The following is a 121896-nucleotide window of genomic DNA, read 5'->3' on the forward strand; positions in this document are numbered from 1 at the left end:
GCTCCATCACACTCTCCATATTTTGTCTAATGATCCAAATATGGAATGAATTTTAACCCATGACACCCACATAAAAAAAAAAAAAAAAAAAAAAAAAAAAAAAAGTTTGCTCTTGATGTATCTTCCTCTAGTTTACCGCAAGATGGTAGCAGAGAGTTTCTCCTAGGAAAAACTAATGGAGAATATCCCGTGTCCCAACGAGTAGATGTTTTTGAGCCGATTCTATTTGGGATGATCCAGTAAAGCATACAGTCATCTAACGAAGTTCTTAGGCAGAAACCAATTCTCCCTCTGAAATCCCATCTAGTTATCCACTAACCTGGAAGTCTGAGTTCAATTGGCATCTCTTCATTTGAATTCCTAGACACTTAGACTTCACACACACAGAATTCAGTGTGAGGTGCATATAGCCTGCAAAAACGATTCTGTGGTCAAAAGTTAGATGGAGGAATGCCCAGGAGGTCCATTTCTCAGGGTGTGATTATTTATGATTATTGCATGTTGCACATATTTGTCCCTCACAGGAACATGTTGAGGACATTCCCTATTAAAAAGTAAAGGCACACAGTCCTTTTTTACCAGCCTACTGGCCAGAATGTTTTACCTGTAAGTGAAGAGTGTGGTTCAGTTCTATCCTCAGTTGAAAGATGTTCAAACACTTGCTTGGAACAACCTCAAAGGAAGACTAAAGGTCTGAATTCAAGGATGGTGTAGATGGAGACTTGAAGTGATATATTAATTCTTAATAAATACCTTAATAAAAATTGTTTAATATCATGATTTTTGTGCCATTATTAGTTAATGGCAAATAAATTATCTTTTTTTTTCTTTGCTTTGCTTTTTTTTTTTTTTCTTCAGCAGTCCCATAGTTTACTTATGCTACTGTGCTTTTCATTTTTAGAACAGACCTACACTTGTTACATGTTAGCTGAGATTGTTATCAGATTACACACATATAACACTTGCACCATCTCTTGTTAAGAACCACAGTTATTACTTGATCAAAGAAATACGCCTGGAGGAGAGACTGTTGCTGGAGCCACACAGGTTTGTGTACTACACATTGCAATTCGATACAAGCTCAGGCCCTTTACAGCAACCTCCCACAGGCAGAATGGAAATGTCTACAGAAAGCACAAAGCTTATTTATGTAGGATACTCAAGGTACACCAGCAAAACAAGTGCAGACCATTCCTCCTACACTTCGAGACACAGTTCATGTTGGCAGCCAAGAATCGTAGCTTGACTCCAAGCTAAGATGCCTATCGAGAGGCAAAGAATATTAGCTCAATCCACCACTGGTATAATTACACAGTTTCAGTGATTTTCCTCTGCAGCTGTGGGATGACTGAAATTACTCACAGAGGAACTCCATGAATGCTGTTGAAATCTTTTTGGCATTCTGGCTGCACTACAGAGTACACCTGATTCAATACACATTCTTCAGTCTAGTGCAGCTCAGCTTGAGAACACAGTGCTGTCCTTTGCTCCAAAACAGCACTGAGTCTTCTGTAACTACTGATGTCAAAGAGAAGTTGTTTCTGGAGGAAATTAAATCTTGCATGAGGAACACTTTTTATGGAAAATAATAGTTTGTTTGTTTTGTTTTGTTTTGTTTTGTTTTTAAGTTACGACTGTGCGGGCAGAAAGCAGTTAACAGTGGTTCACTGTTAAGAAGGAACAATGTCTTGAGAGGAGTTGCAAAGAATCTATCTTGTCTTTTAGCACTCAGCAATCTGATAAAACATAAGATGCTTATTGGATTTCCAAATGGTATGAAACTATGAAAGATCACAAGCACATTAGAAAACAGAATTAAAATTGGAAATAGACAAAATAGAGAAATGGAATATCAATAGGGAAAGTGCTATGTTGTAGTGTTAAGTAGAAATAATGAATTGAACAATCAGGATAAAGAGGAGCTGACAACATGATCTGTGACTTACAGAAGATCACAGGCAGATCTTCAGTCAACAGCATCCTTCGTCTGAAGAAAGAGCAAATAGACAGGTAAGAAAATACAGTGCTGATGAGGCTGGGAGTGTTGTGTCCTCTATTTATTCTTTTACAACTGGACCTCAGGAGTGATGAGGATAGCAATGATCACAATCAATACTCTTTAAACTACTGACAGAACTGAACTTATTCAGCCTAGAGAGGGATGACATGATCCTGTGATCTATCTTCAATATTTCAGAGGCAGCTGCCAAACAAAAGAGAATAATTTGATCTCTATGACTTTGTAGGCAGAAAGTGGTGGGTATAAAAAGCTAGTAAGGACTTTTGGTTTACATATTAGAGAATTTTCTACTGCTAAGGATAATTAGTTTCTAGCTAGAGATTGTCTTAGAAAGCAGTAGAATTTCTGGCAATGAAAGTTTTAAAGAATGTTCCAAGAATTAGGATGTGGGCATGATTCATTCTGCTATAGGGCTAAGGATGGCCTTCCAGACTCTTTCACACTATTTTAAATATAAATTTACAACTGAAAGAACTCCAAGCTTAAATTAAAAGTTACTGCATAAGAGATTCAACATACGTAGCAAATCTCAAGGAGATTAAGTGACATGACTGCTTTTCTTTTCTACTCAGTATCAGAATCATAACCAAGCTCTTCTCCTTTCTTAGAGCAGGTGTGTTTTTTTTTGTTATTTTTTTTTTTGTTTGTTTGTTTGTTTGTTTTTCTGTCTAGGCAAACATCAGCAAAGAGGATTTGCAAAATATGCAGAAAGATCTGAGTATTTTCCTGGCTTGTTGTTTATTTTTTACCCCAAAATCATGCCCACATGAATTCTTAGTGAGTTCAACCCTACACTGCCTGAATATGTAGGCAGACAATGTGAAGAATTCTTAACATTAGTACTATTATCAACAATCTCTGACTGAAAAAAAGACACAAAAACAAGGATGCACACACACAGGGGAATTTCTTTATGTCTCTTACTTATCTGATGCATTTAATCTTCTAATATTATACACTCTGTGAACTTGCTGTTTAGAATCCAAATTTTGGTACATTACCACTTAAGGTTTCTTACACAAGTCCAATATATGCTGCTGTAGTATCCTAAATAGTAATCAGTTCAAAATTTGCCTTCCTAAAGCATAAGCTCAACACTTTTCACCTGAATGCTCCTAATAATAAAACCTGCTTATATTAGTATCTGCAGAAAGCAAAGCAAAGGAAAAGACATGACATAACAATGCCAACCAACAGAAGCAACCAACAGACAGCAGTTTACACATCAGTTTCCATGCTCTGCCTGTAGATTTTCTAGATCTTATGGAAACTGCCACTGGATCATTGAAGTCTCTGATGCCACACATCCCTGGGTCCTGAGGGAACTGGAAGATGGGGTTGCCAAGCCTCTCTCCATCATATTTGAAAAGTCCTGGTAGGTGAATCCCCAAGTGACTGGAGAAAAGGAAACATTTCTCCCATTTTTAAAAATGTTAGAAAGGAAGACCAGGGGAACTACAGACCAGTGGGTCTCACCTCTGTGCCTCGGAAGATCATGGAACAGATCCTCCTGGAAGCAATGTCAAGGCACATGTAGGACAAGGAGCTGATTTGAGACAGCCAGCATGGCTTCACCAGGAGCAAATTCTGCCTAACCAATCTGGTGACCTTGGTGGCCTTGTAAGATGTAGTGACTGCAACAGTTGACAAGAAAAGACTGACTGATGTCATCTGCAAGGCTTTTAACATGATCCCACGTGACATCTTTTTCTCTAAATTTGGAGAGTGAACCAATCAGTGGATAAAGAATTGGCTGGATGGGAACATCCAGAGAGTTGTAGTCAATGGCTCTATGCCCAGGTGGAGCCCAGGTGATGAGCAGTGTCCCTGATGGGTCCATCTTGGGACTGGTGCTGTTTAGTGTCTTTATCAATTACATAGACAGCACATCCTCAGTGAGATTGCAGATGACACCAAGCTGAGTGGTGTGTTTGATACAACAAAAGGAAGGGAAGCCATCCAAAGGGACCTGGACAAGCTTGAGTACTGGGCCCATGTGAACAGCATGAGGTTCATTTCTACAAATGGGACCTAACAGAGATATTAAAGATCAGATTTTCAAATGTAAGGGCCTATGTTACCATTAAAATTTTTGCATAATCCTACATTTTGTGTGGTAACAGGCACCACTATACAAAAAAAGATTGACTGCATGTTCAGATTTCATGATAACACATTTTTTGAAAGGTTCATTATTCATATCAACTTCTTGCATAGATAATACAACTGAGAAGGTACACAAAATATTATAATCTACAAGAACTCAAAATGGCTAAAATGTCTGAAGATTGTAGTTGCAGAATACAGAATATTAATACTAAAGAAACAAATCTCAAGATAAGCTCATAAGGAGATGTCTCAGCTTTTTTCTTTAAACAAATGATCCAAATGGCATGTAAGGAAACGCTGCCATAATGATTCTCATTTATAAACACAAAAAATAGCCTAAACATTGCCTATGCACTTGGGGTTTTTTTGGCCACTGACAGTAAGCTGTCAGTAAATCCTCTCTCATCAGTGCTCACAGTCATCTCTCACAAATGCCTGGGAAGATCATGGAAAAGATCCTGAAAGCTGAGTGCTGCAGTTGATATAAAAGAAGGAAGGGAAGCCAGACAAAGGGACTTGGACAAGCTGGAGAAGTGGGCCCACATGAACTGAATGAGGTTCAACAAGCCCAAGTGCAAGGTGCTGCCCCTGGGTCAGGGCAATCCCAGACATGAGCACAGACTGGGAGAAGAACCCACTGAGAGCAGCTCTGCAGAGAAAGACTTGGGGGCTCTGGTGGACAAAAAGCTCGACACGAGCCAGCAGTGTGTGCCTGCAGCCCAGAAGGCCAACTGCGTCCTGGGCTGCAGCAACAGAGGGGTGGGCAGCAGGTGGAGGGAGGGGATTGTGCCCCTCTGCTCTGCCCCGGTGAGGCCCCTCCTGGAGTGCTGCATCCTGGCCTGGGGCCCCCAGCACAAGAAGGATGTGGGGCTGTTAGAGCAGGTCCAGAGGAGGACCACAAAGATGATGGAGCAGCTCTTCTGTGAAGACAGGCTGAGAGAACTGAGGATGTTCAGCCTGAAGAAAAGGCTCCAGAGAGACATCATTGAAGCCCTAGACTATTTAAAAGGTGCTTATAAAAAAGATGGAGAGTGATTTTTTACATTGTCAGATAGTGATAGGACTAGATTGAACAGTTTTAAACTAAAAGAGGGGAGATTTAGATTAGACATTAGGAAGAAATTCTTTACTCAGAGGTGGTGAGGCATTGGAACAGTTTGTCCAGAGAATTTGTGGATGCCCCTTCCCTGGAAGTGCTCAAGGCCAGGTTGCATGGGGCCCTGGGCAACCTGGCCTAGTAGGAGGTGTCCCTGCACATGGCAGAGAGGTTGGAACTAGATGATCTTTAAGGTCCCTTCCAACCCAAACCATTCTATGATTCTATGGTTCAGGGTGCCTGCTACTGCCAGAAAGAGAGAGCTTCAGGATATCTTGACTTCTAAAAAGGTCTATGAACTTCTATAGATATCTGCCAGCTATTCCTGATAAAAGGGTGTTTTAAGTTCTTCTTTCCATCATTCCTCTGAGAGGAAGGATGCTAGAAAGAGGTCTGTGTATGTAGGACCTCCTCTAAGGTCCTACAGGTCCAAGAGCCTGAATCCTTAGTTGGAAGGAGGGGCAGGCAGCATGCGTACATTGGGTTGGAAATGGAGACTCTCATGATGGTGCTGGCCAAAATCTTGTAACTTCTGGCACCAGGAAGATGGCTTCTTCTCTGCCTGCAAACGTGCAGCTACAGAATAGGCTCAGTGTCACAGATGCAGATGAAGGCTTGGGAACTCTGTTTAGCAAAACATCAAAACATCTTGGAACTTTAATCCAGGACATAGTGTAGAGAGAGACTGCTAAAGCTTGCCTGGTACTGACACTAGTATCTCATGCTGATCTTGCATGTGGGTGGGCACCGATGACGCTATGAGAGGAGACCCTGAGTGTATCAAGTGTGAACGTTTGACTTGGAAGAGATGCTTAAGGGCATGTGAACTCAGGTGGTGCCTCCTCAACCCTATCACAGAAGGGAAAAGGTTTCTTCAGGAAGTGGAGACTTCTGAGGATCAATATATGTTTGCACAGCTGGTGTCAACACAAAGGAGTCGGATTTTATGATCATGGGACACTTGTTGAGGACTGCTGGGAGATGAGAGCAACCTGACTAAGTAGGGCAAAAATGTCTTTACCAACAAGCTGGCCATCTCAAAGAGATCTTTAAACTAGGAATACTGGGGAGAGAGATGATGACTGACAATGAAGTGAGGGAATCACAGAATCACAGAATGGCTGAGGTTGGAAGGGACCTCTGAAAATCATCTAGTCCAGTGACCCTGCTGAGCAGGATCACCCAGAGCACATTGTGCAGGATGGCATCCAGGTGGGTTTTGAATATCTCCAGAGAAGGGGATTCCACTACCTCTCTGGGCAACCTGTCCCAGTGCTCTGTCATCCTCACAGTAAAGAAGTGCCCTCTCATATTCAGCCGGAACATCCCGTGCTTCAGTTTGTGCCTGCTGCCTCTCATCCTGTTGCTGGGCACAAGTAAAAAGAGACTGGCGCCATCCTCAATACCCTCCTCTCAAGCATTTATACATAAGTGGGAAGTGGAGGACTTGTTGGCAGCCACCCCAAGCTTATGCACACATAAAGGAAGCTGAAAGCTTTATGGGTGAAGCTCTCATACTTATGGGAGAAATCATCATATCTGCATGCCCACTAGAAGTGATACAGCATGGGGATCAAACAGGAGTTGTGATAGAGCCCTGTGTGCAGGTGCAGAGCTATGACAGTCCCTCTAATCTGCTGTGAGGAAACTGGAATACTGTGTCCAGTTCTAGGCAGTTTAGTTCAAGTGAGGTGTTGAAAAACAGGAGAAAATACAGCAGAGGGGTACCAAGACTTAGAGCATATGAACTGCAAACCTGCTTATTTTTCCAAGGTGGAGGCTAAGAGACCACCTAAAGGCAACCTACAACTATCTGAAAAACAGTTACAAAGCGGACAAGCAACTTTTCTTGGAAATGGCAAATGAATCAAATAGAGAGAGGCGACAGTCTGAAATTGTGCTTTGAGATGCTTAGGATGAATACTGGGAATACTTCTTCTCTAGAAGGAAAGTACAGTGCTAGAACAGGTCACCTAGGAAGGTTTTGAAATTGCCATTCTTGAAGGTTTTCCAGGCAGATGAATGCCTGCTTTGAATGGGAGTTGTATTATGGCCAGTTTGTTCAGACACTTTAAGGCAAGTGCAGACGCTCTGTAAAAAGAATATACATAATTCAAAATAAAGCAGTTACTTGTTGGCTAACACACACAAAAGCTAGCTAGGGTTTAATGAGCTGTTAGACTAAGCATTACTATGCCGGCATGCCTAAGAAGCCTTTGCAGGGCAGGAAGGCATGAAGAAGAATGGGAAGGGTCACTTCCCATGGCTCCCTGGACAGGATTCTCAGCATTGCCCAGTTGTTACCCTCCACCAGCTCCATCAACAATGATGATAAGACATATTGTTTCCCAGCTAATCCCAAACTAGACTGACTAGCCTTCCCCAGGTGATTTTTCCTTTTGGGATTTTATAACTGTTCATGCTGGTGTTTTCCCTCCTGAATCCTTGAACTGCCATTGATCTCATGTCAACAGCCCTGTTTCTTTCTGTATTTCTTCCTTATCTCTCTACAAATGTTCTCACAACTATCTCATAGCAGTCTGAGTTAAGGTTATGCAGCTGTGTCATATCAGAGCAGGGCTGTGGACACATGTATGTGAGCAACTGTACATCCAAGAGGGGGTGGGGGAAATTCAGAGCTGAAGTTAAAGAGAAAAAGGATCTCAAGCCAGAATGGATGTCTTTGTCTGTGCCTTCACAATCTACATTTATATGATTCAGTATACAAAGAACTTTGGGACCTAAATTGGGACTTCAAGTTTTTTAGACATTGTAACACTGTACTTTGCAGTGCCAGATTTACCTGTGTGCTTTTCTATTATATTTCAGTTTTCCTGCCTTAAATATGAAAAATCTGGCAACTTGTTTTTTGAAATACTTTATAAATTATTTATAAATATTATTCTGTAATGTGTTAGATATTTAGATACTAAACAGTACCCTGAACTGATCAGTACCTAGACAGCAGTGAGAAGACAGTTCAGAAGTATGGTGCATTCAGAAAGGATAAGCTACTACATTGCTAATGCTGGAATTCCTAGTTTATGTGGTTCAGTGTGGAAAAGCAACATCAGTCATAACTGCTGCTACCCAGTCAGGTGAGAGGAGGTTTAAACTTGTAATCCACAGCGGAGTTGAAATGATTAAGGAGCCATTAAGAATATTAGCAGATTTTTTAACATGTATCTCCAGTAAAGGCCTAAAAGAAGAAACACTTCAATTGCAGACCTGGGGTCTTAAAGCAGAAAATGGCATATATTATCTTTAAAATAGTATGTATAGTTTTTCCACCCCTACATTGAAAGGCCAAAAGGAGTTCAATTACACCCATTCAAAATTTAAAAACACACTAGAACAAAGCTGTCTTAGTTTATTTCCTTCAGTTTTCATTATACGATATGCCATTTTTCCTGCCAGTTTAATGTATGAACCTCCCATGTTATATTTATTGCATATTATTCAAAGCCTACTCTCACATATAGAATTGACAAATTTTCAGTATGCTTTTCTAATTTTACTATATAAACACATTAGAAGACAGAATTTATTAACTTATTTATTAACTTTATTAAGTTGCTAATGAGCATAAGGGAAAAAAAAAATGGAAAGAGAAGAAACACGTCAGAATTTTGGCATCCGATCTTTAGACATCTGTGACTTGAATTTTCAGTAGAACTATGCAGTTAGATGACCTTTTGTGTACTTAACCCCTCTGCATTCTGATGGAGCAGATGTTTAGTACTAGTACTACTCCAAACATCCATGTGGGCAATGCAAAATCAGTAACCAGTGACCATCTATGACAAGTTCAGTTTACATGACTCACCATGTGCAGGAACTCTATGGGCAAAATAGATGTAATTCTCCAGAGCGACACTGAGGAATAAGACTGTTCTCTCACAGGAGATCATTTGCTTGACTATAAAGTAAAAGCATGGTGAAAAAAAAAAAAAAAAAAAAAAAAAAAAGAAAGGGAAGAAAACCTGACTAAAGCAGCAGGGTATTACTTAATAGTGGGTGGGGAACATCCCTCTGGAGAACAATTCAGAAGAAAATGATCAGGGTGCCTTATTGCAACATGTTGACAGCATTATGCTCTTATGAAAAAAAGGTAAACTATGTATAAGGAGGTAGAAAAGTAATACTGGGTGTGAAGACTTCTCAGTCCACATCCTACTGAGAGAAAAGTAACCAAGGTCCAAGAACTGGTGACAATCAGGAGTGCAATGAAAACTGACAGAATGCCTGAATAAAGTTTAACCTATAAAAGCAGCTTAGGAAAAAGTTACCAAGAGACAGAAGACTTCTTTTACTTAAAACTGCTACAAACCGGTGAAACCTTCACTTTGAACACACTGGGAAGGACAAGTGCTAGGCTTGAAGGAAGCCTTCTGACGGTTCAGTCACGCGATGGAAGTGGTGACCCAGCGAGCTTGGGGCACGTCCTTCTCTGAACACCTCACACGGTGCCAGTTGTGCTCATGAAGCACCGGGAAATGGATGTGGAGAAAGACTCATCTCCCTCCCGTGGCGTGGAGAGAGTAGAGTTCGGCCTGATGAACCATACCCTTCACCAAACCCTGGTTCCTCAGCAGGATTTTGGGCAGACAGCTGGAGGAACCGTGCGGGCTGCTGCCGAACCCCCAGCCCTGGCCAGCCCAGGAGCCGCGGGGACACAGCCCCTCATGGCGTCCCCTCGAGGAGCGCGAAGATGGCGGCGAGCCCTGAGGAGCTGAGGGAGGCGGGACCCGCCCGCCTCCGGGAGGGCGGCCAGGGGAGCCCGGCCGTGCTTCCCGGAGCCAGGAGGAAATTCCTGAGGCGCTCCTCACCCAGCCTGCCCGCGGAAGGAGGGGCCGCCCTGCTTGCTTCGCCGTCGCCCTTCCCGGCACGTCCTGCCGGGGGTAGACGTGTTCCCCCCCGGGGTCCTGAGGGAGCTGCAGGTGAGTTGTGCCGGGCTCCCCCTCTCCCTCCCAGCAGCCGGCCTCGCTGAGGGGGTTCACCCCTTCCCCGCCGCCTTTTTCGGGAGCAATTTCATCATTTTAGGGGTTCGGCGGCTCCCCGCTATTCCGGCCGCCCCAAAACGGGCTTCAGCGCCTGCCGCTCCCCCGCCACCGGAGCCAGGAGGAGCGGGGATGCCGCCGCTGCCCGCCTGCCTTCGGAGCCCGTCATGAAGCACCCCAGGGCAGCGCGGGGCGCGAGCAAACACCGTGGGTTCCTGTCAGCTCCACCGTGGTCGGTGTGGCCGGGCTGTTTTGGGGCGCAAACTTTCCATCCTGCTTTTTTATGTAGACTTCTTGTGGCAGGGCTGGCTGCTGCTCCCGCAGCTCCTCGCACTGTGAGCAAACCGTGCCTGCAGCGCTCGGCGAGGTGCGGGCTGTGGCAGCCCAGGTGACAGAGAGAGCTTACGACTTCGTGTCCCTGTCTAACGCTCCCCTTTAAACTTTCCTGGGTCATAGGAACTGAAAAAAAAAGCCCCCTTTTTCCTCCCCGGTTTAATTAGATTTTTGTTTGGATTTCAGCCCTCGTGGGACAAATCCGAAGTAATGTTTTCCTGTTCTGGCAAAGCTCTTCGGAAGAACAACATCAAAGAGCTTTCTCTGTATCAAAATACAGGAGATAAAGTTATCCCTAAGTAATGAAGTGATTGTATGCATATCAGACCTTAATTATATAAAATCCTTTCTTCCATATGCAGCTTTTTAAATCTTGTTGTTCACTCATGGAAATCTCAAAGGCTTTTTAGGAGCTTTCAGTGTCTTATAAGCAGTTGTATTTTCTGCAAATAAGAATAAGCTAAGTGTTATTGAAACTATCTTTAAAATTACTTGGAGGAAGAAGACTTGAGTGCAAGGACTAAAAGCACTGTTCATCTTTTTTTTTTTTTTTTTTTTTCCAGAATTGTTGCAAATCACATTTTGTATAAACCGTGTGACATTTATTTTAAAGAATGAGCTGTTTAGTTGCAGGATGCCTTGGCAGATGCTTCTTTACCAAAACTCACAAAGTTTCAGATGATTCGACACTGCTCCCTGCTTCGAGGGCAAGTAAAGCTGCCACAGTCAGATGTCAGCTCTGTGCTATTCATTTGCAAGGGAGGATGTGATATTGGGGATTACAGAGTCAGGAGAGCAGCAACACACTTCAGTCCAGGGTCTTTGTACAAATCGTTTACAAATCTTTGTACAAATGCTTACATCATTCTAGATCTTTTTGGCACGTATCTAGTTATCTAGTTATCTGTCTAAGAGAAAAAAATGCCTACAGGGGATGAGTTAGTCCTCTCTACAGCTGCCTCTTTCTCTCTGCTGGCTACGGAAGGAGCTTATAATGATAGGTTTTGATGCTAAACATATCAGTTCTGATAGTGACCTAGTGTTGCCTGGCAAGGATTGTGGTTCCTGTCCTTAGTCTGTTTTTCTGCTAAGTAGGACTTAGAATAGGACTATATGATGAAAAATGTTGTATGAATCCAAATGTTTGTTATTAGTGCATTTGCGTCAGTGACAGTCCTCTTCCACATCTGGTACGGGAAAATTTGATTGATAGTGCTCATGGTTTAGTGTCTCTGTCTAATACTCTTCTTTAAACTTTTCTGGATCATAGGGACTGAAATTGTTTCTTTTCCCAGCCTGTGTACAAGCTTTGGCTCATTTCAGGATTTGGGTTGTAGGTGGCAGCTGTCTTAAACAAGCAAAGGATGGCTGAGAAATGAAAGTTGTATGAAGCATGATTTGGAATATGTGACGTGACAAAGACAAGGCAGATCAAATCTGTGGTGAATTAATAGAAGGGACCTCCTTTTCTTAGACACACGTGTATTCCAGGCACTGCAGCAGTACATGCACCATACAGCTCCAGCTTCCTGCCGCTGGCTCATGAATGCCATGACCCTGATCCTGAAAGAGGTTTCAGTTGAATTTTGGTGCTTTAGTGCCTTGGAAGAGAGGTTTGTCAAAATGTTTATCTTAAGCATATTTACGAGATGAATAACTGGAATTTCTTTTTCCTCTTTTCCATGGAATCATGAAAGCATTGGCCAGCAAGGGACTTACAGCGATCATCTAAACAAACTTTTTTCTCTGAAGAAGAAACATTTTAACTAAAGATATTTATTTAGACTATTTGCAAATTACCTGCAGAAAGAGATTTTATCTCTTCCTAAGGTAATTTGTTCCTGTGTTGTCTCCACTTCTCCACTTCTTGAGTGATTGCTTGCAGTTGTCAGTTCTCTGAACAATTCCTGTTGCTGCATAATATTATTATGGTTGCTGCCAGGTCTCCAAAATGTTCTGCGCTACTGATAAATCTATCAGGATTGATTACTGGGGAGTCCCGAATCCATTTGTACCTGTCTTATTACACCTCAGGTTACTTGGCAAGGGAACTTTTCCCATAGAAGGGTTACAAGTAGAATATGTATTCAAGAGTTGGAAAAAACTATCAGTGGTGCAGGCTACAGTCCGACAAGACACCTGTCTACTTTGTTTCCTGCACAGAATTTTTAGAAGGGCAACAAGAAAGGGGGGGTAAAATGAAAAATTTCTTGTGCAATTAACTTTTGTAGCTCTGACAGATCATTTTGTGCCCAATCATCCTCAGCCTAAGGCTTAGTATTATCCCTGATTTTATAGATCATTTCACATGTTGTTCCAGTAATTCGATTTCATCACAGAAATGAGAACTAGAGATACTGTTTCTAATGCTGGTGAAGAATTAGAGTGGACTGGGGAAGCTGGCAGACTACTTAGGTAAATTGTCACTGATACAGTGCTGCCTAAGGAAGTCAGAGGGGTGAAACAGAAAAGTTTGCTTAAAGCTTGTGTAGTTTTAAGCCAACAGATAACACTTGAAGATGTGTACTGCAGTGTAGAGAAAGTACATTGCAGTACAGAGAAAGTCACTGTCATCTGCTTTTGCTTTGTGTCCCTTGGAAACACCAGGCATTCTGTGGACCACTGCTTCTCCTTCCCATCTTAAAGCAAAACCAAGAAAAAACATGACTTTTTTTTTGCATGTGTTTATTTTGCATGTGTTTTGGGGAGTGGGCTGCATGCCATCTTGCTTTTTGCCTTGTCCCAGTAAGTTTTATTAGGTGCTGTCTTGCTAAAAGTCATTTTTAATTTAAATGCATCTATTTGTCTATGCTTTCTTTTGGCATCCGGACATCTATGAGGCCTGGCTGAGAGCATTCATGTGATTCTCTTCCAACAACCTTCACTGCACAGAGTAAATTTTCCTAGGTCACCAATAGCAGTAATTTAATCTTCTTTCCTTCCATTTGCATATTTCCCTGAGGAAGGAGAGAGGTGGATGAGGAAAGTAGAGCATAAGCAACGAGAGAGAGAACTGAATGGAACAGGTGAGGGGTAAAGAAATCAGCAGGGCGACTGTAGAATGAAGACCAGTAGAAGAAGTTTTCATAAGAAAATTACATTTGAAAACAGGTTAGCATCTCATGTATAAGGATGTTCCTTATACATGATCCCTATTCATTTCATACATTTCATGCATAAGGATGTTCCTTTTTTTTTTTCTTTCTTTTTGATTTCTTTCTGTGAACCTCTTTAGAACATTGGTTTGCATTGTAGTCAAATGTATTGTCTAAGCATAAGTATACTTTTCTGCAAGTACGGTAAGTATGTAAATCAGTAAATAGAAAATATTTTGAAGAAAAATGTTTTTGTTTTTGTTTTTGTGTGTGTGTGTGTGTGTAAAATTGAAACAAACTAATGTGGCATTATTTTTCTAAAATAAATGATAACAGGCTTATCTTAATTTTTTTGTATATTATGTTATATTCACATTACAGAAGTGGCTCATAGTGTAATTTTTTTAATATATACTTTAAACCTCCTTTATGTTATCTGAGACCAATGTTTCACTTCAAGTGTAAATACAAAATCTAAGGGCCTGATTGTGTCATCTTTGTATTGAGTCATGCTTCAAAGTACTGTGGAACTTTTGTGAAACTGTTCAGAATTCCTCACCAGTGAGACCCAGTGTCCATCTGAAGATGCAAGTTAATTTGTATAAACACAGAATAGTAACTGTGTAGGCACAGAGTAAGACGTCAGAGAGCAGAATTGTAACAGAATCATCAAATGGTTCTGTGGCTCTTTTAAGAGTCTGTTCACTGTCTTTTTTGTTAAGAGTTCTGGAAATTGGGGAAAGTCCCTGAGGACTGGAAAAAGCAAGTGTTATATTCACAAAATGGCAAGAAAGCAAACCTAAGAAACTGCAGTCTGGTCAGCCTCACTTCAGTCTCTGCGACTACTGGGAAGCAAGTCTTTCCAAAAGCCGTTTCCAGGCATGTAAGGGAAAAGACAGTGTTTGGGAACAGATGCTATGGATCTACTAAGGGGAAGTCAAACATGAATGACATGATTTATTTCCCATGTTGAAATGGCTGGCTCTGTGGACAAGGGCAGAACAGTGGATGTTAATGATTTTTTTCACAGTATATATGCGTCCAAATTAAAGCAATAGATTGGTAGACTACTATTTGGAGGCAAAAACTGTCTGGATGGTTAGGCTAAAGGGTCAGTTCTTCAAAGTCAATGTCTGGTAGACATTTGGAGTGGTGCCCTATTGAGCCAGCGCTACTTAACGTCTTTATCAGTGCTCTGGACAGTGAAATGAAGTACACCTTTAAATAGTTGGCAGATGACACCAAATTGATGCAAGTAATTGATACTCCATCAGGTAAGTATGCAATTTATAGGGACCACAACAACCAGGATGAACTGGGCTGACAAAACTTAGGAAATTTGGCAGAGACAGGTGCAAACTCCTGCTGGCTGGATTTGGAGGGAGCAGGGCAGTCAGGGAGCTGAGAATAGTCACACAGCAAAAACAGACCTGCTGCATGATAGTCAGCAGTGGGCTTCGGTGGCAAGGGTGGGACACCATATACTGGGCAAGAGCATTGTACTCGGCTCTGGTGAGGCAGCACCTCGAGTACTGTGTTCAGTTTTGGGCCCCTCGCTACAAGAAGGACATGGAGGTGCTTGAGCGGGTCCAGAGAAGGGCGACGAAGCTGGTGAGGGTCTGGAGAACAAGTCCTATGAGGAGCGGCTGAGGGAGCTGGGCTTGTTCAGCCTGGAGAAGAGGAGGCTCAGGGGCGACCTTATCGCTCTCTACAGATACCTTAAAGGAGGCTGTAGCGAGGTGGGGGTTGGCCTGTTCTCCCATGTGCCTGGTGACAGGACAAGGGGGAATGGGCTTAAGTTGCGCCAGGGGAGTTTTAGGTTGGATGTTAGGAAGAACTTCTTTACCGAAAGGGTTGTTAGGCACTGGAACAGGCTGCCTAGGGAGGTGGTGGAGTCACCATCCTTGGAAGTCTTTAAAAGACGTTTAGAAGTAGAGCTTAGGGATATGGTTTAGTGGGGACTGTTAGTGTTAGGTTAGAGGTTGGACTCGATGATCTTGAGGTCTCTTCCAACCTAGAAATTCTGTGATTCTGTGATAGTCAGCAGGTCAAGTAAAGTGGTTATTTCCTTTTATTTGGCACTTGTAGTGCCACATCTGTGTCCGGTTTGAGGCTCCTGATATGATGACGATCAACACACTGGACAGAGTCCAGCAGAGTGACCAGGAGGGCTTGGAGGCTGGAGCACACGTAGGAGGAGTAGCTGCAGGACCTGAGTTTGCTTAGGCTTGAGAAGAAAAAGCTAAGGGCAGCTCTAACCGTTGTCCTCACTCAACTAATGGAAAATCATGGAGAAGAAAAAAATAAGCCTTTTGCAGAAAGACAAGAGGAATCAGTGCAAATTGTAGAAAGGAAAATTCAGTTTAAATATACAGGGAAAAAATATTCTCATAGATGCACTAAAACAAGGTGTCTAGGGGAGCTGTGTCATCTCCATCCTTGGAGTTCTTCAAAACTCAGTTTTATGAATGGCTCTGGTTCTAGAGAAAAGCTGTTTCAAAATTGTTTTGATGACAGAAGTAACTAGAAAAGAAAAAGTATTCAAACTGTGTGTCTGCTGTCCATATTCAAAATCTCTGGCATGAGAGCTTCTTGTTCTTAACCTGCGGTTCTTGGAAGCAAATGTCACAGGCATTCCAGTCTGGAGTGTGGTGGCAGCACATGACTTCTCTTAAGCTTCAAAGAAAAGAGTCGATAGAGATTCATTCCCAGAAGAAGAACTGTGGCATACGAGTGAGGAATTCCTCAAAGAACATTGCTCCATAACTTTTCAGATCAGCAAGTAGACAACCAAGTTATTTAGCAAAACGATGGTTGTGACATTGCCACTTTTCTTGTGGCATTTGGAAGTAGCTCACTGGTTCTCAGAGGCAGCACTTTGCCTGTTTTAGGGTGGTGAATTTAGATATCTGAAAGCATTCCCTGAGTACTGTACTCCACTTCCTTTGTTATTCAATTGCTTTCACTTTTGGCAAAGATGCAGTTAATCACAATACTATTGTGTTTTTTTTTTTTTTTTTTTTTTTTTTTCTTTGAATGACATTGATGATGTGTTTTCTGCAAATATTTTGATTCTCTTTTAATCTTTTTTAACTTAGACACATTTTAAATGGTTGCTTTATAACAGTATTTAATTATTGATATTACAGAGTAAGTGCTTGACATTTGTTGGTAGCAATTACTGTACATGATTAATTTGTTCAACATGAGCAGAAGTTTGTGCATCAAGATGACTTAGGTAAAAATATTACTCATATTTCTTTTATGAGTACAGTAAAGGACTGTTTCTCTCTCTCTTTTTTTTTTAATAACTTCTTAATTATTTTATTATTTCAATACAAGTCATATTCTCTTTTGTTAGAGAATTTCAAAGCTTTTTCCATGGTAATTTGTTTAACAGCTACAATGTTGCACTTCATCATAGTTTACTTTACAGTGTTAAATGAGACCATTAACACAGGGAATAGTGAAAAGCATTGTAAAATTCCAAATATGTTTATATTCCAATGGTCATTTATTATAATTCACTTTCCTTTAGTAGAGTACAGTATGTGTAGTGTGCAGCAGTAGAAATGAGATAGAATGTGTCATCAGTGAACCGGTAGTGTAAATGACCAGAGAGAGGTAGTTAAATTAGACAGATAATTCAGTACAGTAGCTGACAATGCCTCTGTACAGCAGGAAAGGATTTTTTATTTTTTATTTTTTTCCAAATAGGAAGTAGTTTAACGAGTACTCTACTGCATTTTGACTTCCACAGTACTTTCCCATTGGATGTAGTTTTTAGGTGATATGTGACAAATAGGTCAAACAGATTTGTGTCCAAACCCAAAGATGTTTACAAAATCAAAATGTCCTGTGGGACCACGTTTTCTTCACTGATATAATTAGGTGAGGAGTTACTCCCCTGAACCTAACTGAGTATGCTTGCTTGAAATTGGTCTTAGGGTACGGTCAACTCAATTGCCTTTAAAGGCCATTTAGTTATTTATTATCATTATTATTATTTTTGATTTCCTGAGAAAGGGTGTGCAAGATTTGGCTTTGTATTCATTTCCTATAATTCAAAATAAAAACAATGTACTGAAGAGTTTTCAGAATTTTTAGCATGATCTACTTTAGGAAAACTTTCTATGCCACTTAACCTGCCATTCTGCTGCGTAGCAAAAAGCCAATCTACAGTGGTTATTTCAACGAGATGTATCAAATGATTTTTCCTTTTAGATATTAAATTTGATCAGCTCATTAAAAAAAAAAAAAAAAAAAGTCTAAACTTTGAGAATTCATGAAGAAGCTGATTGCCTGTAGCTCTTGGAACACTCTTAGGTGCAATGTGAATTAAGTGTGAGTACTCAAAGCTATGTAGATTCTTATTCATGTTGATTTTAGTGTTGTCCAAATACTCTTGAAGATATGGGCAAGAAAGACTGCAGACGTGCATACATTAAGGAAGGCAACTCTCACTATTTATATATGGGGACATGTGAAACATCTGTTCTTATGAGGAGAAAGTTGGGGCACACTCTAGCAAGGATACTTAAGGCTCCTGTACTCAACTCATCCACGTTTTCCCTTTGACCTTAAGAAGCTGTCAGAAAAAGGTTTGAATCTTTTACCTCAAGCCATCAGAGAAATTCAGGGCTTTCCAAAACCACAGTGAATCTAAGGCAGGATCGTTGAAGTTTCTGCAGCTCTGAGGTAATAAATTGGAGATTTTCTTCCAGGAAGAAGTTCTGGAGTAAATTCCTGGCACTTCTGAAATTAGCAAATATTCTGTCCTTGGCTTTTGTGGGGGCAGAAGGTTATTCTGGTTATCTTTCCTGCTAAGCAGTTTCTACTTCTGTTATTAAAGTTAACTCTCTATATCAATATTCTGCACAGCTCCAGAAATGTAGTGTGGAAACCATAAGTTAGAGATAACTGTATCCAATAGTCCTGTTCCTGTTATTTGTACTTCTGTACCCTCTGAGTGCTTTTAACCATACTGCTGCTGAACGTTTGCCTCTCCCTTCCACATGGTGCAATGTGCAGGCAATGTTTATGTTTTATGAGGTCTGATATGGTCAGTCCCTCAGGACAACTCTGAACTGTGCAAGTCAGAGTTTCATCCTGTCATAGTGTGAAAGGTGCTAAGACTTCAACACAGGTATTTCAACTCCAGCCTAACTGTAGCCCTCCATATAGTGTCCTGCTTGCTGGCAAAGGGTGAGACCATGCTCGCCAAAGCATGGATTCATCATCATCCAAGCTTCTTGGCAGGGCAGAAACTGGAAGACCTTTTGCACCTCTGATATTTCTTTTTTCCTTTTTAGAGTGGATTTCCCATTTCTTGCACAAGAGGAAAGCCAAAAATACATCAGGACAAACTTTAGTTTTAACATTCCTTGGGAACATGTGGAGGAAAACCATATTTGTGTGTGGTTGTGTTTTATTTCTTTAGATTGAATTGAACTTTTAAAGCATGATGTATTTTTCACCACACTGTAACCAGGTCCTAAAAAATAAGAGTTGTTTGTTTTTATTCCTTATCTTTCTTTGTCCATTCTTCCTGAATGTCTCACAAACAGCCTGGAGTGTTGTGTGGTTGGGTTTTTATTTATTTATTTACTTATTCTTACATGCAGCAATAGTATCTGAACAGTTGTCTAGCATATATTTTTCCTAAAAGAAACACATAAATAGAAATATCTTCTTTCCTGTTAGGTCGTGTGCAGGAAAAGGCAGACGAATGATGAATCACTTCATGATTCTGGCAGTACTGCTCCCCCTAAGGACTTGCCACACTGCATACTCACAGCAAGGTAAATGCCTTTTTCATTTGGAAGCTACCTTGAACAACTGGAGCTTTGGACTTGCTCATTTGTAACTCTCCTATGATTAAGCAACATGTTACATGACTAATCAAATCATTCATTTTGTTACAGAGATGAAGCAACTTTAAAAACTGCCTGTTGTAACTCCATGCAAAATTTCCCATTGAATCAATTACTTGCAATGCCACAAAGCCAGATTGTATTTATATATCTGTTCCCACTCTCTCATATGATTTTAATCCGTGCTTAGTCATCTTTAAATAATTATTCTTTGACAGCTTTTATGCTTTCCTACATCTTCCCTTCACTTTCACTTTCCCATCTTTCTCATCTGTGAAAACATTAGGCCTTACATGGGCTCTTTCCTAGTCGTACCTATAAAACTCAGGACCACATTTTTATTTCATACACTTCACATCTGCATGTAATATGGAGAAAAAAATACTCATTTATTCCTATTCTGAAAGAACAAAGATGAATGTATGAATGTAAGGAATTTTCCAGAATGTTGTGTATTTTAAGGTAAAACTGTTGCTTGTATGCTTGCTACTGGCAGTACTATTGGACGTTTTCCATTTAAAGGAAAAAAATAATGAATATTTTTATTGGATTTCTATGACCACAATTAAGAGGCAGAACTTAATGAACCAGTCCTCACAATAGAAATCATACTGTCTTAACTGAGTTAAGAGATAGAGTTTTTTGATATTTATTATTATTATTATTTTGTATGATTGTACTTGGTATCATACAAAAGAGGTGACATACATATTTCAGATTTTTTTCCCTTCTCCTCTTTCCATTGTTGAAATATGTATGTTCACACTGCATTCCAGCAAGGTGCCAGTTACTTAGTTACCAATACCCCTAGGGTGGTAAACCATTGCAATGCAGGCAAGTCCAAACAGTTACTGTGTTACAATAACTAAGTCACTTGTTTTCACATGCTGTTTTTCAGGAGTAAAATTAGTCTCTGCTGTTAATCATAAAGCTATTCATGTCGTCTGAGTTAGCTTTCAGTTAAAACAAGTCATAAAATGCCTTGATTATATAAATTTCCTAGGCGGAGAAGGTTACAACTGTGAATGCTGCAAACATTTCTACATGCACAAATTATACTGCAGAAGTCTTTATTTCCCAAATTGTAATTCAGTGGTGTTCAAGATCTTGGACTCTAGAAAAATTCATGGCTATATTGTTTGTGCTTTTTATTGGTAGTGTGTGAGCCCTGACTGGTGACCATCTTAAGTTCTGTGAGGTCATCCAAATAAAAGGAGATAATGGAGGGACACTTGTGCAGATGGAAAAAAGAAAACAGAAACCAATGAGAGCTTTGTTTTGGGCAAAGTAATTAAACTTGGCAGGTAGGTCTCCATGGTGTGAAACAGGATGAGATTTTTAGCTTGAACAGAAAGATACAGATGGAGAGAAGAGAGGGAAGCACATCATCAGTGTAATAAGCACAGTAGTGGCACTTACACCTAGAGTTACCCAGAGGAGAGGAAACTCAGTAGATAAGCAAGTCTTTCTCTTAATGGTGCACCCTGAAGGGGCAAGTAAAGGTGTGAGGGAACTACATCGTATTTAGTACTTGTCTTTTACAAAGAACCCGTAGTTTCAATAGCTAATTTTTGATCTGGTATACAGTAACTTTCTTCTGTCTGACTTCAAGGCATCTTACATTTGTTAAGAGATGAACTCTGGTATCTTAAGTGATTATGTTCTTTAATATGACCTCTGCAGGTCATGTTGTCCAACCTCCCGCTCAGTCTGGTCACCTAAAGCAGACCACATCCTTGTAGCTTTTGAATGTCTCCAAGGAGTTTCAGCTTCTCTGGCATTCCTGTTCCCATGCTCTGTCTCCCTCACAGTAAGGAATTGTTTCTTTATGTTGAGGAGGAACCTCCTGTGATCCAGTTTGTGCCCGCTACCTCTTGTCATGTCACTGGGCACTGCTGAATAGAGCCTGGCTCCATCTTCTGTACACTCTCCCTTCAGTTACTTGCATACATCGATAAGCTCATTGCTGAGCCTCCCTTTCTCCAGTGGTCCAAGCACTCCGAGAATTTCTTCATATGACAGATGTTCCAGTCCCATAATCATCTTAGGGGCCCTTGGCTGGACTCTCTCCTGGACCTCCACTAAGTGTACATCTGCTAAAGGGGGAGTGCTCAGCTATTTTATTGTGACAAGACAGAGGCTTGGTTTCTTCCCTAGAGTAAGGAAAGACCGTCTTGTTCTGGCTCAGGTGAATTGTCATGAAAGAGCTGTGATGGAGACACAGGCAGATTATACAAATATGTTAGGTTTCAATTGCATAGCAATTGCACACAGCAATGCACACCAGTTTGAGTTCTGTGGAAGGAAGAGTTTAAAGCTGCCATAGAAGAACCCAGATTTACTTTTGTTTGAGGCAACCACAACAACTTTGTCAAACTTTGGATTTCTAAATCTTTAACGGAAAAAAAAAAAAACAGTTATCAGATATCAGTATGTTTTTCTTTTTCACAAACCTGTTGAATCAGTAGCATGCTTGACGTATGATCAAACCATGGTCAGGTCTTAAAAATTACTTAGAACTTACGTGAACTGTTGTCCAGATAATTTCATCATGTATTTTGGCAAGCCCATTTACATACACAAAATAAAATCCCCTCAGAACCTTGGTATATGTTGCTTCAGGTAACAGGGTGGTGAAGGTACAGGTAAGGCTGACCGAAAAGTAAGGTTGTGCCTTCTCAAAAGAACATAAGATACTCTGATTTCACAGTTAATTTTATGGCTCACTTCATTGCTTTGGTTCCCTGCTTGGCTCCGTGCCTGGTCAGTACTTGTCAGTGAAGCTAGCAAAATTTCTGTTTTCTGGTAAGACCTAGATTTGCTGCTCCTTCATCATTTAGGCAAGTGAAAATTATTCCAAGGCCCTCAACTTTGTTTACTCCATTCCAGACATCAGCTCATTATCACAGGTGCTGAATTTCCTCATGTGGTGTAAAACTGATGGCCATTTTTTAATTTATTTACTATTTGCCATTCAAAAGCAACTGCCAAGCAGCAGATAGTTTTTTAAGCACTGTGCCATAACCATGGCTAAACTAGAAATTTTACTTTTGCATGTGAAACATTTTAGCATTCACCTTGCAGGAGACATTAATGCTGTCAAATCCTGCTGTCACATAATCATGTATGTTTGTCTTTTTGCAGTAACTATATACTAAAGCTGCAGTGAGAATTGACAGAGGAGGAAAATGCATGTGCATTGGTGGATGTGTGCATACTGTCTTGAAAACTTTTTAGGATACAACAGACCTGATTCTGAGACCCAGTGGTTGAACAATGAAACCTTGATTTCTCACTGATATTTCACTTCTTCCAAGAAGTGTTTTTGTTTTTGTTTTTGTTTTTGTATTTGTATTTGTATTTATTTTCATTTTTATAATTTTTGTGTAGTGGTGACAAAACAGATACCTGAAAAGAACAACCACTCATAAGCTCGAGGAGCCTTTCCTCTTCTGATAAGTAAAAGGAGTATAGTCTGACTTCTAACCTGTCGTTTACCTTGGGAATTAAACCCAGGCCCACAAAGTCCATTTGCATTAACTAGTTCAATATTTGTTACATCACAGAGTAAAAATGAGTCTGGATTTTCTTCCCTAACATTTAGAGGCTTGCTGTGTGTTAGAATTTCCTGGGATTTAATCCCTGTTAGTGTACCGTGTTGTTGTTCTTCATTAGATTGTAAAGAGAAAGATTGATATTCTGATAAAGTAGCTAATAAATTGAGGGCATAATGAAACTAAAGAGCACACCCAAAATAATGATGGGGGGCTATTGAGTAGATTCAGGAGCCTTGTTTTAGCCTTCTGATGCCTTACGATGAAAGATTATAACTGATTTTGATATTAAGAGCATGGGCCTTGATCCTCCTGTGTTCCAGTTTGTGCCCATTGCCCTCCATTGCGTTCCTTTGCCTTTCCTAATGACTCCCAAAAAAGGGTAGTGTGGAAATTTTCAGTCTTTTGCAGCTTACCAACATTTGAAGGACTAAGGCATACATAAACATTAATATTTTTGTGTCCTTTTTGTGCTGCTAGGATCCCTTATGTTTCCTGTAACATACTTTAACGTTTCCAAGGATTTGGCTCTTCAGCATCTGATTGTGGAATGGGATGTTGACAAGACAGCGCATGATGCTGAACTAGCAATGTCTTTTGAAATACAAGTCCATCGAGCAGATGAAGCTACGGTGTGGACAGTAAGTGTTTTATTTATTTATTTATTTATTCAAGATATATTAGATCTTTGCATTACAAAAGAAACCAAAGGAAAATCATATGCTCAGGTGCATATACAGATCTCTGCCTCAGGTTTATGACTTACTACACACTATCTCCAAAACTGTACTAGAAGTACGTCCATATTTCACTAGGTGACAGACTTGGTTTAATGTTATGTCCAGTTTTTGTGAAAACAAAATATTGTCTCAATTGAAGAGGTAATTTCCACCTGAGCAGAATATAGCTATGCCTTGTGTATCTTTATTTAGAGGCTGTGGAGGGCAGACTTAGGAGATCTAAATCCCTTCCAAGGTGCAGGTCCCCTAAGCAGCCTCCCAGAAAAAATCTTTCTTTCCTCCTGAAGGCAGGCATTTTTGTAGCATGATTACTAAATGTCACTGGGGACAAATTCAGAATGAGTCATGTGTTGGTGCAACTCCTCTCACCTTACAAACCAAACAGCATAGTCTCAGTGTGACCGAGGCCTTTTAAGACCTTGGCCTAGTACTTGGCCCTGTCAGCAATGACCTTATATCAAACTCTTCTGTTTAGGGAAGAAGGTAGTTATGTCTCTTTTGTGAAATCCCTGTCCTGGTAACTTTCTTTAACACCTGAAGCACTCAACTTTTCTGAAGAAATAAAGATACCATCACCCAAATCGTTATGGCTTAGGCCTGCTCTGGATTTTTTTTTTTTTTTTGAAGTCTGTGACTTCATGTGAGAATTTTTGTCTCCCGAGAGAATTTCCTCTCCTTGGAGCTGGCAGAATCTTTTGGGAACTAAATGCATGTCTTAGGGATGTTACAGCTTTTTATGAGTCATCTGCTGATTGAACTATGGAATGAGATTAAATACACATGTTAAAACTTAGTAAAAACAGAAAACAGCTCCAACTCTTTCGGAACTGTTATTTTTGAGAAATGATATAAATTGGAGAAGGGCTTTTTATACTGTCCATATGATTATTATTATTTCTTTTTCCTTTTTTTTTTTTTTTTTGAGTATCCTTCCAGCAAACTCTTGTTAACTTGTTAAAGGAAAGTTTTTTGAATCCAAGAACAGAATTTGTAATGTTACTCATAATAAAGATGACTTGGTAAATAAACAGGATATTTTGAATGTCAGTGCAACACAGGAATTTATTTGCTTCTGTGTTTTTCTGAAGTCTGTGTACCAATAAAGGGACCCTGACAGTCTGCTCATACCAAAGTGAGTACAGTCTGTGTGACTTTCACAGTTAGACTGTACAACTGTCAACACGCTTCAACTGAAAAATTAAATTGTGAAGTGATTAGAGAGTTCTTCTCAAAGTGGCACTGTTATGAAAGTGCAGGTGTTGGTGATGGAAAGCAGTGATGGGGAGTAGTTGCCTAGCTGTCAGGGTGAGTCAGGGCTCTGGTAGAGTTCACTGGAGCAGCACAGATCTATATGATCAGAATTTGGTGTAGTTGCTCTAAGAACTACTGAAATGTATGTTCTGTTCTGAAATGTATTTATAATTACGGGTGACTAATACAATTTTTGAGACTTTTTTCCTGCCTCTTATGGGCTGTTATGCCAGCAAAGATTCATACTCGGGCTACCTTTTCATCTGTCTGTGTTACTACCTTGTGCCCTGGTTAGTTTGAATTGCAGTGCTCTGTGTTAGTGCAGCCCACTAAAACACGGGTAGGACATAGTAGGTATGTGCTGAGAGAAATATGTAGGATATTTTCACTTAAGAGCACAGCAGACTGACACTGATGGTCCTCAGACACTGTGCCTCAGAACTACAATTAGATTAATATCTGCATAATTCCTTACTGACCAGTGCAGATGCTTGCTGTAATCCAGAGCATTGGACAAAGTGCACCTGCAGGCAGCAGCATGTGTGCAGAGTGATGTGATAGCAGGCACATAGAACCCAATGAAAGTCCCTGGAAGTGAATCCATTTTTTGAGAAATGGGGCCTGACGCACCACACAATTATGTCATTAGAACCAAGTAGCCTTGCCACTGTCTCCATCACTCCACCACTGCTAGTGCAGATTTGTAATCCACCACTTAGAGTGAGATCACAAGCATCAGGTGGGATTTCAGAGACTTATTTTTCAAAACCATTTTCCTCATTTAAACCTTTTCTCTCTCTCACTCCTGAGCATACGTCCAAAGTATCTACATACTGCTGTATTTTCAATAATTTGCCTTACTGGCTTCTCTTTATAGGATTTTCATAATGTGACGCTTAATAAATCAGGAAAGCCTCTTCATTGGATATGGGATTCAGATTTACCTTTGGAGTGTATGTCACACTCAGTGAGAATCAGAAGTAAAGCAGAAGCGTCAAAAATCTGGAGTCAGTGGAGTCCATGGGAGACTGTCCTGGGTGAGCAAAACAAGACCTTGCAACATTGGCTTTATTTTTTCCAGTACAAAGCTATATTTTAACTTGCGGATGACTTCAATAACAAAGTCCAACTCAGGAGAGACAACTTCAAATCAAGAATGCATCGGAACTCTTATATCTAAGCACTAACCAACTCTATTTATCTGGAAATAATATTAGTGTTTCAGCCCTTGTTCTAATTTGCAGACTACCTTCCTAAATTAGTAGACCAAAAGTTTTAGGGCTTCTCTTGTTCACACATTAAAACAATACAGTACATTGAGCAGTATGAGAACTTGGATTTAAGAGGAATCTGTCCTCCTTTCTTGATGCAAGCTCTTGCGTAAGTTAGGGGCCTTGGCTCTATTGTAGTCCTTCACCAGATGAGACACAGCTCTGGTGGAGAGGAGAGGAGAAAGTGCATAGCTGTGGCTACTTCATCAGATTCATGAGCATTTCCTTTCTCTTGGAATCATAGCTTTGATATTAAGGATGTAGAGAGAGAGGAGAAAGTCAGCTCCTTATGTCACTTGGAATGAGTTGTGAATTATATGAGAGTAAACAGGAAGTGAACCAATAATATAATCAAATGATGCTGAAAAAAAAAAAAACCACACACTTTTTTTTCAGATTATAACCTGTTTTATTAAAGCAGTTTTGTATCCATAGAATTAGAGTTAAACAAAATTTGTAACTGTTTTAGAAAAAAAGATAAGTGATTTTGTAAAGAAACTTTCTTCTTGTTTGCGTCAGTAAGGGATTTTATTTATGGGAGAAGTTACTATTAGTAGAAGCAACTCAGGTCTGTATGCTTGGATTGTGGCCAACTAATTGCCCATCTCGTTCACATTATTTAATGGGAGATAAGACACATACTTTCTTACTAACCACAGTCTTGGAGACTTAATTTTTTTAATTGAAATTGGATAGGAATCAAAAAGACTATTTCCTTGTCACAAGCAGATCCTGCATTAGAGACATGTTTAGAGGTTTCTGAAAGGCGACTCTAGATTTCTTCAGATTTTAGATCGGATCCTTGAGAGCAGATTTATCTGCAACCTATGCAACAGTGTGTGAGTCACTGTATTGGGTCTGGCTGGAATGTTAACTTTCCCAGCAGCAGCCCATACAGTGCCGTACTCTGCAGTTGTAGCTGGAACAGCAGTGTTATCACACCAGTGTTGTGTCTGCTGCTGAGCAGCAGTGGCACAGTATTAGGCCTTTCTCTAACCCTCTTAGGGGGTGGGCAAAAGGTGAGGAGAGAAACATCACTAGGGCAGCTGGCCTAAACCAATCAAAGGGATATTCCATACCATGTGATGTCACACTCAGCAATAAAAGGTGGAAACAGGAAGAAGAGGGAAGGGGTGGGCTCTCGTTTGGAAGACGTCGGTCCTCCTCTCGAACACCGGCTGCGTGCGTTGAGGCCTTGCTTCAAGGACGTGGTCAATCATCGCTCATTTGTGGGAAGTAGAGAGTAATTTCTTTCCTCTGCACTTCCATATAGCCTTCATTTATTTTGTTTGTTTGTTTTCCTCCCTTCTTTTTATTTTCCTTTTTTCCCCTCCCTTTCCCCTTTCCCTTTTTTATTTTCCCCTTAGTTAAATTGTTAGTTCATGGTAGTCTTTATTTAATTATTATAATTATTTCCCTTTAATTAAACTATCCTTATCTCAACCCGTGAGTTGTTCTTTGCTTTACTTCTCCCCCTCCTCATCTAAAGGAGGGGGAGTGAGAGAGCGGTTGTGGGGTTTAGCTGCCCAGTACGGTAAAACCACCACAGTCACTTAAATATTACCAAATTTTGCACCCAACAGGGAGTCCAACATTGAAAGCCATAGAAATCTCATTCTAATCTGAGTATTCCCTTACCAGTCTGATTTGTTCAATGTTGGTTTAGTTTAGCTGAGTTCTCCGTGAGATTCAGAACGTTTGCTTTTTTTTTTTTTTTTTTTTCCTTTTTTTCCTAGTCCTCCGCTCAAAATCTGTGAAAGCAGGCATTTTGGCTGTAAGCATCATCCTGTTCATAGGTGCAGGAACAGTGTTGATCTGTAAAGACAGTTCTTGAATAAACAATTTGTTTTCCCCATGTGAAAGGCTGTGAGATAGACTAAGGCCTCCCTTAGGTTGTTTGTTGTACTACTTTTGTTTGTTGTACTACTTTATATGTGGATGGGCATTAACAGAAATCTACATGTCTAATTGCTCTCTGTATAGGAAAGAACGTGAAATAAAAGAACAAGAATGGTAATATAACAGCAGATTCTCATGTAAATGCTCAGTTATGTGTTCTGGTTGAAGGATGCTTCTGTAAGAAAATTTTGAAATGGTTTATTTTATTAAATTACGTTATTAATAACATTAACATTATTATGTTAATTTACAGGCCTTGATGCTTCAGATAATTATGGACCAAAAATCTTTCCAGAAGAAAAAGTTATAGAGGAAGGCCTTGGCATCACTCTTTGTTGCATTGGAAGGAAAGGCCAAATCATAAAGGAATTCTTTCTTTCGGATTCAGATGTTAATTATTTCAATAAAACAAACAGACAAATTGGACTTCTCACTGCGAAAAATGTGACACTTCGAGGAGCGTCTCGACCTGTCAGTGTCTTCTGTAAAGAGCCTTGCAGTGAAGAACCTTGCTATGCTCATGCAGTTTTCTTTGTGGGTAGTAAGTGAAGGCTTTATTACAATTCTGTTTTCCTGTTGCTATAAAGTCAAGAATGGCTGTAAGGGCTATGAGGAGAGAAACAAATATAGCTTTCTGTAATTTGTCATTGTCCTGTTAGGGCTAGCTGAACTGTGTTTAATCTCTGAAGTAAGGTATGCACACTTGCATGTAGAAGGCATTACAGAACAGAAGCCTTTGTTTTAAACATTTTTAGATTGATCACATCAATCAATCCCAATACAGGTCAATAATTTTTAAATACACTTAACCATTTTGAGTTCAGCTTCATTGCCTGTGTGCATGTGGTAAAATTTCAGCACAGTCCCCCTTTCCAAGGCTGGTAGTAAGTACTACAGATAAAAAACAATACAGATTAAATTAATTAAACTATTAGTATAACAAAAAATAATAATATAGAGAAGTGTTTGGATTGCAATTAATTTATGGTGTAGTACTGATTTTTGCTTCAGAGTGGTCATTGAATAAGTATAATTGAGTATAATTACAACATCTGTAGTAAACTAGGCTTTGTACACATCCATTTTTTCTAGTCTGCTAATGTATAGAGAACATTGAAGGCTTTTGCTTTGACTGCCATGCTGTTGGCTTTTTATCTTTATTCCCTTTGACAAGGGCCACCTGATACACCTGGTGATTTTTCCTGCCAAACTCGAAACATGACAACAGTGACATGTACTTGGAACCAAGGAAGAGACACCTACCTTTATGGACGTCATTCATCAAAACACACCTTGTTTGACGAGTAAGTCTCCTCACTGTTACATTAACTCTAGCCTGTGTTGTACAAAACAGTCAGGTTCTTTCTGCCCTTTAAGATCTGTGGAAATGTTTTTATCCATGTTGCAATTAGCTGCTTGCCCCTTTCCAACTCACTGATCAGCTTATTTAGCAAAGCTTGAGTAGTGCAGAATTAGACTAGCAAGCTGTATATGCCCAGCTTAAGTATAGTGACACAGAACAAATAGCTAACAGGTAATGAGCTGGTATGCTGAGTATTAGTGTATTCACAGTCTGCTGACATTAACGCTTACTGAAATTGATGGTTCCCTGCTAGCCCCCAGTTATCCTGATTAGCCTTGCTAGTCCTTTATGATTTTATAACTTCCCATGTTTCTTGAATTCCTGAGCTGTCTCAACAAACCCACTTCTGTCTATAATTTTAACTTCTTTCTTCTTTTTAACTTTTTTTTTTTTTTTTCATATTTTGTTTTAAATCTCTCTGTAACTTTCTTACAGCTCTTTTTTAACAGTCTGGTTCAAAGTCAGTGGCATATCAGACCTATGCATTGGCTCCTTGCCACAGAGGCATCTAAACCCATAGGAGAGGAGGCAAGGCAAAGCTTTACAGAAGGGGCTGCAGAGAAAAAAGATTAAAGGGAACACATAAAACAGTACAGAAGACTCATATCATCAACACAATCTTTCAACAAAAGATCTCAGAAGAAGGCAGATTACCATTGCATAGTACCTTCACAGTCTCTGCATCATTCACTTCTGTGAGGATACAATGATGATTTAAAAATGGAAGGTTAGAAGATGCATTGAAATTAATATTTCACTTAAAAGCATGACTGTGGACATGTGAAGGCTTTAATCCTTGGTAAACCAAGTCCTTAATTTAGAAAGCTGCAACCCCATGATGAAATACCTAAAAGCAATTTAGCTGTAACTTAAGAAGGTAAACTTATTTAAAGGAAGCTTTCTTCTAATTGTAAGGATACCTATATTCATCTTAGTCTGGGCTAGGGGAAGGAACTGGGTAGCTTCCCATAGGCACATACAGCCTTGTTTTCCGAGATACTATAATTTAGTTGGGTATCAATGATTTCGACATCTATCTTGATTGTACATTATGGAAAAATGTCTCTCTCTCTCTCCCCCTCCCCATTTTCCTCCCACCCTTCTTTGACAGGTTTTCCCAAAACTTGGTTCCATGCACAGTAAGTTGTTCTGAGCAGTCCTCGCAGTGCTCATGTTCTTGGGATATAGGCCAACAGAGGATTTATAATATCACACTGACTGTTGAAAATGCACTGGGAAGGAAAACTGCCACAGAAGCTTTTGATGTAACTCACAGAAGTAAGGCCATTTCTATTTCTTTGTTGAAGGTCTTTGTTGAAGGCCTTGTCCTCCTTCTGATCTTAGTATCTGGATGCCAGTTTGAAGTAGAAGACTGTTTTCTCTCGGTGCTGTAGTTTTCTGCTGTCTGTTCAGTTGCAGGTTATTCTCTGAGCAGTAACTACAGCTGTGGTTCCTTTCCTGTACAACAGTGTGCCCCAGCTCCCATAAGTTCTTGTCTATTCCTATACCCCAAAACACCTGGGTATTTCCTGCATCTCCAATAGTCTTTACTGTTGTCTTCAGTCCTCTTTGTGTCCTTTGGCCCCAGCACATCCATCCCAGTGCTGCCATGACCCTTCAGCCTCCTTGTCTGTTTGAAGAAGCCGGAGGCAAAGTACTCTGCCTGGTTTGGAAGCAGACAGCCTGATGGGCCAGGAGGCTGCTGCTGTAACTGATGCATTCCAGAAGTGTTCCCTTCCTCAGAGCCACTGATTGCAGTTTTGCAAGGCACATTTTTTCTCATGACTTCTAGGAAACTATGTTAAATGTCCCCATCTGCTGTCTCTCAGAAACACAAGTTGAGTATTTGATTTTTTTAAGAAGGAAATGGATCAGGAAGAAAGTGGAAGAGTATTCAGGCCCTGGATTATAGGATTCGACTGCATTTGCAATAAAAGTTTCTGACTGTTTCTTTTGTTCATTATGTTCTAAAACATCTCCAAGTCAGCACAAGGTGTTGTTGTTTATTATTATTATTATATTTTTATTTTTATTTTAACTGGTATAACTTGTATAACATTTACAGAGTCACAGAATATTTTAGGTTGGAAGGGACCTCTGGAGGTCATCTCGTCCAACCCTTCTGTTCAAGAAGGGCCGCCCATAGTGCAGGCTGCCCAGGACCTTAGGCATTACATTTAAATTTTGAAATTAATTTTTACTAATTTATATCTGCTTTTCCTAGACTGGCAGAGAAATTTTAGTCTGTATTTCATATTTGCTTTTATTGCTCAGCTGAAATACCTTAAAATACATTTGTGTATATTGTGATTTACAAGCTCTAACACAGACTTTCCATTGGCAGTTTATCCTCTACCACCTTTCCAGCTGTGGGAAGAATGCACGGATACAGAAATCAAATTACATTGGAACCATCAAAATAAAGGAATTGAACTGTTTTGTCAGACTGAAGTGTTCCAACCCAATGGGAAAGCAGAACTGGTATGAAAACTGCATTTCATACACAAAAACATAGCAAGAATCTTTTGGACTCGGAATGCAAAAATAATTCCTCAGCAGTATGAGTACACTGTAAATCTTGTGAGCATGCTAATGTGTCTGTTTTCTGGATTTGTTTGCTTCCAAGCTTGATGTGTGTTGTGTGGCCCACATGGCCTGCTGTTGCTGGCACTAGTTCGTACTTCCAACACTGCCTGAGCTGCTTCCTGAAGTGTGTGGTGTGGCTGGTCTGTAAACATGGCTCTGTCCTCTGCCAAATGTCCTCTGCCTTTGAGATCTGCAGGAGTAGATGAAAATAATTATAGGCTATATAATTGCTGTCGTTATGACTACTGCAGATCTTTTTTTTTTCCTGTGTTTTTGTAACTGATACAAATGGTAGAGAGGTGTCTTCAAGGACCACACTTGTTTGACATTAGTCCAGGAGCTTTCTCTGTGCTATTGGCTGCACTTAATGGTAGCGTGTATGATTTCTAGTGGGGAAACCCCAGAACAGTTTTTCTTCACATCCTCTTCAACCTCCTTGAAAATTGTTTCAGTAGGCTCCTCATCTTCTTCCACCTCTTTTACAAACAGTGAGGTTGACTGACTTTTTGTATGTGTACTGTGGTTTCTTTGTAGCCTTTTTCTTATGAGGGCAGCTTGCATTTAGTGTATTAAAGAACATTATGAGATAAGGAACAACCTGTGCTCTGTCTTAAGTATTGCCTAAGAGCTGTTAGATCAAATCATTGCTGCAGTTGGCCATTGCCGGAGACAGTATGGATGAGAGGCTTAAAAGCATGCTCACTTCTTGACTCTTACTGGAACTCACCCTGTCTCTTAGAAGAGAGCAAGCAAAAGGCTGGGAGAAATGGAAAGAAAGGCAGCTGTGCATATGTCGAGAGCAGCATCCTACTTAAATGAGCTGAGTAAGAGACCCAGATAAGATGAGAACAAAGTCTCAGTAAATTCCCTCTGCTTTAATGTAAACAGTATTAATTTGACAGGCAGTGAGTGCCTCCTACTCAGATGGTTACATACAGCCAGCTTGCAGAACTCTTTTTGGATCTCCCAGTCTTTGGATCTCGTGTATATCTTTTTCTTTTTTTCTTTAAACTGTTGTTCCTCTGTTATCTTCTCCAAGGCTAGCTTTACTGGATATTGTAGGATCTAGGGATAGAACTAGTTTTTCAAACAAAAACCTGTTGCTTATGAAGCCAAAATGAGCTGTTCTGTTTTGCAGTACAATGGTTCAGACACGCAGCTACATCATACCAGCATCACCCTGGGTGGACAGCAGCCATTCACTAAATACACAGCTAGAGTACGTTGCGGGGCAGCAAAGAACTTCTGGAGGTGGAGTGAATGGAGCAAAGCCCAAACCATCAGAACGAAAGAAGCAGGTATGCCTGTTGTATTGAGAAGGGAAGCTTGAAAGATGTTCTTCATTTGAGACTTGTTTGTTATTTTCTACTCTTCTGCTGTGTTGCTAAGGCAGAGGCCACTGCATGCATGAAAGTAGAAGCACACTAAGCAAACTTTAAAAAGGTGGACTTATAAACAACTTTCATCGTATGCACTGGTCTTTGCCATTTCATCCGCTGTAGACAGTGGGAAATCCAGATGACTGGGAGGATGGCTGGACTGAGTAACAGTGTTCTGTGGGGGCTAGAGGAACAGTGCAGAGATGGGAACAAATATCTGGGAAATGAAAGCAAAGAAAGGTTTTCTAGGGAGATGAACCACACATGCATTCAGGAAAAAAAAAAAAAAAAGTTTTGAAGATAACAAGAAGTTAAAGGATAATGTTTTGGGCAAGATCTGAGAGTGATTGGGAAAGAGAGGTTTTGGGGGCTGAATCTGTTCAAATGGGAGCAAATAATTGAATATCCTCTCTGCACCTAGAACATCTATGTTTTGTTGTATTTATTCCAGCTCCATCAGGGAAAGTGGACATCTGGAGAGAAATTACACCAGTTCTGAGGGGGAGGAACGTGACCTTGTTCTGGAAGGTGTGACGTGGGTACAGAAATGGAAATAAAACTCTTAATAAATGGGTTGGAAACTTCTCCCATGGACTTCAACAAGTCTATGTGCACTTACTAGCAATTCAGTATGGAAATGTCATCCAAGTCAAATATTATTTATAGCCTATTTCAGGATGTTTTTAGCTGTGTGATGGTGTGCCATCTTGACATTTCAGGCATATATACTTCTATTTTATCATATTACTGATACTACATTTCCATTTCAGTCAGTATGAATTATGCTTGCATGCAAACAAGTGTCTATATTGTTGCAGAAATAATACATAAAAGTAGTTATTTAAAGTTCTAATTGTTCCTCTCATTTTTTTTTCAGCAAAATTTGCTACATAATTTGTGTCTACTCACATATTTTTTTTTTCCCTAGGAAGAACCAGGATTTCGAGCAAATGCAAGAAGTATTTCATATGAAATAACCTGGGAAAAAGTAGAAGACAGCTCTAAAGCTGAATGCATCTCCCTGTCATCGGCCTATAATAGCACAAGGATTTTCATTGATAATCATCCCTACAGAATCACTATCATGGCAAAGAACAATATTAATTCTTCACTTCCTTCAATACTGATCATCCCTGGAGCTACAGGTAACAGTAGGAGTATTTTCAGTTAAACCTGGATTTCCATTATCAGAGTTTTATGTGCACTTGTTATAAGTGAAATAGTAATTCATCATCTTGGGGGAATAAATTAACCAGACCCAATAACTGAAATCACTGCTATCTGGAAATAGCAGTTTATATTTGTTTATAGGCCAAAATTACTGTATTTTGGCCTATATGGTGTTAACTGCGTTTGTTTTAAGCTTAAGTGCTTTGATCCATCCCTCACAACAGAAAGTCTGTTTTCCACAGAGAGTTTCTACAGAGCAAAGTGTGGTTAGCCTTCAGCTAGGTCTCGCACCTTCAAGAAGGGCCCCGAAGGAGCAGCCTTCCTCGCAGGGAAGTTTGTACATGCAATTAGCCTTTTGTGATTTCCATACACGACTCCAGGTTTATGCAGCTGAGTTCTTTTTCTGATAATAATAATTACTGGATGATTTTTGAGACGTCGATTTTCATTATATGAAGGGATCAGCTTTCAGCAGGTGAAAGAGCCTAAATGTCTGATCAAGAAGGAGCACAACCCTTTTATTATTATTACAACTGCTTAACACAAGAACAATATTGACCGTCATTTTTGCAGGTCTCCTGCAGGAAAGTAATAAAAACTCTGTTTTTTTTCATTCCTAGGCACTGAAAAAATGCTCAATGACTCAGAGCTGAAAGAAGAGAAGGTTAATGGTACAGAGGATGGCATTTTGATTTCCTGGGAGCCCAGACATACATATGACAGTTACGTTATTGATTGGTGTAGCTTTCCGATGTCGCAGCCTTGTGATTTGCAATGGGAGAGATTTGGGCCCAACACTTCCAGTGCTCTAATCAACTCAGGTGAAAGCAGAATAATTTTTCTTTCTGATACATGTAGAGCAATTCTTTTATGCTGTAGACATTAATTGAATTTAGGATGTGTGTGGAATATTGAAGTCTGTGCAGTGCAGGTGCAGTTCTGTAATAGCATGTGACATCATGTTTTGCCCAGCAGCTGAAATAAACACCATAAATGTGTCAGCACCACTGAGCCCTGGAAATCAGAGCAATATTTTAGCAAAACTCTTCTGAGTAGCTTGAAGTAACATCTTGAAGGGGAGTAGTAGTGTTGGTGAAGGAGTTCAAAATCTGTTTCAGCAGAAGACATACAAAATGGAGCTCTGCCTTATCTGTAACATGGGTGAGAAGTTTAGACTCAGGCAAGATAACACCCAATGCACAGTGAGAGGTTTAGTGCTCACAGAGAATGTCTCAGCCGCAGTTGGGTGTATTTCACCTCAGTGCTGGCCATTTGACCTCAGTTCTTTCTGGCCATGTGAAAGTCACTGTGATATACTTCTGCAGGTGTGGGAATACAGCCTTCCCAGACTTTCTTGCAGATGAGAGTGCACTTTGGAATGAAACCCGTTTGATTAAAATTTGACAGAACATACTTCAATATGCAATAAAGAAACTACACTGCAATTGATTAAAAACAAACAAAACAAAAACAAGCCAACAGGGTAACCTGTCTCCTCACCAATTTATATAATCAGTTCTACTTTTTTCTAGCCGCTTTTGTTCCAGGGGTAAGATACAACTTTCGTGTCTATGGCTCAACTGCTAATAGAGCCTCCTTGTTGGAGAAGAAGACTGGTTTTCTCAAGGAGCAACGTAAGTTGGCTGTATATTTAGGGTTTGTATATTGGCTCAATTCATCTGTCACAAACAGAGCAATTCCACAGCTCTCATCTGAATAGATGTGACATGTAATTGCTGTGTTGTTTCTGTATCATCAGAGAAACATTTACAAGTTGTAAAACAATCTGCATGCCCAATACAGAGGATATGTGATTAGTGCAGTTAACATGTTGAGTCCCATCAAACTGGGGAAACTAAGCCATGATTAGCAGTCACTGCTGTGCATATAATGTGGGCTACATGAACACTGAAAGTGGCAGATATTATGGAGTTCTTTGGCTTTGTTCATTTTTTAAGAGCAAGATAGAAACACCACATAGGAATTTAGAACTTTTTCAAGTGGGACAATACACATTATTAACGGGTAATGGCAAGTTTAATGTGAATTTCCATCCTTCCAGCTCCCGAGTTCTGCACTGAGGTGAAAAACATTGAACTGAGTAACCATGCAGTGACACTATTTTGGGATCCTTGCCCCACAAACAAGACAGACTGTGGATTTCTAAGAGGTTACTGCATTTATGTATCACCTGTTCAAGAGGATTGCAATTTAAAAGGATCCAAAAAACATGTTCATTCAGGTAACCGAGCCCTGGGATTTGATTTAGGAAGTTCTGTCACTGAGACAGGTGAGAGACTTTTGTGGCTGATACTGAAGACTCTTGGAAATATCACATTGGGCAGGCAAATTAGTTCATAGGTAAGGCATAGATTTCAACACCTGCTGCTTTCAATTCCTCCCACGTGTTTGAGGTGTTAGTGTGCAGAAGTAGGGTCCTGGTTTTATACAGACTTGTAGCCTCCTGTCCTGTTTTCCATATATCCCTTCAACTTTATTGTGAGCTCCAGAAAGGATTCTTGTGGGAAAAGATTCTCCTCTGCAGGAGGAGTCAGTTTCTGCCTTTTGCAGTCTGAGTTCTGGAGAATTCCCAAAACATCTGTTTGTGGTCTGTTTGGACGAGAGTCGTAAGAATTATGTTAGTTTTACTAGGTTTTTAGAAACAGATGGAATGCCATTTATTTCCGTCAGAATTGGATCACAGTGGAAATTCCCCATTTAAATTCCTTTATAATGAAAGTATTTGTGGCTGTGCTCTACCATGGAGTTCCTCAGGCAACAGAACTAAGCCACGGGGTGGCACAAAACCATGTTTAAATTTTTATTTCTGTTTTTCCTGCTTCATACTCAAAACTGCTCCAGATGACTTTGTGTTAAAATTTCCAGGTGTTTCCAATCCATTCAAGGTGTTTTTTTTTTTTTTTTTCCTCGTTTATTTTCCTTTTTTTTTTTTTTTCCCTTTACTTTTTCTTTTAGGTTTGTCATGTCATCTCTGATTCTTCTGTTCAGTAGACGATTACCAAGCTGAAAAGCATAGGTTGAGCTGGAGAAGTATTATGTAAAAGTTCTTGCCAAAACTAAACTAAACATTGAAGTACCACAGTTCTGCAAGTAATCCCACTTAGACTTAAAATGCTTAAATCAAAGATTTGCTGTTTTCCAGTTGCCTGAGCTGGCAGATAAAGGGTGTGACTGGAAACGGGAAATAAGCTAACCCTTCTCTCCCTGGGGTCTAGGAGTTGCACAATAAGGAGTTTTTGTTTTCTTTTGTGTTTGAGGCAGAGGTTTCTTCCTTTCAATTATCTTGAAAAAACTTCACTTAAGCTTAAGGGCTACCATATTCCAGGAAGAAAAAAAAAAAAAAAAAAAAAAAAAAAGGCTAAAAACCAAATTGAGCTGTAGTAAGAGGAAATGGAAATACAGAGTTGCAGCTTCTGACAGCAGGTTGTTAGGTGGTCTACCGCAGGACGGCTGATGCTGCAAGAGTCCAGTTAGGAGGGATGTGAGCCCAGCCCAGTGGCACTGAGTCAGGATGACTATCATTCTCAGAAGAAAGTGTGCAGATTACAAAGAAAGCAAACTGTAAACGTTCTGTTATTTCAGTGGTTTAGCAAACTTGGTTAAGCTGATTTGTAACATCTGTTTCATTTTAGATGGCTCAGTGCTATGTAAATACACAATCGAAAACCCAGAAGAAAGGAGATACACTGTGAAACATCTAACATCAAACACGAAATACAAATTAGCAGTTGTAGCCTACACTGGAGGAGGAGAGTTTCCTGAGCTTAATTTCATGTACATAGATACACCACTTGACTGTGAGTATTGGCAGTAAGATTATTTTTTTTCTCCTAGAAGAAAGATGGGAGGATGTTTGAGGTTAGAATGACCTTTCTTTCTCAAGGGAAAACCATTTAATTTTCAAAGCACTTGAGAAAGGATCTAATTGAGAAATGAAATACGCATGCCATCGTGACATTTTAGTACTTTGAAGTAGCTACATCTTTAATTTAGAATAAAAAAAATTACAACAGTATTTAAATCTCATATCCTTCTGGGAAGTAGCATAATGCATGCAGATTTGCAGGACTAGTGAGTCCTGTTTGGTAGATCGTTGAAGAGCTGCGTTTGGATTTAAGTTGTTTTCTAGTATGGAAAAAACTACAGACCTGTGTGCAAATAGAGAATTTCTGTACAGACTCTTGAACTTCTAATGTTGGTTGTTATTCTCATCAGTCTTTAAATCCCCTGCCAAGCTAATTCCTGCATACGCCAGAAAGAGGGCTGTTGGTTTGAGCATTGTAGTTAACTGACTGGGCAGATAAAAGCAGAGCAGGAAATTACATGCCTGTAGTTCTGTTCTCTTGAAAACACCACTCAGTAGTCTTAGCCGTGAGATGTGTAACCCAAATTGGAATTGCCTAGTTTTGAAAAATTTGCCTGGAGTGAAGGTGGATGGGGAGGAAAAGAAGAGGCGTTGTCTCATGCTAGGACACTTCATGTTTTATGCTAACTAGCAAAAGTGTCTAAACGTTTGCTCATGCCTTGCAGAGGCGGTTCTGCCTCTTGCACCTGTGTTCCCGCTTCCATGCTCCAACCTTTTCTTGTGCAGATAGACTTTTGTACTGGCTTAAGTCAGGAAAGATAAAAAGGAGAATGTAACTTGTTTCTTTTCCTGCTGTGGTTTGTGGTAGGGACACACAAGTCGCATGACAAGCCAAGACGGCAGGAGCCAGTGCAAATGGGGAGAGAGCACTTGTTCTTTGTGAGGGCCTGCATCTAGTAGCCTGAACCATTTGTGAAAAACATTTTCTAAGGCTGTGTTTTATATCCAGTATTAAAAATACTGAGATTCTTATGTCAGCGTAAATCCTAGAAGAGGAAGACCAGTGCAGTGCTAGTGTCTATATTTAACAAATAGTTAAGTGAGATTACTATTGCTTTATAGCTCTTGGAAATTTACAGTTACAATTAAGAAGCCAACCTGAGTGCAAAATGAAGGAATCTAGTAACACTTAAATTTTGGCAATCAATATCCAAAGACATACAGTTGTATCCCAGACCTTACAGCCAAAATATCTTGCAACCACAGAACACATAATTTCACTGCTGAGTTTGTGGCCCATATCCCATATTGATGGTATTTTTGTTCCAGAAAATCAGGCTGTGTTGACTATAACAGAGGAGAAGTAGAGAACAAGATTTTAAAGTATTTTTCTTTCACAGCAGACATGATGTACCTTCTAGTCCTGCTAGTGATAGTTCCTTCACTAATAGTAGCTATATGCATCTGGAAGATGAAGTGGTAAGTTACAATGCATTTTATTTCTGTAGCCAGAGAATGCAACTGCTGTAATTTACAAGCTGCAGCTGCTGCTTGTTGCTCCCAGCCTGTTGTAAGGCCCCATTCATTTTTCCTTTGACTGCCTGCCTATGTGGACATTGGAAATATTTGGCTTGCAGCATTTCTGAGACGCTCATCATTTACATCTGTTCCTGTACACATCTGTATGTTGCTTCTGCTGGTAGAATGTGCTTTGATAAGAAAACAAAACTGACTTGTTTTGCTGTCTTATTTCCAGGGTGAAGGAGTGCTGCTGTCCTGTAATACCTACTCCTAACAAAAGCAAAGTGCTGTCTTTCAAAGAGTTTAAGGTAAGGTCACTGAACATCTATTATTTTTAATTTTTCCATTCTTGATTAGTGGAGGTTTTCCTTTGATGGCTGCATACAAAATGAGTGATATTCATTATACAGAAATTAATATAACTTAATATCATAATTTACTGATCAGTTTATATGCTTCAGTCTGTTACTGTAAAAAGTGAAAGTAAAAACATAGCATAGTCTGAGTTGGAATGGACCCACAAGAGTTACTGAGTCCAACTCCTGGCTCTACACAGGACCACCCAAAAATCAGACCCTATGTCTGAGAACATTGTCCATACGCTTCTTGAACTCCAGCAGCTCAGTGCCGTGCCCACTGCCCTGGGGAATCTGTCCCAGTGCCCGACCACCCTCTGGGTGCAGACCCTTTCCCTAACCCCCAGCCTGACCCTCCCCTGTCCCAGCTCTATGTCAGTCCCTCGGGTACTGTTGCTGTCCCTGCAGGCAAATCAGAGCCTGCCATCATACAAATCAAACAGTGAATTAAATCTTTTGGTAGAGTAGGTGCTTCTTCAGTATTACTGTTCAAAACACAGTACTCTCTGAACTCAGCAGACCATACTGCATTATGGTGCACTTTGCTGTGTGCAGCCTGTGAATGCTGTCCATCCTGCTGCCTGTGTCACCTACTGTAAGGCACAGGAGAGCGTGGTAATTGATCCACTTGAGGGTCCTTGGGAGAATCTGCCAGGCATTGACAGATCTGGCAGTGAAAAAAGAGCAGAAGGCCATCATCTTCCCCTGCAGGCCCTTGAGCCAGGAGCTGCTGCCTCAACACCATGTGTAAAATAAGAGTAACAAAAGGATGACTGCGTCTCACCGTAGCAAGTGTGGTGGCTGCTGCTGCTATTTATTCCACACAATGGGAGAAGTCTAAAACTTAAGCCATAGGCTGCTGCCTTCCCATTGTTTCACACTTCAAAACTGCACAGATAAAAACACTGAGGAAGTCTTTAAAATAGAGGGACATCATAGAATCATCTAGATTGGAAAAATTTTATTAAGTTCAACCATTAGCCTGGCCTGCTGTGTGCCATCACTAAACCCCATCCCTTCACTGTCATGGACGTGTCTCATAAATGCCTCCAGGGCTGGGAACTCTGCCACTTCCCTAGGCAGCACATTTGAATGATGTTTCCCTTCTGTATCAGAAATACTCTGATAAATTTCACATAAAATACATCTTCCATTAAACGTTTTGTACAGATTTTCCATTATGTTGGTTTATATGAAAAATCCAAACTCAAAAAATCTATAAGGTAATTTTAGAAGTGCTTGAAGTTATTACTCACTTTCCTTTACTCTGGACTTCTTTCATTGAATAATTTTTGTTATGTTTCTCCTGTAGATTGGGTCTGAGAAAGTTCTAAAAATAAGTGACTGCACTCCTGACACCCTAGCAGTGGATAGTAAGGTCGAAGCCCAGAAATTACATCTACAGAGCCTAATGCCTTCAACGCCAACAGAAGATAAGACTGACGTCCACAATTCTTCCTGGGATTATCATAATGAAAATGAAAACGAAAATGAAAAGAGGAACTTTACATCCACACCTACACCTCAGACTCATACTTGGTTTGAAAATTTGGCTTATTCTTCTCATCTTGCAGTTGAATCTGACCCCTATCAATTGCCAGAGACACTAGAAACCAGCAAGGCAGAAGTGTCAGCAGTGCCGTACCAGCCCCAGTACTACCTCAGTATTTTGAATGATGATGCTCCCTCATCACCCGGAGAGGCAGCTGGCAGGAAGACCAGTTTGAGATATATTTCACAAACAGATGTACATTGCATTGGGAGGAGGCTTTGATGTACCCTCTTTGATCGTCTGTCCAATGTTTGGGTTACAAAACGGAAACAGGAATTTCTGAAACCACTGCAGCTTCTCTTTTTGACAGAGGCTTTCACAAGCCCAGATGCCTTACTTCTGTTGACTGTTCAAAGCTGTTGGTTCAGGACTAGTTCAAAAACACTGACTCTGCACTGGAATGATGCATACTATAGTTTGAACACAAATTACTGTTATAATGTAAAATTTGCAAGCCAATATTGCATGGCCTATAACAAGCAGAGGGCACCATTGTTCTAGCAGAGCAGCTGTTTGCAGAGGTGTTACTGAGGCACATAACCTTTTCCAGCATTAACCCTTGCACTTAGCAAACTCCAGACAACAAGGTAAGCAGACATAGTAGTCATATGCAAACATATATCAATCCCCTTTCCAAAGAACATCATATGCAGGATTCATATCAGCTAGATCTTCCACTGCTATGTATGCATGTTTAACAAAAAACAAAAACAAAAAAACTTCCTCTAGCTAGCACTGAAGGACATGCTAGTTGTAATTTCAAAACTTACCAGAACATTCACTTTTTATCTTGCAGCATTTGTAGAAAAGGAGTTGAATACCACAGATTTCTTATAACTCCCAGAATCCACACAGTAGGCTGAGGTAAACTTGGTCTTCCAATTCTGATTTTTAAAAACTGTACATTTCTAATGAAGCAACCTAGATAGTATTGTATCTGAAAAACCTTCATTTCAAAAAAGAAGCATTAAAAAAGGCTTGAAAGATATTCTGTATCAAGAACTACATGTGTAAGGAATTCTGATACAGAAACTTCACTCAAGAAGTCAGATTAAATTTCATTTTAAATTTCAGCATGGTGCAGGTTAGTCATGCCAGAGGGGATAGCTCTAACAAGGCATGATTTCCTACATCTGAGCTGCTGTAGCTTGGCTGCAGTAATTCAGCAGAGGAAGCAAGCAGAAGGGATACTGGGGGTGGAGGTAAAGCAGCCAGCACTGCCTTCATGGTGCAGTGAGACACTGTGGCCTCTCAGGAGTTCCCATCTCAGCTCCAGCAGAGGTGGCTCTCCTGGTCATTCCCAGGGAGATTCTCCACTGAAGGCATTTTATAATCTGGAGGCAAGGCAATGGTTTACTAGGTACTGCTCTGCTTGGAGACATGAAGAAGTTACCTCCTCTTTATCTATAAAACCTTCTGCATGCTGGGCCTGATGGCTGCTGATTCTTGAAACTGCCTGTGCTGTAAAATACAGGAACAAACTGTTCCAAGGGGGATAAAGCCTTTGTGCAGGTTAAAGGGGGCAGTCAGGGCACTAGCACTAACAATTACAAAAATATTTCTGACGTAAGGGTAGAGAGGCATATATTTTTTGTTTCTTTTAAAGACCTGTCTTGTATTAGTGCTTGAAAATGAGCTAAAAATGAAACAAGGTATAAAGTTTTGTGTTGTTTATAATTCAACTTTCACAGCTGTTGTTGAAATGCTGACACTTAAAATGTATGAAAATCACAATGGAAAGTAACTCAGTCTCTATTAGTACTCAAAATTTTTAAATAAATGCGGTGTACAAACTATCAGAGTCCCCTTCTCTTTTTAGAAGACATCTTACAAAGTAATAATGTAATGTATACTTTTGACAAAAAAACGTTTATTTGGAAAGCTTCAGGTTGTTCTAGTTAGTTAGCAACTTACAAATATAAATAAAGTTTCAACTCATTCCTAGTGCTGAGAGGTACATAGGAGACCAGAACAACTATAAGAAGTTTAAGTACATTTTATTAACAATGCATCCCTTTGATAAGATTACGCTTCAGAAGGCTTTTAATGCCCATAGACATGAACTGTACACACTATACAAAAAAAAACACAAAAAAATCAAGGTGGGCAATACCATTTTGGGACAAGCCTCTGTTTAAATTATACACAGCTCAATGCAATATTCTTACGGAAAATATATAAATACTTTTTCTTTCTATGTTACAGGTATACAATATAAATCAGATTTCAATGTCTGTTCAGTGACCTACAAACACTAGAACCTCCCAATACGTAGCAGCGTATTACTAAATAAAAAAAGACAATGTGGAACAGGGAGAATAAGTTTTGAGAGTTTCCTTGATCCCCACCTCTCCTTAGAATGATTAATTTACATAATCTCTTGTAATGCAGTTTTAGGGATGCTGACAGCCCAGTAAAGGAACAATTTTTCAATTAAATCTATAAAACATCTGCCTTTACTTCCTAAGACATTGCATCTTGTGCTGAAACAACCTATTCAGTGGTGAAATGGCATGTTACACTTTTTGGCATAAATTACATTTCTCAAATTAAATAGTGTATTTTACAAAGCAATTCAAGCAAAATGTGCAATTTCTGCATGCTGTGGCATTGCTATCAACCTATGTTACAAAAATAATCCAAGGAAAATCCACATTCTTTAATTGAAAACAACTATCCAGGGAACCAGAACTGAGTTAGACAAAAAAAAAAAAAGATAGGAGCTTCTACCAAGATACAAATGTGTTTTCTAGCATGTTCCCAAAAGGTCTTTTATAGTTCTCAGATTTTACCCTCACCTTGTACACACCTTTAAAATGCACATGATAGCAGTAGATAGAACTTAAAGGTAAAAAAGTTAGAAGCTTTCAACTGGCTCCACAGCAAAGCACCCAGTAACAGGACTGTGGTGCAGCCCTGTGGGAGGAGAACAGAGAGCTTGGAACTGCTCCAAAGCCTGGCCTAAATTCCTACACCTCAACTCCTCAGCTTGAGCTCATATTCACGAGCTGACATAAGATTCCTGAAGTCCAAAAAACCAGATACCATGACAAGAACATAGACTAAGAAGCAGGAACAACTCTGATCTCTTGCTGGGCTTTAATTATCTACCCTTTTGAAACATTTCTCAAAATAGCTACCCTTCTCTTCAGGCACTGTGAATCAGTGATGGTGCTATACTTTTTTCATCTTCTCACTGCAAATTAGAACTCTCTCATTCAAGACATGGTTAAAACATAACAAAAAGATGAGTGGTACTCTTGCTCCTTTTAAAATGTTTATAAGGCAGCTTACCTAAGTGTGCCACCCTTAACTACTGAATACTGTGACTTGGGAAAAAGAAAAACATCCAACAACAAAGAAAGCAAAGAGAGCACCTTTCAGGTATATGTGTCAAATAAAATATAAGAACTGTCACATGAGGAAAAGTGGCTGTCTCCAGTACAAGATGCCAGGGGTCCAGCATGTAAGCTAAGTACCTCAAAGCCTGACCCATTTATGACAGCTGGGAGCATTCAGCATCTCAGATACCAAAAACACCCCTTTCTCCAAAAGGATACTCACACCACCCAGCCTTGTTCTCCTCCCTGCTCAGTGGAGAGAAACAGGTCATCTGGGAAATAATTCAGAGTGCTTTAGTCAGACCTCTGCCCTTTGGAAAGCGCCATCCCTTTCTACTGACTGTAAACGACAACCAAGAAAGTGAGCCAGATAATTTAGTAGGCTAAATTTCACTGTTTTCATTGTCAAGCTCTTCTTCCTGTGAAGGCTTTCACCTCAGACCTGTCTGAATATTCTGTATTAGCATATTCCATCTGTCAGGATTTTTCTTTGCCACAGCAAACTGAATTTCTATATAGTGTCAATAAGCACCATCTGCTTTAACAATTGTCTGACCATATCCCAAACCATTAGGACTGAAAAAAATATGAAGTGAGTGGTCTGTCAGCTTCCCTTCCTACCCTTTCTAGGAAAAGGGGAAGAATTCTTTATTAGGTTTAATACATGTACTTTTTTTTTTTTTGGAAGTTTTATCATGAAGCAAATAAAGCTCCAAAATAAGAATTTTTTACGGGATATTTTAAAGAAATTGATAGAATTAGAAATTCACAGTTTATAACTAGACCAATATCAAATTCCTTCAATAATAGTATCCCTTCATTTGCCAATTAAAATGAAACACTAATGTGAGCTTAATGTAAATTAATTCTAGAAATGTATGTTATGTACAGACTTTACATCCTATATGCATACATGTTGAAATCTACTGACACTCATACACTTTTAGAAAAAAACATTTAAACTGTATTTGCAGCAGTAATTCGTACATCAAGTTTCTGTTGTCATAGATCCCCAAACAAGCGAGTATTTCAGAAAAAGTAAGATGGAGAAGCTTTCAAAAGTATATTGACATTGCTTTTGCTTACCTTTTTCAGAGGCCTTCCTATTGCGCTTTCTACTTTAAGTGCTATTAAACTGGTAACAAATGAACAAGGGTGTTTTATTTAAATACAGGCGATAAAACTTGTTTATTTTGCTTAAATGCAGAAAAATAACATGGAGTTGTTTGATGTAACCCCATCTAGTTATTAAAACAAATCTCTTATACTCTAGCCTAACTGAGGTAGTGTTTGAAACTACGGTATAAGATACACCAGCCCCATTTTTGGGAAAACTACATTACTTCCTTTGGAGTATATACCACTATTTGGTCTACTTTGACGGAGATTTTGGTTTTTACAGAAGCATTTATTCCTTATGACCAGAGAATTCCAATATTAATGGTGTGGTATGTTTTCAGAACATTTCAAACATGTCTTGACATGTAGACATATTATTTGTATCACTGACCACAAAAGATCTGAGTAGGTTTCTTTTTGCTCCTTTCAGTGGGAACTCATGAAACGACAGTCTCAGGAATTAGATTTTGCTATGAGTAGCAACTTACAAATCTGCTTTATGAGACCCTGATGGCATACAGTGCACATAAAAACTCAGTGAAGTGATACCTGCAAAGCAGTGCCTATGTGGCAAGATGAAATTTCCAATAAGAGCAAGTAAATTTCCTATTTCACTGGGAATAATGTTTTACTGTTCACAAGACAACTGACTGAAATCTTCAGTAGCATAGCTAGTAAGAACGGGATTATGAGTATCAGGATAAATTTTCACTTATGTATTAATCAACAATTATAAAAAATGGTAAAAGTGAATGGATAAAAATACGTTCTACTTAGTACAGTCCAGCTGAGTTATTCTCCTATATCAAAATCAAAGGGCAACCCCTTCTATTACAGGCATTCTAACAAAGGTGGCCATGCTACTGTATATATATACACACATTTGCATATATTTATATTACCTTTGTACAAAGGCTTCTGAATCTTTAGATGCATGGTAAATGATGGGGACTTTTACTTTTTTCATTAAGCTTGCACTCATTACTTTAGAAACCTCACTAGTAGCATAATAGCGTCAACTGTTTTCCTCATTAACAGTCACTGTATTATGTAACTTTTGCAACAAGTCTCAAACACCAATATAAAATTTTAAGTCCTGCTGCTTCAAAATTTGTACTTAAGGCTTTTCACTACAATTATTAGTACTATTTGATGCTTGATTACTCATCCACTGAAAATTCAATCAAACTTTTTTTTTTTTTACAAAAGGCTGTTTCCATGGAACTTGGAAAATTGCTCATATTACATCTTTTCACAAAAGCAGCAACGATTAATGTCTTCAAGTTTAGTTTATACAATATTCATTTATCTGATACAAATCATGCTTGTTAAAGATTTTTAGTTAAGAATAAGACCAACATTCATACTATATGAGCATGAGTGTAGTAACTGCAAACACATGCATATCATTCAGGGAAAACAATTTGATTCCAGCATTTTAGCTTTAAATGATTTGTTATTTTAAAATCAAACTGTAGTGAAAATCCTTAACTGGTTCAGATAAGATACATATATGTAAATGTAATGAAATTGGAAAGACTGCTAATAAAATGACTTAAAACTACAGTAATATTAAAATAACTTAAAGGAAACCTCAGATTCACAGAGGCTTTTTTTTTCTGTCTGAAGTTACAAATCCCCCAAGTAGTGTTACAAACAGTACAAAAACCAACAGAGAAGAGCTAACATTTATCCCCTGGTGTCCATGATCACAGCATGGCTCCCCATTGCTGACAACGGAATGCACCCTCATCTCACCAACTCCTGGTATGCTGGGTATAAAAAAAAAAACAAAAAACAAAAACAAACAAAAACAAAAAGCAAGGCATCATTCTGCTTCTCCAGAACAGAATTAGAAGTCAATCAAGTCAATCATATAAGATGTCTCTGTGTTGTTTTGTTTTGAATTTATGGTTAAAAAATGAAATGAAAACTTGTGGAGGTGTTCAGTGCTCGGCTCTTGCATATTCTGGTAATTACTATTATTAGAACTATGGTAATGTTTAATATATCCCCAAGGGGCTCAAAAGTTGGTTGAGGAAGAAAGTTATCGGTTCACTCTTCAGGTACCAGTAGCTTCTGGAACGGCCTAGAAGATGATGATCCAAACTTTATTTTCCAGTCAATCAGAAGTTGTCTGAGGATTTCAGAAAGTCTGTATGCAATGCACTGCGTGGAACAGACGTCAGGATTCAGCTGATGTATCAATTACAGGTTGTTTTGTTGGTGTTGCTAAAATAGCCTCTGCTTCCTCATGCATCTGAAAGACAGACAGATGAAGTATTAATGTTGAGATTTTACCAGAATGACATTACAAAATGGTTTTCTTTAATACATGCCTGAAAACATTACTCAGAACATGAAACCTGCACCCCTTTGGCACATTTTGGTGAATTCAAAGCATCTCAACCTTCCACTTACTTGTAAGAACTGCACATCTTGAAATAGCTCCTGAATGAATCTTCGAGATGGGAGTCGAAATGTACAGTGTGCTAACAAGTAGGACACCTCAGAGTAAAGGCATATGTCATCAAATGCTTGGGGATACTTCTCCTTAATTCTGATCAACAGGAAAAACAGAATTTTAAAAGCCCTGAGCAGATTTCCATCATATTTTTAAAAACTGTTAAGTTTTGATTGTCATCATTAAACTAGAACTCTTCAGTAATAAGGCATTATAAATTCTGGATATGAAGAAGGAAAATCAGAACAGACAGCATGATTTTCTACCAAATTGGAAGAAATCTCTATTGATGACACAAAATAGAATATATCTAACTTTGAAAGCTGTACAGAGCACCTGAGATCACCAACGCTAACAGTAGAATTTGAAAGATAACAGTGTATCAAAGACAACACTCCCATATGTACCAACAATACTAAAAATAAATATGGAAAATCTAACTTAATATCTGTATTTTATAAGTAAAATGAACACTACCGAATTTTCGTTTAGCAGCTGATGGTTTTTAACATCACTAGTCCAGAAATTTACACTTTTTATTATGTTTAGTACATATACATTATTCCTGTATTTTTAACAGGAGTTTTGCCTACAAATTAATGCCAGTGGTTGCATTGTTTCTTAAAACACATTTGTATTTCTCAAGTTACTTTCAAATTGTCACTCTGGTTACCTGATATATCTTGCTTGGCACAAATAAACATGAAATAATTACCGTTTCTTTTTGAAAGATTCAGGACATACTGAGTTTAAAATGAAACATCACTACAGTTAAATTACTAATTTGAAGAAGAGTAGAAGAGTGGTAAGAGTATGACATTGAAGATGGAGCAAATAATATTAGATGGAAAATCATTTCCTTAGCTTTTACATTATGTTCAGCAGCTATCTCCAGTAATCCACAACAATACCTCCTTGATGGCATTTTGAAAAGTCAGAATCAGGTGAACCACTATCTCAGAGAACTTAGAAAATACGTACAACTAAATATTGACAAAACATTTGAGATGTATTTAACTTACGTCAGGAGTCCAGTTTCATGGCCCTTAGTTCCCACTGAACTACTCAAATTGATTACTAAACGTAAGACTTCTTTCCGCAGAAGTATTCTGCACACTGGTGTATCATCTGGGATTGATTTTACTCCTGGAAAAACAAATCCAACCATATGAAGTTCAAGCAGGAAGTCTTTGATTATGCTAATCTTATGCCACGCAAGTCTGTTTTGGCATTTTACATACATGTGCATACATACAAACATGTACACAGATTTACATATATATTATGAACTACCAATAAATATCCTAATTAAAACTTAAAATTAAAAATTTTAACATAAGATGATTGTTTTTCCAAGATGAACTTCATAAGTTCTGTGAGACATGTGGAAGAACTGAAAACTAACACAGATTCAACTACAGTTCTGTCTCTATCACTAGCGCATGTTGCTAGGATATTACCTTCTCTGTTTGTATCAAATCCTAGAAGCTAGCAACCAGCTACTTCATAACAAATTATCATAATTCAAAATAGAAAATGCAAGTCTAGTAACAAAACCTCTCTCTAACAGAAATTTGGTAATTTTGTTTTTAAAAACTTTTTTTTCCTACAGTTGGGTAAAAAAATCATTTTGATTGCAAGGTAGGACACAGAGCTGTTTAATTACCTGCAAAAGATTGTACAGCATAAGCAGAACAGTTTTAAAGTATGTTCTTCTATTTTCTTAATAATATGCAATGCATCTACCTTCCTGGATAGGGCACCTACAGATGGTTTGTTTCTTGTTGTTTGGTGTTTGTTTTTGAGTAATGGACATTACTTTATTGCAGGAAGTGGAAATGAAGTATTATTCTTTCATAACACTTAAAAAATACTTTAAGAGCTATAGCTTTAATAACATACAGTTTTCAAACTTACCTAGTACAAGTTCTGTACTTTTGGTGCTGCTAGCTGAACCATGAGATACTGCATCACTACAGCCCGAAATTCCAGAAAATTTGGAGGAATGCACATCTAAGTGATTGTGTATGGTCTGCCCACACCAGTCAGTATATGGAATGTCTGAGAAATCTAACAGAAACAAGATATCACGTCTCTGTTACTTGTATTTTTTCTTACCTGAAATGCTTTTCATATTTTCCAGCAATGTTATTTATGCAATACTCTGATGCACTAAGTATGGTAAATGTCAACATACAAAAGAGATGAAAACGAGATTTTAGACAAAGCATGCTAAAAGTGTTTTTAAAACACTATTTTGAATCTTAAAATTCTTTGGTAAAAACAACCAACTCTTAAGCAGTGACAGAAGTCTAATGCATTCACACGTACAGCTCTTACTGATAAATCTATGCTTTTCTGTATAAAAGAGATGGATTTTGTATATGCACAAGTTCTTAGTTCATAGTAATTGTCACAGGTCATGCAGAATGGGCTCTGACTTCAACAGAAAGGTGTGACAAACAAGGATTATTCTGGGAAGTTTCACTACACATAACCTTTGATATTTCGGATGCAAAAAGATGAATGTAAAATCCTAACATTTAAGTTCTTGTGCATTTAATAGTGCATTAAAACACATTGGTTTGAAAGGATTTTGAGAGACCACCTAGTTCAACTCATTTAACAACGAAAGGATCACTTCAAAATTAAATCAGGTTACACTACGAAGAGTTTTTCCCCTTTATGTTCAACTGGAATTTCTTTTACTACAGCACATGTCCATGACCTCCTGTTCTTTGCCTCTGCAACTCTACAAGAGAGCCAAGGCCAGGTTCTTGACAATCTCCACATGGCATTTGAGGACTAAAGAAAGATGAATGCACCACAGCTTTCTCATTCAGTTTCATCACACATCCCCAAAAGAAACACTAACCTGTACGAGTATATGAAGAGTTCACTTTGTTGTTAGGCTGATAACCCAGAATTTGAATACAGACACAATAAAGGCAGTTTTCATCTGTGTGCTCCTGTAGCCCAGTATCCTCTGTATTTTCTAAAAACTGGGAGGCATCAGAACGGCTGGTATTCATTATTTCTGTGAGACTGATCTGCTGTCGGAGCATCTGAAAAGGACTTTTGACTACATCACCTGTACCTGATGGAAGACCTGTAGATAGGCAGATATCAGGAGAAAACACATACAACAGTTAATAGAACATTCTTTGAATTAAATTTCCCCTGTTAAGGCTAAGAGTAGAAGATCTAGAAAGATCTAAACCTTTTTTTTTTTTTTGAATAAATTCCCAAAATTTCTTATAGCATTCCAGAAATAAACATAGTTTTTTAGTCTCAGCTAAATACTATATAACAGAATGTTGCAAAGGATAGACCTCAATCTCTAAACACCTACTGTACAAAGGCAGGGTCAATTCCAGTATTGTATCAACAACTGTAACACCCATATGTTACAAATTTTCATAGTATCAAACAACATTGGTAGAATATACCAGGTGTATAAATGATACATGCAAATGAAAACAATTTAAGAATGCTAACTTAGTGCCTTTAACAGCAGGGAACTCAATTCAGTAATGTAGAAACAGGGCTAAGAAATTTCAGTGATGGGCTCTTCCTTGGATGGAAAGCACCAACATACACAATTTTGAATGGAAGTTACTTTATAACAAGACTCAGCAAGCTACAGAAACACTTTCAGGAAAAACAGCTTAATATATTATACTGAAAACACATAAAAAAAGATCTTCAAGCAACCTTCTTGTAATAAAGGTCTAGTTAACTAGGACTACAGCTATTCTGTACTACTTTAGAACCAGTATCAATGTTTTGTTTTTAGTTGCCCTACTAAAAAGACACATCGATGCTCTACAGATTTTCATCTACTCTTGAAGTAGAAAGAAAACCCTTTCCAGAACAAGCCAAGAATTACAGAGCACTTGCAATTCTCTTGTACTACATTTCATCATCTCCACTGATAAACTGCCTTGGAAACAACATAGAAATACAAAATTTACTTTCCAAAATATACATGTAACAACTTTATTGTTCCTAAAAACTCATGGGTAATCAAAGGGAGTCAAAATGTAATAGCTCAATTTCTATTTGGCATTGTATTTTTCTTTCTTAGCTTAAATTGTTTCTTTCTCTAATGCGCTATTGCTTCCAGTCTTCCTTCAATTAGCATTAGCTCATATTACAGTCAAAGATACACAGACATACTTCAATTTATTAGATCAAGTTCACGTTGAAACAACAGTGCATTATCTTATCACAAAAATTAAATTAGTGGTCCAGTATCCCTAAATCCAGAACACAGCTCTCAAATAACCTAAAGAAAAATAGCCAAACCAACATCCCACCCCAAACAACATATGTACAAATAAAGAAAATTACAATAGACGAACAAAAACAATACCTCCTGCATCAGCTGCAAAGACCCTAGCTCCACGGTCATCAAATGGAGGTGTAGTTTTTTTCTGGAAATATGGAGTCTCCTTTACCTGGTATAGTCAGGTGATAATCAAAATTAGCTTGGGTGATAATCATACCAAGAGGAAAAAAAGATTTTGTGAGGACAGTTTCAGGAAAAAGATCTAATTAGAGGATGAAATGAAGAAGGAGTCTTGAGTACTAAAGAAATGCCAATGAAAACAAAAAGCATAAATTTGTGAATGAAAATTTAATAATCAAATCTTATAAACAGAAAGCAAATAGACAAACAGTGGTGACAGGCTGTAAGAAAATCAGTGACCCAGGAGTACTAATGATCTCTACAATACTGGGGATCTCAGGAGAGCAAAGTAAGAACATCCAGGCCATTTAAACGTTGCCTGTAAAACGCTGTAGAATTGAGTGGTGTTGTGGAGTTGAGAGAGAAGAAATGAAGCAACATAAATACACCATAAAGACCGAAGGAAAAAAGAGAAAAAGTCATTTCACAAAGGAAACAAACCGGTATGATAGAAGATCTTGCCTTTGCTCTATCTTCAGTAGTTTTTAAGATTCGTAGAAAGGAATCAAGGTATGAAAGGCAAAAATTAAATAAACTAAAAATGAGAAAGACACTAGTTTACCTGTGACATAGACCATGTCCTGTCTTTGACAATTATGTAATGGAATATTAAAATTAATAAAAATTATGATGCATCACTGTTTAAATTGTAATGTATTTAAACTAAGCAGAGAGATAAAGTCAAATAAGACATCGAAGTAACCAGTTCTTAAGATACATACCTCTGACGTTAAGGCAATACAATTTAATGCTATGACGATAAACATACTAATGGAGTAATATTAAATCAAAATCACCATAGCAGAAAGTTTACTGTGGGATTACATACATGATTTATAGTTGACTAATGAACTAGTTGGCCAGTTGAACTAGTTATCTAGTAGTTGGCTAAAGAGATATTAAAAATGACCATAGACTATATTAATTTTAGTACAGAAACTAGCTGCCAACTAAAATCCCATGAAAGTATATTTATGCTGCCATTGTTTAATGCTCTTCTAACCTATTCTGTTATTTGTCTAATAACACAAAACAGACTAGTACTTTTGAGACTACTGCTTTTCTGTTAACTGGGTTAGAAAAAAAACTCTTGTTCTCCAAAACACATTCCTTGAGAGTACCACAACCTGTTATCCTTCTATAGATCTGATCTATTCTAATGAAAATGCAACTGTTCATTACCTTTCAGTAAGAAAGTGTGAACAAACCTACTATGTTATCACATACATACCTGAAATATTTCATTGATATCCACTGGGAGAGCAAGGCCAATGTAATCATCAGAGCTTCCATATGTAGCATTAGAAACCATGGAGCGAACAGAAGAGGAACGCTGAAGTGTATTTTGATTAATAGGACTTAATAAATCTTCTTTATCTAATGAAGCATAACTTAAAGCTTTCATGAACCTGTAACATTAAAATAATAATTATAATCTTGGTAAGTCTGTCATTTTTTATACAATACAGATTAGGACTGCGGTCACAAAGACTACCCTCATCTTCCCATTGTGGAACCCAGAGCTTGTTACTCTTAACCTATAGCCATAGGCTCATTTTTGTACTGTCTCACGTTGTATTACATCATTTGGCAGTTCCTAGGGTAAAAAGATGTGATCTTCGGAAGCCCTGAGACATGAACATGAAAGATATCTGCATGAAACTTAAAAAGCTGTCAACCCTGTAAAAGCAACCCTGTAGAAATCTTCTCCAGAAGATTTCTACATCTTGCGTCTGCGCAAGTGCATAGCCCAGAAACAAATCAGTGAAGATGTAGGGTTTTAAACTGCTAAGTCTCATTTTTTGAGCATACCTATCTATATTCAGAATGTAGCTTTACTGGATATTCACAAACTCAGACCTAAGCAGGCACCTCCCTGCAAACATGAGGTGTGGACATGCTAGGTACCAGAGAGACAAATGGGGAACACTTTTTCCTGTGCTCTAAGGGAGACTTAGTGGGTGACTTTTAAGTGTGGAAGGTCAATTCAGTCAACTTAATAGTATGAAGATCAAACTTGAGGCTGCACAGTGAGCAGTGCTAAGTGTGGCAAGTAAATGGAGGAACAAACAGAAAAATAGGCTGGGAAAATGAGACAGGAGATTGGAGGTTGGAGAACATGCCCCTCAGCGCAGATCAGAGTTCTGGTAATGGAAATCTCACATGGCCACTTCTTATTTTAGTTCTCATTTTCTCATTGAAGATTAAAGACCTATAAATGCTTTCTGTTAATTGAACTAAAGCAGATTGTCTATGCAGAGGAATAAAACTTCCTACTCCAACACGACCATATAAGTGCTAATATACCATGACAAACTTCTCCTTTTCATCACCTTTCCTACACAAAATGGTTTTAAAAGGACAAAACAAACCACACCTAGAAGGTCATTATGGCTTATATTAAAAAAGAATTAAAATTGAAAAGGTAAGAAAACGTAAGTATTAAAAATACTAACTATGCACAGCACATAAGAACTATTACACCACTGTCATGACTTTGGCTGGGATAGAGTTAATTTTTTTCAGAGATGTTTATATGATGCTGTGGTTTGGATTTTTGATGAAAACACACTGATGGGTTGGTTGCTGTTGAGCAGTGTTCAGACAAAGCCCAGGATGTTTCATGAAGGGGGAACATTTGGAGTGATAGCATTTGTCTGCCCAAGAAATCATTACAGATGATGAGCCCTGCTGTTCTGGAGGGGCTGAACACCTCCTGATGATGGGAAGCAGCAAGTGGGTTCCTTGATTTGCTCTGCCTGAACACGGCCTTTGCTTTACCTGGTGAGCTGGCTTTGTCTCAACCCCTGAGTTCTCACACTTCTACCTCTTTGATTCTCTCCCTCTTCCCACTGGGTGTGGGATGAACAGTTGTGTGGTACTGAGCTGCCTACCAGGGCTAAACCACAATGACCAAGGCTTAATTACAAAAATCACACGTTATTTATTCAGTGGAATTACTGCCTCATTTAAAGCATAGTACATGACTGAACTGCATTGAAAAAGACTGCATGTATTGGCCAAAGGAGCACTGCTTTATTCACAGCAGAAAGGTAAAACATTGAGTAAAATGAGGCAATAATGTAATTATAGGCAAAAAATAATAAAGTCAGGGAAAATAAATTTGGAGAAGTTGATTTTATCACTCAGCCACAAATTTATTGTTACTGACAAACATACTGACTTTTTAATAAAAAAATAATTTACAAAACTATTTTCTACAGGAATCTCTACATGCTTTCCAAGTTTCAAATTTTATTAGCACGGCAGCTGAATGATCCTACCAAAATTTGAACAATTCTATGTAATATTTACAAATGGAGAAGGAAGGAAATTACTTCACATTATTACAGTCTAGGAGCTAAAATACAGCAAACATTTGATTTTTAAGGCTGGACATTCTACCTCAAAAATAACTTCCTATAATTTTTTGGTTTTGATATGCAATTAGAGCATCTTCCCATCCCTAAGAGTTTAACAAATTTATACGGAGATAAGAATAAATGAATAAACTGTTGTGTTTTGATCTTGTGAGACTCAAGACACTATTATACAATGGGAAAATGCATAACAGATTAGAGACATCACTAGTTTTCCCCATACTACCTAATTCTGACCAATGTTAGTTACAGTTGCAGTGACTTGCCATTAAGACTCAAGTCAGACTTCAAAATACAGATAGTTACTAATTGCATTAGTTATCTCATAATAAAACATTCAACCATTGCTCTCATTACAAAATTACAAAATTCCAGATCTAAGCATTAAACCTAAATGTTTGCCCCGCTTCTCCTGGAAAAGCAACTGGATACATTACAAACAGGGGCAAGTGCTGTTAAGTTTTCATGAAATCATGTCTGGAGTTAATTAGGGGAGAGCACTATGATAGGATTTGAGACATGCACCATGACATTTTTGATTGGTCTTTAAAAACAGGTGAAAAACTTTGCCTTACAAAACATATGCAAAGAAATAAACTTTTCAGCCTTTTGACAGAATGAAGCAACTAGAAAAATCACTGAAGCTAATTGACCGCTACTTGTTATGATCATCTGAATTTGTGAATAAAGCATGGAAGTCTTTCATAAGACTGACAGAAAGTTGGCTTTGGAAGACAAAAGGGATAGAATCTCTTTCCATTTTACTGCTTGCACAGCTGTTAAGGGTAATATTTAACTGGAAGCAGTAATTTATCCTAAAATTAAACAGAACACAATGATTCAGTGGACAGACTATGCTGTTACCAAGAAAGGAAAACACACAAACTAGTTAAATTAAACCCTTCCCAATCAAATATATCTAGCTAAGACAAGCAACCATCTTTTGCAATATATATAGCTAATTTTTTAACCTTCTCAGAAGGATAACAACTTCAGTCATTTTGGTTCAATGGTACATAGGTCAGCTCAAATCCTTGCACGAGATACCACGACCAGCGAAGCACTAGAAATACTGAACACTGGAATCGAGGGCTACAAGCTCTTCAAAAGAGACAGGCAAGGAAGATGGGGTGGAGGTGTTGCCCTCCACGTTAGGGAATAGATTGATTGAAAAAAGCTGCCTCTGAGAAACAGCCACAGACAGGTTGAGAGCTTGTGGGTAAAAGTTAAGGACCACACTAAATAAAGGACATGTGTTTGGGGTCTGCTACAGGCCACCTTATCAAGGGAAGTCTGTTAAGCCTGTTATCTACCTGTACTTCTGTAAGGCTTTCGACACAGTCCCAACATGACATCCTGATCTCTACATTGGAGATATATGGACTTGATAGGTGGACAATTCAGTGAATAAGGAATTGGCTTGAAGGTCACACCGAGAGAGGGGTTGGTCAACAGCTCTATGTCCAAGTGGAGGCCAGTGACAAGTGGTGTCCCTCAGGGGTCTGTCCTGTTTAATACATTTATCAGCAATATAGGATCAAGCGCACTGTCAGCAAGTTAACAGATGGCACCAAGTTGAGTGGTGTGTTTGATACAACAGAAGGAAGAGCTGCTACCCAGAGGAACCTGGACAAGCTTGAGAAGTGAGCTCATGTGTTTCAAGGAGTTTCAACTATTTTTTTTTTTTTTTTTTTTACAGCACTCAGGAATTTCTCATTAACCTATTCTTCTCTTAATATCAGTACTGCTCTCAGTGGAGATATCTAGCACCCTGCAATAAATGTCACTTTTAGATGAAGTTGGAAAACGGAAAAAATAATAGAACAGTATGTCTCTAATTTAATTGCTTTTCTAGCTTTGAATAAAGAAATTAGCACAAAATAACTTCTTACCTGCTTGGCGTTAGCCGAGAATCCAGGCTGCCAGACTTCATGGTAATAGTGTCAGTAAAAAGCACATCCTTTGCTGGAGATGCTAGGGCTTCTGAGTGAGATAGTGAAGGATGCATCCTCTGCTGTTGTAAGCGTTTTAGTGTAGCATAACCAAAGGCATCTCGAGAACTTGTGTAGCTAAAGTTATAGTCAGCAAGACTCTTTATTGTAGCAAGAGAAGGAGCTTTAAGAGATTGGGCTCTTCGAGGAAGTGTATGAGAAGACCCTGGGGGTACCAGTGATACAGAGTTCGATTTTGAGAGAGGCAGGTGGTTAGACTGTGGTGTTGAACAGTGAGATGGTTTAACTGTTTTTGTGCTTACCACAGTACTCAAACTTCCACAGTCAGTGTCTACATTTGTAGTGTCCACACCTACAGTCTCCCTTGAAGGGCTAGAGCTCATTGAGCTTATGCCACTTGTTGTGGTATCTGTATTAAAACTTAAGCTACGGCTCTTGAAATGTGTTTGTGTAGTACCATCTCCTATTAGCCTTTCTCTGCTTGTGTTTTCCCGGTGAATTTCATTTCCAAGACCTTTTGGCAGCTTCAAGTCATTTTCACCAATACTCGGGGTACTATCAGTATCTTCCATGTGCTTACTTCCAACAAAAGAAGTTTCTAATCGTAAAGTCTGGATTTTAGGAACTCTGAAAACAGGGTTGAAATCTTCACCAGTAGGAAAATCTATGCTACTGGAAGGTTCTGTTACAGTACGATTTCGCCTCAAGCCTGATTTACTGTCAGATGATGTCAGCTTTCCTCCTTTTGGATCACTGCTACTCCTGTGTTTTTTATTAGGGAGAGTAAGCGAATTTAGAATGCGATTTTTTACAAGTCTGCTAGAAGAAAAAAAAGGAAAGGGACTACGGTCTTTGTCCTTTGAAGGTCCAGGTCTGTCATAAAATATTTGTTCTGCATCTTCTGTAATATCTAGGAAGAACGTACTAGTTGAAGTACTACCAAAACGGTCATCCTCCATGATGAACATACCTGAAATGAGATGAGACTTTTGTCAATGGAAACAATCATTTCTTCAACATGCATCAACTGAATCATGCAAAAGCAACCTATTCAATAAAAGCCCAAACTGCAGAGCATGTGGTTTATTGCAACTTTAAATTCAACATTTTTTCTTCAGAACTTGGCACAGTAAATGAAGTATCCTCAGGAATACCTGAGCTGCATGTTTCTGTGCTTCGAAAGAAAAACCACAGGATCTTATTTCAGTGCATACATGTATAACTAACTACTAAGACTACAACTGATACACTCCTTTAATGATATCTAAACATGCTGTATTTCTGGATTCAAATTCCAAATATCAATAACACTAACAATTTAAATATAGCAAGGCTATATATACACTATATTTTCGAGACATCAACAACAAGAAAATAGATGTGAATTTGAGTATGTAGTTTTCTGTAGGGTATTGCAGCTAACTACCATGACTTATCCAAGTGACAAGACAAGGGGAAGTGACCTCAAGTTGTACCAGGGGAGGTTTAGTTTGGACCTTAGAAGAAATTTCTTTACTGAGAGAGTTGTGCAACACTGGAATAAGCTGCCCAGAGAACTGGTTGAGTCACCATCCCTGGAAGTCTTTGAGAAACAAGTAGATGTAGAACTTAGTAAAATGGCTTAATGGGAGACTTTAGTACTAGATTACAGGTGGAACTAGATAGAGGTCTTTTCCAACCTGACTGATTTTTATGACTTGACATAAAAATTAATAAACTCCCCTAATGTTAAAATTCCTTACCTTGATGCCAAACAAAAATCTAAGATGTTGTTTTCTTGTCTCTCACTTGTCTACATCTCTTTGAATGTACGTAAAACTGTCCCCCGGCTTGCACTTTTCTCTGTTGGTAATATCACCTTTGAACCACTTGCCTGAACCTCATCCTGACAAGAAGCTGATAACAACAACAGAATACTTGTTTTGTCTTCTGTCTCTTTTTTTTTTTTTCCAACTTACTTGAAGGTGCAGATTCACTTTCACTGTTATGCCTAGAACTGGTGGACTCAGAGTTCAAGCTAAGAGTACTGGGTATAGAAGAAAGTTCATTGCAGAGCTGCTCCATGTCATCAGGGACCACTGGCCAAGGTTGTCTACGACTGTGTCTCACTGCATCCCAGTTGTGATGCTTCAAAATGTCACATCCTTGTTTAGTTTTGGCTATTAGACCAAGCACGTAGACACACGTTCTGTATTTAACGTATATATAGAAAAAAGAGCAACAATAATAGCATCTAATTTAACTAAGCTCTTCTCCTTTTTTGAAACTTTCAAAACAGTTCAGAAGAAACTTCACAAAATTGCCACTTTTTGTTTCTGATTTTCATTTGTAAATCAGTAGAAACTTAAGTACACTAAAATATCCAAAATGCATTTAGAAATATAATATACAAAAATGAAACTATCACGCTTTTTGTAGTAATTAAAACATTGATACAGTAGCACTATTAGGCAAAAGAGCCTAATTTATACTGTCTTTTAAAGACTCAGAATAAAAATGATAAAATAAAAATGATGAAATAATAAATCAATTCCAGAGATATACACTACATATTTGAATTACTTTTTAAAGGAGGCAAAAAGTAGTATAATTCCCCCACACACAAATTTTGTTTGCTTGTACTTTTGAACTTCCAAACAATTCTGAGAATCCTCTCAAACACTGTCATAAATAATCCTTAATAATTGATTACCAAATCAGTGGGAAAATATATATCCATGTGAATACAGTACAGACATTTGAAACCCTACTGGAACTATAATCTTCAGATTTTGTTTAATAATTAAATACACATACCCTCTAACAGAGAGAACCTCGCAGTGTTGGGCAAGCATCATTATATCAGGAATTACATTCTCCTCTTGAAGCAAATTAAGACCCCAGTTTGATGATCCAATATTGCCCTGCAATAAAAAATAGTTTGTCAAATAAGTTTTGATTTTGATGGGATCTGAAGCACCGTTGATGTAAAGTATTCAACACTTTTGTTTGTAAGTAGTAGAGTTCCTATCCACAACCTCTTAAAGGTATTAGAGCAGTTTCTCCCTCCTTTTTAATATCACTTAGTCATGCCATTGGTATCTCCAAATCCAGCGAAGGACTGAGGATACTTGTAACAGCTATGACTGCCACAGGTAACTATTTATGTATTTCTCAGTTTACCAGTTCTACTATAGCCAGCAGTATAACTTTTTTCTTTAAACTTATTTTACATTCCTCTTAAACAGGCATATTATTACATACCTACAGTGTCTTCCAATAATAGTCACCCTGAACAAGTGTTCCAAAACAAATTTTGGGGAAGACAGAAAAAAGGCAAATGAACACTTAAGGTGGCAAAGCAGCTTTAGAAGTGCAGATTGGGTAGACACATACACTGTTTTTTTTCCAGGTTATCCACAGTACTGAGGATGTCATAACCATATATTCACAGGCAATCAACAGCAGCACAAACTTTCCTCAAAAAATTTTGAATTTTGGAACACTACAGTAGATGTATCACACAGCAAGTTGTAATCTCTGGCTTCATACTAATACTGTTGTTACATGTAGCAATCTGTTCTTTATATTTGTAAAAAGTGACAACTAAAAAAGCTCAGAATAAAACAGCTGCAGTGAATAATCTTCATCTGTTATTCCAGTTATGGTACAGAATACCAGGTTGGCTCGGGGAGGAAAAAGTGGCACATTCTATGAGAAAAATACCTAAACAGTGTTTTTTTTAAAAGGATTTTGCTTAGATATTTCAGAATCAAAAGTTGTAACAGAAGTCAAACAGCTGCAAAAAGATTGTAAATGTATTACTAACCAAGGCCCAAAGGGCTGCTTTCAGCTGCTTAATTCCTTCCCACTTATCCAGCATTGGGGAACGAACAGTGTAACTCAGATCTGTAACGATACTCTGATGGAGAAAAACAAAAATCAAAAATGAGACACAGACCTCAGTGAAACAGGTTTTCTTGCATTTTTAGCAAACAAGGAACTAATTTGAAGTACACACCCTGAAATAAACAGTCATAGTTGTGACATAGTAAGCATAAATTAATATCAGTGGTAATGAAGGTGGAAAAATGTAACATAACCAGTGAATGCATCAGGTCAATTTGGATTTTACATGGGTAGTGTTCAGTTTAATACAGGAAATTATATAACTTTTCACTTGATTTTTTCAACTATTAAATACAATTCAAAACATAATTTTGTAAAATCACATTAAAATTCAATTTAATTAATGAAGAACTGATTCTTATACACAGATTAAAAAAAATATTCCTACTTGCAAGCTGCTTTACTTCTTTTTTTACTAGCCATTTTAAGAAAAATAGTGCAAGGTATTTCTGATATTTCAGTGCCCAAAAAGAATTTTACATGAAATTTACATGAAATTTTTGGCCCCAAAACACTTGAGACTTTCATAATCTACTGATTTTGCAGTGACTGTTTAAATGACATCTCTTAAAACATTTTGTTAAAGAAAGTTACAGTACTCTAAAATCATTCAAATTTTAAATCATTGCTATCCTCACCTGAGACTCCAATAAATGGCAGCCTGTTTTATGGTGCACCAGTTGGCCATAAAGGTGAACTGGAAGGTAGACATGTGGTCGCTGTAATCTGGTAGGAAGAAAAACCCATATCCTTTTTCAGGAATTCTGAAGTTTTCCATTAATGTAAGGTACATTGCATTGTAATGCAATGAGTTACTCTTCATCTTTTTCAGATGAAGAAGATTCGTGTGGTGAGTGTTTACCTTTGATTGCTCCGACGAACATAGTTATCACCATCAACAGGTTTGCGATATGTTGTAAGTGCTTCATTAAGTTGTTCTTCAATCAACTCAACATACTTTAAGTTATATTCCTAAAATAATATAGACAAATGTTGACACACTATGTTCAGGTGGTTTATTTTTTATAGTAAGGTACTTTATAAGGAAGGAACAATTGAAGTTCTTAATGAAGGATGAATTTCTTTATAATTTGAATGTGGTGCTCACCAAAAGTACTGTACTTCATATATAGGATTTCGCAGAGTCAACTGATTCCATAATTACTTCAGAGAAAGTTAAAAATGGAAGGAAATATTTCACTTTTTACTTTAACCTGAAAAATCTCTACTGAAATGCGTGGTAGTCTGCGAAGTAACAGCTTACAAAGTAGTCAAAAACTACCTAATGGCTCATAGGATTGTGACCTTTACAAGATGTTTGACTAGTACCTTGAGAAAATAAGCACTTAAATTATGAAATGATGTATGACTACTGACTTTAGTCAGACAACGATGTATTTTTCTTAACATGTCCTTGTGTCTATCTACTTCCTAACTACATAGGCTAATTCTATCTTCGTGTGTTCTGAATTTAACTTAATTACCACAACCAGAGCTGACAGCTATCTTGAAAAGTAGTGTTCCTTTCCACACTTTTCTGGATAAGACCTTACAACTACCTATCTTGGAAATTCATTAAGTCACTACACCTTTAAGTATTTTCTGGAATATCAGAATTACATAAAAGGCCTTGTCAAATGAAAAGCATGCATATACAGAGCAGTCATGCACCTCCAAGTCCCTGTCAATATTTTTCAGCAAATTGCTAAGTCACTGAGGCAATAAATGCACTGGCAATAGAAATACACCTATATGAATGCACAACATTATCTTTGACCTTCTCAAGCCCGTGTATTCAAACCCTTCCTCCTCCTAAGTGTACATTAGCTTGAAATTAGCATTACCTTTTGCCACTTTTCCATTTGTTTTGTTACATAACCTCTTTCATTTAGATATGAAAACCCCTTTGGAATGGAGAGAAACCTGTAAAGTAACATCAGACAATCAGCACTCCACTTATATCACATAATTTGAATACAAACCAAATGCTTCGTTTCCACATTATAAGTCAAACAGCATATTCAGTATTTACCTTAGGAGTAGAAGCAAGCCTTTATCTCCAAGGTGAGAAAGAGCTGGTTTCATCTGGATAAGGGCATGAAGATTGGCCTAAAATAATTAAAAATAAGTCATATCTGAACACTATAACATTCTGAAAACTACAATTACAACAATCTGTGAGCAATGATGTAACAAGTTTATCACACAAATAAGTGTGATAAACTAACCTCATCTTAATGTCGTCCATTTCTGGTACCTTCTGCCATTAGATATAGGTTCCCTTACAGAAAGTATGATTAAAATAGCTGAATTATTGTGAATTAGTATTTAATAGTAAGCGTAATCCAAACATCTATTTTTTCTTACCATTAATAGTGCAGTTTGTAGACCCATGCTGAAATGACTATTATGAAGTCAATCAAGGACTATGAAGAAAAGCAACCATCAGTACCCTCTTGGATACTTTGCTATTGGGGGGGGGAGGAGGATGAGGAACAGCTTAAAGTAGCATACCACAAAGATTGAAAGGGAAAAGATGAGGGAAATGATGCTCACCTTGTCTTCACATGCCTCATCTAGAATATCAAGTGCTTCAGAAGAAATAGTTTTATTTTTATCATGTAACTGTGTCACCAGTAACTCAATCCCCCAGTTGCTGAAGAATTCCACATTTGCTCTCAGTAACACTCTTAAGTGTTTTGTTGCATACAACCTGCAGCTCTGCAAAAAGCAAGGAGACCAGAAGAAAAATAGCTAATGTAATTAGTGATTTATCACTACAGAAAATACATTTTCAATGTCCATATTGTACAGCAAGTAAGTGCAATTCTGACCTTATGCATTAAAACTGTAATCTTTTAGATAACTGTATCTTATCAAACAGAAAATGCAAGTGTGAGATTAATTTGAACTGCATGTTCATTATTCTTAAGATTCACTTGACCAAGCTGATAGATTGCTAGTTCTAATAATTTTTAAAAATAGGTTCTCCTTACGGGACAGAAGAGTGATTGGTATAAGTTGGACCACATTTCTATTTTTCTGTATCGTGCTTGCTACATATAAAACAAGTACCATATTTTGACAGTACTGTTTCAGAAATCCAAACCATAAACCTCAGAAAATGGCAAATACCTCCCCTAACACCTAAAGCAGATTTACTTTCAAATTACTCTGCAGTTAATGGAACCACCCGTGTAAATATGTCAGTACAATATTTCCATATCCCTTCTGGCATCTTATCCTCTCAGAATTGATTACTCCTTCCATCTCATAAATAATTTCTGAAAGACACTTGTAGTTTTGCCAATTACAGTAGCTCAAATATACCATTTATACCACTAAATTAGTTAATACAGCTAATCCAGAATAATTAAAAGACTTTAGCCTTTCCATAAAAAAAAAGCTTTTAAGCTTTTATCTTCTACTGGGGACACACAGACCAGAAACTCCACCAAGCATAGGCATTTTGTCCCTTTGGTACTGGCAACATTCTTTACACCACACACTGCCAAACTATTCTTCAACAGGTTAACATTTTGCTTTTTTGTCAAGAGGTATTCAACAAACTTTTCTCCTCAAAATCCCATCAGTTCAATCACCATAAGAACGCATGTGGCTGGGAAAGAGTTTAAGGAAGTAAATCATCAATATATGAAATCATCTGTAGTAGATGCACATGTGGATTCATTTCTGGTTGCAGAGATGGTCCATTCTATTTGGAGTTTTCCTCTTTAGATCAAAAAGACCACAGTATTTCCTTATGAATTTTAGGAACTCCAAGCAGGTCAACTAATCAGGAAAGAAAAATGCCCTGGCATATCATCTAATGTTCAAAAAGTATCAAAAAGTCTGACTGTTTAAGAGGTTCAAGAAGTAATGTAAATGGGATTCTGGTACAAAAAACAGCATGTTTGCAGTATACAAAAACCATCAGAAAATGTTTGATGACCTAGACAATAGTGTTATAATTGGCTTACATATTTAAAGACTTCAAATCTCTTCATAAATGAGAGCAATTTTAAGCACAAATGCAGCCTGGGTAGAGAATGGACTAAGAGCAGCTCTGAGGAGAAGCATCTGGGAGCGCTGGAGGATGAGAAGGTTGACATGAGCTGGCCACGTTTTCTTGCAGCCCCAAAAGTCAACCATATTCTGGGCTGCATCAAAAGAAGCATGGCTAGCCAGGTGAGGGAGGTGACTCTCTCTCTCTGCTCTGCTCTTGCAAGACCCCACCTGGAGTCCTGCATTCAGCTCCGGGGCCCCCAGAACAAGAAGGAATGGATGTACTAGAACAAGTCCAGAGGAGAGCCACAAAGATGATCAGAGGGCTGGAGTACCTCTCCTGTGAGGACGGGCAGAGTGAGTTGGGATTGCTCAGCCTGGAGAAGAAGGCTCCAGAGAGACCTTAAAGCAACCTTCCAGTACCTAAAGGGAGTTTACAGGAAAGCTATCAGGAGGTACAGTGATAGGACATGGGGGAATGGCTTTAAGCTAGAAGAGGGTAAGTGTAGATTAGATGTTAGGAGGAAATTCTTTACTCAGAGGGTGGTGAGGCACTGGAACAGATTGCCCCACAAAGCTGTGAATGCCCCATCCCTGGAAGTGTTCGAGGCCAGGCTGGATGGGGCTTTGAGCAGCCTGGTGTAGTGGGAGGTGTCCCTGCCTATGGCAGGAGGGTTGGAGTTAGATGATCTTTAAAGTCCCATCCAACCCAAATCATGCTGTGATTCCATAATATAAAAAAAATCTTAAAAACAAAGTCACATGTTGAAAAACAAAAAAAATATCTACTTGAAAATAACAATGGTACATAAATTGAATCAAACTTACATCAGTAGCCGCTGTCAGGATTTTAGAGAGGATGACTCTCGCTAAGCCATCTCTACTGTAATCCAAACTAGAAACAGTCAGTTTTAACAAGTGATCCTGGTTCTTCAAGGAACAAAGATTGAGGAGACTGGGGAAGGGAAAAAAAAAGAAAATATCAGTATTTGAATCCAGTTAAGCCCAATTATTTACCCAGTTAACAATTTAAACATAAGTGCTCTGAACAAATCTTCCACTTCTATAAATGGAGAAGATTACAAAGTAAGTTCTCACATGAAGTGGAATGACTTTAAACTGTTACATCTGTTACAAAGGGGGACAGAATAATGCACTAAACTGCAAGAAAAAAACAGCTTTCATTTTGTAACTGCTCTGCAACAGTTGTCAGCACACTTGAATTAGTGATTTTGAGTACAAAAATAAATGTTCATGAAGCTTTGTAAACAATTCCTCATTTTAAAACACTGAAAAACTGGGGTGGATGTAGAAGAGTAGATGAGGGGAAGAAGTTTTCAGTTTGCTTTTACTTCTCTCTTCTCTGGTCTATGATTCTATGATCTTCAGAAAACAAAACAAAAAGCCACTCCACACTGCCATTAAACAACAAAAAACCCCACTCCACAACTGCAGAGTGTCTACTTAAATAATCACTAGAATTTTGAAGTTTCCAACCTTATAGACAGTGGTCCTCATGCACAGTTTACAAGTTTCATAATGATTATACTTGTAAGCCTAATTCAAACAGAATAAAACCACTCACCACTGAAACACATTACATTTTTCAAGCATCTTGACTCCATGAGGGTGACAAGAAAGAGTACCAAAAAACAGAAAGTAGTGCTGACTAAGCGTATTTAGTAACCCATTATTTTGAAGACTGCGTTCAGGTTTCATTCCTGAAGAAGTGTTGAGCCAATGTACAATATCTTTAACTAACTCCTCCAGGTAACCTTGTCCATCCTAAGGAAACAAAGAGCAACAGTATTTATTAGCAACAGAACTTGTACTTTTTTTTGTTTAAATCAAAATCTGTCACTAAGTTTTTTAAATGTAAAAACAACACAGGTACAAAATAGAAGTGTTTATTGGCAACGAATTCAGACTAAAAAAGGTTTCAATGCAAACAAAACAAATTCAGCTTGGAAACATCTCAGGAGCAATTCTGTTTTTTTAGGAAAAGGATTGTTTAAAGGCATTTTCTCCTGGTCCTCTGGCCCAAGGCATAGCACACAAGAATAAAGAAGGTAAAGAAAGGACAGACAAAGCAAAAATTTCAAAAAAACCAAAACAAAACCTAAGCTGCATTCAATAAAACTATTTAATAAAATCACTTAGACACAGTTACCTCCCCAGTGTCTAATGAATTCACAATTTTAAGCTCTTTTTCTTAATTATGCTGATGATTTTAGGTTTAATAAAAACTGCGGTAGACTTTAGGTCTACAGAATTTTCTCTTGAAAGTTCTTCCTTCACGTGGCAGCTTATTCACTCTCTCATCTTCTAGCTGAAAATTTCTTACCTCTTCTGATTCAAGAAGAAATTCTGTAAACTGACAACCCACGACAGTGAGTTGCTTAGCCTTGGCATAGTCCAGATCCAGATTGGCATATAGTTTACTGCTAGGCTTGTAGAAATATAGTAATCTTCTTACAAACCTAAGGAAAGTAAAAAAAAAAAGTTATTTTTCTCTAAGAAAAGGAGTCCCTTAGAGTACAAAATGATGGCAGTATTAAAGATATTTTAGCATTAAATTAGCTTATTGGCAAAAATTTTTTCAGAAGTTATTAAAAGAGAGTAGCAGGCATCAGTACTGAGTCTATCCAATTTCAGAAATGTAGCTGTATCATACATTTCAAAGGGTTTTCTGTCATGATTTGCACTAAGCACAGGAACTTAAAATCTGTGTCCTTCAAAAACAGCTTCCTTCTCACTCATGCTTATAATTTATTCTGCTGTACTTTATCCAGTGGCGATCTTCAAAGACTGTTCTATTTAGACTTTTAAAGAGCTAAAAAAGAGTCTGTGTTATGACTTTTCTTCAGCTACAATAGTTAGTACTACTGTGAAAAAATGTTATGTTCTGCCATATTTATTCAGCAACAGTATTTTCATTCACCTCATTTAAGCATTTGAAACATAATGCAATGATGTGAAATGCAGACTGTCAGTTTGACTGAAATTACACTGAACAATATAGCCTGAATGCTGCATTGTAGAAATCTTCAGCAGAGCTTCCCCCTGCCAATTCTTAGTCAAAAACCAAACATACTTGTGCTTTATAAGAGCACAACGTTGTCTGAAGGTAGATATGTCAAGCATTAAGGAAGCTTAACTAAAGCATTGTCTTTAGTTTAAAAAGTAAACCACTGTTTGAAGTCCAATGTAAGACTAACTTTAAAGGAAATCTGAGAGCTTCTTTAAATTTGTCAAAGTGTAATTCATTTTCTTATTAGTGAAATACGCATTATAGTTATCAGCACGCATTCATATATGATTGTATTATATGAGTATATGATTATATGATTGTATTATGTGAGTACATGTATATTTACACATACATGTATATGTACAGCGCATTAACATTTCTCCTTGAAATGACAGAATCTATACAAAAATACCTGTATTTTCACTTTAATAGCCGTAAGATCATCACAAAAACACTAACAGAAAAATAAGACATTAAAAAAATCAAGGTACGGAAGGACAATTTATTTTATACCTCAAAAACACAATGTTGCAGAAAAAGTTTTATGATCAGCAGTAAAACCAGAAAAGTTTGGGAGTGTTGTTTTAATTAAACATGAAGAACAGCATTTTACAGCTGTTAGAAGCATGTAACCCACAACCCTGCAGAAAGGATGAACCAACACCAGAAGTTTAATAGTAACTCAATCCTAGGTTTTCCAGTTTTCTCACTGAACTCTTACTGAGTGCAGTAAAAACACAGTAAACAGTAATACTGTCCCAGGTAGGCAAGTAAGCAGGTATAGGAGTGGAGATGGGTGGCACAGCCAGGACTACAGACACTCATTTACAGAAGAATATTAGAAAACCACCAAATTGGTAAATATTTCCTTAACACCCAGAACAAATTAGCAACTGATATTCACGTAAAGGAAAAAAAACTATAAATGCAAAATTAAATTATGACTATGATTACACAATGGGAGTACAACTTATGCTGGGACCACTATAAAAGAGTAGCCCAATTACTTTTTAATAAAGAAAGTAAAATGGAGCAGCGTGAGCCTTTCAGGATACGTTTTAGCTTTAGGTTTTTCCTCAAATCTCTGCAAAGAGGATTTCCATGCCTACCAATACAGAACTACTTTTCAAAATAATTTAAATCAAATCAGTTTGATGTACATGTTGAAAGTGACAAATGGAAACTAATTTATAACATGATTACCACATGTGCACGAATAGAAATGCCTTAATGCCAACAGACGTGAAAGAAACCTGAGTTGCACTGTGCTGTTTTGTTTTTTTTTTCCTGATTTGTTTCAAGTCACACGCACTTCCCTTGCTATTAATAGCAACTAGAAACAACTTCCTCTTAGGTTTTGATGAAAGCTGCAGTGGTACAACTGTACACTTATGGGTATATTCTGCCAAAGTGTTGATATCAAACACTAATGTATTAAAAGTCAGAGGTAATATTTTAAGATTTAGAATTAAACAGCGTTTGTGAAGCCTGTATTATTCTTGTTGGGTCATAAATAAAAATACTTTAAGATGTAGTGATTTATTTAATGCAAAAATATTACAACCTAATTATCTAACTTTTGTTTTTGTTGCTCATCTTCACATTAATTTTAGAAATGTGACATATCCAAGGTATAGCTTATAGCAATTATAAAAACGAGGCTTTCCAATTTGCTTACTTCAAAGGAAGTCTACATAATTTTTTACATACCTGTGCAATTGTTCATCTTTATAGTTCCTTAGATTTACATTTGGCCACTAGAAAAACAGCAAATACAGGATTATATCAAACTTGTACATCAGTCCTTAATTAGTCACTAAAATTTACTCATTTCTATTATATTCACCTAATAGTTAAAGACATAAGTTTTTTTGCATCTAATGTTAGCTACAAAAAAAAAAAAACATTTTATTGAAAAGCCCACACTTCTTGCTCCAGTAACTGTTTTAAATTTTCTAGAGGAGTGGAAATGTTGTGAGCATGCTATGTGTACAAGTCCACAATTCTAATGAAAACAGCAAAGTATGACATGCTAATGAAAGAAACAACTTTGGTCAGCTTCTTCTCTGTAAATAAAAATTGATACGCATAATGGGGAAATTGCGTTTTGGCTTTTTGTTCTTGTTCTCACTATTAATCTGATTTATTTCAGAAATTACCATTCACTTAAATACTGCTTATTTAAATGGTCTTTAAACTCTTCTGTAGATAGTTTTATTCCCTCCATCCTGATCACTATCACCTTTCTTTTAGCAGTTTAAACAGCAAGCTAAGCAAGTAAAAAGGCAGTAAGAGACCATATGAGAAATAAGTAGTAAGGTGGTGGAAAGGCAATGCTCCACAGCCATAAGGCTGTGGCACAGCTGGGAGGAAGGAGGTGGCAATCTGAACATTGGAATCTGGTCCTGTTCATTCAGGGACTACAGATGGACAGCTCTGATAAACTACACAACATCAATGCGAACTAAGATAACATCAGCAAGAAGGGAAGTGGTTAGCATTTAACCAGAAAACACAGTAACTACTCATTCTGAAAGACATAAGACCCTAATTTTGAGGCAATTAAAACTGTTTGACAGGGCACTGTAAAATACACTGCAGAGGAGGTCTGAGACAGCAGGGAAACCAACAGCTTGACCTTGATTTTCTGCTCTTACATTTCAGGATAGAAGTATTTCTTCATGATCATCCACATAAGATTTCCATTATCAAAAAACTACACAGGCTAACTAAAAGTGAGATTTCAAAGAACAATTTATTGAGAATACCTTTATTAATGAGTCAAAAATATTATCCAGTGAATGTAAATTTAGTGATGTTACTGTAAAAAAATATTAACAGGCAAAATTCAGCAGAGCAAGGCTACATATTTAGGTTTTAATAGCAGACAGATTCTTGCTTTCTCAATCAGTCCCTGAGAAAATACAGAAACATTTTGTGGTTTGCGTATTTTGTTTGCTTGTTTTGTTTATGTCTGTCATCATGAGTACTTTTTCTACTTTCACCATCTTTACAACAACATAGTAAAAAAGACATTAAGAAAACACTACTTGGGGGCAACAACAGAAGGAAAGCTTTGACACAAAATGACAGAAGTTATTTTGTCTCAAAGTTTTCTTACTCAAAGGAATTCTTCCGTTCAAAAAGAGACAGTCTCTTAAAAGCTGTGCACTAAATATATGTAAGATAAAGACCTCCCTATCAGAGGTATTTCCAGTTAGGAACTGTTTCGTACAGACAAATTAACTTTGTAAAGAACTTGATGCTATGGGACTAATTTTATTAGTTCAAAACTTATAGGACTGAATTAATGAAGCTTTCATATGTGGCTTGGTCTACACGTTTTAAGCCTGATCCATAACCTACCGCCAACCTTCAAACTTCAGCTCATGTTATATGAAAAAAAAGCTTCTATGAAACGGAACAAGGCAGTATTCTGCTTGGACTGAAGTCTGAAGTATTAGTAACTTTAAAGTTATCATCTCATTCTACAAAGTCTATTTCTAGCAAATAAAGTTATATAAATTTTATGTGCTTATTAAGAAAATTGTGGAAAAAACACTACAGTTAAATTCACACAGTCTAAGGGTTGTAAACAAGGACTGTAACAATACTGACTAAATCCATAACATTCTGATTTTCTGAAATAGAACAAATTACGGCATATAGTATAGAATTAATTCTAGAAATCAAAGCTCATATGTGAAAGGGAAACAGTTTTTTTTTCAAACAATTCCATAAGAAATACTATCCTGCTCTATTTATGCTCACCTTCAATATGGTCCCTATCAGATTCCAATTCCACTCAAGGTTCTCTTTATGGTTGAGAACCTGGCTGTCTCTCAGATTCATTACAAGTGCTTCTTCTGTATCCTGGAACACATAAGTTACATCAAGTTTCCTTGCATCATTGTTGTCTGTTGTTGCATGATACACTTAATGTTCATGTAACAAAGTAATTTGCATCTTTGAGTAAATTGTATGGTTGTAGTACTGCATTATTAATCTAACAACAGGATATAAATGACTCAATTATATGAGAAAGTAAAGCTGGAGGATAGGGTGGAACTTAAGTCTCCAAAATACATCAAATTAGTTTTGAAGGCTCAGCAATGGTAATACCTTTAAAATAAAGATGTCTTTCTGCACACGGTATTGATCTCTTTTTTGGTGTGTTGAGATTGATTTCTGAATAATATGATCTAAATGGAGGCTGTAAGGTTTAGGCCCTCTTTTCTTCATCTCATGAAAGCGTTTTAAGCAGTTCAGCGCAGCACTTGCTCGTCTGATTGGAAAAAAAAGACTACAATCAATATTTGACAACTGTTATCCAACTAAAACAACTCCAGTGCTACATACTAAGTTAAAAAAGCGTAGCTCAAAAAAGAATTCACTAACAATTCTGAAGCCAAGAAAGAGACAATACTTATCCTGATGCAAGTTTTCATACGTTCATAAACTTTGGTCTTGTATTGAAATTACATAGAATTATCTTTGAGAATTTCTGGTACTGAAGAATGAGCCTTACTAACACCTTTTCTGCTGCACTGATATTACTGGTGCTCTTCAGACTTCACAGAGGAATAGAACAGTTCAGTTGAAAGGGACTTACATAAATCTAGAACATATTGCAAACTTAAGTTGGTAAAGTATTTTAAGATGTCATTGTAGATCAACATGCTGCAATGTAAGTTTGAGGGGGCTAGCTTTGACTTTGTCTAATGAAATACTTATTTTAACCTCTTTTCTCCCATGAAATCCAACCCTGAGGACACAGCAGTGTATTATCAGAAGTATCGTTCTTCCTCCATATACCTGAACAGCTTAGCAACACCATGTAAGAAAATTCCCAAGGAAAGAAACAAAAATGACAGCTGATGAGGGCAGAACAGTTAACCTAAAAATGCTGCTACTACTAAACAGTGCCAAGCAAATAAAATAATGAAGTATAAAAATTAGGAGGTAAGCCTGTCTTTCCTATAAGGAAAAAATTCATAGGAGAGGAAAATGTTTTCAACTTTGTACATCTTCAAATACATAAGTACCTGTAAATTTGTTCATCTAAATTACATAAATTTTATATATGAAAAGGCTTACAGGTTTTCAGAGCATGAAACAATGCAATTGACAAAATATTTTTCTTCTAACAAAAATGACTGTCTTCAAACACCAAAATCTTTTGGTGACATCAACCTTCAAAACCAGAAAAACAGGCAGAAGCTTTCTGGAAGCAATCTGCAGTAGCATTTACCATTTTACAGCAGCAGTTTGGAAAGATTTTGTAATTTATCACTAAAAACACAAAAGAAAATGTGAAGTTATGATACTTTATCAGAATACTGAATTGACAAGCCAGATCAAGAATGGCAAGAACGATAACAAAAACACTTCCTATAACTTACTATATGAAGAAAAAAATACAAACAGAATTCAAATAGTCTAGAAAGAAATGCAAATAAGAGCCCTGAGTTGCAGGCACACGTTTTAAGGAAACTGGAATCTAAAAAAATGACTTTCTTCAAGTAGCTTAAATAATGTTAAGTACCCAGGAGATGGCATTTAATGCCATTATTTTATTTTAACTTCAGAGGTTAAATTGCAAGATTAAGAGATGGATAGAGAAATTCTTTAAAAATATGTAAAAAAAAAAAATCTAAAATGACAAAATTTACTTTTCTAGTTTAACAAGGAGCCAGAAGCTTCTGTAAACATTCGTTTCAAATCATATGCCTGCATATACACCTTTTAGCATGAGTTCCATACAGTTCCTAATAATGCTTAACAACATGCCACTGCAGTATGCTGCACTACATTCTATAAAATTTGTTTAGTCATTCTTATAGTTAAGTGGTATTTAAAAGAACTGCAAAAAAAAAAACAATGCAAACTTCAATAAATAAAGCAGCAGAAAGTTTTAAACAAAGGTACTGTTGTACAATGACAATTTTCTGCTGAAGAAAAAGGATCCATGAAACAGATCTGTACCTATTTTATATGTTGCTCACACCTATAATGATTAACTGATTTGGTCAATTACTGTTTAATTACCTATAGATAAACAAAAGCTGAAGAGAAAAGTTGGCACAGGCATTCTTAGATTAGAAGCTTTAATTATATCAAAATGCCAAAAAGAGAAATATGAAACAATAGAGATGTTAAACAAACAGAACATGATTCAGATGTTGTTTGGTCAAACAGCAGCTTATAGTCCATTTAGGAAAGTTACACTGGAAAAATATTGCAGCATATGCAGAAGCGTTCTGAAAAAAATATGAGAATTTTCTAAATTACTAAGCTGTTAGAGTAATATACTTCTGGAATCTTACTAGAGAAAGTTTCTAGTGCATGAGCCAAAGAGCATTTATATGTGGATGCATTTGTATTTAAAGACAGCAATTATTTTAACCAACAGAAAGTTTGTAATGCAGGTTTTCATTCAATTGCAGGAAAAAGCATGTATTTTAGCTTTTTAGTACAACTTGGAATTCTTACAGTCTTTTCTCTTTCATGATGTCAAAAGATGCTGCCATGTTCATTAACGTCGGTAAGCAGTGCAGGTGATGGCTGTGAGAATGAGGAAGGATTGTGTTTGCCTAAACAACAAAAAAAGACTGGTTAGAATAACCTACTACAGTATTTTCAGCCATCTTGTAAGGATCAGAATTTGTAGAACCTATTATTTTTCATAACACTTTCACAAATGAAAAAAAGAATTTTGTGTAACATCACAGCAATAATTAAACATACCATTTTGAATATTTTTATCTATTTAATCAATCTGAAGCACAATCTAATGTAATTGAAGAATTTCAGGACTTGGAGCCTTTTTCTTCCTTTAGTAGTTTTTGAAGTGGTAGCATGCAGAAACATGCGTAACAGCTGTCCTTACACCATATGTACAGAAAGTACTAATACATATAAAAGTACTGATATATATATATATATATATATATGTATGTGAAAATCAAAAACAAACTGATTATGTCCATTCAATACATATAACTACCAATGATTCTACACACACAAAAGAAATATCCAATGAACCAAGTTAACTTAGTTAAGTTACTTGATATTTAGTTCTTTTTACTTTAGGATACACAGATGTACAAATATTTTTTAAAACGATGAAGAATAATGAAGACAAAAGGCTTACTTCAATTTCTTAAAGGTATCTGTTCAATATTTTGATAGTCATTTCAGACTAATCACCTCTTCAGAAATACAAAAAATGACTGCGCTTTGCAGCAAACCATGAACTGATGCTGCAATTCATCTAACCAATCCTGCACAAAAGCATTCCAGAAAGCACCCAAAATAGCATATGCAAATCCATACTCCTCTGTTTAAGCTACATAAGTAAATGAACACTCAAGAAATTGTGCCAGTTATTTAAAGAAAAACATCTCTGAAAATACTGAAGAACATATTTGTTCTCGTTTTGACCCATACTGCTGAGGTGAGATATTGTAAATCACTGTGGTAATAAATAATCATATATTTGAGAACTGCGGTCTTATTTTCTGTGGTAATTAAGAGCAGGCCAATCCTGTACCAGTGAAATGAATCAATAATTTGAAGATACAGAATACATATGATAAGTTAAATTTTATAAGACAAAGCTTATTTTGATATGTTACCATCTTTTCTGGAGTAGCATGATTATTTGGAAAAAAGACAAAGCAATCCCCAAGAAACCTAATCAAAAAGTACTCCAGTACAGATGATACTCTTGCTGGCAAGAAAAGAAGTGAAAATGAAAGAACTGTTTGTCAAATAAGGTAAATCACATCACATTCCCTCAGGGGTCTGTCTTAGGATTAGTCCTTGTGACACAGATAATGGGATTGAGTGCACCCTCAACAAGGTTGCAGATGACACCAAGACGAGTGGTGCAGTTGATACAAAAGGAGGAAGAGATATTATTCAAAGGGACCTGGACAGGCTGGAGAAGTGGGCTCATGTGAACTGAGTGAGTTTCAACAAGTCCAAGTGCAAGGTGCTGCACCTGGGTCAGGGCAATCCCAGACATGAGCACAGACTGGGAGAAGAACACACTGAGAGCAGCCCTGCAGAGAAGGACTTGGGGGCTCTGGTGGACAAAAAGCTTGACACGAGCCAGCAGTGTGTGCCTGCAGCCCAGAAGGCCAACTGTGTCCTGGGCTGCAGCAACAGAGGGGTGGGCAGCAGGTGGAGCGAGGGGACTGTGCCCCTCTGCTCTGCCCTGGTGAGGTCCCACCTAGAGTGCTGCATCCTGGGCTGGGGCCCCCAGCATGAGAAGGATGTGGAACTGTTGGAGCAGGTCCAGAGGAGGACCACAAAGATGTTCAGAAGCCTGGAGTACCTCTCCTGTGAAGACAGGCTGAGTGCTCAGGATGTTCAGCCTGAAGAAGAGAAGGCTCTTGGGAGACCTCAATGCAGCCTTTCAATACTTCAATGGGGTCTTATAAAAAGGAATGAGAAGGACTCTTTACTTGGGTAGACAATGAAAGGACAATGGGGAATGGTTTAGAAATAAGAGGACAGATTTAGACTAGGCATTAGGAGGAAATTCTTCTCTGTAAGGGTAAGTTAAGCACTGGTGCAGGTTACCCTGCAAAGCTGTGGATGCCCCATCCCTGGAGGTGTTCAAGGCCACAATGGATGGGGCCTTGGCCAACCTATCTAGTGGGAGGTATCCCTGCCCATGGCAGCGGAGTTGGAACTAGCTGATCTTTAAGGTCCCTACCTACCCAAGCCATGCTATGATTCTGTGAATTCACATGACTAACAGCTCCTCAGCAGGCTCAGAAGTAGCCCTTGCATGTATATGAAAAAACATCAACACAGAAAAATTACATTAAGTTCTGTTTTTCAAGCACTTTTTTTTTTTCTTTAGGGGGGAGCAGGGGATGGGGGATGTTTGGTTGGTTGCTTTTAATCTGGAACAGTCTAGCACAACCTGAGCAAGACGAATACAGTAAAATAAAATAAAAATTAAAATTCCTTCTCTCCAGCTGCTGAAGTATAAATCCTGTCAGCTTGGAACGGTAAAGACTTTAATCTTGTTGGGATTCAGCAAAAAGGAAAAGGAGAGGTTACTGTAAAACATGTTAGAGAGAAGGAGGAGGCATGAAGCAAGGTTCCTTCAAGCTTCTCTGTGCAGAGGATACCAATAGCAATGCTGAAAGATCACTGCAAGTTGAGTCACTTGAATGTAATATGAAATGCCCCAGCTGAAAATGCAGAAGTTTCATCTGCCCAGTCTGTGTGACAGAAAGCTAAGCATGCTGCCAAAGCTACCATTACTCAAAGAAAAGCAAAAATCAGCAGTAGACTTTTCCCAAACACAGTAACGTAACAGATGAGTGAGTTTGAAGGACTCCAGCTTAAAAATACAACTGGATACTAAGGCAAGGAGAACTGGTGAGAATTTGAGAGCTGGGAATCAACTGCCTTCCCATCACAACATGCTGTTTTTAATAATATAAAATGACATATGGTGTCATAAAAAATAACCCATTATTTTGATGAAAAGTGCATGTTTGAAGTTCCTAGAAAATTCAAAGCTATACTAGAAAAATAACTATTTCCATTGAGGTACTTATACTACTTATTCTCAGCAAGAAGTCTTACTTACCATGTGCAAAAGTTCTCCTAAAAGGATAGTTGCTCTAACAGATACATGGTCATCACTACTTGTGATCACTTCAACCAGACCCTTCAAAAAAGTTTAAAAAATTACAACATTTAATGTAGGATGTATGTAATACATCTTATTTAAAAGTTTATAGGATGGAAATAGCAAACATCTATTCATACTTAAAAGTCAATTAATTACCTCTAGAAGTCCATTGGTGATAAAAGCTGAGAGTACTAAAGCCAAGTAATTATCCATGAGATCAGGCCTGAGAGGAAAAAAGTACGTAAACAGTTTAGAAAATACATTTATTATTTCTGAAGGAGACAATTATTGTCAACAACAAATATCAACAGTTTAGACTGAGTTCATGAAATGCCCACCTTGACCTGGCTCTGTGGGGTAATATAGTTTTAGCTTCAGCAGCTACGAAGCCATCAGAGAGTCTCCAGCAGTCCTGAAACCTGCTTGGATCTGTAACAACAAAATACATATGTATAAATATATATATAAGCAATAGATATATGAAAACAATGAACAGTGTTAATTATAACCCTGAATTTTGGTGTTATTTTAATTGTAGCCTGTGGGTAAATAGTTCTTGTCAACAGCTGCTTCTTCAGGCTCCATATCATAGAAAATTTTAGTTCACAAGGAATCTCCAAAAAATCATTTAAACCACACTCCTAGATAAAGTGATGCTAACTTCAAAGCTAGCAAAAGGACTTTAAATATCAGCCAAAATAATAAAACTTCAAATTCCTAAGCACACACTTTAACAGAAATCATAACGCCTATCATTTTAAAATTTACATCCACTTGTAGCAAAGTCACCAGTCTGCAACAAAGAATAATTTATTTGTAAGTGGAACAAGGATTAAGCTTTTATAATCATACCATGACAGACATTTATAACCAGAATTTGAATAAGCTGGACAGACATGCTCCTTTCAGTCTCATGATTCCGTGAGACACAGTAGAGGATACTCTTAAGGTTTAAAAACAATAATTCTAAATATAAAAGATTAACCTTACTAAATACAGACACGAAAACATGTATTTGCCCTATGAAAAGTCTGCTGAATTGCAGAGGGGATAATTAGCAGATACACAATATATAGAAAAAGAAAATGTAGTAAGTTTTATGTGACATTTACCAACACTTCCATGCTACCAATGCTTTTAATACTATAAAGATGACTGATTTCTAGTATTGTACATTGTAGTATTGTACACAGTTTTGTGTAAATGCTCCATTATGCTCCACTACTGCCTGCAACAATCAAGTTATATAGTAAGGTTATCAGAAAAAGTAAACTGGTAGCTTTATTGCCGCTGAACGGTTGATAAGAGATTTTAAACTGGACTTCAGAATACCCAGTGAATTCAGTGATGAAGCAGTTAATACATTGAAACAGTTAATACAGCCAACCAGCTGACATAATCTGCAACAGAGGAAACAGTAAAGTGTTCAAGTTTCTATGAGTTTAACAGACAGAATTCCTGTGTGAACTACTCCTAAATACTTACCTACACTGAGAAGTGCCTCAATAAATTCTTCGGCAACAACAGGGAGAGGAAGGCGAAATATATCATAAAGAACCTCAAGCAGACCTCTCTGCCAAAAAAACAAAAACAAAACAGCCAATGTATAGATTTTAAAATGGTCTTTTTGTTCATTATTTAAAAAAAAGAACTTGAAATTCATTTCTATAAAATTGGTGTCTATTTGGGGGTTTCTTTTTTGGATTACATGCTTATTTGAATATCTAAGGGAATCTGGATAAGAGAAGTAGGGAAGGCGCTTGCTCATTTAAAGTTGTGCTACACTGCAACTGTGAATCCTACAGAAGCTTAGGCTACTTTGATAACTTTTTTTTTTTTGACCAGTCATTGCTGTGTCCATCAACTTTGACCGCTGGTCAAAGCAAAAAAATGTATGCACTACTGATCTAGTCTGAGTCCATGCAAGTGATGGACTTTCATAATGCCTGCTCTCTGCTTCTATTATCAGCAGACCGGAGACTGTTCAAAGTACGAACAAGGAACTAAAGAACATAAAACCAAGAACAGCTGAAAGCATTTCACAGTACATTAATACATTTTTAATTTCATTTAAATCACAATGCAATTCTAGAGTTAATTCAGTATCTACATAAAATAATGAAAAGGAACTTAAAAACTAAACGAAAAACCTTCATTTACTCCCATATTCTATAATCTATAATTTCACTGCCAAAAATATTTGAGCATATACAAATCTTATATTACTTCCCCATGTCTTTCCCTTTTTGTTCCTCCATTCCCTCCTGTCAGACAGACAGGGTATGCTCTGATTCACACTTCATGGACACAGAAAGAACAAGTAGCTTGTTTAAGATCACACAGAAAATTTATACAAGAATTATAGACTCGAATTTGGGGGCCAAATAAACTTGAGGCTAGTAGTCTCTCAGTTGGAGACTGTTTAGACCACTAAATTTTTTAAAAACATAATTTATGTGAAGACATCCAATAGTATACCTATTCCAGTGCTAAATATTTACCACATACCCGTATTTCCATATTTGGTATGCAGAGTACCCCAATAAGAGACTGAATCCCAGAATTCCCAGGTTTGCACAGACTGATAATACCTAGAGAAAACATTAAAACCATAATAATCACTCAGACAAGAACAGCATTAGGCATGTTGTTAAATTTAATTTCTAGTTTGACTGCAAGTACAAATGACAAAAAGATTTTTCACCTTTGTGTGTCACTACAAAATAATGTTTAACTAAACTAATCATACAACTGTTCCCTCACTAAGAACTATAGCTACTTTTGCCCTTTCTACTGTGAGCAGCATATAAGTTATTCATTTGTGTTGAAAAAATGGCAGAAAAGACAAAATCGCAAATAAAAATTCATTCTTAGAAATGAAACATATATTTAGAACTGAGCACTTCCTGAATCAAAAACTGTATTGTAACCTAACCAATTATTTCATTTAGTTCTTTTTAACCTCTGGTGAATTCTAAACAGCAAGTTTAAGCATAATTGGAATAACACTCCCTATCCATCATTTTAATCATTTTTACACGAATGAGAAGGGCTTATCTTCGTAGTTTTTAACACAATTTTTTTCATAGAATCTTTTAGCCTCTCTCATAATTTGCTCCTTTTATACTGTATTTCACTCAATGAGTTTAATAGTTCAATATTAACAGGGCAAACCCTCAAATTCTTTTTAAATGTTATAGAATACCGCCTGAAGCTAATCATTACATTGATTTTTAAGGCTCAATTTAAGGCTCACTGTAAAAGTATCACTGCAACTAATGTATTCCAAGACAATTGCTTCTTCAGTCACTTGACCTGTTCAGGCTTATGGCATTAATTCTAAGCATCTGAATTTTGGAAGATACAGCAACATGAGAGAAACTGAGTTCTGAAACAGAGAAACTCATTCTTAGAACCTTCAAACTTGTCACAAACTCCCCAATCATTTGAGAATATGAGACACTTCGAAGGACACATGGATATTAAATTAAGCTTACTGATTCTTTCAAGACTGTTAAAAAAAAATAAATACAAGTAGTCTTAAAATCAGAAAAGTTTTCTATAATTTCTGAACCTTTTCTACGTATAACCTGTAAAGAGCCAATCCAAAATGTTGGTAGGTAGTCATATAATCTGATTAGTTTATTGTGAGACATTGACTTGACTAAAATAATGAGAAATCCCCTGAGGCATTATTCACGTTAGGTACTGTAATGTTACAGGGCAGGGCATAAGACAAAATGAAAAAGCCCACTTTATTTGAGAAATGTTTTCTACATGAAAAAAAAATCAAAAAATAGTTCCATACTGGAATTTATCTTCAACTATAACACTTAGTAAAAGCAGGTGCTAATTAAACGTTACTGTTGAAAATTCTTTGTATAAACAAATAAATTCATTATTCACACTGACAGAACTATCTCAAAGGCAAATTCTTACAATATGATGCTATTTTCAACATCCTTTCACCGACCAAATAGCAAGTACCACCACCAAAGTAAAGCTGACACGGTATTCTATACTGAAGATAGAGCTGCAGCTTGCTGGCAAAGAAAGCTATGTATATGTCCTCTAATTTCACGATTGGTACCAAAACATACTTTGGTACCATTACAGAAAGTAGTGACAGAAAAACCAAGAGAGAGATTCTGTAGCTAAATAAACCATTCTATTACACTGAAAAGTCCTTGCCAGTTATTCAACTTGAAGAAATCTTACCTGCCCATGAACGAAATGCTGCCACTATCCCCATTTTGCTAGCTAGAAATCGTGCTTCCCTGTCCTCTCTGTCATAAAACAACAGATCACAATACACAGTTAATTACTGTAAAATAGTGTTATTAATACACCAAATAAAAAATAGTTAAGAATTTTTTGTATGGGACACAAAATCAGGAATAAGAAAAATCTTATGCCTATTTTTGTGTATATATATATATATTATTTTATATATATATATATATATATATATATATATATGCAATATGCGCACACAAAGACTGGAGTTTTTAAGCATTGATACGTTTTCTTTTCAGTGGAGTTTCTACAGCAGGAGGCTCACAAAACAGCTATATTTGGCCAATCAGATCAATCACTCTGAAGACTACAGTAGGGGCCTAAGGATTTGGGCACTGATTCAGTTACACTGACCTAAGCATCTATTGCCATTTGATGATTACAAAACAGGAAAAACCTAAACCCGTTAAGTCAACAGAGATGAGGTCCCTATTCCCCGTTAAGTCAATAGAGATGAGGTCCCTATTCCAAGCTCCTACACAAAGAAGTTGTCAGATATGAGACCAGTTATATACTCAGGGCATTATCAAGTCAGTTCTCAGAAATTCCCAAGGATGAAAGTTACAGTACTTGGACAGCCAGTTCCAATGCTTAACTAGCCTCACAGAAATTTGTTTTTCTTATATCAAGTTGGAACTTTTTTTCCTTATTTTTCCCTGCCATTTCATGCCCTCACACCATGCACCAACACGAAGGGTCAGACTATGTCTATAAAATCTCTGCAGGGTATTAGACCCAAAACTTGATGCAGTGGTTTACATGAGTTTCAGCATGGAAAATAAAAGACAAAAACCACATCCCTCTGGATGTCAGGGATGCCCTTGATTCTATCAGTTATTCCCCCAGTTTGTTATCATCTATAAAATTTACAAGAGCCTATCCTATCCTCCAGGTTATTCATGAAGACATTAAACAGCATAGCCTTCAGGCTAAAACCCTACGGTACTCCACTTTTAACTGGATCTCACTTAGTACAATGCCTTAATTACTACCCTCTGAATCTGACTGAACTAACTAGCACTAATATACTCCCATTTGGGATATTTAAAGCAAAGGAATCTATACCTGAAGAAAGTTGGTTGCTTATACCTAAATATGAATTGAAAGAAATGTAATGGGGGAGGGAAGAAGAGTAAACCTAATTTCCCTTTTAAATCTTAAATTCCTAACAATGTTTTAGGAAATTACATTCTAAACAGCTATTGTGTTCAGCTTCCTATAGTTTAGTGTTAGTTCATTACTGTTATTTTGTCACTTTGGAAAGAAGAATAGTTTAATTATAGTTATGTGAACACAACTAGTAGCACAACTAACAGCAGTAACACTTACTTGAGCTGTCCTTCTGCTGTGTCTGGATTATGCCTGTAGTGAAAATCTGTGTAAGGAGCTAAAATTCGCTAAACAAAAAAAAAAAGACATGCATTACTTTCAGATAAGAATACAGTTAATGGGTTTTGCCCTTTAATCAGTCCCACTCCGATTTGTTATGTTATTTCTTCTTCATAAATCATTAAGCTGTTAGTCTGAAATGTTGCATTTTAAGTATTTGGCATCAACACATTGTGAGATCTGAAGCAAAAATTAAACATTTTCATCAGCAATACAATGTTTAATTTCTGTCACTAAATAAGTAAAACTGAACCCACCTCTAATTCTACATCTGCTCGCACATATTGTCGGGTCTTTGGATGATTAATGAGGTGTAAAACTGTAGTTATCAGAGCCTCATTTATTCGGCTTAGCTGACAATCAATCACATTTTTCAAGATGGTACTTAAACCACCCCGAAGAGCCACCACCTCAGGATTCTGAAGTGCTAAATGACAAAAAAAAAAAAAAAGTAACTTCAATGAGTGATATGAAAGAAAGAAAACATTTCAAGATTTTCAGTATGGAAAAATACGAAGCTGAAAATACTTAAAATCAGCACCAACATAGGGATTTAGTATAGCTCACTGTTCAAGTAACTTCTACATGGACACATACTGATTTTCAGAAGACAGCTAATCACAGTATCCTTTGTAAAAGAAAAAAAAATTAGTTCTCTGAACACTGGTACATTTGATTGCACTTCATGTATGGAGTTCTCATGACATTCAATCCATTCATTTTTAGAAACATCAGCTGTAGCAAGGAAGTATTAAGATAACACAAAAATTGGCAAGTATTGAAGTACAGCACAGTACTTGAAACCTTCAGGTACTTAACATTTTTAGTGTAAGTTAACATGATTTTGTTTTACATCAACCTAATGACTAAGTTTATGAAACATTTAGAACTCCTAACATCTGATTCAATACTTACTAAACAAATTCCATTTATTATATGAAAATTCTAATATAAACCTCCCAGAAGAAAAATCCTAAAAAAACCTGAGGACACCCATATAAGGTTTTCTTAATTAGATTCCAATTATCTTACCTAGTTCACAGATAATGGCTATACATGCTCGAACCATTCTGTCTCTTTCTTGAAGACCATCATTTCCAACTGCTATCAAAGAATTAGTAATAGAGCTGGGGAACAATGAAGCATTCACAGTGATCATCTGCCAAAAAGAAAGAAAAACTGGTTTCTTTATAATTCTCTAAATATACTCACAGATTCACCATCCTTTTGTTTCCTAGATAACACCAGACAAATCATTTTATAAATTAACTTGGCTATATCCTGAGAATACTAAAACTATTTCTATTGCTCTTGAAACTGTTAATTTAACATTATCTTCCTGCTTCTGTTTTTTATGTTTTAATTTTGTTACTTACTAAGATAAAATAAAGATGACTGCTGCAGACAGAACCATTGCTGCCTTTTTCACATCTTTTCCAAGAATTTCTTTATCAACAGAGAACTCTATCCACTGTCAAAAAGTAATCTACACACTCTTCTAAAAGATTAATTTATACTGCGCCAAATTCCTCAGGATCTATTCAACTTTAATTAAACTTGGCTTAATTAGCCAAGACTGAAATCTCATGTTTTACAGGGACTTTCATGAGGGTAGAGACAGTCACAGACTACAAAAAAGAATAGTCTAAACTAAAGCTGCTGCTACCTTATTTGGATTCACCCCGAATGAGCAAGACTCTATGAACACGAAGAACAAAAACAACTAACTCCCCAACACAGATAAGGGTTTGAATACAAAGACTAAGTAGGTATTTCCTCACATTTCTCAGTTTGATAAAATTAAATATGCATGTCTCCTCCATACTATGGAACATGAACATTTACTGAAGTTAAACAGATATATTACTAAGGGGAAATACTTTTTTTTTTTTATCTGACTGTTTTGAAAGAGAACAACATAATGTTATTGCCTATCCAACCACATCACATTTTCTACTAATAAAAAATTAAGATGTCAAAAAAAATGCTCCATCAAACATCTAAGCACATTTGCAAGCAAGTTTCCTAAAGATTTTATTTAATATCATTTAATTTCCAACAAAACTAGGCTTATCTGCATTACTTTCCCAAAACTGATTTGTGTTACACTCATTTTACAGCTCCCTTAGATGTCTTGCAGACATGTGCTCAGCCAAAGGAGATTGAACATTGCAAAGAAGGAGGAACGTTTAAGTGAGAAGAGACAAACCATTATGACAAATATTTGAACACTTTAACAAGTTTATTTTTAAGACATGTTTTTGAGAAACTTCTTGTCAAATATAATGTTGTTACCCACAAAACAGGAAGCCTTAAGATAGGGCTCTAAGAAAACCCATACTCTTCCCCACCCACACAGTCTTTCATTTTTACAACAGCAAAAAGTATTAAAGAAAAAGAATTAGCAATAGAATGGGTGTACTAATTTACTTTTTCTACTGACATTAACATGTAATTAGCTTGTGTCCACAAGCAGCATCTTAAAGATGTTTTATTATGGGAGAGTTTTTAGGTTTTAAGAGACGGAGAAAGATTTTGTTTTATACTCAATTTCAAGTACTTCAGTAAACACAATTATTGGATTTGTTTTCATTCTGCTCTATAGACTTAAATACAATTTTAAAGACAAAGTAAAGAGATGCAAGGTGAACTATAAGCATGTATGATGAAGTCTGTAACAAAGATTGTGAAGTCTTTGAAGATCCATTAATAAAAAAGAATAGAAGGAAGGTGGTTCATATATCTCACCCTCACTTCTGCTTCAAAAATAAAACAACCTGCCTCTTAAATTATTTTAAAAGATGGACAGTTTGATGATGACTACTATTAGATAGAGAAATGCATTTTGAAGTAACTTCATATCACGGTTCTCATGGCTGAAGACACTTAAGTTACTAAGCTCTCACTAAGAAACACCGCTGACAGGACAAAACATTACCAACAGAAGTACAGTTGAAAAGAGAACATAAGCACTCAAAGCCCTCAAAAAAAATAATCAGAAACCAAATTTTAAAAGTTTAAAGTTGTTTTTCTTCTCTCTTGTTCACTACCTTAACCTGCACTTTAAGAACATCTTTATAATTTTTTGATTATGAGAAAACAGGACCAGAATTTTACATTTTGCTGTTCTTCTTTATGAAAAGGATATGAAAAAATAAATGATTTAAAATTCTGTATCTGTACTATTCTCAAGCATTTTTGCTACCAAATTGAAGAATTGTGTGTAGAATTTAGAATGGAAAAGCATGGTTCTGAAGTGCTGACAAGACCCAGTTCAGATCTTCAACAGCTCACCAGATAACAGCATATTCTGTGTAAATTAATTAATTCTGCCTGTTTGTAATATTTGCAGTTCATTCTCCTCTCTTATACCTTTATACAATCTTTTAGGGATCCTGGTGTCAAACAATGAAGCGTGAGCCGAATAAAAACAATTCATCATAAACATGTTTCCATTCCATCTTCAGATTGAAGTTGTTACAGCCTGACACTGAAACTCTCTTTAAACCAGATTAAGAAAGAACGTGTATAAATGGATACTTCCTGAAGTACCTCTGCAACTTACACAGATGATCCATTTTTTTGCCCTTTTTTTTTTTTTTAAGCTCTAAAACTTTTAACAATTGTGCCAAACAAGCATATTGTCTCTTCCGAAAGAGAAAAGAAATTCCATATCAAGGCTCCATATTTTCAACCTAAACATATATGTGTGTATACATACACACAAATTAATTAACACTACGATCCTTGGTAACAACTTCCAAATAATTCAAGACTTCCCTGAGTCTTTTTTTTTTATGGTGTTCAGTAGAAGAATGAGCAAGACAAACAACAGCAACAATAGAAAAGTCCAGTACAAAGGCATAGTACTACACTACCTAAGAAAATAGCTTCAGTAGCTGTAATATGCTAGTCTCTCAGGGATCAGCTTACAGTATCCTGCAAAGACTAAGTATGTTTTATCATGTAACTGAGAAAACAATGGATAGCATTAACCTCTAAGGATAAAGCAGTAAGGCCAGAAGCATTACTTGATCTGATTATCCCAACAATAGCAATTTGCCTTATTTCTTAAGTGGCAGAAAAATCTTGAATTCTTCATTCATAGATACTTAAAGATGTTACAAAATCAAGTTAAATCATAAGAAGAAACTTAATACCTTTATAACCCTTGCAGTCATCATTTGATGAATTGTTTCCAAATCTTACTCAGTTTTATGTCCATCAAAATAAAAACCAGGAGATTTTGTAAACCACTCAAGATTCTCAGTCATAAGAGATTAAAATCAAAATAACTCAGCACTTTTTTTTTTTTTTTTTAAATTAACAGCTATAGTTTCTTCTCACATGATAAAATGAGAGGCTGTGAAAAAGATCTACTAGTGGAGAAAACCTGGAGTCAACACAGCTGACTACCAGAGCTGATAAGACCACATATACTTAGATTTTACCTTTCTGACTAATCGAAGTGCTTGTGTTCTTTCTACTTCATTACTCTGCTGTATGTCAATGCACCTAAAATAAGTTAAAAAACATTTTTGTTTATATCAAAAGCAACTTTAATCTTTTCTCTTAATATCTCACATTAATAATATTCCTACAACTGAATAAACAGAAGATAAATTATTATGAATGATTGTTTAAAAGTCTGCTTTTCAGTAAACATATTCATGGTTCGACAATTAGTTCCAGTTTATATTATTTATAGTTATCCTCATTACAAGTAAATCACTAGAATGCTCTCGAACATACAATAACAAAGCATAACAGTTTCAACAATTCTGAGCTAGCTGCATGTGTCATTCCAAATAAGACTAAACAAAAGCATTTGTAATATTTCAATTTTTTCTATATGCTTTCAGAAAAATCCCTTTGCCAAGAAAATTTATCACCACACTAAAATTGAGCATCTGTGTATATATGAAAACAAACACATACATATCTGAACATTAAATCGGGTAATTTTAACAAAGGAAGCTTTTAACAAAGGAAGCACTATAAATGATAAGTAGATCTAGTCACCACACTGGCCTTATTATCTCATTGTTAGTTTGCCCTTTGGTATCTTTATGTTGGGTCATGGTTTATACTTAGATTATAAATTCTTGGGCTTGAACTACTTTTTTGTCCTGACTTTCTACTAGAGGCCCTAAAGCAGTATGATGATGTTAAGAATTGGAACAAATCTCACAAAACTAGAGACATGAAAATTACTATGTTTTCAATTTGCTAATAATACTGTGGACTAATTTACAATTAATGGCATTTATGATACAAAAACGTTTTCAATGTGTCTAATTTTTTAGATTATTCTTAGGATATCATGTACTAGGATGGCATTTTATTTGGATTAGCTGGTGTGATGTATTATCCAAGTTTTTAAAGAAGTACATTATTCACACTGAAAAAAAACCAGACTTTTATAAAAGTATATGTGAAGAATGTAAGAGGATACAAAACCATGTTTTCTCACCTCTCTCAACAGAAAAAAGTAAGTACGATTTTACAATTTATGACAAGAAGGGAAAATTACCTTGCTATCAAGTAATCCACTTTCAACTTTAGCACCTTCTGGAGAATACTGGAGTCTCGAATGAGATAGCGGAGGGCTCGCAATCCTGCTGCTCGCACCTCTTTTGCTTCATTTAGTAAAGCTAACCGCAGACTACAATGAAAAAAACAAAGGGAGCAAACAATTATATAGCAGCAGGTATACTTCACCGTCTGAGATACAGATGCTACCAGCTTGTTTAAAATAAGTCAGATTTTTGAATAGAAATACCCTAAATTAATTTTGAGATATTCACCTGTACGGTCTAGAAGACAAACCCTCACCTTGCCAGCAGATGTAGACAATATATTAATCAGAACAAAGTCAGATTTTTTTTTGTTGTTTTAGAACAGTCTGTATACCCCTGAAACAAAATATGACCAAGACCTGCATATGACTTGTTATTTGACGAAACAGTTGAGCACAATATTAGTCCTGAAAAAGTATTCCAGATTAGTTAAAATTTTCAGAAGGTTTAACAAATAGAAAGCACTTCCTACTCTGCTGCACTGTTAATCCATATGCATGGATCTTCAGAATAATGTCTAGACATCTGAGACAAAACTCATCCCTGCCTATGGCAGGGGTGTTGGAATTAGATGATCTTTGAGGTCCCTTCCATCCTATTCCATCCTATGAAATTTGAACCTTAACTATTACATGCATTGCTCTCTAAAGATATTATGACATCAGTATGCTTACATGAAATACGAATGTCAATGCAAAATACCTAACTTAAGCAGTGCTACATAGCATAGATTTCTACAAATTTCATTTCAAAATATAATTGACATATACTTCTCTTTAGACAGATTTTGAAAGTGTTTTGCTTGCACACCAACGAGCTCTCCCAAATCCAACATGATAATTTAATTCCTAAATCCGCCAGCAAGGTTTAAAAAAAAAAAAAAGAAAAGGAAAATATGAAAAAACAAGATCTTGAAGGCCTCCAAAAATAGAGTTTGAAAGTGTTAAGTGACACTGTCCTTCTGAAGTTCCTCAAAAGATTTTCCTGTCTTCCTTAAATACAAAGGAAGAAAAAACTCTTAGCCATATATTTTAGGAGGATTGTTTCAGTAGACATCTGAGAATGTAAACACTGTAGCTAGTGAGACTGAATTTCAACCTATACAAATAGATTTTTCTTTTGTTTTTATTCAAAGACGGTCATGCATGGTAATAAACTATTCCAAGACCAAGATCTTCTGAATCTTTCTGAAGATGAGTTAGTCAGTCCATGTAAGAGTCACTATAAAAGGAATCTACTTCTAGATGATGTCTAGACCAAGAAGAAAGGCTGCAATACTATAAGCAAATACAGATAAACTGATTTTTGCTTTCAGCACCGAGGAAGACCATCAATATTGTAATATCAGATATGATGCTTCATATAAAAAAAATAAGCTGAACTAGTAGAAAAACATGACGTTAGGAAAACTTCCTTTAGAAAAGCTGAACTACAGAAGTTATTTCCAAGTCCTTCAGGAAAAGCAGACAAAAAGAAAGATAAATAACCCTTCATCTGCTTTGAGCAGATAACAGGTATTCTTTAGCTCATGAATCATAGTTTGTTTCTAGTGTTGCAGACTGGTAGAGATGGAAGTCAGAGATGAGTGTAAGACTTACTTCTTCTCAACAGTATTTTTCTGTTTGCACTTCCACCTCACAATTTGTAATTGGTTTGGATATTCCAGTTTAAGACACTTCCGTGGAGATTCTAAGACAGAAGGTACCAATTTTCCATGAAAACAATGATGTGGCTATCATATTTCTTATTAGGACAGCCAAATACAGCATCTGGATTCTCCCCTCCTCCCCCACCATCAAGAAAAGTTCATTTACTTTTATATTTGAGAGGAAAACATTTTTTGAATAGCAGAGCAAACAATCTTTAGACAAAGATAGGCATGTGTGTTTGTACACATGGACATAGGTTCTGGCTTCTCAGGCAGAACTCCACAAGCAGAAAGTTCTTAAAAATGAATCACATCACAGAAAGAATAAAGCAATTAAAAGACAGAAGTATGAGACAAACAAATGTTTTCTTCATATTAAGTCATTGTTTTGGAGATGTGTATAGAGATTCCTATCCTGAAGTCTTTTTTAATATATTAAATATCAGACTAAGAAGTGAAAATAGTGGAAGAATTGAGGAAACCCATCATCAGTATTATCACTGGCCCACCAAGCTTCGCATCTAAGAGTCTGGAAAGTACATTAATATGAACTATCTTCATATATTTGCTAGCATTTGAACAAAAAGGATTCCGAAGCTCATCCAGATGACTGTTTATCAGATATTCTTTTAAAGGAAAGCTAACTACATGAAGCAACCAGAATAGTTTATGTGAACTATATTCTGCTAATCTTTTGAAAGAGTTGGAAAGAGTTATTACAACAGCATACTAAAAAGGAAACACCTTCTTAACATAGTAATAACCCAAAACTTTCACATAAGGTGTTGCTGAGGATTGTATTAAAGGATATAAAGATGTTACAGGGTGATGAAAAGTAGTCACACAAATCGAAATCTGAAAAGATGAATGCAAAGAGCAGAGATGAATGAATGGAAGATTTTTATCCTGAAAAGTTTTATCCTGATTTTTATCCATTGAAGTATCAGGTTCACGATCTCCTTTCTTAGACAGTACTTAATATAAAATTTGTAAATTGAAAAAAAGGATGGGGGGAGGTTACAGAGGACGTTAGGATAAGGCTATAAGAATCTTCAAGGGAATTAAAAAATTATGCCTATGCAAAACTGACAATATGAAGAAAACTGAAGATTGTTAAATGTGAGCTAATACACAGAATTCTAGAACATCCACCAGATCTAGAAAATAATTTTGATCTGTCCACTGTGTGCATCTGTCTGAAAGCTGAAAATATATTATGATGCAAGAAAAACAGTAAACTTGTCCAAGTATTTTCAGTGTCACTACAAAAATGAGAAGCATCACCTAAGACAGCATTAGGGCTGAAAACTTTAATACTGATAAAAATCTGGAAAAACTAACAATGGATGGAATTAGAAATAATATTCACTAACTACTAGGTACTACAGGAACCTACTACTACAGGCTCATTCTTAAGCTTTTCTCTTAAATCATCTCATCTACTCTCTACAGTAAGATAATGCTTTTTACAGATCTCTGATCCAGTCAGATACTTGTATATATTGTGAATTTTGTATGGGTAAAGCTTCCTGGCACATTACTAAGAGACCTCAAAAGCTTCTGAGGCCTACCAACACTCCATTTTCTTCATTGCTCAAAGCTTCCTCTCTGCTGTCAATGGTATGGTGCTCTGGGAACCGGCAAAACCAATCTACACTGGGAATGACAATAAAATGTGTCACTATTATCTCCAGCTGCTGGCAAGAAGAAACTATGATCAGGTACCTGGAGTAAAAAAAGAATGAGTTCCAAAAAACAGACCTTTTAACTCAAAAATAATTGCAATTACTGCAGACTAGTATATCAGAAAAGTATAGACTACAACTGTTTTTAGTTTGGTTAAATTGTCCATCAAGGTTACTGACTCCAAAACCCAGAACTTCATATGAAAATTGTAATTCTTCTTGAAATCACTGATAGTGTAATGCTTTGAAGTTAACAATTCATACTCTAAATAAAGAAACTTGCACACTGTTTCCTGCATCCAAATAGCTGTTCTCATCTTCAAAGAAAAACAAGTTTATTCTGTACTACAAGATTTGTATATGAAAATCTAGGATGTTAAGAAAATCAGAAGAGCGAATTATAAAATTATACATTATTTCCAAAGGAATATAAATATATATATATATATATATATACATACACACACACACTTAGCCTAACTCAAGGTCGCTTCCTAAAATAATTTAAAAATTCAGCACTTGCAAATTTCTCAGAATAGATCTAAGCTATGTAGCAAAATAAACCACAAACAGAATATTGAAATATTAAAACATTAAATACTATTTTATTTTATTTTTCTACCAGCAAAGCTGAGCCTAAGGGCCAATTTACTTATGTCTTCACATAAGTTCTGGGAACAGTCATGTAGTTCTTTTGACTGTCAGAAATTGAGACAAAATATAGGAAAATTCCATTTGAAAGCATATACATCATGTTTTAGGAGAAAGGAAAGCAGTCCCACAAATCAAACACACGCAGAAACTAACAAAAAGTTTATCTTTAAATCTTAGTTCTACTACATTAATAGTATGCTCCAAATTGTATGAAAAATGTTCTCTTAAACAAGTCCTTTCTGCTAGTACTAAGATGTTTTATTTCTTTACATTTCTGAGAAAACGTAATAGAGAAATCTACACTTTCATTTGGACTTTTTTTCCCCCCTCGTTCTGAAAGCGTATAATGTATTTCTGATTTTACTCATTAAAGTATTTGCAAGGCATACATTTGCATTATGACATTTTAAACATACTGGAAATACAAATTTCTAGTTTCAAAAGTACAAATAAAATTGATTTAATTGTACCTAGAACAATGAAAGTACCCTACTATTACCAAAGTACCTTAAGTATTATTCTAGCGTTCCTTATTACTTACCATATTATGATGCTGTCATACGTAAAACCTAGCTTTTCTTCTGCATGGCCAGTATTACAAAGAAGCTGAAAATAAAAGAAGGAATCTATTATTAATAACTCTTTAACAATTACTATTTAAAACCTAAGATATTTGGTAATGTTTCTGAAGTAACACAAGGAATTTCATTCATTGCAAGGGGAGGGAAGTGTACCAACTTCAGATTTCCCTGAAAAATTTTACTGACAGATTCAGTTCCTGCATACATACCAGACACACAAGCCTTTGGCCTCTCTTAGTAGATAGGCAGTTGTGCAAGTTCCTAAATTGCCTACTAGTCAATTTTTCAACTATTTTCACAAGCTATGCTTCAGATTGCTCTTTTTGCTGCCTTTAGACTCTTTTTGGAAAAAGCACTGGTTAGGCAATTGGTAGCCTCAGCAGATAAAGGAGACTAAAGTCAAAGCACATAAAACACTTGCATTCAAAAATACAATTTGGGTGACAATTTTGAAGTAAAGCTAGACACTGACGGTCCACTGCCATGTTTCATTCACCACAGCAGCAGAGGCATAGAAAAAAACTGAGAAGTAGTTGCAAATGGTAAGGGTCCCATAGCTGCCATTTACCATGAGAGGTTACCATGAGAGGTTACCCTAACCTCTCATCCATTCCACAGGATTTTTTTTTTGGTACTTCTGAAAAAATCATTGCAAAGTTTGAGTTTATACCCATAAGCTATACCAATTTCTGAACACTTCAGCCTCATCTGTCAGTTTTGAGCACAAAACTGCAGACTTACAAGTGCTTTTTTTTTTTTTTTTTTTTTTTTTTTTTAAGTCCACGGCCAATTTCAAAAGGAGCAATCTACTGCTTGCCATGTTTTAACCTCTCAAGAAAAGAACAATAGTCTCTTCTTTAAGAAGTACTGGTATTGTTCTCTTTTACAATGGTGGCAAAGATCCTAGTCTTCTCATTTACCTAAAATAATAAAATAATTTAGTATTAGATCCAAATGCCAAAGTACTTGGACAAAGCACTTCCAAGAACTCAAGTGACTGATTGCAACAGATTTGCATTATGTCCTCTCCTTTGGAAATAGGTACGCATTCAAATCTAAGCCACCGCAGTATCAACAGTTTGTCCTCAGTGAGAAGCTCAGTGTTTGTACAACTAGTGAATACTACTGGTCTGAAGTTAATAACATTTATCAAACACTATGCTCATTTATTATTAAACCCATTTGATTAGCATGATGGTTCAAATTCAAACTGCATTTTGGTTTATGCTCAATCAGAACAAATTCTTCCAAAGATGACATTTTAGGAAATTCTTTTTTATACTGATTATGCTGAAATCAAAAGTTATCAGTGAAAGATTATTTGAGCCAAATATGGAGATGATCCAGGCCAATCCAATAATCTAGAATTAACTGAAATATTTTTGATTTTCCATTTTTCTTAGCAGTGGCTATACACAGAGAAAATTATAAAACAAAGAAAGTTATTACATAACCCATTTTACCTGAGAACCACACAAGTTGGAAGAGATCTCCCACATCATCAAGTCCAACTGTTAAAACTAGCACTCACTGCCAAGTCTACCAATAAACCATGTCCCTAAGCACCACATCTACATGTCTTTTCAATACCTCCAGGTATAGCAACACAACTACTTCCCCAGCGGCCTGTTCCAGTGCCTCCCAAGCCTTTCAATTAAGACTTTTTTTCTTCTTCAAATATCCAAAACTCCCCTGGTGCAACTTGAGGCCTTTTCTCTCGTCCTGTTACTTGCTGCTTGGGAAAAGAGACCGATCCCCATCCTGCTACAGCCTCCTTTGAGTTAGTTGTAGAGAGTGAGCCTGAGCCTCCTGTCCTCCAGGACAAACAACTCCAGTTCCCTCAGCCACTCCTCGTAAGACTTGTTCTCTAGACCCTTCACCAGCTTCATTGCCCTTCTCTGGGCACACTCCAGCACCTCGGTGTCCCTCCTGTAACGAGGGGCCCAAAACTGAACTCAGTGCTCGAGGTGCGGCCTCACCAGAGCCAAGTACATGGGGACGATCACTTCCCAAGTCCTGCTGACCACACTATTTCTGATCCAAACTAGGATGCTGTTGGCCTTCTTGGCCACCTGAGCACACTGCTGGCTCATAGTCAGTCAGTTATTGACCAATACCTTCACCTCCCTTTCCGCCGGGCAGCTTCCCAGCCAAAATGAAACTAGGCAATCATGTGCATTAACTAGTCATGACAATATGTCATATCCTACAATCAGTCTATTTTTGCCATGTTGTTGGTCTGCCTAAGGCCACCACTGCTGCTTTAGCATTTCTATTGACATCTTATGAACTGTAAAAATTGGCTGGCAGAGTGTAAGCAAAATAGTGTGAGAAGACAGCGAGTAAAAACACTTTTGTTCAGTTTCAGACAGGCTCATCAACAGTTGTTTAGGCTTGTCATTTATACATCTAACCTCACCCCATCATTCTATCCCAGAGAGAAATGAGAAATCCTAATTTAACATACAGCAGACTATCTTTTTCCTACCAGAACAGCCTTTTTCCTACTTCAAAAGGATTAAAAAGGAATTGTAATTCTGATGTGGAGTTTCTTTTCTGAGGAAATAAAAGATAAGCAATACACTTTACAAGGTAGTTGCAGTTTAGCAACAGCTGAATGTACGTGCAACTCTTTCAAACCCAAAGCACAAAAACAAGTCTTTCTAATATGACACTTAATTTCAGCTATACAACTGCAGAAAAATTCTGCATTATTTATTTGTAAATAGACAAGAGAAGTAGCCTTTAATTAAGGGAAGTCAGAAGACTGCTTAGCAAGGAGATGGAAATGCTTTAGGGCAACCAGTCCCACAGACACCAACATATCAAGGGGATAAGGAGTAGAGAAGTCATTCAGTTTTGTTAGCAGCAGTCTGAAACTCTTCCCTAACTTGTGTATATGAATACACATTGGTAGTAAACTGAATTGAATACACTGGTGGTAAACTACCACCTAAACAGATATTAACTAAAAATGTAAAAGGTATTTACCCCTTACAGACACTGTCAATATGCTTTATACTGTGAGGAATATTAAGCCCATCATTGCTCAAAATTGAACAAAATCAAAACCTTGCTTTTGCAGAATAAGTTATAAGTAGATGCAATGATATGGAAAATTCTGTTTAAGTTTACATAGGAAAGTAAGTACATTGCCAATATTTGTTTCCCGCCCTTACTCAAGAGACATTCTTTGCTAGATTTATTTAAACAGTACATTAAGCAGAACTCTTAAAAACAAAGATGCTCATCTTCTCATTTTAGCTTAGTCCTTCCAAGAAAATCCAATTTTATTTATATTCCCTACTGCATCATTTTCCCACCCACCATTAATTCTTCACTAATTTCGTTAACTCTAACAGCACTTATGGATAGATAGAAACCTCATGTAACTTGTTCATTGTACCTATCATGTGTTTTCCTTTGTCTACCCGCACCAATGTTTTCAACTTGCCAAAGTTATGTACCTTTTTGTACCTGCTAATGGCTCTGTCCCACTAAGTCCAAAACAATGGCATGAAAATAAATGTACTTTATGCTTATTGTAATAGTTCCATGGATCAGTCTCAAAACACGCCCCTACTGACACACGCTCCTGTTTAACTTGCAAAAGAGAACTATCATTACAAAATGCAGAGGTTTTACCCAGAAAGCAATTGGCAAGATGAAACGTGACAAATCACTGGTCCTGATAAAAGACTGTCATTACAGGTACTCTCATGCCTTTCAAAGGAACAAGATCTTTTTTATCCTTTCATTAACTTAAAGAGATGCTGCAGCTGCCATGCACACAACAGTAGCTTGTGGACAAAGGTCAGATTCTGAAGTGCCACTACATTGCCCCTACCATCTGGAACACAAGCACACATCTGAGGCAACTCTGTCACTGCACTTACCACACATTTTGTTTTTTTCAGTGGTCCCAAAATGAAACTAAAGCAGATGTGTTCCAGGAACACACCTAGCCTGCTGCAACTGCTAAAGGGCATTCAGTTCTCAGGGCTGGACTAGAAGTAGTCCAAAGTAACCATTCTTTACCAACTGCATGCAGCGTTAGCATTACCTCTTCAGTACCAACTGTTTTTCTTTATGTGAGTACTCCCACCAAGCACAACTCTGTTAACAGAGAGATACACCTGATCTTATCTTGAAGTTCAGTCATGAAACCTAATTGTATTTTGGAAGTTTCCTCAAGTTTAATTGCTGTGGGGATACAAATATCTGAATTCAGTAATTGCCAAAACGTGATAGTGTTTACATGTACATGTATGTGGAGCATCGCCCACAGAGAATGAACACAAAACTGGCTGAGAAAAATACAAGACTAGCTACTGGCTGTTTATTCACATTCTAACGGGCCAGATACTTAAGTATTGACTGTCCTTAGAACTTACATAATGCAGTGTGTTTACAGGATTTCCAGCTAGAGAACGATTTAAAAGATGGACAGCAAGATCAGAATTCAACGTCTTACAGTGATTTGGAGTGCCCAAAATAGGTAATAAAATTCAATTAAAGGGAACAGTGTATCATGTCAAGTTAACACATTAAGAGTCATAGAAAAACTAAAAGGAGCCCAGCAGAAAAATACAAGCTGTCCAGAAAGCCTTCAGAATGTCAAATACAGTAACAATTCTGAAAGTAAAGCAAGATCTGAGTTACAGCAACCTATAAACTACATGAGTTAATGTGATGTCATCTCCAAAAAGTAATTTTACCACTGGAAATAATAATAGGATTGCATTATGTATGAGATTAAGAGATTTTTCTACTCAGGATACTCTTAAAATGCCGTGCCCCAAATCGTGTTTTAAGACCAGACAAACTGGAAAAAGTACAGCAACAAAATATACAAGGCAGGCAGAAAATACACCCATGAAGGCTGAGCAACTGGGTTTATTTAGTCTATTAAAAAAGAAAACTGGCAAAAGTAAGGCTGGATTGATATATGCTTAAAGGCAATAAAGTCATGGAAGCTGCTATAAAGAAGATACTGTTCAGTTGGTCTTCATACTTTAGATATTTGCTCAGTTACAAATGTCTGGCCTTAAATATTTTAAAGGCAAAGCCTTGCCACTTTCTTTACATTTCACTTTCAAATAACATTAAGCAAGTTAGTGATTACGGACCAAAAGCAGTGATTTTTGTTGATGGCTCAATTCCTGACAAAGCTAAATCTGTCATGCTTTTGACTGTGATACTGAACAATTAATATATATTTTGTAGTACTGTAGGCACAGGCAGTACCAGAATACTACAGTCTGCTTGTGGCTTGACATTGCTATGATTCACTAGAATTGCAATTGATTATCATATCATTAAAGTTCACGGGATTAAGCAAATACACACATTTTGTACACACACACACACACAACATGGAGGCAATTCTAACACGCAAAACAAGTCAACTCTAAAAATCAGACTTTTTGGTATTCATATAAATTAATGTGAACAACAGAGAGCATCTTTGAGTGAATGATTTAATGCTTGTACAAAATGATCCTTACTCTAGGTCAGACAATGACTAACTTACAGTGAAGGTTTTTTGCATGTTTACTGTCAGCTATGAGTTTTTCATGCTACTTGGATGAGTCACAGCAATATGAGTAACACATCAACATATCTTGGAAACAGTAGCTCAAAACAACAAAACCACAGGAGGTCAACAGCATACACAAATTGAGTACACACTATGTGCAATTTTAATTTTACATTTTACACAATAGCCATAGAAATTAATAGGTAAATTTTGGTAGTATTCCATAAGTCCAAAATGCAATTATTACACTGTGATTTTAGGAACAGTTTGAACCACCAGTGGTAATAGTTATGAGTAGAACACCTCGTAGATTCTAGTCTTGTAGTAACACTTTAACAAAACTACAGACTCTGGATTTAGACCCATTTACTCTCAAATTTTGTTCTGCAGCTGAATGCCACTCAGCAGTGGTTCTGTTCCTATATGCTACATATGTTTATGAAGTGGTATCAAGTTTTGTCTATAGTGGTATAGGTATTTGGACAAATATTACAGTCACCAACAACAGCATTCAGATTCAGAGATACTTGGGTTTTACAACAGATGGACAAGACCCTAAAATGACAACAGAAGCAGAGCATAAAACCATGCAATAGACGATGAATCCGATAGAGACTCTGAAAACCTCTGGAGCCCCATACTCAATCCACATCCTAACAGACTGGAAATACACTTTTCAATATCACTGATGCTATTCAACTGCTAGGGCCAAGCTAAAATGAATTATGTTTCATTTTATCCTTAAAGAAGGAAACTTTCTCTTTGAATAAAAAACATCTAACAGCATCTGTGAACATTTTTAAAAAATTCATTATTTAAATGTGGTTTTAGTTAAAAAGGTAACAATCTCTCAGAAGGTAATAGTGGAATAAACCTTCTTTAATACAGGATTCTAAATGAATACTTCAAATCCAAATGATAATTTTCCACTAGGTAAATGCAATTGTACAGTTCCTTCTGGTTTTCAGTAATGTATCACTTACTACTTCTCATGGGGGTGGGGAAAAACCCAAAGAAATAACCATCATGTTTTGCTATTAATCAGCAGAAGTTGGGAAACTTCAAGGTGCTTGCCTTATCTGTCTGGCCATACAAACGAAAATTGGTTAAGCCTAGTCAGCTCGCTGAAGCCAAAGGCACATGCCAGCCTTATGAACTGCTGCGATAACTGAAGATGTCCCTGATCATTTTCTAGAGGTCAAATTCTCAGTTTCCAGGTCAAAATTCAGGTTAGTTTAAATAGTGAGGCAGGTAGTTTGAAAGGAAAGGGATTACATTTGTCTAATATAAGCTAGGCAGTAGTTCATAAACGCAGAATTCCAGCTTCAAGTATTAGCTGATGAACAGCAAACAAGGCGAAAAAAATCGTAATGATATGTACTTTTCAATAGCCTGAATATCACCAGAATTGTGAATATGGATGTCTTTGAGAATAAAATATGTTATAGCAACTGTTAGGTAAGAATAACCCCATGTTCACTCAAAAAGCCAAGAATATGAACATTATTATTTCATTTTTTTATTAACAACGAGTACTATCTAATATTTGATGAATGAAAACAAGTTTCTAAAAAAAATATCATGTATACAATATACTTTGCTCGGTTAAGAACCAGTAAGTAATGTTTCAGAAACCACTAGTTAATACTGCTCTTAAAGGGAAGGAAAAATGAAAATAAAATATCTGACGTGCAAATTTAATACAAAAATATCTGCCTCATAGCATCAGTCTTGAACATAAAGGAAGAAATCATGCTGACTGCTAACCAGAGTTATTTTAATAATTTTTATATAAAATTATTTTATTTCTGCATAAAAGCCTGGAGTCTAGTTCATTTTTTTAAAGGATATTTATTTTCATTCTCCTTAATTAAAAAGATGAAAAAAATCAAAAAATAATCAAAAATCCAGCCTTCTTTCAAGGAAAGAAACCCAAACTTAACATACCTCAGATGTCTTGTCATTAATGCCAACCAAAGCCTACCACAATCTCTGCCAGGAAAGTCTATGTTAGCTAAAATTTCCTGTTTTCACATGCATATAGGTATTTTGCTTTACCTGACCACAAAAGTAGAATAGTATTTCTTCCAAATGTGAGAGCTGTCGGTCCTTGAAGGAAAAAAAATGGGACAACAGGGATCAACTGCCTGGTGCTGACATTTTCCTACCTTATATTTTGCCTTTTTTTTTTTTTAGTGTAATAATATTTCTAGAGGAGAGGTTAAGTTCTATAGATTTTTCCACATTATTTTATCAGAAGTATACTATATATATCTATCTGTGATTCTGTGATATATATATATATATATATATTTTGTTTTTTTTTTCCAACAGTACTTTCCCTGCCCATACAATAGATAACTAGGGTGACTGAGCATTGGAACGGGTTGCCTGGAAAGGTTTTGGAGTCTCCCTCCTGGGACACATATACAAAAGCTGTCTGGACGTGATCCTAAGCAACTGGCTCCAGTTTGATCTGCTTGAGCATGAGGGGAATGTTGAGCCATATGACCTTCCAAGGTCCTTTCCACCCTCAACCATTCTCCGATTCTGTGAATTCGCAGCCTTTCACACAGACCATGAAATACAAGAACTCATTGACAAATCAAGTTTATCACCACCAATATCCTCCAAGCTGAAAATACAAACATCTTCAGCAGCTAACATATCAAACATCACAAAACCCCACTGTCTACCCCACACTCCAATTTCACAAACAAGGAACTGAGACTACGTCAGTTCATGGTAGTAGACTGGAGTGCAAAAAGGAAATAAAACCATCTCCCCCAGTCTCCAGGCTTTCACTCTTAACCACTGGAATGAAAAACACAGAACTGTTCCAACCACCAAGGAGACAATACAGTATGTTTTGCAACTTTTATTCTATCTGCATAGCTGAATTCACAATTCAGACAAAAATAGGAACATTTTCAAAATCAAATGTACAAGTTATTGGCCTCACTGAAATATCTGCTTTGTAAGTGCTACACATCAAGGAGTAGGATGATTATCTTGCACGTGGTCACTCTGATTTAGGATCAAAGCCCAGTTATGAATTACTGTTTGTCTCCAGAAGTCAGGGATGTGAGTTGCCTTCAGAAACTCCTCATTCCTTGCCAGTCTCAAGTTCAGTTTATGAAAACTTTCCTAGTGTTTTTGAGCATATTTTCCAATTTTCACACTAGGTCACTTTAAAGAGCAGTAACATTTTTCAAATATTTAATTATGATACTATTCATTTTTTCAAAACTAATTTCTTTTAAAAGAACTTTTGGTTCATCCTTTAATTACATTATGCATTTTTACTAATTGACCACATATACAGGTACTTACTGTGTGATGATTTCAGTAGAAAAATCAATATTGCTATAAAACCTGTTCAAATGTTAGCATTTTGCTAGGAATCATACACCTGCAAACCTAAATCCATCTTTCTTTGTAAGGCAACTACAGAATTTGGAGGCACCTACATTAAGTTTCCAGATCAGCACAAAAAACAAGCATAGTTATGCCTCAGCCTTTTCTAGCAACTTAAAGGGGACTTAAAATAGTTCAGAATGTGAGTAACAGCAACAGCATTTGTCAGATAACGGATGCATATGCAATAAAACAATGACAAAAAATTTTAGGGCAAATAAGATCCGATTCTCTGCAAATGCTTTGTACCTCCACGTACTCTGAACTCAGAAGACGAAGCACTTGCAGATTTCTTCCTAAAACACTAGAAGATAAATTGACTTGCTGTCATAACTTTGCTCTCTGTACTCACTCTTCTGCCTATTGAATCTCACATGCTACCACTGAAGTGTTGTTGAATGTTACAAGTGCTTTCAACAGCCAAGAAGCATTCCTACTTCAAAGATTATTATGTATGTTTGTCCTTCTCATATCAACTGGTCCCCCAGATCTGCTCTTGAGCATTCATTCTTTCACTTAAAATTGTCTCAGAAGTGTTACGCAGCCTTCTGCTTATCCTACTCAATGAATCACATATAACAATGAATTTAAACCTTACTTTCCCCATTAAATTATCCATTACTTCCTCCTTTCCTATCTAATGCTCATTGAAGAATCCATCCTATGTCATTGAAAGTTGGGTTTCATTTCCAGGCATGTTGCCCATCTGTGACACTATCAGTGATGCATACAATTCACCATTTTTTTCTGTGTATCAGTACATTAATTCAGGTAACATGCACACCAAAGCTCCATTGTCTCCAGCCTCACTTACTGCAGTGTACTTACTGCTACCTTACCTTAACAGCTGAAACACCATCCAGCTACAGCCTTTCACTGTGTTACAACAAACACCATTTACCTAATTCACTGCTCACCTCCTATCTTCTCTGCTCTTCTTCACCAGTTCTTCATCTGACTTCATCAAAAAACTGTCCTTAATCTCATTCTGAAAGCCTTTCGTGGTCTCTTTCCTCAGTCTATCATCTCTCACTCTACAATAAATTATTAATTCTTGCCTCCTTCATGCTCCCAACACCTCTATCAAACTTTCAGGCAAGTATCTTTCACACTCCCATGATCTGGAAGCTTACAACTGGAAAAAGTACCTCAAGAAATCAGCCATACAGACCATTTTTAGAAATCAACCCCTTAAATCCTTTTCACTATAAAACCCATAACAGAAGTTAACAGTTCCTGTCCTAATAGTGCCCAACACAGTGAAAATCATGCTCAGTGATATAGTCCTTCTCCTTACCATAGTTTGCCAGTTTACATCAAACGTGTCTGCCATTCCTAATTTTTGCTTCAATCCTGTGGAGCTGGATTAGCTTTATTTATGCAATTTAATCTCTGAATAAGGAGATAATTCAGACTTCTGAGCACTATAACAATCCTTCCTGTAGAACCCAAATTTCAGCATGATCCTGCATTCACATATCTACTCGCCCTTGTTTACTCTTACTCTCTCACAGCATGCACTGTTCCATGTACTGTTCTATTATACATAACTGCTTCATGAATCTCCTAGACATTTGATAGAGGATATTTTATATTTGATAGAGGAATATAAAATATTTTGATATGATCACATGTTCTGACACCATTCAAGCACCTACCTTAGTAAAATTATTCAAGTGACCTAGTTTCCTCATATTTGAGACGCCTTGCAATTTGGCCACATTTTGGAGAATCTCTCTCATATTATCACAGGGTTCTGCAAAAGAAAACAGGTTATTAGTAGACAATTACAAGAATCAGAAGTCTAAACATACACTCAACATGCAGTTTCCAAAACAAAGTGCTATTTTGCTAATCTCACTTAGTTTGCAGATCACCTTCCTTCAAGACACACCAACTGGCTTTATGTCTAGAATGCAAGCTAGGTATACCTGAGTTCCCTAAAATAAGTGCTAAAGTCCATGGAGGATAGAGACTCCTACTTCAAAAGACATTTTAATCAAATATCTTAGATTTACAGTTGACAAAGATATCCATTTAGTGACTTGAACTCCAGTCCTTAGGTGAACAGACTTACCTTTAATCCCCGTGTATTTTAAAGACAAATAGTGAACTTAAAGACAGAAGTAAAAAGACTGCAGTTTACTACTATACCATATGACCTTGTCCTCTACAAATAAAGGGTCAGTAGGATTTTGGGAAGACAGGACTGTCTTCTGGTCTCCATACGAATTTCTGTCCACAAACACTGTAAACTTACTAGAGGTCTGGGAGTTTCAAGAAATATGTGAAGAAGAATACTAGGTAAGCACAGTGACTGGGCACTTTTTCTCCGAACTTTCTTCCCAAGGGCCCTAATATGGAAGAACACCCAAGTATGAAAGAACATCCTAATATTACCATGCAGGATATCTTAATATGAGAGAATATTTGTATATTTTTCATTATCTAAACGAAACCCAAAGCAGAGATCAAAAAAAAAAAAAAAAACAGCTTCTCATCACTTGTCTATGCAGCAAATCAAGTTTATTACTAGTTTCTCTAGTTAAAAAACTTAAAAGAGCAAAAAATTGAAGATTATGGGTATGAATATCCCTGGATCACAACACTTTTGAACCTGTAACGTATCCCCATTTATACCAAAAGACCCAAAAGACCCACCAGATGTAAGCCTTCTCAGAATGTTCAACCTCTATTCTCTGAAGAGCAAGCATCAACAATAGCTTCAAAAAAATAAATAGAAATATTCTTGTAAAATTTAATTTTGAACATGTGGATAGTTACACACAAAAGTTAAACCTCTACTGAAACTAACCTCACTATACAGACAGGAAAGACATGAGATCAGCCAGACAATCTCTGGCATATTATTGGCAAAGAACATTTCTATTTGGTTGCCTGATGCTGTGGGTGTAACTTGGAATCAAGCAGCATGTTCTCCGCAGCAAGGCAGCCAATCTGGATATGAAGAAACCGGAACACGATGACGCTACCACATCCCATGTCCCATTTCAATACCTCTGCAGCTATGACATACATTTATAATGAGGCTGCATAATTAAAACGTGCACCAAAACCATTTTATTCTACGTGTGTATGCAAAGTCAGAGCAGATTTTCTAATATTGTCCTCTTTCTGCACGGAAAAACCCTCATTCCCAGAGACACAAAAGTTTGCTGAAAACCAACTTTGTAGCATTTAGCAGAGCAGCCAGCATTTTCCAGTTTTACTAGGAAATAAGTAGTATGACGCAACAGATCTAGAACACAACAAAAACACATTTCTACTACTAAATTAAACTGATAATATTGATCATATTATTTTCTTCATAGTTTGATGGTATCAACAGTCCTAGCATTGTAGGAAAAAGAACATACAAACAAAAAAGACAGGAAAGAAATACCCTCTCACAGCTTAAGACCTCAGAAAGAACTAAAATTATGGAAGCCTTTAGAACTAAAATTATGGAAGCCTTTTCAGTCAAGCATGTCAGTTTAAGTCTTGGTTTTAATGTGTGAAGAGATTTTTTTTCCAGAACGTTCTAACAAAAAGAATTGTGATATTTTAAGTTCTAGGAAGGCCTATGCCATTTTCCCTCTTCTGGAAGTGTAACATATATTAGAAAAACCACAGACATTTTATTCAGATACTCTAACATAATTCATTTCTATTAAAAATAAAGCCATCCCAGAAGATAGGCAAGCCTAACAGAACTGCATGAGTTGCAGATGTAAAAGAATTTAAACAAAACAATGTGACTTCACAGATGTAGACAGAGTCTCTTGCTATTATATACTTCCCATTAAAATGTCTTAAAAATAGAACAAATACATTCTGCATTCTCCCAAGTAATCAACACGGCTTTCTTTTAATCAAAGACCAGAGCCAGGACTGCTCATCTTCCTGCCACAAAGTCTCATTCAACTGCACTGAAAAACACAGATCAGCCCAGAAATAAAATAAAAAAATAAAAAATATGGCACGCAATCCGAAACTGATCTCCTCAAAGAAGAAATATTATGTCCCTAACTTTTCATTGTCAAGCCTAACAGGACATGTTAGTGTTGATAAGGACAAACTTTTTTTTTGATGACCCCAGGTCAGACTAAAGCCATAGAGATTTCTTAGCTCTGATTAACGAGCCCTTATTCTTTACTCCTTCAGTCGCTCTTGCTTTTCTATCTGAAAAAGATAAAGAGAAGCTACTCATCATAACTTTAAGACCCTTGCAAGAATCTATTATTTCCTGACTTACCTCATTTATCACTGAGATGCTGACTCATTGTGAGTTGGCCCACAACAGCAACAAAATATCTTCACATTCTTTCCCATGGTGCTTCTGAGGGTGGAGTTGTGCAAAACGATGGAGCTGATCTTAGCGCCTTCCTCTGCTGAAAGATGCACAACCCCTTCCCTTCCTTTCTTTCCCTCTACCCTTTACACTACTCTGTCTCTACATCAACTTCACATTAAAATGCTTCTGCATACCAATTCTGCAGAATGCTTTTTGTTCTTTTGGTTGTGTTAGTTTTCTGCTGGGTTACTGAATCAAATTGAATCCTAAAGACAAACAAGCACCTGTGCACAAGCATCTTTGCCATCGAGACATTCATAAGCAGACTGGTGGAATCAGGACGCTCTTATCTAATGAATCTCTTCAGCTAAAAAGTCAGACTTTTTTTCCACCTGCCCTTCTACACCTGTCCTGATTAATGCATACAAAGCCACAGTCTCATGTAGCATCTAAAAACCTGTGGATGCATACAAAACTTCCAAGCTGGACCACTTGTGATCTGCAACAACAGCTTAGCTTGCTGATCATTACCGTCTTATTTTCTACGTGTTTTCCTTTTTGGACAGCAAGCACTTTGAGGGAGTGAAATAGTTCTTTGTATTTCTATTTCACGAAACACAGTTCTTCATCCACAGCTGTTTGCACCAAGTAACATCCAGTACATACAGTGATCATCTTCAGCATATAGTGATATTTATGTTTTTAAACCCTAGCCTCAAGAATTCAGTCATCTGTGTACCTTAAAGTAATCCATACATGCATATATATTTAAAATATCTTCAAAGTTGTTTTTGTTTGCTTCTAAACTCTCATGACCTTTTAGGGCTTGACTCATTTTTACACCCCTTCAGGACCATGACATTGTTTTTCCCCAGTGAAAATCATGATGTGTTCTGACAGATCCCATTCTCCAGAGAGAAAGCAATATCACCACAGAGCTCCCACTACACAAAACAAACAGTGTTCCATCTAATGCAGGGATGAAACAGGACCAGCAATAGCTGTATTAGCATGAGTGACGACTCCTTTCCCCCCTACCATCCTGGCAGATATAGCAGCATTGTTGACCACATTCGCAAGGCTAGCAGCATGCCAATTCCCTGTCCTGTTACGTACATGTTAAGAACAAGCAAACAAGAACAGCGGGCTTCAGCACACAAATAATTCAGGAACTCTGAAGTCTGGCATAACAAGTTAAACTGAGGAGCATACATTTTATATGCATCACTACTGAGATGCTAGGCCAGTAGCTGAACACAGCAACTAACACACATACAGTAAACAAACTCACAAGTGAGAGACTGAGCTAGTAGCTGCTTATCACACGTACTAGAGTCACAGTGCCAAAGAGTGAGATAGGAGACTAAATTTGGCTAAAGACTTCTCTTAGAGGAGGAAGTTGTACTTCACTAAGTTAAGCATTTAATAATTGACTAAGAACAATGACACAAGAGAGATCTTCCTCTTACTGAAGGGAAGAATCACAGTATAAATGGATGACCTTGGTTAACTTACACCTCTGTTTAATAAAAAAAATCAAGATAAAAAAAACTTCAAGTCTAACCACTACACAACTGTACATTTCAAGGTTGCTTTCTATGGCTTGTTAAACTACATGCTGCAAGAATGAAGGAAACAACTAGGAACACAAATGCAATGTTCTCCTTTTCTGCTGAAACAGTCATGAGTTATCCATTAGTGAAAGCTGTTAAAATCTGTTACTTAAAGGTGCCATGCAAGCTCAGATGACAGGTAATCAGTCTGCTAAAATACTTTTTATCAACATCTGAAAGAATGAAGAGAAACACCAGTGAAAAATGCATAACCTTCCATTATGAATTTGCTGAAAAAATCAGGACAATTATGTAATCTCTCATAACATGAAGTATTTTTAATTTACATCTAATTCAAGATGTGGAAACTGCACAGAAGAAAAACAACCAAGTTCTGAGAACAATGGAAGAAAAGACAGCTACATAAGAACGAAAACTGCATGCAGAGATCGCTTCTGAATTAGTGATATGAACACAGCAAAGACCAACCTCTGCCAGACTCAAAAAAAAACAATTCGCATTCAGCCGATGATTCTCAAAAACACAGTAGTATACATTATCTAAATTATTTAAAACATTAATGTTTTCACCTGTGTAATTCTCTGTAATGTAGAGATAGCAGTAACTAAACAAATTTGCGAAAAACTATGTTGAAAAATGTAAGAGTTTTAACGCTAATTATAGAGGGTTTCTATTACTACCCTTGAATCGGTAAGGTACAATATGTGCAATATGCTTTTCACTGGTACAGCTTGATGTGTAAGTTTTACATACAATGTTTGATAAAAATCTGGAAAAAGAGAATGTATTACAAGTTTAACAACTTCAAACATCCCCTTGAAAAATAGAGATGACCAAAACCAGTGATTCCAGAAGAATGTAGGCAGCAATCTGTTGTTTCCTATACCTTTCACAGGTGAACAATACACAAAGTACTGCAGTTTAAATACAACACAGAAGATTCAGTAAACCATATTCATGAAAAGAGAAATAAAAAACTCAGATTACTTTCACTCTTGCTGCTTAGGAAAGTTATGAATAGATAAAAGTGCCTCAGTAATACAGAAAAAAAAAAAAAAAGCTCATCTCTTTCATGGTAGTTAGAAAGAAAAGTAAAAGAACTGTTCCTCTGCTTACATCAGTCAGGTAGAAATTAAGCTTCATATTTACAAAGTTGCCTTTTAACTAGAAAGTGATACAAGAGACAGAATATGCAGGGTAGGATCCAGGAATTGCTACAATCTCAGAGAACAAGAAGGTCTTACATTGGGACTACATTTACAAATCTAACCCTTCATATTTTACTATATGTAGATCTACACTTACACATACATCTTTCTGTAAGTAAACATGCAAGTAAAATTTAAAAACCTATTGAGACTGTATAGAATTCTCATTTGGAGATTTGTACAAAATACCATAAATTAAATGTTTTTGTTTTTCCTTTTTAAAAGATTACTCAGTAGAGACAGAGGTCACATCAAATAACATTCTGGTGTTATACTCTACTTGAAGTGGTGAAAGCAGTTCAAAAAATGGACCACCTTCCAAATTATTTTCTTACAGTATTATTTATCTAACCAACACACTGGGATTATACATGTAGAAAAGCCATCCTAAACTTACATTCTCACCCTTGGAACTTAATTATTCCTATTGTGTGATCTTGTATGCCAGATTTGTAGACAGACTTCCTTTACTGCTAAAACTCATGAAAAACTGGTTTTATAGTTGAAATGTTAACAACTGTCATAGCATCTAAAGCTACAATATTATCTCTCAAACAGAAGCATAGAACAAAGCTGAAGACTAGCCACATACAAATTTTTGATCGATGGTGAGAACTTAGAATACCTTTAAACTCAGTAAAAGATAACCAGACAATTCCAAAAGATAACAATGCTGATTTGAAAATTAATGTTTTTCTTTTTTTTTAATTTTTTTTTTTTTTAGCAATTCTTTTGATGTCTTAGTGTAAGACATACATAAGTTTCCTCACTTAGTAGTTCTGAAAATAATTTTCAAGTTAGAACCACATAACGTACCATGATAGGTTTGGAAATTCTTGAAGTAACTTGTCAGTTTAGAGAATGAATACTTGCACTAGTCATCAAATACCAGGAAGATGCAACATTAATGCCAAGAACCTTAGGAATCATCATTATGATGTACAATCTTCATATATTACCCCCTCTCCCCCTCAAAAAAAAAGAACATTATTCCATCTTTCTACAGTATTAGACACATACCTGTAACTAGTGCACACTGTGATGATTAAAACCAAGCTGAAATTACAATCTCCTAGTAAGATTCCTGTCATTACCACTTCATAGTAAAATAGAGGTATAAATTATCCTAGAATGTACGGTTAAACTCTAGAAGAACTTGTTCTAAGACACCTAAGGGTTTACATATTAAGAAAAAAAGACAAAAAAGGGAAAAAGCACAAACCAATCCATAAACTGCTGGAGGCTGGGGAATGCTCCTGTGACTGCATGCCTGCCCTGTTCTCCAACTCTCTCCTGTGCACCAATTAGTAGCTGTTGCCACTGGCAGGCCACAAGGCTGGGGTAACCCAGTACTACTCTTGCGTTCAAAAGCAGGTAAAATCTTGGAGGACAAGCCTTTCCCAGATCTGTAATGCTGGATATGTTAGTATGGAAATCAAATCAGTATGGAAATTGAGAACATTGCATTTGAATTTGAATGGGGGATACACAGTTACTGTAATTGTTTAGAAAAGGTTACTGTAATTGTTTAGAAAATTATCCTTCATTCTTCCAAACTCATTTTCTTATTTCTTGCCAACAATTCTGAACAGAAAATTCAGGCCAGTCACAATATCTATTTGCTTTAAACAAAATATACACATTGACTGCGTCACATCATGCAACTACTCTTCGGTTTGTATTTCAGGGAAATCTTTCAAAACTACTCAAGAATTCTGATTACGAATTTCTTTGAATATTATTGAGCTCACAAGCAAGTTGGGAATACTGTCAATGAGATTAGAAGAAAATATCTGAAAGGGAAGAACATGATCATATCTAAGAATGTTTCCCTATTAGAATTTTGATTATTCTCTGCATCATTTTAACTTGTTCAAGAACACCAAAACATAAATGCTATCCAGCTAAAAGGCCCTTACTGATAAAAGTTCAAGCTGTCAGTAGTTAGCCACTGTCCCCAGAAAATCCTGTTACATAAGATGCTGTGTAAGAAGCAATGGCCTAGCCCCATTATCCGATATAGGATCACCCAGTCTCCTGAAAAAGACACAACGGGAAATTTGTAAAAGGGAAAGAACGAAGTAACATCTCCAAATTGAAACACTAATAAAGGTACATGCAACTGTAAGCTGCAGGTAATTCAGAAACAGCGCTAACAGCAGCAGGAAACCTTTACACTGCAGTGATTGTGTGACATGGTAACTACTGACCCCAAAAATCTTACGACCAGAACACCTCAAAATAGCACACAGACTGATTGAAGACTGTTGGGAACTCCAGCCCATCATGCTAGCAACAGGAAAGTCCCATCTGCCCACAGTTGTGACCGTTCAAGCCTTTTGCTTTCTCCTAAAAAAAATTAATTTCAGAGAAAGGACAGAAAAAGTCAATTGTATTATAAATTTTTACATTTGATAAACAAGATAATTTAAGTACAGCTTTTTAAGCACAGAGGACATCTAACTCATAGTTAGATTTTGACTCAAAGAAATCTACCTTGATGAAGTAATGGGCTAACCTACAAAATGAGCTGGCAACACCACATTTATGGAAACAGGGCAACAGCAACATTTTTTCCATTTCTTTCTTTGAATTTCAAGAAAAAAAATCCATTAAGTCTATCCATGAAAATCACATATGTTTTGCATAAAGGAGATAAACTCATTTATAAATTCGCTAGATATGAGGTTGCTAAAACTAATTTCTGATATCAGTAGTGTTCAGAAGGTAATAAAGGGAAAAGATGGAATATAGGTTTGCTCTTTTTTTTATAGCGCTAATTGTACTGCAACATACTTGCCTCCGTACATTTTTATATGAAGAGATTAACAAAATTATTCTTTGTTACTATTCCATTGTAATTATACATTTTCTATAGATCAAGACCATATTGTTTTGTTTCAAATACCTTTTGTCTACGCACAACTAATCTCCCACTAAACATCCTGTAGTCTTAAATCTGCAGCTGTAGTTCATTTCACAACCAATAAATTCCATGTCAATTAGGTATACAGATGTACAGCCTTCATTTTATCCAGAGGTGCTACCTGTCCCTAGCCGCTTCAGATACAGGTTGATAACTATCCTATTTCATCTTTGCCATTTTGCCATCCTGTTGGTCTTAGGCTCACATGGACAATCTTATTCAAAGTATCACTAATAAGCAGCATGCAATTGTTAACTAAACATTTCTTCAGTGGAAATATAATTCAGAATCTTTATTCTGAATATTTTATATTTTTAATATTTTTTATTCTTTATTTTACACCTTGGACAATTAAATATCTTAAATTTCCACAAGGAAAAAAAAAAGGAAAAATGCTAAATCACTTTAGCATTTGAGAAGCTGCTAGCTACCTGAACAATAAATCAGATACAACAAAACCAGTAATAAGTAGAATCAGAGGATCATTAAGGTTGGAAAAGACCTCCAAGATCATCTTATCATCCCCCTACCACCAATGTCACCACCAAACCATGTCCAACTTTTCCTTAAACACCCCTAGGGACGGTGACAAAAAACAAAAAATCAAACCTTTTAGAAAACTTTCATAAAAGCTCTGTCACTCAGCCTAAGGTATGGATGAACTACTTGGATTCCGAGAACATTGCCACAATTTGTGGAAGACACTTCCTCATAATATTTAATTACCTAAATATATTCAAGCCACTGTTTAGATGTTGCTTGCTACACACTGATGAACATAAGAGAAACAAAACAAAGTCTTACACAGCTATAAAAATTCAGTTATGCAACTAAGAAAATGCAACTATTAGGGGGTTTTGTTCTTTTTTGGTCTTTTTTTTTTTAAACATCTTTACCAGCATTTCTTCTCTTCATCAGCTGCAAGGACTTGGTAAATACACTCTTCATTAATCATGTTCCTAAGTTCTGCCAACTTCTACTTTTCGTCTGACCAATTCTACCCAAATTTTCCATCACCACAGCAAATGATTGGCAAATGAAAAAAACTACTTGTGCAGTATGCATGAATATACTAATATTGGAGATCACTAAGCTACAATAACGCAAAATATATTTCATTATGAAAGTTCTCAGGGCTCCAGTTGAAGCAATTTGTCAGCTATCAGCCAGCACTGGTTTCACAGCAGTACAGCACCTTCCTTTCTGTATCAGGACGTACCAAGCGAGTGTTGCTGTACGCAGTGACCTGTGTTATGGTACAAGCACCTGCCCACCTGCATGCCATAAAGCACACTTCCAATGAAAAACACACCCCTGATTTTATGCAATCCATTGTGTAGTCAAAGCCTCATGTCACATGCTTATTTCTTAGTTGTACAAAAATAGTTGTTTTTTAGATGGATAGCTCATGTCATTAAAAAAAAAAAAAACACATCACAGGTAAGAGTCCCATTTAGTCTGAAAGATAAAACACAACCAATTCTTCATCGCATTCCTAAAACCACTCAGCCATGATTTCAACATCAACTCTCAAGCCATTCTGAAACTTACCCAAACCTTACTTTCCTTCAATGTTTGGATCTGGATGGGTCTAACCAGTTAGTTTGTAAACAGGTGTTTTTCAGTATAAAAAACTATTACACTTCCTCCCACTTTTAAAACTCTACCTGATTTGAGCATCTCTTACATGCTGGTAGGTAAGAATTTTCTAGTTTCCCAGCTAATTGGCAAAGTATGTTGGAAGATTCCAAGATTGAGCAGAAGTCTGATGCATTTCTTTCTGGAAAGGCTATCATTGACTTAGCTTCCTTATTTACTGTAATTATGATTAAGGGTGTGTGTTTCTTTACATAGAATCTACCCTGGATGAACTCTGACAAAAAAAATCCCGAAAATTCTAACAAGAGAGAAGCAGAAATTAAGAGATTTTGGTATTTCAACATTTTGTAAGATTCAAATGACCAGATCAAAAAGAGCAAAAAAAGCAGAAAATTGTAATGTGAAAAGACAGTATTGCTTAAACACCTAAGAGCTTATTTACACTGATCCAAATCCCCCAAACAACCCCTTTTGTCAAATATAAAAAGAAACCACACAATATTAGAATGGCAGTTTTGGTTTTTGCCCTTCAGAAGAAAAGTGCTGACATTTGTCGACAAACCTGAACCACTGCAGGAAAAAATATACAAAAATACACCCATTAAAAAAAAAATAAAGTTGCCATACATAAAACTTTTAAAGAAACATGAGCACAGATTTTGAAAGACATGAGAGTGCCCAGCTCTTACAGATACTTTAATGGTGAGTAAGGGTTTAAAGTTGCCTTTTTATGAGATTTTCACCTCTTTAAATATCTAGTTCCTGTTTTCAAGAAATGAAAGTGAAAATACTGTAAGCACATACCATTTTAGTAGTTCTGAAAAGTCTTAAGACTGTAAAAGTAGTAATAATCTAGGAAACATAGCCAGAGGTATGCAAATGTTATTAATATAACCAGGCTAGTATGCTTTACAATTCAAAAATAATGCCAATTTAAAGCACAAGTGCAGATAGAAAAGCTAAGTGTATGCCTTAATTTTAGAGTGTGTATACTGAGCTTCTCTAACTTGCTTTTAAAACCTACCAAAAGGTAGGTATTGCCTAAAAAGTTGGCAGGCCACCATCAGCAATCATGTACCCCTTGGAGTCCAGATAGGTAAAAAAAACAGAAGATTAATATTCAAGAATAATTGCAATAGAGAATTTCTCAGACAGCAAGGCAAGTAAGATGTAAGACTCCACCTGTTTTTCAAGTTGACTATCTGCATCCTAGAACAACTGAAGAAAAAAAAAAACGCTTGCTAAATATCTTCTTGCTCCTCTTCTTGGGTTTCTGTTACAGATTCACAAAGAAGGAAGTAAAACACAGCGCTGTGTGATTTGCTCTAACAGAAGATACCTGTTACAGTTAACCATCACAATCATGGTATGCAGTGAAGGAAGGGGTCAAGTTGCCCACACATTTTGTTTATTTGGATATTTTTAAAACAATATTTCTATGGGGCAGAGGAGCCCCACTTCCTCCTATTTTTGTGATGGATCACCTGTCACAAGAGCATGCAAAGAAGAACCTGAAGTCGTTCTGTAACAGTCCTGCCACCAGTGTGAAACACTCACTGCCTTTGAGCCACCAAGAGAGCACACACCCACCAGAATCTCTGCATCCTTGCTACTGCCTTGTTACAAGGACTCCAAATACTTTTCCGGCCCGATGACTTGAACTCTCAGTATTAGACAGGTGCGCAACATTCCTCCCTGCTTCATACTGATGAAGGAAGTTGGAAATGGAGTGGTCACCAAATCTCAAGCTGAATTTGGAAACAAAATTCATCTAGCCTTCTTTGACTATCCCTCAAATAACCCTTGAAAATGCCCAACATTTTTGTGGGCTGTAAACTGCAAATAGCCTCCTGAGACATTTGCCCTGCATGCAATGCACTGCAATTTGCCATGTGGGCACAGGGAATCAAATACAACATGGTTTAAAGTGATGTAAGCACAGTAAGAAAAGCAGTATAGTTGTGAAGTTAAGCAGAACTTTTGTGTCTATGTGTTAGAAGCAAACAATGCGTAAGTGAGAAAAAAAGGAGATTTTTTCTCCTAACACTGGGCCAAACTCATTCCTGAGGAGAAAAAAAGCCAGTTCTCAGCTACTTCATTCATATTTGTCTCCTGCTGTAAATAAGAGACTCCACACTTGCAGAACAGAGAATTGGATGTACAAAGAGCTGCTAAATCAAAGTAGTGTCTTGCAACGTCTGTTAATTAATAATAAATGAAAGTACCAATGCTGAAGACAGGTACCTTTCAATTAATTAAAAAGCACAATAACAAAAAGTGAAGACCATTACCCTCGGAAAGAAGGAAATTGAGATGTATAGTCACAAACAGCATTTGTCCTCATCCACCATCAGCAGTTCTATTTGCACCCTTGTTTATCTCAAGTACTTTAGTAAATAAACTAGATAGTTCCTAATAGGCAATGCAGAGTCAGAACTACAGGAATACAAAAAAAAAACAAACCACACACAACAACCACCAACCCTAAACCAAAAAAAAAAAAAAAAACACCAAGAAACAAGGATCTCTTGACGGAAGGACATTTAAAGGTGTCTGCCTACAGATAAGGCACTGCCTGCATTTCTCCTCACCCAAGCCCTCGCAGCTCACAGCCAGCAGCAGAAACACCAGCAAGGCAGGGGTGTAGGTCACCTAACAGGATAATTTGTTACTGAAGCAGTAACAAATTTTCAAAATCAGTTGGTAAGCATACTCAGTTACAGACAGGAGCAAAGAACTTTGCAGCAAACCAAGCGTGGATTACACAAGCCTTTCACAGTGCCTAGGGCTCTGGGAGGTATACGAGCTCTGCAGCTCAGCTTGGAATCCCTGCAAAATAGTCAGTACCAAGATGAATTTTGCTAAAAGCACAGCATACTTGTAGCACGGTTACGTACACAGCCACAACCAGACTCAAAGCAAGAATTCCTAGCAAATGTGATAACTCGGTCAATAATTCCAATTGTCCTCTCTGGCCTTAAGAAGTTATGAGCTTGATTTCAGGAGTCTAATTAAACCAGTATGCCTCATCCCATTGCTAATTCCTTCCAGATGACTGCAATGGGAGTTGCGCTGGTGGTGAATCTGTCCTCCTTTTCCTCTTCTGTTCTATTCTGAGCAGGTAATATAACACAAGGCCAAAATCTGAGTACGATGAATCCCAATTAACAGTCTGAATTTCATAACCAATAGAAGACATGACTTAAATAGTCAAAATGACCAGTCCAACACTTATCTTTAGGATTTTTTACTGTACCAACATTACCAACTGTACCAATGTTATGTCCAACATATACTCATGTTGGGGACAATTTTTCTGGAGCTGATCATGTTTTCAGAAAACTAATTTTCTAGGGAGAAAAGGTTAAGAAAATTATTGTCCCAAAATAAGATTTATCCAAGAATCATATTAAAAGACAATGCACAGCCTGGGCTGAGCAGCTAAAAAGTTTAAAAAATGAACAAAACCCAGGAAAAAAAAAACCACTAACTTTACATTAATATTTCTAACCAGGCTGATCTTCTACAGAGACTTCACACATGCAGTGCACCATAATATAAAACACCCTTCATAAACTTTATTATATGGCTTTTGAAAATGCAGAGCATTAAAAAGCTCCAAAGAGGGAACTCCTGCTGTAGCAGGCACGGTAAAAACACATAAGAGAACAACAAGGTGAGTTCTGGGAAAACATAAGCAACCCTCAAAGAACAGTGAGGGGCAAACAAGAAGCAGAGAAAGGTGCATCAGCTCTACATACAGCAAGGTGCTCCCGGAGTCTTACTGCACAGTAAGCCAGGAAGAAGTAGGAACTAAAGCAGCATAAACAAGGGTAGCATCCTCCCTGCATCTATTATTAGTTCTAAAATACTTAATAACAGCACTAGCCTCTTGCACAGTCCACAGCTACGGACTACTGAAGGCCTGACTTGTATAATAAGTCATTTTTGTCTAACCGTCATTAAATGAGAACCTGCTTAAAACAAGGCAATACCCATTTGATTTCACGTATTTGTAACAGAGACCACTGCAGCTAGAAGCATATGGCTGAGGCATTGTTTCTGGCAATTCTCTACTTCGCCCAACACAGATATTCTAGATTAATCAACACAAAATTCAGTTGTCGGGGGGAAACAAGAAAACAATAGAATTATCTTTTAAGATACTGAAAAAGTGAGCCTTATGAAAAACTATGTGATTGGCTCAACATAGTGAATCAAAACAGGGTATTACTAGTACAAAATTAGTGTAACAATTTAAAATATTTCAACTAATTGCTTGTGTAACTATAGTAACAGTTGGAAAAAAATAAGTGTTCATTGTGATTGTGTGTTCAGTGGGGAAATCAGGTTATCATCTAGCTTAGTTAATGCCATGCTGAGACATTTATTTTATTTTTTTCCTTTAAAATTCTCTACCCAATTACTGATCGGTCAGTTATAGTTTCTCCAACAAAAAAAACACACAGGATTTTTGACAGGGGGTACATAACTAAAAGTAAAGCTGTACCTTATGTAATTGTGACTACCATACTAATGGATTTTTTGTTTGTTTGTTTTTTAACTGGCTCTACACAATGCAAAACATTTTTCATTTCTTTAAGAACTGATTTTGCATCTTAACTGAGACTTTTTTTTTTACAACAGGATATATGAGGTAGTTACAATGCTGTTACTACAGGTCTCATGGGATTAGTAGGTGGCTTAAAACACCTCATAGGGAAAAAAAAATCAATCTCAATGACAGTCACCTTTTGAATTCTGACTAAAAGATTTCAAACAGACCACATCTAAACATCACTACTCCAACATTTAAATTTTGTGTATTGTTCTGTCACATCAGAACAATTTAGCACTACACAATGTAAAAAAAAGGTTACTAAACACATTCATTAAAACCCCAATTCTGTAAGTTTCATAAACAGATAACACTACTTACAGTAATAGCTGTGTCATGTGTCTGAACTGTTAAGGCCTTTGTCCTGCGTTTCGTTGACGAAGTTTCACTCGTTTTTATTTTTAAAGGCACAAAAGCAACCATGTGCATGTGGAGATGGGGTGGGAGGACAGAAAGAAGCCTGCTCCTTTGAACTGGAAATAACTCAGAGCGTTTCCCCAAGAACTAGAACACATTTGTAAATAAGATATATGTACGCAGAGACAGTTTCCAGCCCAAGGTGAAACCGCTCAAGAACAAAACTCCGAAAACAGATTGTACCGGGGGAAAAAAAAAAATAAATTAAAATAAAAAATAAAAAATAAAGGATCGGAGGTGGAATCGGCGAGGCGCAGCCTAATCCCGAGGCGAAAGCGTTACCGCCACCGCTGCCACTCGCGCTTCCCCCACGCTCCGCAGCCCGCTTTCGCTTCACCGACCCCGCCGCCGCTCCGCCCGCTCCCTCGCAGCGCCCCGCACCCCCCGCGGCCCCGCACCGGCCGCCTCGCCCCCTGCCTGCCCCCGCACGGCCGGGCGGCGGCCCCGGGGCGAGGCTCACACCGGCGGCAGGCCTCCGCCTTCCTCGGAGGAGGAGGAGAAGGAGGCGGCGGCGCCCCCCGGCCCCGTCCCCGTGGCCGTACCTCGGCTGAGATCCAGCGGGACGTTCTCCTCGCCGCTGTCGTTGCGACCTGCGGGACGGGGGAGAAAGAGAGCGCGTCAGGATGGCGGGGAGGGGAGGGGCGGGGTGGGGGCAGCGGGCACCGGCGGCGGGGGGTGAGGTGAGACACAACGGGGACCGCTCAGGGCCGAGCCCCCCTTCCTTGCCCCAACGCCGCCGCCGCCGCCGCCGCCGCGCGGGGCCCTCACCTCGGATGCGGAGGTGCCTCAGCGAGCGGGCGCGGAGGCTGACCGCCATGTTCGCGGCCCCGCAGTCACAACACCGGAAACCTCGCCCGATCTCGCGAGGAGACGCCCGGCGGGACGGGACGGCGCGGGGCGACGCCGCCGCCGCTGCTGCTGCTGCCGCCGCCGCTGCCACCTCCCCCCCCCTCCCTCCCTCCGCCCGCCTCGCCAGAAGCCCCGCCCCCTCCCCGCCGAGAGGCCACGCCCCCTCGCACGGAGGCCACGCCCCCTCTCCACACAGACTGCCCCCCCCGCCCCCGCCCCGAGAGGAGGTTGCCCTAGTGGGCTCCTTCGCTTCAAACACACGCGTTTATTTTACCTACTTTCTGACCTCAGTTTTTGCTTATTAAGTAAGAAAGCGA

General features: G+C 37.3%; 2 protein-coding genes across 10 annotated transcripts; one reads left to right on the plus strand and one right to left on the minus strand.

Moving 5' to 3' along the window:
* The first annotated feature begins 10028 nt into the window (after nt 1-10028).
* On the plus strand, nt 10029-43788 carry LOC101802348 (oncostatin-M-specific receptor subunit beta). Of its 7 annotated transcripts, none has more exons than XM_038169934.2 (19): nt 10029-10165; nt 13521-13669; nt 19357-19454; nt 23561-23721; nt 25949-26108; nt 28495-28782; nt 29416-29545; nt 30716-30882; nt 31949-32085; nt 33329-33488; nt 34021-34097; nt 34498-34714; nt 35360-35560; nt 36272-36373; nt 36802-36981; nt 38393-38557; nt 39966-40044; nt 40322-40394; nt 41755-43788. In XM_038169934.2, exons 2-19 carry the CDS (start codon nt 13620-13622, stop codon nt 42214-42216), a joined length of 2907 nt encoding a protein of 968 aa, XP_038025862.1. In that variant the 5' UTR covers nt 10029-10165; nt 13521-13619; the 3' UTR covers nt 42217-43788. The 7 variants fall into 7 exon arrangements, with proteins under 7 accessions (XP_038025862.1, XP_038025861.1, XP_038025865.1 ...); XM_038169933.2 differs by having other exon boundaries at nt 13525-13669; XM_038169937.2 differs by having other exon boundaries at nt 13525-13669; nt 39969-40044.
* A 186-nt stretch (nt 43789-43974) lies between these two features.
* Nucleotides 43975-121676, minus strand: RICTOR (RPTOR independent companion of MTOR complex 2). Of its 3 annotated transcripts, XM_038169931.2 has the most exons (38): nt 121499-121676; nt 121273-121320; nt 105753-105850; nt 95099-95163; nt 90525-90656; nt 89443-89506; nt 86024-86150; nt 85249-85418; nt 84932-84999; nt 83525-83592; nt 81815-81897; nt 80792-80879; nt 79645-79735; nt 79463-79529; nt 79262-79342; nt 76138-76238; nt 73768-73930; nt 73417-73518; nt 71356-71402; nt 68959-69094; nt 68200-68399; nt 67443-67569; nt 65166-65330; nt 64642-64718; nt 64454-64532; nt 63472-63581; nt 63248-63335; nt 62530-62622; nt 61518-61624; nt 60680-60909; nt 58662-59691; nt 54621-54798; nt 53294-53378; nt 51794-52027; nt 50836-50988; nt 49941-50064; nt 48876-49014; nt 43975-48714 (listed from the first exon to the last, which is right to left on the minus strand). In XM_038169931.2, the coding sequence occupies exons 1-38, from the start codon at nt 121545-121547 to the stop codon at nt 48640-48642; spliced, it is 5142 nt and encodes a 1713-aa protein (XP_038025859.1). In that variant the 5' UTR covers nt 121548-121676; the 3' UTR covers nt 43975-48639. The 3 variants fall into 3 exon arrangements, with proteins under 3 accessions (XP_038025859.1, XP_038025860.1, XP_071887776.1); XM_038169932.2 differs by lacking the exons at nt 121273-121320; nt 121499-121676 and adding an exon at nt 120635-120739; XM_072031675.1 differs by lacking the exon at nt 50836-50988 and having other exon boundaries at nt 46505-48714; nt 121499-121673.
* Between the last annotated feature and the right edge of the window lie 220 nt (nt 121677-121896).

The sequence above is a fragment of the Anas platyrhynchos genome, chromosome Z, assembly GCF_047663525.1.
Source record: "Anas platyrhynchos isolate ZD024472 breed Pekin duck chromosome Z, IASCAAS_PekinDuck_T2T, whole genome shotgun sequence".
Taxonomy (NCBI): Eukaryota; Metazoa; Chordata; class Aves; order Anseriformes; family Anatidae; genus Anas; species Anas platyrhynchos.

Coding starts and splice junctions, on each gene's coding strand:
- RICTOR (XM_038169931.2), bottom strand. CDS start 121,547: ATGGCGGTCAGCCTCCGCGCCCGCTCGCTGAGGCACCTCCGCATCCGA. Junction 69,095..71,355: donor AAAGATGAACAATTGCACAG/GTATGTAAAAAA, acceptor TACTTTCCTTAG/GTTTGTAAGAAGATTACTAT. Junction 64,533..64,641: donor GGCTTGCTTCTACTCCTAAG/GTAAATACTGAA, acceptor GTTACTTTACAG/GTTTCTCTCCATTCCAAAGG.
- LOC101802348 (XM_038169934.2), top strand. CDS start 13,620: ATGAAGACCAGTAGAAGAAGTTTTCATAAGAAAATTACATTTGAAAAC. Junction 26,109..28,494: donor TCCATGGGAGACTGTCCTGG/GTGAGCAAAACA, acceptor GTTAATTTACAG/GCCTTGATGCTTCAGATAAT. Junction 36,982..38,392: donor CAAAAAACATGTTCATTCAG/GTAACCGAGCCC, acceptor GTTTCATTTTAG/ATGGCTCAGTGCTATGTAAA.